This window comes from Ovis canadensis, chromosome 23 (genome assembly GCF_042477335.2).
Source record: "Ovis canadensis isolate MfBH-ARS-UI-01 breed Bighorn chromosome 23, ARS-UI_OviCan_v2, whole genome shotgun sequence".
Taxonomy (NCBI): domain Eukaryota; kingdom Metazoa; phylum Chordata; class Mammalia; order Artiodactyla; family Bovidae; genus Ovis; species Ovis canadensis.
Window position 1 is genome coordinate 47,650,577 of NC_091267.1, and position 144,179 is coordinate 47,794,755.

At 43.4% G+C, this 144,179-nt stretch overlaps 1 long non-coding RNA gene across 1 annotated transcript; it reads right to left on the reverse strand.

Moving 5' to 3' along the window:
• Window positions 1-34,512: 34,512 nt before the first annotated feature.
• Window positions 34,513-95,258, reverse strand: LOC138428280 (uncharacterized). Its single transcript, XR_011252369.1, has 3 exons — window positions 95,062-95,258; window positions 89,542-89,677; window positions 34,513-36,591 (listed from the first exon to the last, which is right to left on the reverse strand). It is a non-coding gene; the product is annotated as an uncharacterized lncRNA (long non-coding RNA).
• Window positions 95,259-144,179: the final 48,921 nt, after the last annotated feature.

Consider the following 144,179-nt stretch of genomic DNA (forward strand, 5'->3'; position numbering starts at 1 on the left):
CTTTGTGACCCCATGGACTATACCCTGCCAGGCACCTCTGTCCGTGGGATTTCCCAGACAAGAATACTGGAGTGGGTTGCCATTTCCTTCTCCAGGGAGTTTTCCTGACCCAGGGATCAAACTCACTTCACCTGCATCTCCTGCCTTACCAGGCAGGTTCTTTACCACTCTGAGCCAATGATCATGAAACAGATAAAACTGTCAGTGTACAGTGGGGACCATGAACAGCTTTGGGGAAGGGAACCCAATATTATTTGAGGGGTTACCTTGTGCCAAGCCCAAGTTGACTCTAAAGATACAAAATTAAAACATCCTTGATCTGTGTGCCTGGTCATTCCAAACACAGTGGAAAACACTAAACCAGAGGAATGTACACGGTCTAGGGGAAGCATAGAAGAGGCACTGCATCCTGTCCTCACCTGGAAAAGGGGGTCAGAGAGGGCCCCTCAAGACAGGAATTAAAATCAAGTCCTGGAGAACAAGCAAGGATTAATGAATCAGGCCATGGAATGGCAGAATAAAAGGAAAATAGGAACTGACGTTACAAAGCCTATGCTTGAGACTTGATTTTCTCATTTATATAAACTTTTGAGGGAAAATAACTTTAAGTTTCTAAAACAGTTCCCCTTTTATAAAACGGAGGTGATAGTACCCCTCTTAGAATGTTGCTAAAAAGATCAATGAAACAAGATTTCTATTCCAGGGAGAGAAGCCAGTATGTGCAGTGTCCTGAGGATAGAAGTAGCTGGCACCATCTTTAGAACCGGACATGTCCTAATCCTTCCATCCTAAAACACCTGTTTCTGTTTTCCCCATTTCTGAAATACAGAGATTCCCTGACAAATACTGTGTATATTCAACCTGGCAGGGTTTTCTCTCTTCCGAAAATCTGTTATTGATCATTATTGCTTCTTCAATGGGTGGGATCTTAGAAATGTCTAAGCCTTTGTTCTGCCTGGAACAAGGAAGCCGAGACACAAGACCAAGGCAAGAGAAGAGGCTGCAGAAGTAAGCAGGGATCACGATCATGGGTTTGGGCTGTTTGGGGAAAGCAGTAACACAGGATGGAGCTTGTGCACACAGAGAAGAAAGGCAGGCTGCGGGCTTGCTGTTCTTACCAAGGCAGAAGTGTACATATGGTGCAAGTCAGCAGAGTGAGTGCTGACAGGACCCTGGAGGCAGACAGAAAGGGAGCCGTCCCAGTGTGGGATTTCCGGTGTGAGGAAGTTCTGGAAAACACAAGGAAACAAGCATAGTCGAGAGGGTCGCTGGCCGAAATGGAGTCCAAGGGAAAGCCGCTGGAGTCACAGAGGTCAAGATAACCACTGGCTAGAGTGTTTAGACCAGCCTGTGAGGTTGGCTCTGAAGTTCTCCAAGGGGTTGACAGGACTCACAGTGGAGAAGGTGGGTGCCAAGGTCTTCATGCACCTTCTTCTGAATTTCCAGCATGGGCGAAAGGTATCCCTGTCCACCCAGTTATCCAAGCTGGGACCCTGAGCATGGTCCTTAGATCCTCTCTCTCCTTCGCGTCTCCATCTAACCAAGGAGCCCCCTCAAGGGGGTCATTTGTACGGCCTCGGACCTCTAGCAAAGGAGAGGTCACACAGCACTTGTTATGCGCCGGCTTCAAGGAGCCAGGCAGGTCTGGTGGAGTCTCAGCCCTTTCTTTTCTAGCCGTATCAACACGGACAAGGGACTTACCCACTAGGGTTCACTGCCCTCAGGTGTAAGAGAATGGATAGTAATGTATCTGCCTCTAGGGGTTGTTGCAGTGAATTTTGAGATCCTCCACTTGCTGCAGTGTCTGCACACGGTAACTGCCTAGCAAAGGCTAGCTGTTGATGTGGTAGTAATGGCTGTGCTTTAGTAGGCTACAAGAAACAGGAAAACCTGAGAATTCTTTGATGGTAAGAGATGAAGCATGCCAATCTTGGGTAAAAATGAAAGTGTCTTTGGATTATAGTCCAGGATTAATGTGGAGAATGGTGGAAACTGAAGACTGAATGAATAGGCAGAAGGGACCTCAGGGGAATCATGGAGGGTGCAGACCGATGCTGGTCAGGATGAGAAATCAGAGATGAGAAAGGGGGTCAGCAGTAGGAACAGGGTTGGATTCTTGTGACTCTGGAGGAGTAGGGAGGGTTTAGGAATGCGGAGGGCTCCGACTGTCCAGGCTGAGCAGGCAAAGGGATCGGGGGCAGCAGAGGGTGGCATGCACTGAGATGATCCTCCAGGCTGCCTCCATGACCAGCTCAGGGTGAGGAGTCCTGAGAGTTCTGGAGATCTGGAACACTAAATTTTGACCCCAGCACCCAAGAAGCATCATGGTTACCACGTCTGCAGACTGAGGTCACCAGGAATTCTGTGTCTAGAAATGCTAAGATGGTGTTTGACTTCCCAAATTTCAGCTCCATATTGCAAATTTCCCCACATGTTGACATGACTGAAATCAGAATGTGTCTTGTTGTGATTGTTTTCTTTCTTCCCAGAAAGTTGTGTGTTCAATCCATAGTGCTTACCATCGATGGTATCTTAGACTCAAGGAAACACAAAATATGTCATAATAGGATTAGTTAAATGAGATATGTTAAATTCCTTCTATGAGTGCATGCTAAGTCACTTCAGTCATGTCCAACTCTTTGCGACCCCATGGACTGTAGCCCTCCAGGGTCCTTTGTCCATGGGAGTTTACAGGCAAGAATACTGGAGTGGGTTGCCATGCACTTCTCCAGGGGATATTTCTGATCTGCATCTCTTATCTCCTGCATTGGCTGGCAGTTTCTTTACCACTAGTGCCACTTGGGAAGCCCAAATTTCTTGTATAATCTGGTGGTATTCGACCTATGAAAGTGAAAGTCACTCAGTTGTGCCCGACTCTTTGCCACTCCATGGACTATACAGCCCATGGAATTCTTCAGGCCAGAATCCTGGAGTGGGTAGCCTTTCCCTTCTCCAGGGGATCTTCCCAACCCAGGGATGGAACCCAGGTCTACCACATTGCAGGTAGATTCTTTACCAGCTGAGCCACAAGGGAAGACCAAGAATACTGGAGTGGGTAGCCTATCCCTTCTCCAGCGGATCTTCCCGACTCAGGAATTGAAACAGAGTCTCCTGCATTTCAGGCGGATTCTTTACCAGCTGAGCTATTAGGGAAGCCCCCATTTGTTCTGTAAGTTACGCAGACTCTGAGGGATACTTAGGAAAAATGATTATGTTGACCAGTGATACTCAGCATAGTTAATTACCTAGGGAAATTCCTGTTCAAATCAATTGATTGAGGAATTGTGCACAGTTATGAAACTCAGTCACTGGAGGTGATGGTAGCTGAGACCCGCCCCCCGACCCTCACTGCCCGGTCGGCTAGGGTGAATGTCTTCCTACTCCCAGCCCAGCGCTGCCTTTCCAGTAAGTCCTGAATATCCACAAGTTTAATGCACAAAAGCTTTCCTCATTCATCCTGAAGCCTTGACAAATGTGCTTTTGCTTACTGGGGCTTCCAAAAGAAAAGGTTACTTGAAATCTGAATGGAATACAAATAGTTCTTCCTTTCAGGAATTTCATTCTCTGAGCGCTTGTGCCAGAAAATGAACTTCCCTCCTGACCACTGGGGAGACCCCACTGGTGTTTGGTGTTCTAATAGCTGGAGACATCCCCCAGGTTCCTTCTATCAATTCATGTGATTGCATATATATTTAATCAGTTTCCACCATGTTCCTGGAAAGGCATTTAGCTGGCTGCCGACAGACTCCTCCTGCTCCCGTACATCCATGAAGTCAGTTGGCAAAGCCCTTAATTCCGTTGCTGGACCTCGGTCATTCTGTCCCTAGATTCTCTCCGGGACAAGCCAAGCTTCCCATCAGGTTTTAGCTCATCATTCTGAGAAGAACTGCTGCCTTCCCAAACTCACCTACATGAAATCACCCATACATTTTTGATGGATGGGTCCACCAAGCCAAATTTACACACAAAAAATTCATAGAGGCTAGCATCATTCATGGAGAAGAAGATGCTCAGTAGAAATGAATGAAAACAAAATGAATCCCTGCTGACTCTGCAGATAGGATTGTGGTGCGGAATAGAGAAGCAGTCCTACAGAGAAGGAAAATCAATTTTCATTAACGATTTTGAATGTGTCATTGACCTTGGGTTAATTATTTATTCACATGAGGGCTTAGATTTATCTCATGGATATACTAGATTATTTGAAAGGGTTTTAGTGCTTTTGACCTATGCTCAATGAATCTTCTTTACCCGTATTTCATTTCACGTGTGCAACTATGAAATGCCTGTATAAAGGAAGTGAATTGGTTATTATCTTTCTAGTTTATTCATTAATTCAACCAACCAGTAATTAAAGGGGCTTACTAGGTGCTAGATGCTGTTCTAGGTTCTAGAAATAAAGCTGTAAACAGAACAGTTCTTGGAGTTTAACATTCTAACAGTGGGAGAGATGGGTGACCAACTAATAAAAAATGAATGTGATACGAATGAAATGGCGCTTCATGCTTTATCCTTAAAGGCCATAACCTCTGTCTAATCATGAGAAAAAAAAAATCAGACAAATTCCAATAAAAGGTCCTCCTACAAAATACTTGACCGGTACTCCCCAGCACTTGTCAAGGTCCTCAAAAACCAAGAAAGTTTGAGAAACTGTTACATCAGGAAGGAGGTAAAGAACACATGGAAACTAAGTCTAATGTGGAATTCTGGGTGGGATCCTGGAAGAGAAAAGGACATTAGGCAAAAACTAAGGAAATTTGAATAAGATATGGGCTTCAATTAATTTTTTTTAAGTTTTTTTTTTTTGATGCGGACCATTTTTTAAAGTCTTCATTGAACTTGTTACAATTTTGCTTCTGTTGTATGTATTTTGGTTTTTTGGCCACCATGCATGTGGGATCTTTGCTCCCTGACCAGCAATCAAACCCACATCCCCTGCACTGGACACCAGGGAAGTCCCTGGACTTCAGTTAATTTTAAAAAATGAATGTGATCATCATAGCTTCAGAGAGAAATGAGTGTTTTGAGGAAAATTAAAAGAAGTGACACTGAAGAGCAGTGAGGTCAGGGAGTGCTTCCTTAGTCAGGGAAGGCTCCCTGGGGAGGAGACATTAAGATGCCACTTGAGTGATGAGACAGCATCAATCTGCAAGGAAGGGAAGAGCATCTGAGGGTTGGGAACAAGGAAGTCGGAAAGAGCCAGCATGTTCAAGAAACACAAGAAAGCTTGTGTGGCCAGGGCCTGGCGTGCAAGTGGGAGAAGAGTGCAAGATGTACTTGGAGAGGTGACAGGTCATGTGTGGTCTTCTAAGTCAGGTTAAGGAATTTAAGTGTTACTCAAGGTCGTTGCAAGGCTTTAAGCAGGGAAGTGGCCTGATCGGATTTATCTTTGGAAAATATCACTCCAGCTGCTGTGCTAACAGTAGATGGTGTGAGGGGCTGCCAGGGGCTGGGGAGTGAAGGAAATGGGAAGTGACTCTGTAATGGATATGGAGTTTCTTTCGGGGGATGATGATAATGCTCAAGAAGTGATAGCGGTGATGGGTTGCACAACATTGGTAATACGCCAAAGACCACTGACTTGTATAAAATGGTTAAAACGGTGAACTTCATGTTAATTTTAAAAAGAATGGATTGTGGAAGTGGGGGAGCATGAATGCAAGTGGTCTGGCTACATGGTTATTGCTGTCAGACAGGAGGGCCATGATGGGGGCTTGGATTAAAGTGACCACAGCAGAGGCAGGAGAAGTGTTTGGGTTCTGACCTATTTTGAGTGGGTAGGATTCCTTTAGAGTTGATGGGAATCAAAAAGATTACTGAGGGAAATCAAGGGTGATTAGGACCATAAGAGAGACACTTCTGACTTCTAGTTTCTTTGAAGACCGTCTAATGTGGATTTTACCTGCTGTGTATTCATATACTTTGGCTATAAATGATAGAAAAAGCCAACTCAATCTGAGTTAAACAACAGGAAATCTATTAATTCATATAAGAATAAATCCAATGGCAGTGAGGGCTTTATATTGGTACAATCAGTGGCTCAGCATATAGTCAAGGACCCAGGTTCTTACTGTCCTTCCACTATGCCCTCTTCATTCTATTAGCTTTGCCCACCCATGGGCTGTCCTCGTGGTTTTAAGATGGCAACAGCAGGTCTGAGTGTCACATACAAACAAGATAACAACAAGGGGAAGACATGGCATCAGTTCCTATGTGTCTTTTAGGAGAAAGAAAATAGAAGATCCCCAACGACTTCTCAACATGTATGTCTACATGTATGTCTAACTTTATTTTATTTTTGCCTCAGGAAACAAAATGTATTTTTTCTAATGTAACTGAGAAACAGAGAGAAAAAGAGTAATTTGGGGGTGAGTTAGAGGAAGGAAAGGAACAGAAATTTAAGAGAAATGGCTTTCCTTGGACCTGTGCAGTGTCTGCTGTGGTACACAGATCTTTCTATGAACAATAGCAGTCTGGGCTTACAGTTATTCTCACATCTGTCTAAGAATCAGCATGAAAAGTGGGATTACCATAGTTGGTTTACACTACCTCGGATCCATCCTTTATAGCTGGGGATGAAGTTTAGTGTCCCCTGAAGTACATGGCAATGGGAGATGGCCAGGGATTCCATAAGAAGGGCGTGTGTGTGTGTGTGTGTGTGTGTGTGTTAGTTGCTCAGTTGTGTCCTACCCCTTGTGACCCTGTGGACTGTAGCCTACCAGGCTCCTCTATCCATGGAATTCTCCAGGCAAGAATACCAGAGTGGGTAACCATTCCCTTCACCCGGGTGTCTTCCCAACCCAGGAATCGAACCTGGGTCTCCTGAATTGCAGGCAGTTTCTTTACCATCTAAGTCATCAGGGAAGACCAAAAGAAGTGTATAGGCATTGGAAAATAGTTGTTGAGTCAGCAACAAACAATGTCTGCTCTGCAGTGGTTGAGCAGAACAGTTTTTTGTTTGTTTGTTTCAAAAGTTTATTCATTATCAATAAGGAGAGGGGCACTGAACACAGTATGTTATTACATCACTATAACTGTCTGATGAGCTTCACTATCCCTATTTGTTTCTTAGAACTAGAGAAAATACCTTTGGAGCAACTTTGAATATTTGACGAGAACCTGAAGATCCTTGAAAGATTTAATAGGACCACAGGAAAATAAGAAATCAAAAAATGATGTCTAGTAATAATAGCTACAATCATCGACCATTTCCTAAGTGTCTAACACTTCTACATACTTAAGATATATCCTACCATTTAATTCCAAAGACACCTTATAATGAGGTCTTATTACTACATCTTCACTTTACAAGTGAGGAAATGAAGGTTTAGAAAGTGTAAAGCAACTTGGCAATGTCTTGCAGATAGTAGCCACAGGACTTGAACCTAGACAGTCTGGCTCCAAAGCCTACATGCCCAATCTCCAAGGTTCCTCCACATCAAATGTTCATCTAGACTTGAAAGCTTAAACATCAGAGAGATATTTCTAAGCCAACAGCAGTATTTTGAATTAAAAAAAAAAAATGCCCTGGTCTTCTCAGACTTTGATTTCAATTACTTATTGTCATGTAGGTAATCAAGAGGCAGCTTCTTTCCTTTTTCACACATAAAATGGCATTATAAAATTGACTTGCATTTTCAAATGTTCCCCCTTCCCTGAAATTCTGATATGCTTTTTGTAGGGGACCTGTCCTTCTGGAGTGTGAATTACTCTGCTAGAGCTTTTGAGAAGATAGCCACAGATTGAGATTCCCAAGGAATTCTGGTCCTGATGGAATTCTGATCCCCGTGACCTATACTGGCTATCTATATACCACTCAAGTAAACGAAATCATTGCTCAACTCTTCACTTAACTTTAGCTGAACCATCTGGTCTTGGAGGTCAAAGACCTCTTCGAACTGACTTTTAATTATGCAAGAGAGGGCAAACCACTGATCCTCTCATTTCTTAAATGAGAAAACACACAATAGTTAACATCTCCAAAGGATATGTGGAACTCATAATAGTCAATGACTATTTGAAAATAGAGTTATTTCTCAGAAGATCATCCTCAAGGGAGAGAGAAAATATTTCTATTTCTTCCAAGAATGCAGGTGAGGCTGAAAGTACTTTTGCTTGCTCCTTCTTTCTCTTTTTGCATAATTATTCCTTCAGGGTAAGGAGCATACTGCTAATAGTCAGCACTTGAGTGGAATTAAATCATAAATATGATAGATAAGATGTACAGCATTAGGTTAGCCAGTTCCCCACCCCATCTCACCCTCACTCATCTCCTGGACTCCAGGACTGATCCCGGCATTGAGATCAGCAATTTATCTGTGGTCCAGTTAAAGATCATTCAAAACTGCCATCCAGGCTGCAAGTGTTAAATGGGGCAATAAATACTAACATCATGGCTGCCACTCATCCCGCATAGACGGAGACTTAGTGCAGCCCCCTCTCAGCACAGGCAGTGACGATGTCACTGCAGCCACACATAAGAAATGTGGTGTCCTTGTTTCTCCCTGTGCGGGTCTGTGAATGACCATCAGCTGTGTAGGGCTTTGGGGGACCCTGGGTGCTAACTGTGATACATTCAACAAAGATTTTAAAATATTAAAAAAAAAAACTTAAAATTTTAAAATATTGACAATGTAAACAACTAGAAAGATTTAAGAAATAAAGATTAAACTTAGTCAAGGCAACAGATTAAAATAAATTTAACGATTAAAAAAGAGAACTTGGCCAATTTTTAAAAAATTATGCTGGTGTTTGGAGATCAAGTTTTCGCTTCAGACAATACTATGCACACATATGCACACGTGCATGCTCAGTCATGTCTGACTCTTTGTGACCCTATAGACAGTAAGTGGCCCACCAGGTCCTCTGTCCATGGAATTTTTCCAGGCAGGTATACTGGAGTGAGTTGCCATTTCCTACTCCAGGGGTCTTCCCGACTCAGGGTTTGAACCCATGTCTCTGGCGTCTCGTGCGTTTGGCAGGCAGATCCTTTTGCACTGCAGTACCTGAGAAGCCCAGTACTATACTACACATAATATCATTGTCTTATTTTTTCCCTGTTAATACTATGTGTAAGTTGGCACCATGGAGAATTAAATGAGTTTATATATATATATATATATATATATATATATATATATATATATATATATATATATATATAACAGTGCTTCAAATACTACTTGGCACATATATGAGTGTAAGTACTATGGAAGTATTAGCTGTTGTCATTATGAGGCCAAGCATCTGGAAGTCAGCATAAGGCTATTCATCTAACATCTCTGAAAGCCATCTGTCAGTGGAGGATATTCATATTCTCTGTTAGACGTTGGCTGTTTTCAGAAGTCATCTGTCACTTCCTTCAACTCTCTCCTGAGATAAGCAGTGGCGTAATGAGAGCTTTAGAAGAATATTTCTCAAGCTTTGGCTACTTGAGGGAGAATTTTGCTGTACATTCTCCCATTCCCTTCTGAGGAAAGGCGGCCCTGCTGTTTACTTCCTTGGTCCGTCTGTCAAATTGGCAGGGAATCATGGGAATTTCCGAAGTTGACTTTGTGAAAATGTTCCAGCTTTAATGTTTGTCAAAGTAACCTCACAGGATGAAGACTGCTAGGCTCAGCACGCTAGCATGAGCTCTGAAGACCCCTCACCTGGTATGAGTGCAGGCTCTTTGGCCCCATTTGTGACCTTGTTTGTATTGCTTAACCTCTTCCAACCTCAGTTTTATCTTCAGTTACCCATAGAAAATGAAGAGAATAAAAATTTATAGGATAGTGATAAGATTTAGGAGTAATGTGTGATACATATAGGGCACTGACTTGGTGAATTAACTGGTGCTCACTAAATGGTTGGTACTGTTATAATTTCTTTGCAGTGTTTATACCAGGGAGCAAGGCTTATGTTAGATTTCTAGAAACTGCATTCAAAATTATACCCACACAAACACACACACGTTTTCTCAACTAGGTTAAGATATGCACAGGAGAAAATCAAAAAGAAAAATATCAAGATGTTAATAATCATTGTGTAGGGGTAAACTACTTGTACAATGAAAGAATAAAACAAACCTTATAAGAAATGACTGCAGGGTCGTATTAATTTTCATCACCCTAGTGATGCTTAATGAATATTTTCTCCTTAGGGTCCTTTCTTCAGACCAGATATGAGTACAGTTAGGACTTTGTGTCAAGTATTTTATATCTTTGCTTTTAATATGTTAATATTCATATAGATTTACTTAAAGAAAATACATCATTTTGTTTTTTAAAAAATGGTACAACCCCATGTGCTGTGCTTAGTCGCTCAGTCATGTCTGACTCTTTGCAACCCCATGGACTATAGCCCACCAGGCTCCTCTGTCCATGGGGATTCTCCAGGCAAGAATATTGGAGTGGGTAGCCTATCCCTTCTCCAGGGGATCTTCCAACTCAGGAATTGAACTGGGGTCTCCTGCATTGCAGGCGGATTCTTTACCAGATGAGCTACCAGAGAAGCCTGGTACGATTCCATATGTCTTGTGTAACTGTTTTTTTTTCATGCAACACTGTCTTTGAAATCTTATCATGCTGCTACATATGAATGTAATAATTGCTCTTAACTGCTATGTTTCACTGTATGACTTTACCATAATTGACTTTATTCCACTTCTGATGGACATTTAGTCTGTCCTCATTTTTCACTCTTCCTGGTTCCTGGGTCTCTAGCTGGTCTGCCATCTCCCTACCTTTCAAAGTTTTCTTATATAATTTTCTATGTATCAATGATACCCAGGGTTGTTATCTGTATTTAACAGGAATACTAGAGAAAAGCACTTCTACATTGTATTTTCAGAGGCAGAATGCAAAACCATTATTTAAATTTGCATTTTTATTATCAGTAAGGTTGATTTTCATTTTGTACACTCACTTGACATTCACCTTTTCCTCTTCTTGAATTGCTTGCCTCTTCACACACCCTCTCCTATTTTCCTATTAGATGGATTATATTTTTCTTAATGACTTCTCAGAATTCTTCACATAGTCCAAATACAACTTCTTTGTCGGTTTGTATGCTGTGTATGTATTCTCAAAACTTATCACTTGCTTTTGTCTTTTTTATGGGCTTCTCTGATGGCTCAGTGGTAAAGAATTCACCTGCCAATGCAGGAGATGAGGGTTTGAGCCTTGCTCAAGAAGATCCCCTGGAGAAGGAACTGGCAACCCACTCCAGTATTTTTGCCTGGGAAGTCCTATGGACAGAGAGCCTGGCTGGTTACAGTCCATGGGGTCACTAATGACTTGGACACAACTGAGCAACTGAACAACAACCACATCCTTCTTTATAATGCTTTTGTCATACAGAGGACTTTTAATATGCTAAATGCTGTCTTTTAATAATAAAAAATACAGAACTGCAGAAGAGCACATTGGGCTTTCTTGGCGGCTCAGGTGGTAAAGAATCTGCCTACAACTGCAGGAGACCTGGGTTTGATCCCTGGGTTTGATCCCTGGGTCAAGAAGATCCGCTGGAGAAGGGAATGGCATACCACTTCAGTGTTCTTGCCTGGAGAATTCCATGGACAGAGGAGCCTCACAGGCTACAGTCCATGGGGTTGCAAAGAGTCGGATGTGACTGAGTGACTAACACTTTCACTTACTTGAGTACACATTGATGGGAAGGTGGTGTCTTATGTAACTGTTAAAAAAGGATGTTTCAATCAAAGTCAGGAAAGCTCCTGGTCTTAGATCTCTTGTTTTATAGATTCCCTATCTTCTTTCAGTACTTTGGAAAAGGTCAGTTTTCATTCCAATCCCAAAGAAAGACAATGCGAAAGAATGTTCAAACTACCACATATTTGCACTCATCTCACACCCTAGCAAAGTAATACTCAAAATTCTCCAAGCTAGGCTTCAGCAGTACACGAACCATGAACTTCCAGATGTTCAAGCTGGATTTAGAAAAGGCAGAGGAACCAGAGATTAAATTGCCAACATCTGCTGGACCATCGAAAAAAGCAAGAGAATTCCAGCAAAACATCTACTTCTGCTTTATTGACTACACCAAAGTCTTTGACTGTGTGGATCACAACGAACTGCAGAAAATTCTTCAAGAGATGTGAATATGAGACCACCTGATATGCCTCCTAAGAAATCTGTATGCAGGTCAAGAAGCAACAGTTAGAACTGGTCATGGAGCAACAGACTGGTTCCAAATCAGGAAAGGAGTATATCAAGGCTGCATATTGTCACCCTGCTTATTTAACTTATATGCAGAGTACATCACGTGAAATGCCTGGCTGGAAGAAGCACAAACTGGAATCAAGATTGCCGAGAGAAATATCAATAACCTCAGATACCCAGATGACACCACCCTTATGACAGTAAGCAAAGAAGAACTAAAGAGCCTCTTGATGAAAGTGAAAGAGGAGAGTGAAAAATTTGGCTTAAAACTCAACATTCAGAAAACTAAGATTGTGGCATACAGTCCTATCACTTCATGGCAAATAGATGGGGAAACAGAGGAAACAGTGAGAAATTTTATTTTGGGGAGCTCCAAAATCACTGCAAATGGTGACTACAGCCATGAAATTAAAAGAAGCTTGATCCTTGGAAGAAAAGTTATGACCAACCTATACAGCTTGTTAAAAAGCAGAGACATTACTTTGCCAAAAAAGCTCTGTGTAGTCAAAGCTATTGTTTTTCCAGTAGTCATGTATGGATGTGAGTGTAGGACTGAAAAGAAAGCTGAGCATGGAAGAATAGATGCTTTTGAACTGTGGTGTTGGAGAAGACTCTGGAGAGTCCCTTGGACTGCAAGGAGATCCAACCAGTCCATTCTAAAAGAAATCAGTCCTGAATATTCATTGGAAGGACTGATGTTGAAACTGAAACTCCAATACTTTGGCCACCTGATGCGAGGAGATGACTCATTTGAAAAGACCCTGATGTTGGAAAAGATGGAAGGCGGGAAGAGAAGGGGACGACAGAGTATGAGATGGTTGTGTGGTATCACGGACTCGATGGACATGAGTTTGAGAAAGATCTGGGAGTTGGTGATGGATGGGGAGGCCTGGTGTGCTGCAGTCCATGGGGTCACAAAGAGTCAGACACGACTGAGTGACTGAACTGAACTGAACTTCAGTACTTTGAGAATATAAAACATTAGTTGCTTCCCTGGTGGGTCAGATGGTAAAGCATCTCCCTTCAATGAGGGAGACCTGGGTTTGATTCCTGAGTTTGGAAGATCCCCTGGAGACAGAAATGGCAACCCATTCCAGTATTCTTGCCTGGAAAATTCAATGGATGGAGGAGCCAGGTAGGCTGCAGTCTATGGGGTTGCAAAGAGTCAGACACGACTTCACTTTCACTTTCAATATTAGTAACAGAAAGTATTTCTGTTTCCTCTACTGTCTTCCTCAAGAGTGATTTCTCCATTTCCCTTTCAGAGCTATGCTGTTTCCTCCCCCCGCCCCTTTTTTTTTGCTGTAGCATCATTTCATGGTTGTGATATTCTTTCTTTTTATCTTATTCTTATTAGATGAATATAGCTCTATCCAGACCTTTTACTTGGCCAAATAAAATGCATTATACATATGTGTGTGTGTATATATATATATATATATATATATATATATATACACATGTATATGTTTTGTTTATATGAGTGAGTAAGTCATGTCCAACTCTTTGTGACCCATGAACTGTAGCCTACCAGGTTCCTCTGTACATGGGATTCTCCAGGCAAGAATACTGGAGTGGGTTGCCATTCCCTTCTCCAGGGCATCTTCCTGACCCAAGGACTGAACCCTTGTCTCCTGCATTGGAGGCAGATTCTTTATAATTGAGCCACCAGGGAAGCCTGATGGTGTATATATGTATGTATATATCTAATACATACATAAACCACTTCAGTATTCATACCTTGAAAACCCCATGAACAGTATGAAAAGACAAAAAGATAGGACACTGAAAGATGAATTCCCCAGGGTGGTAGGTGCCTAATATGCTACTGGAGAACAGTGGAGAAATAACTCCAGAAAATGAAGAGACAGAGCCAAAGCAAAAACAACACCCAGTTGTGAATGTAACTGGTGACGGAAGTAAAGTTCGATGCTGTAAAGAGCAATATTGCATAGGAACCTGGAATGTCAGGTCCATGAATGAAGGTAAATTGGAAGTGGTCAAATAGGAGATGGCAAGAGTGAACATCAACATTTTAGGAATCAGTGAACTAAAATGGACTGGAAGGGGTGAATTTAACTCAGATGACCATTATATCTACTACTATGGGCAAGAATCCCTTAGAAGAAATGAAGTAGCCTTCATAGTCAATGAAAGAGTATGAAATGCAGTACTTGGATGCAATCTCAAAAACGACAGAATCATCTCTGTTAATTTTCAAGGCAAACCATTCAATATCACAGTAATCCAAGTTTATGCCCCAACCAATAATGCTGAAGAAGCTGAAGTTGAATTGTTCTATGAAGACTTATAAGACCTTCTAGAACTAACACTCAAAAAAGATGTCCTTTTCATTATAGGGGACTGGAATGCGAAAGTAGGAAGTCAAGAGATACCTGGTTCAGTTCAGTTCAGTCACTCAGTCGTGTCCGATTCTTGGCGACCCCATGAATCACAGCACGCCAGGCCTCCCTCTCCCTCACCAACTCCCGGAGTTCACTCAGACTCACATCCATCGAGTCAGTGATGCCATCCAGACATCTCATTCTCTGTCGTCTCCTTCTCCTCCTGCCCCCAATCCCTCCCAGCATCAGAGTCTTTTCCAATGAGTCAACTCTTCGCATGAGATGGCCAAAGTACTGGAGTTTTGGCTTTAGCGTCATTCCTTCCAAAGAAATCTCAGGGCTGATCTCCTTCAGAATGGACTGGTTGTCTCCTTGCAGTCCAGGGGACTCTCAAGAGTCTTCTCCAAAACCACAGTTCAAAAGCATCAATTCTTCGGTGCTCTGCCTTCTTCACAGTCCAACTCTCACATCCATACATGACCACAGGAAAAACCATAGCCTTGACTAGACGGACCTTAGTCAGCAAAGTAATGTCTCTGTTTTTGAATATGCTATCTAGGTTGGTCATAACTTTTCTTCCAAGGAGTAAGTGTCTTTTAATTTCATGGCTGCAATCACCATCTGCAGTGATTTTGGAGCCCCAAAAAATAAAGTCTGACACTGTTTCCACTGTTTCCCCATCTATTTCCCATGAAGTGATGGGACCAGATGCCATGATCTTTGTTTTCTGAATGTTGAGCTTTAGGCCAACTTTTTCACCCTCCACTTTCACTTTCATCAAGAGGCTTTTTAGTTCTTCTTCACTTTCTGCCATAAGGGTGGTGTCATCTGCATATCTGATGTTATTGATATTTCTCCCAGCAATCTTGATTCCAGCTTGTGTTTCTTCCAGTCCAGCGTTTCTCATGATGTACTCTGCATAGAAGTTAAATAAGCAGAGTGACAATATACAGCCTTGACATACTCCTTTTCCTATTTGGAACCAGTCTGTTGTTTCATGTCCAGTTCTAACTGTTGCTTCCTGACCTGCATACAGATTTCTCAAGAGGCAGGTCAGGTGGCCTGGTATTTCCATCCCTTCAGAATTTTCTACAGTTTATTGTGATCCACATAGTCAAAGTCTTTGGCATAGTCAATAAAGCAGAAATAGATGTTTTTCTGGAACTCTCTTGCTTTTTCCATGATCCAGCAGATGTTGGCAATTTAAACTCTGGTTCCTCTGCCTTTTCTAAAACCAGCTTGAACATCAGGGAGTTCACGGTTCACATATTGCTGAAGCCTGGCTTGGAGAATTTTGAGCATTACTTTACTATCATGTGAGAGAGATACCTGGGGTAATAGGCAAATTTGGCCTCGGAGTACAGAATGAAGCAGGGCAAAGGCTAATAGAGTTTTGCCAAGAGAATACACTGGTCATAGCAAACATCCGCTTCCAACAACACAAGAGAAAACTCTACACATGGACATCACCAGATGGTCAACACTGAAATCAGATTGATTATATTCTTTGCAGCCAAAGATGGAGAAGCTCTATACAGTCAGCAAAAACAAGACCAGGAGCTGACTGTGGCAAATTCAGACTTAAATTGAAGAAAGTAAAGAAAACCACTAGACTATTCAAGTATGATTTAAATCAAATCCCTACAATTATACAGTGAAAGTGACAAATAAGAGTCAAGGGATTAGATCTGATAGACAGAGTGCCTGAAGAACTATGGATGGAGATTTATGACATTGTTCAGGAGACAGGGATCAAGACCATCCCCAAGAAAAAGTAATGCAAAAAAGCAAAATGGTTGTCTGAGGAAGCCTTACAAATAGCTGAGAGAAGAAGAGAAGTGAAAGGCAAAGGAGAAAAGGAATTATATACCCATTTGAAATCAGAGTTCCAAAGAATAGCAAGGAAAGATTAAAAAAAAGCCTTCCTCAGTGATCAATGCAAAGAAATAGAGGAAAACAATGGAGTGGGAAAGACTAGAGATCTCTTCAAGAAAATGAGAGATACTAAGGAAACATTTCATGCAAAGATGGGCACAATAAAAGACAGAAATGGTATGGACCCAACAGAAGCAGAAGATATTAAGAAGAGGTGTCAAGAATACACAGAAGAACTGTACAAAAAAGATCTTCATGACCCAGATAACCACAATGGTGTGATCACTCACCTAGAGCCAGACATCCTGGAATGTGAAGTCAAGTGACTCTTAGGAAGCATCACTACAAACAAAGCTAGTGGAGGTAATGGAATTCCAGTTGAGCTATTTCAAATCCTGAAAGATGATGCTGTGAAAATGCTGCACTCAATATGCCAGCAAATTTGGAAAACTCAGCAGTGGCCACAGGACTGGAAAAGGTCAGTTTTCATTCTAATCCCAAAGAACGGCAATGCCAAAGAATGTTCAAACTACCACATAATTGCACTCATCTCACAGGCTAGCAAAGTAGTGCTCAAAATTCTCCAAGCTAGGCTTCAACAGTATATGAATCGTGAACTTCCAGATGTTCAAGCTGGATTTAGAAATGGCAGAGGAACCAGAGATCAAATGGCCAACATCCGTTGGATCATCAGAAAGCAAGGGAGTTCCAGAAAAACATCTACTTCTGCTTTATTGACTACACCAAAGTCTTTGACTGTGTGGATCACAACAAACTGCGGAAAATTCTTCAAGAGATGGGAATACCAGACCACCTGACCTGCCTTCTGAGAAATCTGTATACAGGTCAAGAAGCAACAGTTAGAACTGGTCATGGAACAACAGACTGGTTCCAAATCAGGAAAGGAGTATGTCAAGGCTGCATATTGTCACCCTGCTTATTTAACTTATATGCAGAGTGCATCATGCGAAACGCCAGGCTGGATGAAGCACAAACTGGAATCAAGATTGCTGGGAGGAATATCAATAACCTCAGATACCCAGATGACACCACCCTTATGACAGAAAGCAAAGAAGGACTAAAGAGCCTCTTAATGAAAGTGAAAGAGGAGAGTGAAAAAGTTGGCTTAAAACTCAACATTCAGGAAACTAAGATCATGGCATCCAGTCCCATCACTTCATGGCAAATAGATGGGGAAACAGTGGAAACAGTGAGAGACTATTTTGGGGGGCTCCAAAATCACTGAAGATGGTGACTACAGCCACAAAATTAAATGAAACTTACTCTTTGGAAGAAAAGCTATGACTAGACAGCATATTAAAAAGCAGAGATGTTACTTTGCCAACAAAGGTCCATCTAGTCAAAGCTATGGTTTTTCCAGTGGTCATGTATGGATGTGAGTGTAGGACCGTAAAGAAAGCTGAGCATGGAAGAATTGATGCTTTTGAACTGTGGTGTTGGAGAAGACTCTAAGAGTCCCTTGGACAGCAAGGAGATCCAACCAGTCAGTCCTAAAGGAAATCAGTCCTAAACATTCATTGGAAGGACTGATACTAAAGCTGAAACTCCAGTACTTTTGCCACTTGATGTGAAGAACTGACTCATTTGAAAAGACCCTAGGATGCTAGGAAAGATGGAAGGCAGAAAGAGAAGGGGATGACAGAGGATGAGATGGTTGGATGGCACCATTGACTGAATGGGCATGAGTTTGAGTAAGCTCCAGGAGTTGGTGATGGTCAGGGAAGCCTGGTGTGCTGCAGTCCGTTGGGTCACAAAGAGTCGGACATGACTGATTGACTGAACTGAACTGATCTAATATATATACATATATATAATATATGGATTTTCCCTGACAACTTCCCCATCTCTTACCTCTGTGCTCTGCTTTCTGCTTTTCTCTTGCTGTAGCAAGAAAAGGAATAAATCTGGGATTGTTTTTAGTGTAGTTGGTTAATTTCTTCTCTGGTTCAGCTCTCTCCTGTGGAATTCTGTTAAGAGTTCCCCAGAGAGATGCCTTCAGATTCTGAATTATTCCCCCAATTCAAGCGGTGCCACCAACTCATTGTTTCTGTTGGAGACAGTCTTGCCTGGTTTAAAAATAATTCTCCTGTCTCGTCTGCCTTTCGCCAGCAGTGAGGCAGAATTTAATAAAAGTAAGGGATTTGGATATGATGGGCCCTTATCCCACCCTGCAGGCTTCCTATGCATTTCCTTGAATCATCACCATGCTCAGTGGCTTTTGTTTTATTTCTTTTCTCTTCTTGTTCTACTAAAAGCTCTACTTGTATTTGGAGAATTTTAAGTTTTGGAGATTTTTCCCCAGAATTTCCCCTGCTTTCTTTCCAGTCAGTCAAAAAGAAAATAATGAGATATGGTTTCTTCTTCACTGTTGAGTATTATTCAGCCAGGACATCAGGGAAGAACTCTTTGGGAAAGGCATTCCTCGTCTTCACCCCTGGGTGGCATATCCCACTCCCCAAATGGAAGGAGGAAGAGGATGGGCAAGATGAATGAGATTTCTCTGAATTTTATCTGTGCTTCATTTCTACAGAGCTCTCTCTGGAGGAATTTTATGTTGGGCCAGGCATCAATTTTCAGAGTCTTCCCTTTTGAAACACTTTCCAGTGTTACAGCACTGGTCTCAAACCATTCATCGGTTTCATTTATTTATTTATCCCATTTCATTAGGTTTAGGACTAAAGGGTATCATAATTTTGTTGTATCTGCTTTGCCATCCCTCCCCAAAATTCACCTGGATAAACGTAAAAATGCCATTTTCAATTCCTGTGTCTCATGTTGCTGGTCTACTTGCTTTTATTGAATGACAACTACGTTTTTTCCACGAGCTTTCCTCATAAACTAAAAATGTAGTTAAAATAATGAATAATGAACAGGTGTGAAAATCCCTGCTAATGTCCATTTTTATTTGCTCCTTTAAGAAATATTTTTCTTAAATTTTCTTACTAGATTGATTATTCACAATTACATATGAGCTGAGTTGTCAATTCTTTATCTTATTTTCTTTCCTTCCCTCCTTCCTTCCTTTCTTCCTACTTTCCTTCCTCCCTCCCTTCCTTCCTTTTTCTTTCCCCCTCCTCTCTTTATGATCAGTTAAGTTTCCCATAACTTCCAAGGGAATTCTGTATCCCTCTAGGATGCTCCTCTATACCTGCTTCTGCTGGGAAATATGCCTTTTTTCTGAACATTTCTAGAAATTGAAAATTAGAGGTATGAACTTATTTCCTCAATTTTAACTCTGATTGCCTTTTATATGCCTTCTTTCCTGATAGCATATCGAGAAATCCTCAACAGCAGCATTTCCCAAATCACTAGCTTGCACCATCTCCTTTAGAAGGAGAGCTGACTTCTAAAGATGTAGAAGGAGGAGACAGTGACTTCTGCCAGTAATACTTGGTTGAACCCAACTGAGCTTCTTGGTCTTAGTAACTTTCCGTGTTCATCTTCTCCTCTGCCATTTAAAAATGGCAGACCCTATGCCCAGTATGGGTCTTCTCTGGTGGCTCAAATGGTAAAGAATCTGCCTGCCAAGCAGGAGACCCAAGTTCAGTCCCTGCATGGGGAAGATTTGGAGGAGGGCATGGCACCCATGCCAGTATTCTTGCTTGGAGAATTCCATGGACAGAGAAGGCTGGCAGGCTACAGTCCTTAGGGTCTCACAGAGTCAGATATGACTGAAGTAAGTTAGCCCGCATGCACGCACACTCAATATGCCATGACTAAGTTCCATCCCTTCCTCTGTCTGACTTCTGCTGGCCCTTAATCTATGTTTGAATATAGTTTGATATGATTTCTCTAGAAAGCCTTTCCTACTCTCCAGAACTGGACCAGGGACCCCTTATGTGAGTCCTCTTCCATGGCACGCTATCTGCATCCCTGATTTGCTTTGATCACTCTGTATGGTGACTTCCTGTGTCTTTTTATTTCCGGCTGGACAGTTAAGTCCAGGAGGATAGACAGTAAGCACCCAGCTTAGAACTTCACATAACAATTCCTTCTCAATGAGTCTGTATTTCATAGCTACATTTAAAAACTTTAATAACATTTTGAAAGTTTTTAAAGTGATTTGAAGTTCAAAAACAACGTACAGTTGCCAAGTTGGTTCTTGTCATCCCATCCTTTGTGGTTTAAGGGAAAGAGGGCCGTGGGTGCATTCAACTCACTAAACTGTGATCAAGTAGACCAAATTTTAATGGAGTTTGGTAAAGCACCAGAACGAGGTTATACATTGAACCAGCTGAGAGGCCGCAGTTTTCATCGCACTGTTATTAATGGCTTCTTATTTATTTATTTATTTTTACCATGACTAGGTCATCATTCCACCCTGTGCAGAATTCATCAAAGACACAACCTTTGCGCTGGGTGCTTTCGATTTTCTCATTCCACTACCTGAAGTCACCCATCTGTGAAGGGAGGGCACACATCTACCTCATAAGGGTGTTGACCATTAATTAGGCCACAGAGAGCTGTCTTCAGTAGGAGAGCAGCGTGTAAGTGCACGTGTTCCACGTCTATTTAAATTACACCCCATGTGCCAGCGAGGTGGCTAAGACCCAGGAGCGTTTGGATTTGCAAGGGCTTTGAATGCAGTACAAAGCTCTCAACGTCTCAATATAAAGCATCAATCGGAGGCATTAAAATGTCAGCACCTTTTCAGGGATTTTGTTCATTAAAAAGGCTGCAAAGGAGTCCTCCGGAATGCGAGCGACTGTAGGCCAAGCCACAGCCCCAGCATACGAGCGAACAGGAGACTCTCGGGAGAAATTCCCAAGCAAGCAAGAGGAGCAAGTTTTCAGTGGTGGGTGAAGAGAGGCTGGGGGCTTGGGGAGAAAGCTGGACTTGCCGGGCACTCCCGCCCCCCAGCGCGGCAGTAGATCAACTTGACACTTCCCGGCTCTAATTTCCTTCCTCCTCGTTTTTGATTTCGCGGCATTCCCGATTATGCAGCTGCCAGGAAAGGAAGCAATGGAATGGCAATATAGCAAAGACCCGACTTTTCGGATTAGACATTTCTGAAGTAAGAGCCAACGGGTCACATCTTCTGGCCGGTTCCGAGATGCTTCCAGGACCAGCTAGTGCGGTCACCCAGCTGTGCGAACCAGTTGGCTTCCCTCTCTTCTTATGGGCCACGCGGGTGCTCAGTAGCCTGGGGCATCATCTATAATAGACCGTTTTATTTGGTAAATGTTTTCCTACTTACTGAAGAGCGTTCATTATTAATGACCAGAAAGGGAACTCCTGCCTCCTGTGGCAGAAGTTGATACATTTGCTTTGTATAATTGCTGTGTATAGTTAGCCATGTGGTCGTTCAGCTAAAATAAATTGTCTTCTTCCCATAAGAGGCTTCCTGCATGTCACGGGAGAGCGAGAGGGAAGGCGGCCGCTGAGACTAAGCTCTTAGCTAAGGCGATGGACGAATCCCACAAACAGAAGGCAGATGGCAAGTTCGAGATGAATAGCATTTTTTAATGGCTTCAGAATAACTCTGTCTGTAAAGGGCTTTGCTGAATGACAACCGGTAGGGCGATTTATCTACTGCTGCGTTCTCAGACCTTCTGAGAACTCTTCTCCCATTTGTCTGTTAGGACAAGAACTGAGCTCCCTTCCAAGGGGGTAATTTAGGACGCTACCGGATTTAAAAGGCCAGTAGAGCGGAAGGTTAAGAAAACCCTGCAGTTACTTCCAAATAGATGACCACGATCCTGCCACACGGGCAGTCTCCTGCGTTTTGGCATTTGAAGAAAGCAGCTCCATATTGAGATTTAATGGCAGAAGTTGAACTCTGAAATGAACTAGGCCCAAGGTCTAGGAGAAAAGGTCATGGTAAAGACAGCAGACCCCTTTCTGTCTCCAATTACTAAGAATTCACATACTGCTGGTGAGATTAACCCTTCACCATCCATGCAGGTGATTTGAGAAGTGCTGCTGGGAGAACACGGAGTTTGTCTGTATGCTGTCCGGAAAGAAGGCATAAAAAAGACAATCAGTGGTAAAATCGAGGGAAGAAATAAGTTCATACCTTTCATTTTCTTTTTTTTTAATGTAAATATTATTAGTAAATCATATGGCCAAATTGCAGAACAGGTGTCCTTTTATTTATTTATTTTAATTGGAGGATAATTACAATATTGTGATGGTTTTGCCATACATCACTTATAATTTTCAATTTCCAGAAATGTCTAGAAAAAGCTGTACTTCCCATCAGAAGCAGATTTGAGGAACATCTGAGAGCAGAGAATAGAAAATACTAGCATTTCTTACAAATTACCAGATATACTTACCCTGAACTTAAAGGACAAGTTAGAGGGGGAGTTATATGGGAACAATAATTTTATTAAGAACAAAGTCACAGGCACAGAGGAAGTTAGGCCACGGTCAGCATTTTCCCCCTCTGTTCGGATGTTGGACGTGAAATGATGCATAAAGAAAGTTCTTTCTTCTTCTCTGTTACATTCGTCTTTCAAAACATGCACAGGTGCTAGTAATTAGTGACAACTTGAAGCTTATGCTTATTGTTTTAATAAAGCATTTTATTTGAATTTGGATCATTTACTCCCTCACTCAAATCTGAAAATAAGCCCGACTTGTTTGTCCACCTTATTCAGTTCAGCTTTACAGATATTTATTGATTTCCTGCAACTTTCAAGGTATACATGACCACACTTGACAAGCCTCCAGTTGGGTCAAGAGTCCTAATCTGTTTGAATGAGATAAAATATCTGAACTTGAGACTCTCTCCAAAATTCCAAATTACAAACTTGGTACCAGAAGCTGAAAGGAAAAACGAGAAAGCTCTTCAAGGCCTTGCATACGCAGGAATCAAATAATTACAAAAATAACCACAGCAGAAGGTGCCCTCACACAGGTGCACCAAGAAGGCACAAACTAAGCTGTATGGCTGCCCTGCATGCAGATTTCCAGGCCCATCACATACTAGTCATGTCACGTGACCCTGGACAGGTGGCTGGGCCTCAGGCAGGCCCAGTCTCCACTGCAAAGTTGGGATAATGGTATCTAGTTAACAGATGTGATCTGAGGATATAGGACCTTGGGCCATATGAGCTGTTCAAACAAATTTCTTGAAAATACATTGTGGATTCAAAGGAAGATACAACCTTAGAGTGGGGAGTGGTGGATAAGGAAAGAACATGTGTTCTAAGGTAGCATTTGGGGTGTCTGAGGGGCGAGTTTTCCACTGGGGGATGATGGGCTGGGAAGGAGGAGCTTCTAGTGTCCTGGCATCATTTAGGGTGTCCTGGAGACAAACATCTGCTCAGCTGAGAGCAGCTGGAGGGATAAAGAAAAGAGGACCAAGGACACGAGCATGAGCAACGCTTATACACGAGAGAGGAAGTATAGACCGCAGAAACAGAATGTGGCATGAGAGCTAGAGGAAAAGCAAAAGAGAACAGCATCACAGACACCAAGAGATGAAAGAGTATCGAAGGGAGCGGTGGTGTCTGATGTCTCAGTGACACGGAGGAGACTGATCAAAGGGCCCTCACTTTTCTCATTGGGGGCTCGCCTTCATGCCCATGCAAACTCTCCCAACACCAGTTTGTCTCACTTCACTGCAGTGCCATAGTAAGTGAGAACAGAGGGTAAATGGTGGTCACCAGGGGATAGAGGTGGGGCGATAAGATAGATGTGGTTTAAGGGAACAAGCTCATGTGGAGTAATGAGTAAACCCTGAAGATCTAATGCACAGCTCGGTGAATACAGGATATGTTGTCCTACCAGCAGTATATTTGCTAAGAGATTAGAACAATTATTCCAATCACTGAAAAGAAAAGACAATTATGTAACATGAGAGGTCTGCTAATGATCACTATAGCGGCTCTCATATTACAACATATAAATGCATCAAATTAACATATTGTACCCCTTAAATTTACACGTGGGATATGCCATATGTATATATATATATACACATATATATTTTATAGTCCAATCAACTTGAAATTTTTATGAGTGACTCTCTCCTATTGCTTGTTAGATGTATAAATCTACAGTTTTTACATTTCCTACAATGAAACCTAAATTCTCTCTCCGAAGTTGTCATCACACCCCCAAATCAGTTATATCAAAGTTATTCTTCATGATAACTACCATATTTATACAGGTTTCCTAGGTGGCACAGTGGTAAACAATCTACCCGCCAACGTAGAAGATGCAGGTTTGATCTTTGGGTCAGGAAGATCCCCTGGAGTAATAAATGGCAACCCACTCCAGTACTCTTGCCTGGAAAGTTTCACGGACAAAGGAGCCTGGGGGGCTACAGTTCATGGGGTCATGAGTCAGACACAACTGAGCTTGCACACAACACAGGCTATATTTATATATTGTAATGAAAAATATAAAGCAGAACTGAGAAGTACCATCAGTGGTGAAGAACTGAGATGAGTAACTTACTATTATGGGAGATGCAGTATGATATTATTCTAGTCTGTCTATTCCGTTTCTTTCTTTAAAAAAAGTGATGGACCCACTAAATTTACTTTGTGTCTCAATGAAGGTTATGAGGAGCAGTTTGAGAAACACAACTTTAGTTCTCTAATTTTCAGAGCTTGACCCATCAATTGTAAAGTTCCCGTCAACACTTCTAGGACTTCTCGGACCTTCCAACTACCTCCAGAGGCAGAGGACAACCACTGCTGTGTATCCCCAGTTGCCTAGGGCGTGAGAAAAAATGACCGAAAGCCGGAAACTTTGTTTGAAGTATTTTGTTTTGAAACTTCACAGAAATTTTACATACAAATTTGATTTGTAATATCTGTTTGCTTTGGCATAAAATCATGTTTTTTACTGTGAAAATTTTCAAACACACAAAACAGAATAATATGATGAGTCCTCTCTTATTCATCACCCAGCTCTAAAAATTATCAACATTCTGTCCTCCTCTTTCATTTCTCTGTCTCCCCCAGCACACACAAACACAGACACACACAGAGTTTTTGCTGGAATTTTTAAAAGCAACAACCAGACAGCATAGCTCCACCTCACAATTCTCTAATGGTCAAGGACTTATATTTTAAATCATACCTCAGTATTATTACCACACCTAACACAATTACCAGTAACTCTTCAACATCTCAGTCTTCCATTTTCCCTAGTTGTCTCAAAAAATGTATTTTATGACTGAATTGTCTGAATTGGATCATAGAAATATTTACATATTGCATATGGTTGGTGGATCCCGTAAGGGAGTTCCCCTGCCTTTTGTCTATTTTTAATGCTGCTTGTTTGTGGTAGAAACTGAGTAATTCTTCTTGTAGAACTTCCTTTATTATGTGTGTATGTGTGCGTGTGCGTGTGTGTGTGTGCGTGTGTGTGTGTGTGTGCGCTCAGTCGCTCAGTTGTGTCTGACTCTTTGCAACCCCATGGACTGTAGCCTGCCAGGCTCTTCTGTCCATGATATTTTCCAGGCAAGAATACTGGAATGGGTTGCCATTTCCTTCTCCAGGGGTGGTACTGACCCAGGGATTGACCCAGAGTCTACCTGTGTCTGCTGTATGGACGGGTGAATTCTTCACTGCTGAGCCACTGAGGAAGCCCTCCTTTACTCTGTAAATGCCTAATAGAAGGCTCCTGGTGTCATTCAACATGTTCCTCTGTCCTCCACATTTCTTGAAATTTACATATTTATATTTGGCTGTGCTGGGTCTTTGTTGCTGCGAGGGCTTTTCTCTAGTTGCTGCAAGTGGAGGCTACTCTCTATTTGCAAAGCACAGGCTTCTCATTGTGGTTTCTCTGTGGAGCACGGGCTCTAGGGCACACAGGCTTCGGCAGTTGCAGTTCCTGGGCTCTAGAGGGCAGGTTCAGTGGTTGTGGTGCACAGGCTTCGTTGTTCCATCATGTGGGCTCTTACCAGATCAGGGATCGAACCTGCATCTCCTGCATTGGCAGGTGGATTCTTTACCACTAAGACACAGTGACAGGGAAGCCCTGCCCTCCACATTTTAAAAACCTGGCTGATACAGGCTTTATTTGCATCAAGTTTAAATTTTGGCAAATGATACTGAATGCCTACTGAGTGGAGCTCTGTGCTTTCATCCTATCAGGGTGCTTGCCCCACCCTGGGGGCTACTAAGATTGACCAGTGGATTCCAGCAGTGTCAGTCTGATTCATCAGTTATAAATTCCCATCAACATTTTACCTAATAGTTTAGTGGCCACTGAGGCTTGTTGTCCGGAATAATGGTTTTACCAGGGTAACAAATGGTGATTTGCTAACTCTGTCATTTCTCCCACATTTATTAGCTATAATATAAACTTTCCCTCATCAGTTATTTGCTTACCCTGAAATACTCTATAAATATTAATAAGTTAGGATACATGCTTTATTCTTTTTTTATTTACCAGTTTTCAGTATGAGTAGGTATCCTCAGAAGATTGTTTACAGCCCCTTCAAGCCAATGGCACCCCACTCCAGTACTCTTGCCTGGAAAATCCCATGGATGGAGGAGCTGGTAGGCTGCAGTCCATGTGGTCACTAAGAGTCAGGCACGCCTGAGCAACTTCACTTTGACTTTTCACTTTCATGCATTGGAGAAGAAAATGGCAACCCTCTCCAGTGTTCTTGCCTGGAGAATCCCAGGGACGGGGGAGCCTGTTGGGCTGCCGTCTATGGGGTCGCACAGAGTCAGACATGACTGAAGCGACAGCAGCAGCAGCAGCATCTCACTGCTTCACATGATGCTGACCCTGGGCTTGGGCTTCACAATCAATGTTTATTTTGTTGAACTGAACTGAATTGAATTAAGCGATGGTCATAATGATGCTACAACAAAAATTTCTTTGTTAATTTTGAAATGCAACCACCTTCCCAGAGGAAACAATACATGGAGGTAAAGTTAGCTACGTTTCTCTATAAGACAGCGAGACACAAAGTTAAAAACATGTAAAATCCTGATTTTTGTGTAAATTGAAGGAGTGTAAGGGAAAACTAACTACACAAAACCTGTGTATATCTTAGTGAACATTCTCAGAGGGAGCACTCTGGTACAACTAGTTGGTGCAACTAGTACCAAGATCAGAAATAGAACAAGATTTGCAGCACAGAAGCCCCTTCCTATCTCTTTCTGTCACTACAGTCCTTTGAGGGCAGCCACCAGCCTGACTGCTAACACCATAGATTTGTTTTAGTGTCTGTTTGCTTATATATTTTAAATCGATGTATCAGTATCTTCTATCCACGTATCTGCATGTTATGGCATACATTCACTCTCACTGCTGTATAAGGTTCCATTACTTGAATATAGTAGTTTGCTTATCCAGTCTACATAATGGATATTTGAGTTATTTTCAGTTTGAGGTTATAAATAGTGTCACTAGGAATATTTTTGTATATGTCTTTTGGTGAACACGTGCGACTCTTTCTGTTGGGTATATTGTTGATGTTGTTCAGTCCAACTCTTGTCACCCCATGGATTGTCGCCCACAAGTCTCCTCTGTCCATGGGATTTTCCAGGCAAGAATACTGGACGGGCTTGCTGTTTCCCTCTCCAGGGGTTCTTCCAGACCCAGCGATCGAATGCTGGTCTCCTGCGCCACAGGCGTCTCCTGCTTTGCAGGCGGATTCTTTACGGACTGAACAGCCAGGAGTTAGACAATCTCCTGCATTCCTCTCAGAAGGCGGAGGTGACATCATACTCCAGCTATGAGTGGCGTTGTTAGTTCTGGAACCTGAGGGAGCATATTCAACATATCTGAGTCCCAATTTCCTTACCTCTAAGATGGGAACAATCGTACTTCATGTAAGGGTGTCGTGAGACTAAGGACAAATATACGTGAAGTTCTGTACTTGGTATATTCTATTGTTGAACAAAAGGTACCTCCCACTGTTGTCAATAGCCATGCTGGTCACATCAAATACAATTGCCTTTATTTAATTTCAGTAAAAATAGAGTTGGTACCTCTACACTAGCAATTGAAGTTTGCATACAAGTTTGCGTGGCATTAAAGTTAACTTGCCCTGAGACTTTCCTGGCAGTCTAGTGGTTAAGGATCTGCCTTCCAATGCAGGGGATGTGGGTTCAATCCATGGTCAGGGAACTAAGATCCCACATGACACAGGGCAACTAAGCCTGCACACTGCAACTAAAGAGCAACTAGAGAACAACAGTTCTCTTTTGTTCTTGCTGCAACAAAAGACCCAGTGAAGCCAAAAAATTAAAAACTAAGTAAAGCTAACTCACTCTGTGATGAGAATCTTAACTTTGGCTCCTTCACTTAATTCCTAAGAGATGTTATTTAGTAAAGAAAAATAGAAAAAAAAATCACACAAATATAAAAATCAGCATTCTTAAAATTGCCTCTCATTATCCTTGAACTCAAAAGTTTATCCTAAACATTTGTAGAGTCCAGGACTGGACAGAATGCCACAAAGATATTTGTCCACCATGAATTATGAAGTCTTTAGTCATTAAACTTCTGCAAAGGGACTGACTCTGACTCCCCACCTACTCCACAGCTCCATCATTCTCAGCTCACTCTGTTTTGCCTCATAGTAATTACCACTACCTGACATATTGCTGTTCCTTTTTGTTAATCATTTGTCACCCTCAGCTAGCATGTAAACGCCACACTCTCAGTTGCGTCCAACCCTTTACAACCCCATGGACTGTAGCCAGCCAGGCTCCTCTGTTTACAGGATTTTTCAGCCAAGAATACTGGAGTGGGTTGTCAATTCCTCCTTCAAGGGATCTTCCCAACCCAGGGATCAAACTCACATCTCTTACATCACTTGCATTGGCAGGCGGATTCTTTACCACGTTTTTAACTTACCGTGTTCTTTCAGCACCAGCAGAATGCCTGGCACATAGCAGACATTCAGTGAAAGTGAAAGTGAGGTTGCTCAGTTGTGTCTGATTCTTTGTGACCCCATGGACACCAGCCTTCTCCATCCATGGGATTTTCTAGGCAAGAGTACTGGAGTGGGTTGCCATTTCCTTCTCCAGGGAATCTTCCCGACCCAGGGATAGAACCCAGGTCTCCTGCATTGTAGACAGATGCTTTACCATCTGAGCCATAAATACTGTTAAATAAATGAATTTTAAAAAATAAATGAGTGAAGGCAAAATAAGAATCCAATAAAATATATATCAAAAGTAGTAACAATTTTCAATTAGGTCCATGCTGTATTTAATCTGACCCAGAAGTCAATAATGTATTCTGACTGCAATTCCACTATCAACCCCCAACCCTAATTATTGTAGATGTTCAATAATAACATTACCACAAAAATATTAGCCTGTTAATAATCAACACATTTTTCTCAAGTGCACCTTTGGGAACTATGAGGAGGAAATTGATATTTCCCACACACATATGCTGTAATTGGTTTTTTTTTTTTTTCAAAAGAGGGAAAACTTTAATAAATATGGTTACTGAAAATGATTTAAATTTTTATTTTTCTTTTCTTTAAATAAAAGCAGACATGAGAGTCATGTTTTTACTATAAACAAATGTTAAGTTTTACATGTTGACTGTTACAAAGTTGGTCAGTTTTTCCTTTACCAAAATAAGTTGTTAATTAAGATAGACAAAAACCAGGAAACATTGAAGTTAGTCATTTAATTTCCTTACTTATTCAGAGCTGCCTAGAGTCATTTCCTGCAGGAATTTCATGTCTTCCCATGGAAGTGTTTCAGCAGCTGGTAACGAAATCATCAACTTAGGCAGTGGCTGTTACTCCAGGCTCCAATTACAAATCAGGTGGATTTTTTTTTTTTATATTCGTGATGGAGCCAGATCAACTTTAGAAATAAATCTAAATACCTTCTAGAATGCTTTTTCTGTGTTGGTCTGAGGAAGCAATTTGGTCTAGTGGGAGAAACTGTAGACAAAGAAATCTGACTTCTAGATTTGGCTCAGCCACTAATTAGTTTCGTGACCTTAGCTTTCACCTCCTGTACCCAATAGCTGCGTCTACGTGAGGTAATAACACTCAAATTTTACCCTACCAAGTTGTTTTTAAGATGGAAGGAATACTAGCCAAATTCTGTATGTAGCTAATTTTGTTGATGTGTGTGGCTCCAATATGTGCTATAAAGCTTGTACTATTCTTAAGGATAAAGACCTTGTCTAATACTTCACTGGGTTCAGCCTTGCCCAGTGCAATGTGCTGGGAGCACAGCAGATGACATACAAATCAGAGAAATCAAGGTCTTTTACACTCTTCTAAGAAAATGATCACTATTCCTTACAGGTCTAAAATGTACAAGCTTTTTTCTCATTCCTAAGTTGCCTATTTACTTGGGAAACAGAAGCCAATCACATTAGTAGATATATATTTCTTTAAGAATAAGAAGAGATTTCAGCGAATGTGTACTGTAGGGTGGGTGGGGATTGGGGGTGGGACTAAAGGTATGCTCTCTTCTTGTCCAAATGTTTTCTCAACAGAGCTGGTTGACTGAACAAGGAAAGACGCCAGTAGTAAGTCATATTTTAAGAGCTCCTTTGCCTTAGTTTGGCAGCCAGCATATTCCCCAGATTGAGGGAGGACACACTGAATTTTGCAAGCTTGAATCAGTAATCTGAAGGAAAAGTTCAAACTCCACTTTTGGAAGAACTTTGCTTCTGCAGGTGAGACTGCTGTTGTGGTTGTTCTCCACTTCATGGGTGAACTCAACGCTCTGCTCTCCTTGACGGCTTGCACTGAAGCTGAATGTTGGGAGAGTCAATAAACTTCTGAATGACAACATTGTCTGGACAGTATAATAGAAGACAGTATGAAACATGTATTGCTCAACTCTTTTGAATATGTTACATTTACTGAGAACAACAATTAGCATTGCACATTTCTAACAGTTAAGTCTTCGTTCACTGGGGACACAAAGCTGAATAATTCTGTCATATATTACCTAGCTATCACTGCTCCTGTCCTTAGTGGTTCAGAAAATCTACAGGCATGATTTCTGAGCACTGGATGAGCTGTTAGCATATGGGAATATAAAAACATTGGAGTGAGTTGATTCTGTACAACTTATTTTAATTTTATGTTCATTTCAACGATAAACTAAGCAAATTATTATAAGTATTGTGCTCATGCTAATTCCTTGATGGCCCAGTAGTTAGACCTCTACATTTTCACTATGGTGGCCTCAGGTTCAATCCCTGGTTGGGCAACTAAGATCCCACAAGTTCTGCAGGGTAGCCAATAAATAAATAAATTCAAGTGTTATGTTCAGGTTCTGCAGTCAGACATTATGGGTTTAAATTCTTTATGAATAGTATGAATTAGAGAATATCATTGGATTTCTTTGAGCCTCAATAAGAAAGCAAAGGAGGCCTGGCTTGCTGCAGTCCATGGAGTTGCAAAGAGTCAGACACAACTGAGCAACTGAACTGAACTGAACTGAAGATAGCAAAAATAATAGCCACTTTCTCAGAGGGTTTATGTGAGAATTAAGTGAGATAATCTAGATATACTTTGTCACAAATTAAACAATCTGTAAATATCAGCTAGTAATACTTCAATCTTTATTTGGATGACTGTCGTGTAACAAAGTACTGCCATAAGATTTCACAATATCCCTGTTGAAGTCCCCATGGATGCCAAGAAGTATATTCATTGCTATAGGTAAATGAGAAAAAAGAGAGGTTAGAATGAATACGGAAATGATGTATCTGTGCCAAATGAAGTTCAAATGCTAGAGTGGTTCAAATAGAGAAGGTGAACGGGGAAATGGCACAGCTGAGTCAGAGGAAGCCTGCACTAGAGGAGCCAGGACCATATTCACCCTCTGAACAATGATCCAGCAAAGGCATGGATCCGTCACATGAAATTAATTTGAATTTATTAGGCTTATTTGCATCTAATTGTAAACTTTCAATTTCATGGTTGTGTTAGAGGTATAAGCAGAAGGAGCTTATGCTTTATTTTATACTTAAACAATATTTAACTAATACTTTAAAATATTAAGCCAACCCTAGAGGTGCACACATTTCTTTGCCTTTAAGCAGGGACGGGGGAGCCTGGTGGGCTGCCATCTATGGGGTCACCCAGAGTCGGACACGACTGAAGTGACTTAGCAGCAGCAGCAGCAAGCGATCTCTACATTATTCAATTGACTTTTGGTAAAGTGAGGTTGTAAGTAATTTGGGGGGCAATGCCCTGTGGCATGATTCACATATATTTGCAAAAGCTCACTGTGCGGGGGGCATTTGCTGGACACAAACAGTGATAAGATGCAAACTGTGTTATTTAGTTTGGAGAGATTGGAAGGGGATGTGTGTGTGCATGTACACAAGAGAGTGATAAAGAGAGAGACAAAGAGAGAGAGCAGGGTGGAGGGAGGAACGGAGAGAGAACTCAGGGAAAGAGAGAGGGAGCGATAACTCACAAGCAACATAGGGCAACATGAAGTGTCAAGTGAACAGTATGGAAAGATCATAAGAGAGGACTGGGTTGCAGTGGCTGAGATGACCGCGTACAGTTCTGCGGGGACATGAGATGTGAGCTAGTCCTTAAGTGAAGCTAGGACAAGGCACTCCAGTTTTAGGAGGTGGATGTCTGAAGTAAGAAATGGTGTAGGCACAGGAGGCAGTGGTGGTAGTTATATTCAGTTGCTTACTGCCTCATTTAGAGCAAAATATTAAGACTTTCCCAGTAAAAGCAATATATTATATATAGACAATTTCAAGTGACCCAAGTGAAGAGCTGGTGTCTGCCCACTCCTCTGATCAGAAGATCTGTTCACATTTTGCTGTCACAGTTGTGGTGAAGTAGAGTCTCCACGACCTGCCGCTCTTGGAGGCTTCTGAGTAGCTGAGAATCATGGGATTCTCCTTGCTCTCAGAACCATGGGATTTTCTTCACTCTGAGAACCATGGGATTTTCCTTCCTTTGATTAGTGGAACATTGCCCCAAACTGGCCATGAGCTGATTTAACTGATGCTTTAAATGAGTTCTCAAATGCCAGTATTTTATAAATTAAACAGAAGTGTTTTGTCCCTGAAAAAGAATTAGGGATTGTTTGTCTCAAATTAATGTAAAAATGGGTAAATGTTGATCCATGTTTAATATTTCCCTTCACATATTTTTCTTATACCTGTGGTGCCTATCATTGCTTATCTGCTAGCAAATTCCAGTAGATAACAAGTTAATGATTATTAGCAAACAAATATTAGTGGAAACCCATGAAAAGTCAATTACATTGAACTGATATGTGTGTTTGCATGTTCATGTTAATAATTTCATCATACTGTCATATTCCTTGAAATCGTTTTTGATTTACATTTGGAATGAAATATATCCATGTTATGTGATCCTCTGCAAGGAGCATGGTGTTCTCTGCAAAGAGTACCATAGTTTCCAGAAGCTCCTTCAATTAAATTTTATGAACTGTAGCCTAAGAGATAAGCTACCTCCCCTTTAAGTGGAGAAGTAAACTTGGGTGATTTTACCATGCTGTAACATATGCCACGCCCTCTATCAGTTCATGGAGAAAGAGCTGGTGAAGCAGATGGCAGTAGCCAAGTGGATCCATCCAACCAAGGAGAAAGTCAGCTAATGAAGACAGTTGTCTGACTTAACATAGAAATGGTTTCTAAGCACAATGACAGCATACACTCAAATTCCAATTGAAGGAGATTGTGCTTGTGGAGCTGTGAGAGACACTGCTGGTGCCCATTCCCTATTCTCTAAAGTAGATTCCACAAAGTCCCCAGGCTGGAGTCTAGTTGCCCAGAGACGATCACCGATTGGCTTTCTTCTCTCCCTGGACTCCCTTCCTCATTGCACTTCCTGGGGTTACCTGAATAAACACTGTCCACAAGTCCTTATCTCAGGCTCTGCTTTTGAGGAATTCAAGATAGCAAAATCCTTGGAGTCATCCAAGGGAAAATAATGATTTAAAATATGTACCTATTAAAATACTAATGTGGCTTACCTGGTGGCTCAGACTGTAAAGAAGCTGCCTGCAATGCAGGAGACCCAGGTTCGATCCCTGGGTCAGGAAGATCCCCTGGAGAAGCAAATAGTTACCCACTCCAGTATTCTTGCCTGGAGAATCCCATGGACAGAGGACCCTGGTGGGCTAGAGTTCATGGGGTCGCAAAGATTTGGACACAGCAGACACAACTGAGTACACATTCAAAATACTGATAGACTCTGTTACTGAATGTTTACTATGTGCCAGATATTGTATTGAAATATCTTCTTACAGTAGTACTTTATAAATCTGCACAGTAATCATGTGAACTCCATATTGTTTATATTTTTTTAATAATAAAACTAAAGCTTCAGAGGGTTAGCTCATTTGCTCAAGGTTACTAGTAAATGACAGATCTGGGATTCAAACCCAGATCCTTTCTGCTTTTTCTTCTAGAAGCTCATACACAAGTATGATTTAGTCATTCGTATCTTCATTTCACTCATAATTTTAACAAAACTACCAACCCTCAAGAAACATCTCTGTAACAAATATAGGTTTAATAAGAGTCGGAAAGGATCCTGTGTGAGGGCATTCATCCTCCAGATAAGCTGTTCTCAAGGTGTATCCTTTTAATCTCAGAGGAAACAAAAGTAGAGCCATTACACAATTTTAAAAAACCAAGCTTAAGCTGATACAGATTTTATTTTTATCCTGGGGATCTCAGTTTTTTGGGCTTCTTTGTGCTCAATTGCTTAGTCGTATCTGACTCTTTGTGACCCCATGGACTGTGTAGCTTGCCAGGCTCCTCTATCCATGGAATTTTCCATTCTGCAAGAATACTGGAGTGAGTGGCCATTTCCTCCTCCAGGGGATCTTCCCGACCCAGGAATTGAACTGGAGTCTCCTGTATCTCCTGCAGTGACAGGCAGATTCTTTACCACTGTGCTACCTGGAACGCCCTCTCATTCTTTTCTTGAGTTTATAAAGATTTAGTCATTAAAGAGTTTGCATTCTTTTTTTTTTTTAAGAATTTTTTGATGTGGACAATTTTTAAAGTCTTTATTGAATGTGTTACAAAATTGCTTCTGTTTTTCACGTTTGGTATTTTTGGGCCATGAGGTATGTGGGATCTTAGCTCATCAACCAGAGATTGAACCTGCACTCCCTGCATTGGAAGGAGGAGTCTAAACCACAGGACTGGCAGGGAAATCGTAAGGATTTGTTTTCTTAAGTAAGTTTCCAAACAAGTATTGGCTTGATTCCAAGACCCTTCTGTGGTTCAGAGAGGCCCCCATCCCCAGTGGCTCTGCTGACAACCACACTGACCCGAGTGAATGCGTCCAGAGGCCCAGTGCCCACCCCATACCAGAGCAGGCTCACGTGAGCTGGGTGCCCCAGCTGCCTTATTTTGCCTCATCTTTAAAAAGTGAGGGTTCTCTGATTGTTCAGTTGCTAGGTCATGTCCAACTCTTTGTGACCCCATGAACTGCAGCATGCCAGGCTTTCCTGTCCATCATCTCCCAGAGTTTGCTCAAACTCACGCCCATTGAGTTGGTGATGCCATCCAACCATCTCGTTCTCTGTCGCCCCCTTCTCCTCCTGCCTTCAGTCTTTCCCAACATCAGGGTCTTTTCCAGTCAGTCGGCTCTTCAAATCAGGTGGCCAAAGTATTACAGCGTCAGCTTCAGCATCAGTCATTCCAATGAATATTCAGGACAATTTCCTTTAGGATTGATTGGCTTGATCTCCATAGTCCAAGGGATTCTCAAGAGTCTTTTCCAACACCGCATTTCAAAAGCATCAATTCTTTGCACTCAGCTTTCTTTATGGTCCAACTCTCACATCCATACCTGACTACTGGAAAAACCATAGCTTTGACTAAACAGACCTTTGTTGGTAAAGTAATGTCTCTGTTTTTTAAAATGCTGTCTAGGTTGGTCGTAGCTTTTCTTCCAAGGAGCAAGCGTCTCTTAATTTCACGGCTGAAATTATCTCTAACCTTGCTCAAATTCTCCAGAGATTCCATGCAGGTTTTTTTCTTCCTTATTTCATAAGTAAGATAGGAACACATTTTTGCCTGAATTCACACACAGTATACAGAATAAAATGTGACGAAGCCCCACACCAGCCACCCCAGCACCTTTCCCCGTCTCTTATGTGGAGGTTTCCACTGTTACCAGTTTAATGTATATCATTCCAGTCCTTTCTTCATGCAGGAAACCTATGTGTCCTGGTGGCATGCTATCACAGAACCCTCAGGATCTACCAGCTTCCAGAGTATGAAGTTATCTTCTGTGTGTTTGGGGGATATAGAGCCTGTGGCAAAAGAGAAAGTGAGTTACTAATTGGATTTATGGCCATTACTCCCAGAGCAGCCCTCTGCCCTCGGTAATCTCGAGAGCGGTTCAGATAGAATCTCTCTCTGTGAAGGATCCAGAAGACTCTGTAAGGAGAAAGCTGGCACGTCTCCTGCTCACCCAATAAAAAGTCAGATAGTTATTAAACTGTCCCTGAAGCTACTGTGATTTACATTCATTTTAATGGTTCCCTTTGTAGAGCAGTCCCTTTAATGGGGGTGCCCTCCGGTTCCTATTGGTTCCATTTAAAACAAATATTACACCATCTCCAGCTATCCAGCTCTCCTTTCATGCTTTGACCTGCTACAGAAAGTACAGTGACTTGCTATTTCCCTCTGAGAAACTCCCACATGTTCAAGGATGCCCAATACCACAATATTTGTGTGGCAGAGAGGTAGAGGTGGTCCAGGTACCCTCTTTGGGGAAATATAGATGTGTACTGTGAAATGCAGCATAGTGCTCAGAAGCTAGGAGCCAGATGGATAGAAACTCCACAAGAAGAACTTATGATCTTTGGGGGAAAAAAAATAGTGAAATGTTATGTATACAACTTAATGTGCACCCCTCTGAAAGACAATACTATATGTATATTCAAGAATGCGTATATATACACACACACACACATATATATACATGTATACACACACACACAAGGACATGTACCAAACAGGGTAGGGTGGTGCCTCTAGTGGTGAAAGAAATGGGGATGGGAGATTTAAGAGAAAAAGTAAAAACTACAATGGACACAGCTCTTAAAAGGAATGATGAATTAGGATGATGCTAATATTTAACGTTCTGCCCCTGAGAGGTAGTAGACAAATAGATAACAAATGAATCAAAGCACAAAATCACCTGTCTTTCACTTTCCTTTAAATTTCATTGCCAACAAGCATTGATAGACCACCCCCCCGCCTCTAGTTATGTGACATGATTTTGAATTCTGCTCTGTGACCATGGACAAGTTGCTGCACCTCCGTGAGCCTCAGTTTCTCTAATGGTAAAAAAAGTAACCAAAGGGAAGAGGAAAGGGAAAATGAGCAATAGTACTATGTAGAGACAGTGTTGTAGGTTTTATTAAGACGATATGGTTTGTTAAGATTGACAAAAGAGGGCTTCCCAGGTGGTCCAGTGGCAAGAGTCTGCCTTGCAACCCAGAGGACACCGGTTCCGTTCCTGATCTGGGAAGATCCCATATGCCTTGGAGCAACTAAACACGTGAGTCACAACTACTGAGCCCTCACAATTAGAGCCTGAGCTTCGCAACAGGAGAAGCCACCACAGTGAGAAACCCATGCGCCAGAGCTGATGAGTAATTCCAACTCGGGCAACTAGAGAAAGCCTGCACAGAGCAATGAAGATCCAGCACAGCCCCAAAAAACAAACTAAATAAAATTATATCAAAAAACCCACACACACACAAGGTAAAATCTGAGACCTGGCATAGGGTGGGCCCTGGTGAGCACCATGGTTTCATCTCTGGAGGACGAGACCACAGTGGAATCATGGAGAACTCTTGAACATCCATTCCTAACTGACCTCCAGGGTTACAAGAGGCAAACACCTGTGTCTGCTGTATGACACTCAATTGTCCTCTGTTCCTGTGAGAGAGGGGGAACCGGCCACAACATGTCACCTCACGGTTATCAGAATTAATTTGGTGTTAACTATCCCAAGTGCCCTTTCTCCTCCTCCACTGCAAAGCTGCAGGCCTGGTCAAAGATGAACCCACCCAATCTGAGACAGGGTCATTCTTCAGACTATCGGGTGCCTAGATAGAAGGCTAGGCTGCCAAGAGGAAAGAAACTGAAGAAGGAAACCAGTGAAGAATCCAATAGCACAAATCTCTGGACCAAGTCTGCAGTGGGCATGAAGTCTTGTAGATATAAAATCTCACCAAGCCACACAGAGGAGCTGCTGCAGGAGATGGGGATGGAGGATCTCAGGTATTTCAGGAATTTATATTTCAGCAGAGACAGAGGGAAAGTCCATGCACGGACTTGCAGAACAGAAGAAGCTTGTGTACCATTCATTCATTCACTAAATTCACTGTGAGCATTGACTATGTCCTGACCACCATGCAGTAGCACAGAAGATATCTACAGCAGGAGAAGTGCAGGGCGGGATGATCTGAGAGATCAGCACTGAAACATGTATATTCCCATATGTAAAATAGATGTCCAGTGCAAAGTCGATGCATGAAGCAGGGCACCCAAAGCTGGTGTTCTGGGACAACCCAGAGGGATAGGGTGGAGAAGGAGGTGGAAAGAGGGTTCAGGATGGGGGGACACGTGTATACCTGTGGCCAATTCATTTTGATGTATGGTATAAACCTTCATAATATTGCAAAATAATTATCCTCCAATTAAAGTTAATTATTTAATTTTTAAAAAAGAATAAAAATTAAAAAAAAAATAGTCCCTGCCTGACATGAGTTCATATTCTGGTGAGGGAAGCCAATATTAAAAAAAAAAAACTAAACTAAAATCAAACCAATTGCAGAAAGAGAGGTGTATAGGCTGCTGTGCTGTGCTTAGTCACTCAATCATGTCTGACTCTTTGTGACCCCATGGACTGTAGCCCACCAGGCTTCTCTGTCCATGGGGATTCTCCAGGCAACAATACTGGAGTGGGTTGTCATGCCCTCCTCCAGGGGATCTTCCCAACCCAGGGATCGAACCCAAGTCTCCCACATTGCAGGCAGATTCTTTACCCTCTGGCCACCAGGGAAACCCAAAAATATTGGAATGGGTAACTTATTCCTTCTCCAGGGGGTCTCCTGCATTGGAAGAGTGTCATTGGATTCTTTACCAGCTGAACTACCAGGGAAGCCCAGAAGGGTATATACTCAAAGTATATTAAAAGGCAGCAAAGCTGGGGACTCTTTCAAGTGGAGATCAAACCTTTTGGAGGTTTTCTAAATCCTGCTCCAATCTCCTTAAGATTTGGAAATCTTATACCCTGTCTCTGGCATTATAGTGTCTGTCACCTTTAATTTTTATATTGTTGCAGGTTTGAAGATTTTTCTGCATTTTCATGGAAATCTGGGATGTGAAAATAGAAGGATTCTACAAGATCATCAGAAAGAAGCATGCTAGAAAGCCAACTGATGTTGGAAAAGTTGAAATCTTCACACAGAGATATTAAAATCTTCTATGAAGTTTATTAAAATATGTGAGACTGATTGAGCAAAGGACAGTCATTTCAGTGGAAAAGATAGCTCCTCCGGAAACATTCTCAGAGATATTTAGTAGCTTAGTGTATGGAAAAATTTGCAGCTCAAATCGGTGATGAGAGGCTGGGTCATTCCAAAAATGGTGTTGAGTGTCATTTGCAAAGATATCCATTTTGCAAATGGATTACCACTTGCAAAAATATGATACATCTCTCCTACCCCATATCAAATTAATTCCAGATGGACTGATAATTTAAATGCTTGCAAATAATCCTCAAATTTCTGGAATAAAATATGGGTGACTATGCAACCTGAGTGGAGAAAAATTTCCTAGGAAGAATCACAGGGAAAGGAAGCTTAAAGGATAATGTTGGTAGATTTTCTTCCATGTAAAGACAAGATGTACAGTGTCACTGGTGCTTTGATTATTAATAGAAGCCAAGGGCAGGATAGTTCAGTAGACCCTGTGTAGATATTAATACTTTGACATTGAGAGAGTATGTGTGTATGTGTATGGGTATGCACATGTCTGCGAGTGTGTCTTTTCATTTTTCAACAATGCTTCTGTCAGTTCAGTTCCGTCGCTCAGTCGTGTCTGACTCTTTGCAACCCCATGGACCGTAGCACACCAGGCTTCCTTGTCCATCACCAACTCCCGGAGCCTACTCAAACTCATGTACACTGAGTTGGTGATGCCATCCAACCATCTCATCCTCTGTTGTCCCCTTCTCCTCCCACCTTAAAATTTTCCCAGCATTGAGGTCTTTTCCAAAGAGTTGGTTCTTCCCATTAGGTGGCCAATTATTGGAGTTTCAGCTTCAGCATCAGTCCTCCTAATGAATATTTAGGACTGATTTCCCTTAAGATTGACTGGTTGGATCTCCTTGCAGTCCAAGAGACTCTTAGTGTCTTCTCCAACACCACAGTTCAAAAGCATCAATTCTTTGGCACTAAGCTTTCTTTATACTCCAACTCTCACAGCTATACGTAACTACTGGAAAAACCATATCCTTGACTAGACAGACCTTTGTTGGTAAAGCAATGCCTCTGCTTTTTAATAAGCTATCTAGGTTGGTCATAACTTTCCTTCCAAGGAACAAGTGTCTTTTAATTTCATGGCTGCAGTCACCATCTGCAGTGATTTTGGAGTCCCCAAAAATAAAGACTGACACTCTTTCCACTGTTTCCCCATCTATTTGCCATGAAGTAATTGGACCAGATGCCATGATCTTAGTTTGCTGAATGTTGAATTTTAAGCCAAATTTTTCACTCTCCTCTTTCACTTTCATCAAAGGCTCTTTAGTTCCTCTTCACTTTCTGCCATAAGGGTGGTGTCATCTGCATATCTGAGGTTATTGATATTTCTCCCAGCAATCTTGATTCCAGCTTGTGCTTTATCCAGCCTGGCATTTTGCATGATGTACTCTGCATATAAGTAAAATAAGCAGGGTGACGATATACAGCCTTGACGTACTCCTTTCCCAATTTGGAACCAGTCTGTTGTTCTATTTCCAGTTCTAACTGTTGCTTCTTGACCTGCCTACAGATTTCTCAGGAAGCAGGTAAGGTGGTCTGGTATTCTCATCTCTTGAAGAATTTTCCTCAGTTTGTTGTAATCCACACAGTCAAAGGCTTTAGCATAGTCAATTAAGCAAAAGCAGATATTTTTCTGGAGCTTGCTTGCTTTTTTCGATGATCCAACAGATGTTGGCAATTTGATCTCTGGTTTCTCTGCCTTTTCTAAATCCATTTTGGACATCTCAAAGTTCACGATTCATGTACTGTTGAAGTCTGGCTTGGAGAATTTTGAGCATTATTTTGCTAGCGTGTGAGATGAGTGCAATTGTATGGTAGTTTGAACATTCTTTGACATTGCCTTTCTTTGGGACTGGAATGAAAACTGACCTTTCCCTGTCCTGTGGCCACTGCTGAGTTTTCCAGATTTGTTGGAATATTGAGTGCAGCATTTTCACAGCATCATCTTTTAGGACTTGAAATAGCTCAACTGGAATTCCATCACCTCCACTAGCTTTGTTCATAGTGATGCTTCCTAAGGCCCACTTGACTTCACATTCTGGGATGTCTGGCTCTAGGTGAGTGACCATACCATCATAGTTATCTGGGTCATGAAGATCTTTCTTATACAGTTCTTCTGTGTATTCTTGCCACCTCTTCTTAATATCTTCTGCTTCTGTTAGGTCCATACCATTTCTGTCTTTTATTGTGCCTATCTTTGCATGAAATATTCCCTTGGTATCTCTCATTTTATTGAAGAGATCTCTAGTCTTTCCCATTCTATTGTTTTTCTCTATTTCTTTGCATTGATCACTGAGGAAGGCTTTTTTATCTTTCCTTGCTATTCTTTGGAACTCTGATTTCAAGTGGGTATATCTTTCCTTTTCTCCTTTGCCTTTCACTTCTCTTCTTTTCTTAGCTTTTTGTAAGGCCTTCTCAGACAACCATTTTAACTTTTTGCATTTCTTTTCCTTGGGGATGGTCTTGATCCCTGCCTCCTGTACAATGTCATGAATCTTCATCCATAATTCTTTAGGCACTCTCTATCAGATCTAATCCCTTGAATCTATTCATCACTTCTACTGTATAATCATTAGGGATTTGATTTAGGTCATACCTGAATGGTCTGGTGGTTTTCCCTACTTTCTTCAATTTAAGTCTGAATTTTGCAATAAGGGGTTCATGATCTGAATCACAGAATAATGCTTGTGTATTTTTGTGTAATAAAAATAGAATCATGTTGTTCTTACAACAAATATCTAGGGACTCAATTTTCAAAATATTTTCCTCTTAACTAACCTCTAAAACAAGCAAAACATGAAATTAAAATGCTTACTCCTTGGAAGAAAAGTTATGACCAACCTAGACAGTATATTCAAAAGCAGAGACATTACTTTGCCAACTAAGGTCCATCTAGTCAAGGCTATGGTTTTTCCTGTGGTCATGTATGGATGTGAGAGTTGGACTGTGAAGAAGGCTGAGCACTGAAGAATTGATGCTTTTGAACTGTGGTGTTGGAGAAGACTCTTGAGAGTCCCTTGGACTGCAAGGAAATCCAACCAGTCCATTCTGAAGGAGATTAGCCCTGGGATTTCTTGAGGGAATGATGCTGAAGCTGAAACTCCAGTATTTTGGCCACCTCATGAGAAGAGTTGACTCATTGGAAAAGACTCTGATCCTGGGAGGGATTGCGGGCAGGAGGAGAAGGGGACAACCGAGGATGAGATGGCTGGATGGCATCACTGGCTCAATGGACGTGTGTCTGAGTGAACTCCGGGAGTTGGTGATGGACAGGGAGGCCTGGCGTGCTGCAATTCATGGGGTCACAAAGAGTCAGACACGACTGAACGACTGAACTGAACTGAAAACAAGCAAAGACTAAAGTCGATATGTCTCTCGGTCATGGCTCAAATGGTGAAAAATCTGCCTGCAATCCAGGAGGCCCAAGTTCAATCCCTGGGTAGGGAAAACCCCTGGAGAAGAGAATAGCAATCCACTCCAGTATTCTTGCTTGGAGAAATCCATGGACAGAGGAGCCTGTGTCCATAGGGTCACAAGGAGTCAGACACGATTGAGTGACTAACACTTTCACTTTCTTTCCTGGTCAGTATAGCTCTTTCATATACATTATGATACCATTTTTCAAAATAACTCAAGTAAAGGACTTCACTTTTATCTCAATATTAGTCAATGAGGATATGAGGACTCAGAGTGGTTTAGTGACTTGCCCAACATCACACAGCAAACAAGAAGCAAAACTATGAACCCTGCATTGGTACATGAATTCTTAACCACTGGACCACCAGGGAAGTCCTCCATATTGTTTTCCATAGTGGCTGCACCATTTGTCATCCCCAACAACAGTTATAAAAGGATTCTCTTTACTCTGAATGCTTGCCGACACTTGTCTTTTTTTAATAAAAGCCATCTGAACAGGTTTGACATGATATCTCATTATGGTTTTGATTTGTGGAGCAAGAGCTAATGAATAAGTGTAGGGCATTGATTGTAATAATGGTTTCCTAAGTATATATTTATCTCCATACACCCTGAGTCATATATGTTAAATAACTACAGCTTCTCTTATATCAGTTAGATTTCCATAAAGTAGGTTTAAGACAAATAAATAACTTAAAGGAATAGGTAATTTAAATTCATGCACAGAAAATTGTGGATTTCCCTAAGAAGCTATAAAGTCTAGAGCCATAACTCTTTATGCTAAAATATGTTTACTTTGTATTACCAATTGAAACACTTAAAATCACTTTATTTTCTCCAAGAACCAATAGGTGGGAATAAGTTTCACACCATCGGTTGGTTGTTTTCAAATCAAAGGAGCACAAGTTCTCATGAGCTACACAAGGACCGGGATCTTGTCAATTTTAAGTCACAGTTCCAGCCTGAGCCCCCAGCATGGTAGGCACTCACAAAATAAAAATGGATGGATGAATGCAAGCCTCCTATTCTTAGGAAACAGAAAAATGCTTGCCATTTTATTTGGCACAATTTGCAGAAAGGGACCCTCTTTATATTAGAGTGACTGAAAATGGAAAATTGCCTAACTGTTAAGTCACAGCAGATTATTAAATGTATTATAGTCTAGACATGCTCTAGAGACAATTAAAATAACATTACAGAAGTCAACCTAACAATATATCACTTGGATGTTTTCAGTTTCAAGTAACATGAAACACTGGCTAAAACTGACTTTAAAAAGAGGGCTTTTATTTTCACACATCAGGAAGGCCAAAAGTGGGGAGGGCTATCCTTGCATATCGTGAGATATTTAGCAGCATCATTGATCTCAACACTAGCAGCACTTGTGACAACCAAAAATGTCTCCAGTCATTGCCAAATGTTTCCATAGAGTGGTGGAGAACCACCATATTAGAGGGCTATCTAATCTTCTCTTTTAAATGATACCTCTACAAGGTAAACTCTAACTCCCCATGTGCCTCAAACCTTCAGTGGAGTCTATCAGACACACAAAGGATTTACCTGAGTTGTTTCTCTTGGGATATTCAAGGAGTGGGTATGTTTACCCTGAACATGATTGGGAGCTTTGAATGAAATTTCAAGGACTTAAAGGGAAGAAGAGTATTGATCAGTTGACTGATTAATCAATAGATACACACACACACACACACATACACATACATACATAGAGAAACTAGGAAGGTATAGAATAAGGTACAAGGATGCTGCCTCTCTAGCATCCATTTCCTCCTCTCAATGCCTCCCTCATTGGTTATCTGACATGTGGTTTGTCTCTTCCCAGCCCTGGCTCTGAAGGATGCTAGTTGCTTAGGCAGGGTAATCCCAAGTCTCTTGTTTTAGTGATTAACTCAGGAGTGGGCCAGTCAGAGCACAGCTCAGAACTCTTGTTCAAAAGCGAAGAGAAGTGATGCTCTTTTTCCCTAGGAAGATGGGCGTAAGAGACTGCAGCCCTGGTTTTGCAAGTGTGAAGAAGCCAGTCTGAAATTGGAGCCCATCAATAACAAGAGACAACCAAGAATGACAGAGAGGCTGAGCAGAGAACTGATGAAGCCAGGTACCACACCCACACTGCTTGCCCCTGATCTTCTCCTTCGTAAAAGTAAAGTTCTTGTCACTATTTAAGCAAGTTTGAACTGAGTTGCTTGCTACAGAGGTCTTCTGACTAACATATAATAGATATGATATATTAAATAAATGCCTCTGAATATACACATAGATCCACACATATGCATAATTGGGTAGTGAACATGCATTCATGTGCACACATATGTAATCTAAAGATCTAGACGGAAAAACATCAAATGTTAATGGTGACTTAGATTGTAGGGGTGCAGGCTACGTTAATTTCCCCTTTGTGCTTTTCCAAATTCTCTATAAAAAACACACATTAGTTTTGCTAGCAGAAAGAAGTCAATAAGTATAATAAAGTATTTATGGGTGAAGTGACATGATCTTGGTATTTATGTTAAACTACCTCAGCAAAGTAAAGCTCAAATTCTCCAAGCCAGGCTTCAACAGTACGTGAACCATGAAATTCCAGATGTTCAAGCTAGATTTAGAAAAGGCAGAGGAAACAGAGATCAAATTGCCAATATTCGTTGGATCATAGAAAAAGCAAGAGTTCCAGAAAAACATCTATTTCTGCTTTATTGACTATGGCAAAGCTTTTGACTGTGTGGATCACAATAAACTGTGGGAAATTCTTCAAGAGATGGGAATACCAGACCACATGACCTGCCTCCTGAGAAATCTGTATGCAGGTCAAGAAGCAACAGTTAGAACTGGACATGGAACAACAGACTGGTTCCAAATCAGGAAAGGAGTATATCAAGGCTGCATATTGTCACACTGCTTATTTAACTTATACGAAGAGTACATCATGTGAAATGCTGGGCTGGATGAAGCACAAGCTGGAATCAAGATTGCTGGAGAGAAATATCAATAACCTCAGATATACAGATTACACCCCACTAATGGCAGAAAGCGAGAAGAACTAAAGAGACTCTTGATGAAAGTGAAAGAGGACAGTGAAAAAATTGGCTGGAAACTCAACATTCAGAAAGCTAAGATCATGGCATCTGGTCCAGTCACTTCATGGCAAAGAGATGGGGAAACAATGACAGACTTTATTTGGGGGGGCTCCAAAATTACTGAAGTTGGTGACTGCAGCCATGAAATTAAAAGACACTTGCTCCTTGGAGGAAAAGTTATGACCAACCTAGACAGCATATTAAAAAGCAGAGACATTACTTTGCCAACAAAGGTCCATCTGGTCAAAGCTATGGTTTTCCCAGTAGTCATGTATGGATATGAGAGTTAGATTTTTAAAAAAGACTGAGCGCCGAAGAATTGATGCTTTTGAACTGTGCTGTTGGAGAAAACTCTTGAGAGTCTCTTGGACAGCAAGAAGATCCAACCAGTCAGGCCTAAAGGAAATCAGTCATGAATATACATTGGAAGGACTGATGCTGAAGCTGAAACTCCAATACTTCGGCCACCTGATGGGAAGAATTGACTCATTTGGAAAGACCCTGATGCTAGGAAAGATTGAAGGCAGGAGGAGAAGGGGACAACAGAGGATGAGATGGTTGGATGGCATCACTGACTCAATGGACATGAGTTTGAGTATGCTCCCAGAATTGGTGATGGACAGGGAGGCCTGGTGTGCTGCAGTCCATGGGGTCCCAAAGAGTCAGCCACAACTGAGGGACTGAACTGAACCTCAGCAAAAATGAAAGATGGAGTGAGATGAAATGAAATTGGTAAGATATTGATATTGAAGCTAGATGGCAAGTACACAAGGGTTCAGTATACTATTTGTTTTTGTAATTTTGAAAATTCACATAAAATAATGAGAGAAGAAAAAAGGAGGAAAGAACAAGAGAGAAGGAAGAAGGGAAGCTAATTAGTTAGTTAGTTATTTCATTAGTTAGCCAGGCTTGCTGTGTGCCACAGTTGTTGCTGATGGACCTGACGGCATACATCCATGGCCTAAAGTAGATGTTAATATTTCTTCAACTGTTTGTACAGCATTAACACTATAGTGCTTTGAATGTCAACCAATGTTTTGTGTCACTTATACCTTTCATCATCAATTTTCTTCTGAAATAGAAATCCAACAGTTAATTTTTCCTTCAACATGTACTTCATGAATTCTTTTAAAAGCAGATTTTTAAAAAATCTTCTTGCTGCTGAAAGTACTTATTATAAAACGTTAGAAAGGTGTTAACTGATAAAAATAAAGCAGTATGCATAGTGTACCCTGTCCAGTAAGTAACAATAACAGTTTTCTAACAAGAGCACTCAGACTATGCCCTAATATGTAGCATCTATTTCCTGCACATTTTTCCTGTTGGGTAGCTAACCTAGCACTTGCTTCATTTTCCACAGAAGAAACAGAGAGAAATTGGTGGTTTCTGGCCTCTTGGATCTCCTGTGTTGCAGCCTGGGCCCTGGCAGAGCTAGTGGGCACACCAAGTGACCAGCCCAGGCAGTAGTTGCCAATAGTTGCCAGTCCCCAGACCAAGAGGACGTACTGACTGTTCTGAGCCACTCACGACCACCACACTTAGTTATCACTGAGCATCCTGCATGTTTTCCTTGAAAGGGAGATATTCCTTGTTGTGTTGCATCCGGAGAGAACAATGGAGAAAAAAGGCAGGAGAAGAGAACTGGATTATTTTCAGCCTTCTTGCAAAATTCACAGCATGTTCAAGTGAGAATTCCAACCACTGCTAGACAGCCTTGGAAAAAGTTCTTCTCTGGCAGGAATAGAAGGAACATACCTCAACATAATAAAAGCTATATATGACAAACCCACAGCAAACATTATCCTCAATGGTGAAAAATTGAAAGCATTTCCCCTAAAGTCAGGAACAAGACAAGGGTGCCCACTTTCACCGCTACTATTCAACATAGTTCTGGAAGTTTTGGCCACAGCAATCAGAGCAGAAAAAGAAATAAAAGGAATCCAAATTGGAAAAGAAGAAGTAAAACTCTCATTATTTGCAGATGACATGATCCTCTACATAGAAAACCCTGAAGACTCCACCAGAAAATTACTAGAGCTAATCAATGAATATAGTAAAGTTGCAGGATATAAAATCAACACACAGAAATCCCTTGCATTCCTATACACTAATAATGAGAGAGTAGAAAAAGAAATTAAGGAAACAATTCCATTCACCATTGCAATGAACAGAATAAAATACTTAGGAATATATCTACCTAAAGAAACTAAAGACCTATATATAGAAAACTATAAAACACTGATGAAAGAAATCAAAGAGGACACTAACAGATGGAGAAATATACCATGTTCATGGATTGGAAGAATCAATATAGTGAAAATGAGTATACTACCCAAAGCAATTTACAAATTCAATGCAATCCCTATCAAGCTACCAGCAAAATTTTTCACAGAACTAGAGCAAATAATTTCAAGATTTGTATAGAAATACAAAAAACCTCGAATAGCCAAAGCAATCTTGAGAAAGAAGAATGGAACTGGAGGAATCAACTTGCCTGACTTCAGGCTCTACTACAAAGCCACAGTCATCAAGACAGTATGGTACTGGCACAAAGACAGAAATATAGATCAATGGAACAAAATAGAAAGCCCAGAGATAAATCCACACACATATGGACACCTTATCTCTGACAAAGGAGGCAAGAATGTACAATGGAGTAAAGACAATCTCTTTAACAAGTGGTGCTGGGAAAACTGGTCAACCACTTGTAAAAGAATGAAACTAGATCACTTTCTAACACCGCACACAAAAATAAACTCAAAATGGATTAAAGATCTAAATGTAAGACCAGAAACTATAAAACTCCTAGAGGAGAACATAGGCAAAACACTCTCCGACATAAATCACAGCAGGATCCTCTATGATCCACCTCCCAGAATTCTGGAAATAGAAGCAAAAATAAACAAATGGGATCTAATTAAAATTAAAAGCTTCTGCACAACAAAGGAAAATATAGGCAAGGTGAAAAGCCAGCCTTCTGAATGGGAGAAAATAATAGCAAATGAAACAACTGACAAACAACTAATCTCAAAAATATACAAGCAACTTATGCAGCTCAATTCCAGAAAAATAAACGACCCAATCAAAAAATGGGCCAAAGAACTAAATAGACATTTCTCCAAAGAAGACATACAGATGGCTAACAAACACATGAAAAGATGCTCAACATAACTCATTATTAGAGAAATGCAAATCAAAACCACAATGAGGTACCACTTCACACCAGTCAGAATGGCTGCGATCCAAAAATCTGCAAGCAATAAATGCTGGAGAGGGTGTGGAGAAAAGGGAACCCTCTTACACTGTTGGTGGGAATGCAAACTAGTACAACCACTATGGAGAACAGTGTGAAGATTCCTTAAAAAATTGCAAATAGAACTGCCATATGACCCAGCAATCCCACTTCTGGGCATACACACTGAGGAAACCAGAATTGAAAGAGACACATGTACCCCAATGTTCATCGCAGCACTGTTTATAACAGCCAAGACATGGAAACAACCTAGATGTCCATCAGCAGATGAATGGATAAGAAAGCTGTGGTACATATACACAATGGAGTATTGCTCAGCCATTAAAAAGAATACATTTGAATCAGTTCTGTTGAGAAGGATGAAACTGGAGCCAATTATGCAGAGTGAGGTAAGTCAGAAAGAAAAACACCAATACAGTATACTAACACATATATATGGAATTTAGAAAGATGGCAATGATGACCCTGTATGCAAGACAGCAAAAAAGACACAGATGTGTATAGTGGACTTTTGGACTCAGAGGGAGAGGGAGAGGGTGGGATGATTTGGGAGAATGGAATTGAAACATGTATACTATCATGTAAGAATCGAATCACCAGTCTATGTCTGATGCAGGATACAGCATGCTTGGGGCTGGTGCACGGGGATGACCCAGAGGGATGTTGTAGGGAGGGAGGTGGGAGGGGGGTTCATGTTTGGGATCGCATGTACACCCATGGTGGATTCATGTCAATGTATGGCAAAGCCAATACAGTATTGCAAAGTAAAATAAAGTAAAAATTTAAAAAAACAAAGTTATTCTCTGGATGAAAAATTTTACCTAATACTCAGCTTCATTTAATGCAATCAATAATAAAACAGCTTCATTTAAACTTTTTAAAAATCAGGGAAATTACAAAACTAGACAGAAATGTGGCATAATAGACATGAACTTAGATCACTCCAGTCAATCATGGACATGAAACATTCTCCAACTTTTTCCAACCCTGTATGGATGAGAGGGTTGGACCATAAAGAAGGTTGAGCACCTAAAAATTGATGTTTTCAAAGTGTGGTGCTGGAGAAGACTCTTGACAGTCCTTTGGACAGCAAGGAGATCAAACCAGTCAATCCTAAAGGAAATCAACCCTGAATATTCATTGGAAAGACTGATGCTGAAACTGAAACTCTTGGCCACCTAACGTGAAGAGCCAACTCTTTGGAAAACCCCCTGATGCTGGGAGAGGTTGAAGGCCCGAGAAGAAGGGGACAACAGAGGATGAGATGGTTGGATGGCATCACCAACTCAATGGACATGAGTTTGCGCAAACTCCAGGAGACGGTGAAGGACAGGGAAGCCTGGCGTGCTGCAGGCCATGGGGTCGCAAAGAGTTGGACATGACTGAGCAATTGAACAGCAACAACAATGTTTTCTTATAATCCTCTTAACTTCTACAAGGCTAACAGTGATGTCCTGTCTAGCATTCCTGATTTTGGAAATTTGTGTTTTCTTTCTGTCTTTCTCGGTCAGTCTAGCTAAAAGTTTGTCTTTTGTTAAATCTTTTCAAAGAGCAACTTTTGGCTACATTGATTTTATCATTTTTAAGCCTGGGTTCCTATGGTCACCACTGTGTCAGCAAAATGTAATAACCAGCCATAAGTTTACCCAGGTCCCCTACCACTTTGGTAGAAACCAATGCAATACTGTAAAGCAATTATCCTTCAATTAAAAGTAAATAAACAAAAAATAAAAATTAAATAAATAAAATGAAAAATAAAATATAATTGCCAATAAAACTTGTGTATGTTTAAAATCAAATCTCTACAAATGACCTATTATTGCAAGTGTATACACACCAAAAAATCCTCATTCAAGGATGATGTACAAAACGGGACAGCTCACATACCTTGTTTACAGAATGAGCATTTTGTAAAGACTGCCAATCTCTTCAAATTGTTGTATGGGTTCAGTAAAGTCAAAATTGGAATTTTAAAAAAAAGTGTGATGTTCAGCCAATGATCAAAGACAGATGGCATTCAACCACTTCAAGCCAGTAAGCCTTCTGTCTTCTGTCATTTGGTCTGTGTGTGTAGAAGAAAAGATTCAAAGATCAGGTCCTTCTCAAGTCTCCCCAGTCATCATTCTCCACGGGGTCCATTTGCATCTCCTCTGTGTTGGTCCAGACTAGGGCTGGCTTGAGCCCTTTCCTACCTTGCTATGTATTCAGGCAGCTCAGTCAGGAATATTTTGTTTCACTTACAATTGTGATCACAGACTGGAGCCACTGGCACATTCACACAACTGCCCCTGAGACTGTCACTTCCACTGGACACCAACACCCCTATATCCAGTGGGTTGCTTTCGACTGTGGTAGAGAAGCTGCCTGGGCTAACCTGGCAAAACCTGACCCCTGCAGAACCTCTGTGTGGATCCCGCTTGCAGTGGAGTGAAGGGGAAATAGGGATTCCTAGGCCAGAACATCATATTTCTTTTTCTTTTTGTTCATTTAGGTGTTAGGAAACAGTGCGTGAGTTTTGTTTTGTTGTTTTTTCCTTCATGCAGACTTTCTCTAGTTGCGGCCAGTGGGAGGCTACTCTTCGTGAAGGTGCTCGGCCTTCTCATTCTGGTGGCTTCCCTTGTTGTAAAGCATGGGCTCATGGGCTTCAGTAGCTGTGGATCCCAGGCTCTAGAGCGTAGCCTCAATAGTCTGTGGCACACAGGCTTAGTTACTTAGAGGCATGCAGGATCTTCCCCATCCAGGGTTCTAACACATGTCCCCTGCATGGGCAGACAGACTCTCAACCACTAGGCCACCGGGGAAGTCCAGATTCCTATATTTCTTAATCAAGGTTTAGCTGTGCTTCAAGCATAAATGCTACTCAGATTCTTTATTTCTGTGATTGGTCTCTGAGCCCTGAATGAGTTTGTTTGTTTTTCCAATTTGTCCATGCCCGTAATTGCTTTTTAGGGACAAAACTTGCCACTCAAAAATTTGTTTCCCAGCCGTAGCCAGGAGGAGCCAGTAACTCCTCCTGTAGTTTTGAAAAATACAGAAGGAACCTACTTAAACCTTAAACTTTTAATTATAGCTCTATACATTTTCCTATTTTACTGCTTGCATCTATTTTACATAATTGTAAATAGGTAGGTTGCAGTCCACGGGATCTCAAAGAGTTGGACATGACTGAGTGACTTCACTTACCTATTTAAGTAGTATATACATATTTTTTTAATTTTTAACATTATTTTATAGATTCATTTCGATGCATTGGCATAACTCACAGAATGCCATCATGTTCACATTCCTCTAAAATAGTGTGCTTTTAAAAGTCTGCAAGCACGTGATCTTTTCAATTTTGTATGTGGATTTGGAAGCCAACTTTGTTCTTTCCAGGTTGCTTACAGAGCTGTTCGTAAGCTTTGTGAAATAAATATCCTTGTCACTATCTCAGTGGCTTCTTATAGATTCAAACAGAGTAATCTATTACAGATTGTAAAGCAATTCTAATGTACAGAACATATTCTTGACAGGCCTTAAGACCCACACACTTACCATGGTAGTGAGTAACTGCAATATTTATAAAGCCACTTTACAGTACGTCACGGTGATTTATAATGGTTTGCATATTTGGCACCCTATACTGGATTCAGACTTTCATAATATACCTTGCTCTTTCTATAAATTCTACCTGTCATTCATATATTTAGCTTTACTTATATCTATTTGTATCTATTCACCTATGTATAATTAAAGTGAATTGAAATTACTGACATCTATATTCAATATCTTATGACTACCTCTATCCTAGAGGTAGTCGGATACATTCTGGGTATCACAAAACCAAATGTGATCATTACAGTATAACTGTTACCATTTCTGATTTTCAAGCTATGCTAATCTTATACTGCCTAAATTTTTTTAAAAAAATGCTTTTGACCAAAAAGCGCTTAGAACAAGAACTTCCTATTCCCTAAAATTTCATGAAATAATGTATTTCCAAAACTATTAATTCTCCACCTCACAGCTGTTATTGAACATACTAAAGTCATTGTGCCTTACGTTCTATTTTCCACTCTGTCACAACATAAATCAAATGGATTTGGTGTGGCCCTAGTGGTAACACACAGTAACGTACCTGAAAAAAGAAAATATTTTAGGAAAAGCAAAAAGAAACATGAAGAGGTGAGGGTTTTCCTTTTAAATCCACATGCAGTAATAAATATATCCATGCTACCTATGGATTTTACAGAAATTTTTTAAAAGGCTTTTTATGAAATTCATGTCTTAGTCTTCTAAACATATTTCATTAGTGAACAGCTGTTCAAGGTTAACCGAAATAAATCCTTACAGTAACTTAATATGTTGGTTCCTCCACATCAGCATGTTGTAGGCCTCATCTAGGTTTTTTTCAAAAATCAATTACATTGATAGTAGATAAGAGACACGACTCGTGGGCGGTTCCTGTGAAACTGAAGAATTGACCGCAAAGTCTACAAGAACCAGCCCAGGAAACGTGGATAGAAAATGCGGAATCTGACCATGAGAGCTATGTTTCCTCCTGTGCTGGGTGCGGGTACCAGGCACGTGGGGCGGGGGGGACCAAGCAGAGGTCCAGGCACCCACTACAGCTGCACACAGGGGCCAAGCAGAGGAGGCAGAGAACTGGGCAAAGAAACTGAGTGCATCTAAACCTTGAAGAGAAAAAACTGTAGGGAGATGTGAGAGCAATCTTTGAATATTTGAAGTGTGGTTGTGGCAGGCTCTGTTCTCTGGCCTCCCCACCCTCCATTCTCTACAGTCTACCTCCTTCCTTCCTGCTCATCAAACAAATTCATTTAGGATGCCACAGAGACCCCTAGATCTCAGAAAGATGAGGCCCTACCCATGCCCCAGGTGGCATCATGATGAGTCTAAAATTACCAGCCGCAGTAGGAATTCCCCATGGCCAGTGACCAGTCTAGGGTGACCATGTATCCTGGCTAAGGAGAAAGATGAATCAGGCTTTCAGGCTTTCCTCACCTTCTAAGAAAGAAAGAGTTGAGTGGCATGCCTTTTACTTCTCCAATGGCTCAGTGGGTAGGCAAAGAATCTGCCTGCAATGCAGGAGACACGGGACACTCGGTTTGATCCCTGGATTGGGAAGGTCCCCTGGAGGAAGAAATGGCAACCCACTCCAGTATTCTTGCCTGGAGAATCCCAAGGACAGAGGAGCCTGGTGGGCTGCAATCCAAAGTTTCGCTAAGAGTCAGACACGACTGAAGTGACCAAGCACTAATTCTTTCTTTTTTTCCTGTCAGAAGGATACAGCAGAAATCACACTAAGAATGGCAAGGTGGAAAGACAGAAAACCCTTGTGTATTTGAGAGCTCCACCACCTGGACTGTCTACCTGCAGATATTTAGCTTTGTGAGAAAAACAAGCTCTTATTTGTTAATCACACTAGTTTGGCATTCTGTTCATTGAAGCCAAACACACTTCTAACTTTCATGGGAAGAAAAACACATTTGGAGTTCACATTCTAGGAGGCAAAACTGAAACCACAGAGTGCCAGTTACAAGATGGAAGATTTGGGGTCCATACCATAAATAATTTTCTGGCAAATAGGATTCCTGAAAAACAAGATTGCCCATGGAATCAATGATCCCCCATCACAAACACAGTCTAGCAGAAGGTGACCTGACTGCCAAAGAAGAGTACTAAAGAAGGAATTTCTGTATGAATTGGGAGATTTCGAGGTCCCTTCACACTCTAATTACTATAATAAGGCTTTATAGTTGAAAAAGACACTTGATATTCACTAATTTCTTTGGAAGGAATGATGCTAAAGCTGAAACTCCAGTACTTTGGCCACCTGAGGCGAAGAGTTGACTCATTGGAAAAGACTCTGATGCTGGGAGGGATTGCGGGCAGGAGGAGAAGGGGACGACAGAGGATGAGATGGCTGGACGGCATCACTGACTCGATGGATGTGGGTCTGAGTGAACTCCGGGAGTTGGTGATGGACAAGGAGGCCTGGCGTGCTGCTATTCATGGGGTCACAAAGAGTCGGACAGCACTGAACAACTGAACTGAACTGAACTGAATCACATATGAGCAAACTGACTTTAAAAAAATGACAGATTAGCAGGTTTTGTTTTTTTTTTTTTTTAGATTGCTCAGGATTAAGAACAATGGCTTCTTGATATCGGGTCTCTCTGAATTTGAAAATATGCAGATTTGTTCCAAGGTACTTTCTTCTTGGCATTTGTGTTGAACCAGTCAAATAGTGGTCCATGATTTGTTGCAGTGGATTGTTTTTAAAGACCAACTGTTTGAATAAGACTCTGCTAGTCAAATTCCCATTGTGAGGGCACTGTTCTGTTCTGAATGAGTCACCTCATTTCTGATTGCTGAATGCCAAACAGGCTCGTCTTCAGTGGTAGCATCTCCTCACCAGCCCCCAGCCCCAGATACACTGTACGTGACTGCACAGGGCTCTGAAGAGCCTGTTAGCTTCTTCCTTTAATCATGCTTCAGGATGCCCTGAGCAGCTACTTCCATATAATATAACTTAAGCTCTGCACATGGTCAGCAGGGCAGAGGCAACATTTTTTTTCTTAATTGGGATGTAGTTTCTTTATGATGTTGTGTTAGTTTCTATTATACGAAAAAGTGAACCAGCTGCATGTGTGTGCATATATATATATATATATATACACAAACACTTGGACCTCCCTCCCACCCTTCTAGGTCACCACAGAGCACTGAGCTGAGCTCCCTGTTTCCACTAGCTATCTGTTTTATACACGGTACTGCACGTAAGTCAATCCCAATCTTCCAGTTAACCCCATCCTCCCTCCCTCCTTCTGTGTCCACACATCCATTCTGTACACCTGCATCTCTATTCCTGCTCTGCAAATAGGCTCATCTGTACCATTTTCTTAGAGTCCACATACATGCATCAATATATATTTGTTTTTTACTCTTTTTGACTTACTTCACTCTGTATTTCAGACTCTAGGTCCATCCATGTCTCTACAAATGATCTGATTTTGTTCCTTTTTATGGCTGAGTAATATTCCATTGTATATATATGCTGTTGGTGGGAATGTAAATTACTGCAGCCACTATGGAGAATAGTAGGGAGGCCCCCTAAAAAAACTAAAAATAGAAATACCATATGACCCAGCAATATCACTACTGGATATATACTCTGAGAAAACCATAAATCACAGGCAACATTTTAATGCCACAGTCTGATTACTTTCTGGAAATTAATTGTGGATTAATTTCATGTTAAGTTTGACTTACAGGATGTGACACTGAGAAAATCACTCATAAACTTATAATTTTGAGAACATATCTGTACTCAGCTCTCACAATGTTTACTGAGCACCAGCTGTGGAAAGAGTGATTCTTTGCAAAAACTCAAAAACAACTGAAATAGAAAGCACTTTAGAATAAGGAAGATGAGAGAAGTAGCAGCAATGATGCCTTTTATGTGTTTGCAACACTTTTCTTTTCATCTGTCAGAACAGACTTTATTGTTCCCATTTTAAAGATGAGGAAGTTGAGGCTCAGAGGCAGGCAAATAATTAACTACAAACTGGCCAAATGAAACAGTGCCCTTTAGAGGTACAGGCCCTCTACCTCTTATCTGAAATTTTGGGGCCACTTGAGTGTAGGAACTTTTCAGACTCTAAAGAAATAATGGCATATGTGTAAGGGTTCTTTACCACTGCGTTTCTCTTGTGGCTCAGCTGGTAAAGAATCTGCCTGCAGTGTGGGAGACATGGGTTCAATCCCCGGGTTGGGAAAATCCCTTGGAGAAGGGAAAGGCTGCCCACTCCAGTATTCTGGCCTGGAGAATTCCATGGACAGTCCATGGAGTCACAAAGAGTCAGACACAACTGAGCAACTTTCACTTTTTCTTTACCAACCACTGGCGCCACCTGGGAAGCCCAACAGCCTGTATGTACTATTTTTTTTTTGTTTTTTGTTTTTTTTTATTTTAAAATCTTTAATTCTTACATGCATTCCCGAACATGGACCCCCCTCCCACCTCCCTCCCCATAACATCCCTCTGGGTCATCCCCGTGCACCAGCCCCAAACATGCTGTATCCTGCATCAGACATAGACTGGTGATTCAATTCTTACATGATAGTATACATGTTTCAATGCCATTCTCCCAAATCATCCCACCCTCTCCCTCTCCCTCTGAGTCCAAAAGTCCGTTATACACATCTGTGTCTTTTTTGCTGTCTTGCATACAGGGTCGTCATTGCCATCTTTCTAAATTCCATACATATGTGTTAGTATACTGTATTGGTGTTTTTCTTTCTGACTTACTTCACTCTGTATAATTGGCTCGTTTCATCCATCTCATCAGAACTGATTCAAATGAATTCTTTTTAACGGCTGAGTAATACTCCATTGTGTATATGTACCACAGCTTTCTCATCCATTCATCTGCTGATGGACATCTAGGTTGTTTCCATGTCCTGGCTATTATAAACAGTGCTGCGATGAACATTGGGGTACATGTGTCTCTTTCAATTCTGGTTTCCTCGGTGTGTATGCCCAGAAGTGGGATTGCTGGGTCATAAGGTAGTTCTATTTGCAATTTTTTAAGGAATCTCCACACTGTTCTCCATAGTGGCTGTACTAGTTTGCATTCCCACCAACAGTGTAGGAGGGTTCCCTTTTCTCCACACCCTCTCCAGCATTTATTGCTTGCAGATTTTTGGATCGCAACCATTCTGACTGGTGTGAAGTGGTACCTCATTGTGGTTTTGATTTGCATTTCTCTAATAATGAGTGATGTTGAGCTTCTTTTCATGTGTTTGTTAGCCATCCGTATGTCTTCTTTGGAGAAATGTCTATTTAGTTCTTTGGCCCATTTTTTGATTGGGTTGTATGTACTATTTATTAAATGACACCCACATCAGAGTCTGGGCATCCCTCTGTCATCAAATACATTGTGTTTCTGCAGCAAAAATGTATGAATATTCAAATTAGTGAGACAGCAGCTATAAAGGGCTTCGGATCAGTTAGGTCAGGTTTGGCAGCCAAGTAACTTACATAAAAATTTTCCATTTTCGGAGTTAAATTTTGGATTTCAGAAGTTGAGAGAGGGATCCATGGGCCTGTTCCAGCAGCAGAGAGCTGGTCCATTGGGGATGGAGAGCTGAGTCATGGGAGAGTTCATGGGGATGTGACATTGCAGCCAGACCTTAAAAACTAGTGGAGTCTCAAAAGCCAAAGATGTAATTCAGTAATCTACATCTTCTATAAAGCAAATCAACAAGCACTAAAAGGGAGAGGTGAGAAAAAAGTTAAATAGTAATTAATTAACTAAATTAAAGAGACTTCCCTAGTGGTCCAGTGGTTAAGACTCCATGCTCCCAGTGCAGAGGGCACAGGTTTGATCCTTGGTTGGGGAACTAAGATCTCTCAGGCCGAAAAGCACGGCCTAAAAAATAGTCATAATAATAAAATAAATAAACAGGAAAGGTGGTGCAGGAGAAGCACTTCCAGCCATCTCACCCTGGTTCCAGATGATGCAGGCACAGCCCTCAAAGGCTCCACAACCCCCGGAGCTGTGTCTGACTTGCAGGTCTTCCCAGGCTTCTTCCACTTTTAGCACCAAGAGTCCTGTGTCCAGAGAAACCTCCGAGCTCCAGATACACAAGGATGGTTAGTGATCCAGCAGCCCCAGGGTCTGTTCTCTCTGTTGATGAAGGTCTCATTCAGCAGAGCTCAGAGTTGCCTTTTGATCCAAGCCGCTCACCAGGGCCCTCCGTGGTGTGGGCTCCAAGGCTCTGGACTTTCCCGAGTGAGTCCTCGCTCAGCCCTGGAGCAGCCAGACCCAGAGTCTACCGACAAGAACATGAGGACTTTAAATATAGAACTTGGAAACAGCAGCATTTTTTTTCCTTAATAAATTTTATTGGAGTCTAGTTGATTTACAGTGTTGTGTTAGTTTCTGCTGCACAGCAAAGTGAGTCAGTTATACACACACGTGTGTGTGTGTGTGTGTGTGTGCGCGTGCACATTAGTCACTCGGTCGTGTCCAAATCTCTGTGACCCCATGGACTGTGGCCTGCCAGGATCCTCTGTCCATGGAATTCTCCAGACAAAAAGAATGGAGTGGGTTTCCATTCCCTTCTCCAGAGAATCTTCCTGACCCAGGGATCAAACCCTGGGCGGGTCTCCTGCATGGCAGGCGGATTCTTTACCATCTGAGCCACCAGGGATGCCCTGCGCATACACATATCCACTCTTTTTTAAGATTCTTTTCCCATACAAGCCGTTATAGAGCACTGAGTAGAATCCCCTGTGCTATCAAGTAGGTCCTTACTTTTGAGTCGCATTTTTTTCTGTGTAAGTAATTTATTCTTGGTAAGGAGACTCTCCATTTGAATAACACCTAGATGGGTTATTGAGAAAAATTTTGCTGCTGGTTGACACAAAAGCATCAAGAAAGGCGGCAAATCCACACCAACGAAGCAAACTTCAGTAGAAAAACTGAAGGTTTGGGAATATACAGATGTTTAGTGTCCCGTGGGCGCGGCCTCGACGTTGATCGTTCGGAATTAAGCTGAGGGGCTGAGGCAATGTTCTTAGAGCATTTCACACACAAAAATGTAAAGCTGGATTTAATATAGCCAAATGATAAAAGCCGAGTCCAGATAAAATTTTCTCCAGAAGAAGCAAACATGCCCGAACAACTTGGCTAACACCAATCTTTAGTCATGAGGATAATACTAATTACCACTGAGTGACTTTGTTTCCTTGTATTAATAGGGTATCGTGTGGTGTTTCCTGTGTCTGGTTTCCCAGAGCATGGACTAAGAACTGTCACTACATTCTACACACACCCGCCTGGAGCCGGCACAGGGCCACCTCCCGGGGCCCCGACACGTACAGGACAGAGTCCAGCCAAACTCCTCCCAGATCCTACAGGGCCTCACAGAGCGTGCTGATAGGAGCTGTTTTAATTCCAACGGTTACCAAGCTGTACATACCCTTTAAGTGACACCACCATTATTTACAAATGAGGGTGTGTCTGCCTTAAGACATTTTTGTCATTTTCAGAAATAAGCATAACCATGACCTTGGGCAACACAAACAAGAAAAATTGAGAGAAGATGCAATATCTATGCACAAAGCTGGCTTTTACAAAATCTGGTGCATTGGGCACCAAATCATTTTCAAGAAGAGAATTGGTGATACAGGGCCAATTCAATGAGAAAGGGAAGGAAATAGGAAATAAAGACCTAATATATTACAAAATATCTAAGATATTCATAATAGCTGCAATAAAAAATAAAGTTGATGTATAAATCATATCCATGGAACTCTTTCCCAGCTTCAAGGAAAGAACCTCCCCCAGCCCCCTCCCCACACGATAAAATGTGCTGTGCTCAGTCATTCAGTCATGGACTGTAACACTCCAGGCTCCTCTGTTCAAGAGATTCTCCAGGCAAGAATACTGGTGTGAGTTGCATTTCCTCCTCCAATGGATCTTCCCAACCCAGGGGTTGAAGCCGTGATTCCTGCATCTCCTGCATTGGCAGGTAGATTCTTTACCACTGAGCTACCTGGGAAACTCCAGTAATAAAATAGTAAATGTCAAAAGATTATTTATTATCTTGTCCATTCATTCATTCATACATTTATTTAATAAATATTTACTCAGAGTCTTCTATGTGTCAGATGCTAGCATGGAGTGTTAAAAGTACAAAAAGTTCATACTCCAGCAGGAGAGACAATCGAATAAAGATAATCATGGAATAAACTGGTAAGTGATGCAAGTTAAATTAATAACAGCCTTTCCCATTGGGAGATAACTTTATAGTTTACAAGATTCTTTCACATCTTTTTGTATCTTTCTGCATCATTACATTCAAGGCATGTTTCTCATAAACAGAATATGGTTGGACATATTCTTCAACACAATCTGAGATTTCCTGTCTGTTACCTGAAGAATTTGTTTACTGATACTTTGACTTACTTCTACATTTTATTTTGTGTTTTCTATGACCACATTTCTCACTTCTATTTTCCGTGTTCCTGTCTTGCACTCGATCAAGCTTTATTTATTCTACTTTGTTTCCTTTTACTGATGTGAAGTTATCAATTATATTTTTATTATGCTGTATTGTACTCGGTTATGTCTGATTCTTTCCAATCCCCTGGATAAAGCAAAAAGTACACACCTCTCCTGCCAGCCATGTTCTTATCTTGTGTCTTAATTCCACTTTATTTTTAACTCTCTCCCATTAGCCAGCCCTATTGCTCCTGGTTTGGGGCTGTTGTTCTTTTTACGTCAATGTTTATTTATTTGACAAGTACATTTACTAATGTCTTGGTTCTCCATTGGTATCAATTTCCTTCTTACTAAAATACAAACTACCCTTAAAACTGATTCTTAGATGAGCATTTTCCTGTTTTTATTCCCAAACTTCATAAAATTTGTGTATTTCCAAATACAAAGTGGTGGATTTTAGGGGGGGGGGGGGGGTTTGCTAGTGTTTTTATAGAAAAAAAATGTATGTGCATCTCGAAATCTAACTAACATTTTAAATAAAGTGATGTGAAAGAAGAATCTGGAGTTTTATCCCAAATTCAATTGGTAGAATCATGTAAGTATAGCTGTTCAGTGTAGCCAAAAAAAAAGAATGAAAAATGAATGAACAAACAAAAAGGACTGGGACTTCCCTGGCGGTCCAGTGATTGAGATTCCTTCCTTCCATAGCAGGAGGCATGGGTTCAGTCTCTACTAGGCAAAGCAAAGAACAAACAAACAAAAAATCATGTGAGGGCATATTGAAAAGTCAGCAAAGTGTACATCAATATGTTATGGGCACTAAAGAAATGCACTGCAGTGTGGTTCCAAACAGGTGTTTCTTAACAGCCATACTCACTACTCTGTAATCAGCAAGTGATGCTTTAAGGGTTTGTCTATGCAAGCGTTTGATGATGACTATAAGTCAATGTTTTGCTTTCTTTGGTTGTATTTTAGGAAGTAGTTAGTAGTTTGGGAGTGGCATATATTAATAATAAACTAGAATTTTTCCCATTTCACATAATGGGAAATAAGCTTGGCAGATTTAGAATGTCTGGTTTTTAGAAAAAAAATTGCCAGATTGAAGTGTGATGGGTATATATTTTTAAGGAGCTCTGTGCATGTTATTGGAGAAGGCAATGGCACGCCACTCCAGCACTCTTGCCTGGAAAATCCCATGGATGGAGGAGCCTGGTGGGCCGCAGTCCATGCGGTCGCTAAGAGTCAGACACAACTGAGCAACTTCACTTTCCCTTTTCACTTTCATGCATTGGAGAAGGAAATGGCAACCCACTCCAGTGTTCTTGCCTGGAGAATCCCAGGGACGGGGGAGCCTCGTGGGCTGCCCTCTACGGGGCCACACAGAATCGGACACGACTGAAGCGACTTAGCAGCAGCAGTGCATGTTATCTGTAATGTCTTCACTCTACTCTCACTTCTGCGTAACTTAGCTGGGTACTCATTCTAAGATGACTGTTTTGCCATCCATAATTTAACAATATTTTTCCACCATCTTTTGATATTATATCTGAGAATTCTGTTCCCAACTACTCACCATTCCTTGGTAGCTAATCTGTCTTTTTCCCTCTGGATTATTTTAATATTTTTGTTGGTTATTGGATATTGTGCAGGTGCTGCTGTGATGCATTTATGTCTAGATATGTATTTATAGTATTCTGCTCAGGGTCCATCCAGTCATTCAGTATCTACTGATTGGGCACTTGCTACATGCCAGGTCCAAGCACTGGGGATCAGCGGAAAGCAATCCAGACAAAGTCCTTGTGTTCACGAAGCTTACTTTCTGGTGGGAGGAAACAGGAATTAAACAACAGTCCCAGACAAATACATTACGTCTGGTAGTGATAAGTGCTATGGAGAAAAATTAATTAGGGTATGAGGCTAGTGAGTTCTGGGGAAGCAGTATATAAGGAATCAGGAAGCTCTTTTTGACTAAATGACATTGAAGTAGATACTGAAAAAAATAAGGACATCAGTTATGGAAATATCTGGGAAGAGCATTATGACAGAGGATACAGTATAAGCAAGAGCCCTAAGGTCAGAGCGTGCCTGGTATGTAGTCAAGAAACAGCGCAGAGCTGGACAGAGGTGAGAGAGAGAAAGGCAGTGGATCAGGCAGGCAAGTAGGGGTGTGGGTGGTGCGCCTGGATGCTGCAGTCCATTGTCAGGACTTTGGGAAAGCTCTGTGAAGCCACCACAGTCTTTAATAACAGAATGCAATGTATGTCTAAAAGCCACACTCAGTCTGCTGTCTGGAGAACAAGACATTATGTTGTGTAGAGAAGCAAGGATGGAAGTGGGATGACCAGGAGCAGGCCATCGTAGTGGTCCAGAGAAAAGATGACGGGGAGCTGAATGGTAGCAGCTGGTGGGGGTGCTGAGAACTGGTCAGATTCTGGAGCTATTTTGAGGGTAGAATGACAACATTTGCTGAATTCATGGTGGGCTATGAGATTAAAAGATACAAGGATCATACCAAGTTTTGTGAACCAAGTAACTGAAACAATGGAATAGGCATTTTTCTAAGATGGGAAATTTTTAAGTGGAACAGTTTGGCAGGGCAGGGTAAATCAAGAGCTTCCTTTTGAATATGCTATTTGAGGAGTCTATTAGACATCCAAGTCAAGCTCTAGGATATAGAAACTTGCCAAGTTCAGAGAAGAAGTGCAAACTGGAGGTGTAAGTTCGGGGAGTCGCCGGCATTTACTGTTTGCAGCCACGACGGGATTGCATTAGAGAACCAAACAGGAGACTAAGCCTCTGATGAATCCACCACTTCAGGTCAGGAGATGACAAGGATCTAGTAGAGGATATTGGGAAAGACCAACAGAGCAGTATGAGAAAAACCAAGAGAGGGCATTTCCTTAGGGGCTGAGTGAAGCAAGGGTTTCAAAGAGCGGGGAGCCAGGGACTGGATCAAATGCTGCTGATCGTGCATGTGCGGATTGAGACTGCATGGTTGGATTTAGCAACTGTGGAGCTTCTGGGTAACCCTTGGGTGGACGAATGGAGATGAAATTCTGATTCGAGGGGCTCCTGGAAACACTAAGAGGGGAGAGAGTGTAGATGGGCCACACGGGCCACACTTTGAGTGTTTCTGTGAAAAGAACAGAGTAGAGCAGCATCTGGAGGAGGGCGGAGGACAAGAGAAGTTTGTTTTCTTTTACCACAACATGTTATTGCAGTGTGTTTGCTGACAGTGGTAAGGTTGTCGAGAAGGAAACATTGATTGGTGATTGGGAGCAAATAGGAGAGAGAGAACAATTGCTGAAGGGAGATTGTGATGCTTGGTTCTGTGGACTCGGTTTTTACTTCATTTTGAAAAAATGATCAGCTTCTGCAGCTTCAAATATTACATCTCTTTGATTCTTGAAATGCCTTCATTCTACAACCTGTAATTGGATATGCTTTGGGTCTCCTTAGTCCAGTGTCCATATCACTAAATCCTTCAAGTTTACATTTCTATTTCTATACAATATTCCAGGCAATGTCTTCAACTCTACCTTTGAGTTAAATAATTCTCCCTTTGATTATAACTAATTTGTTCTTTGACCCAGCCATTGAATTACCATTGAATTCTAAATTTCTATTTTTTATAATTTCTATTTTATTATTTTTCAAATCTACTTATTCTTTTCTTAAAAGGTCATTTCTTTCTTACTATTTTGATCATTAATTTCTATTCATTTTAATCATTTTATGTCTCCTTTGGATTGTTTCATTGTCACCGTCTATTGGGAGCCAGTATTCTTATTTATCACATCCAGAGACTTTGCATCCTGGTGGCTATGTTTCTCGTGGAATTTGTGGCTTTTTTTTTTTTTTTTGGCTTGTCGTCAACCAAAGTTGTTTTTCAGTAGAAGTTCTATACACCTTTACTTGGGCAAAGGCCTTTTGAGGAAATTTTTATCTTTGCTTCTATTAAACCAGAGTTTTTAGTCTGAGCCTAAGATGCTGTTTTTACAGCCCCCTCAGGAAGGTCAGTGGCCCTTTGAATATCCCATATTGAGACCCTTCCTCCCATTCCTCAAGGCTGTGCCTTGTCACCATGTAATATCCTCAGTGCCCAACTACTGAGATGATACCTATGTCCATTATTCCCACAGGTCATTTTAGAATGGCTATATTAATAGCTCCCTCTTCTTTGAGCTCCTCTTTTGTTTTTGAAACCCAAGGCTTTCCCTTTCCTTCCAATTCAGTTATACATTTTAAAGTATTTTCTGAACACTTTTTTCACCTAATGTTTTTGTTTTTGCCATAGGAGAAATGCCTGCATAGGGTCACTCTACCAAATACAGCAAACTCAGAAGTCCAGCATAAAAGGCTGGTCCTAAAGCACTCGGACTCAGAGAAGGCACTGGTGACCCTCTCCATTACTGCTGCCTGGAAACTCCCATGGGCAGAGGAGCCTGGTGGGCTGCAGTCCATGGGGTTGCTGAGAGTCGGACACGACTGAGCGACTTCACTTTCCCTTTTCACTTTCATGCATTGGAGAAGGAAATGGCAACCCACTCTAGTGTTCTTGCCTGGAGAATCCCAGGGATGGAGGAGCCTGGTGGGCTGCCATCTATGGGGTCGCACGGAGTCAGACACGACTGATGTGACTTAGCAGCAGCAGCAGCAGAGCACTCGGGCTAAACCCAGAATTGAAATCGGCCTCCAGAGTCTTTTCAACCCAGGAAATAACTACCCATTTGTCAGAGTTAATATGGGAAATGGAAACTTCCTCCATCCCTGTGATACTACAGAAAGAGCAATTACTTTTTTCTCCCTTAGGCAATTTAGGAAAGATTCAATGACAGATCTCCATTGATCCATAGAGAGAATTCTTGACTCACAGCCTTTAGTCATATATATATTTTTTCAAACTATGGGAGTGTCTAAATGAGGATCAAAATAACAGTAAGAAGGCACATGCCCTGCACTGTACAGACGAGTGCACTGTGGACCAGGCTGCCTGCTTTCTCCAGCATGCTCAGACTTCTTGAAAATACAAATCTAATCTGCCTTGGAAATTTCGAGAAGGAAGATGCTGGGGTTTTACGCAGGAAGGACTCAGCATTTTTAAACATTTGGAGCGTAGGAAGTAATTGATTTTGAAGATTTTATAATTGTTATTTTTGAATAGATGGTCTTTAACGTACTTAAGAAGCTTAAGAAGTTACATGAACAATAATACTTCTATATTTTTATCAGTCATTGTAATATGGAGATAGAAATTACCCACTAATCTTCTCTGTTGGTATTTTAAAATCTGTGACAGAAGTTTCACTTTGCAACATAGATAATCCCATTCTGTTCTCTTTAATATATTTCCAGCCCTACTTACAACTTGAGTTTTACTGAAGTGGAAATGTCATTAGAAGCTAGAACATTATGTTAAATGATCAACATGCAAAATAATCTTAATAATAATAACAATGCAATAATCAACATGTAAAACAAAAATATTATTTACTTTTAATTACCTAAAACTACAAGCTATTAAAGATTATAAATATGAAGACTGTACAAATATGTGAAAAAATATCAAAAATCTTAATTAAGTTCATGAGAATGGGTGCAAAAATGTCCTCTCTCCACTGTGATGTACAAAATAAAAATGAAATAACCCTAAAGTGTTATTACAGAATGAGAAAAAGATAAGCCTCAAAATTATACTTCTCTTGCAATCATCTAAAAAAAACCCTATGTTTAAAAATCAATAAAAAATAAATATCAATATGTAGAAATATAGTTTGAAAATATATTTTAAATAAAATTGTTTTAATTAAAAAATATTCTTGAGGGGACATATGTACACCTATGGATGATTCATGTTGATGTTTGACAGAAAACAACAAAATTCTGTAAAGAAATTATCCTTCAATTAAAAAATAAATAAATTTAAAAAAAAATTATCTGGTGGTCCACTTGTTAGAACTCCATACTTTCACTGCCGAGGGCCCAGATTCAATCTCTGGTTGGGGAACTAAGATCCTGAAAGCTGTGCAGAATAGCCAATATATATATGTAATAGTTTTCAGATATGTATAATAAATATAATAATATAATAATAATGTTTTAAGATATATAATATATATTGGTTTTAATAATGTATATATATATTCACATATATATACATTCTAACATGTATACATACATATATATATTCTTAAAACTAATATATATATTATATCTTTAAATGTATTATATACTATTATATTTATATATAAATACAAATATATTATTGTATTTATTGGATATATTATATATATACATTCTTAAAACTATTGACTATAAGAAATGTATTAAACGGTAACAGTGGTTCTCTATGGGCATTTTTTTTTCTTTTTTCTTGCCTGTTTTGCCTATATTTTCTTTCATGAGCTTGATTATTTGAAAACTTTTCTCAATTGCAGAGAATCTATTTGCAGCAGAGGGTGTCTATACTATGTGTGTGTGCTGTGCTTAGTCCTTTCAGTCCTGTCCAACTCTTTGCAATCCCATGGACTGTAGCCCACCAGGCTCCTCTGTCTGTAGGATTCTCCTGGCAAGAAATGTGGAGTGGGTAGCCAACCCCTTCTCCAGGGGATCTTTCCGATCCAGGGATCAAACCCAGGTATCTCACATTGGCAGGTGGATTCTCTACCCTCTGAGTCACCAGGCAAGCTCCTAGTTGGACTTACTCAATGTAAGTGGTTCATCCTTATATGCAGCAATCTGCATGTTCTGATATTGCTTTCAGACTCCTGGCCCAGCACAGCTCTGTTAGGAGAAGGATCATCTGTGAGAAGCAGAGTGGCTCAGGTGCTGGCTTTTCTCCAAACCCATTTCCTTCTCTCCTGGCAGGCAATGAGATGTCTTCCCAGCACATGGCACAGGAAGGTGTATACCTGTGATGACTTCTAAACAATGGATCCGAGCAGAAGTAGCAGGTACCATTTAAGAAAGGCCGCAACAGCCTTTCCATGTGGGATACTGCAGGCTCTTCTCCTCCTGCCAGGTTCGTGGAGATGAGCTCAGTGACCCTGGAGGCCTCATGGACCATGAGCACCAGCATGACAGGGCACATAGCCTGCCCACCTTTGCAGCTTGGAGAAGAGATACTCATTTTCAGTCTGGTACAAGCAAGACATTAAGTTCTTACTGTGTTAAGCTCCTGAGATGGGAGTGTTTCCATTAAAAAAGAAAAAGAAAAAAAGAAATGCTCAACTAAAGGACAGAGATGAGGGATGATAATGAATTCAGGTTTGAAAGTACAATAAAAGTCAGATTTGAATAATTGGACCTCTACAGCTATTCCACATCAGTGGTGTTTATATAAGAGTAGTTTCCTGTGAAGTCTTTAGCAACTCATGAATCACGGTGCTTATCCTCACCCAGACACAGCTATGGGGACAAAGGAAAGCGTCTCAGAAGGGAGTGAACCCATGGGCCCCCGTGCTTGCGCTTCAACCTCAATCCTCCCCAAGGGAGCTGTGGGAACAAGTAGAATATCATCCCCAGGTGTGAGGACGTTCTCTGCTATCTTTACTTCACCCCAATACTCAGATATTACCAGAACCCCCACCATTCTTAGATTCATCCCGCACTAAATACCTGACAACCTCGAGCAGCCTGTGTGTGCTGTGTGACTATAGTGGAGATGTACCCGTATGGCCATCAGAAAACGTGGGTTCCAGGCCCCACAGATCAACAACTCCAAAGCTTGCACAAAGCCCCTAAATCTCCCCCTGACTGTTTTTCATCTGTAAAACAGACGTCAAGTAGATTATGGGCCACTTACCTCACGGAGTTGTTGTGAAGGGCAAACTGAGATCATAGGCTTAAATAAGATGCAAGGTATTGTATTTATTTCTAGAACTGGCAGAAATACAAAACTCGGCAACTTCCTAGCCTCAAGGAAGTTGCCTGAATACTGTTTCATATGGACTTTTAGCCCAAGGATTTTGAAGATCCCTCAAACGCTTCCTTGCTCTGCCTAAATGAGGCAGCGATGATCCATGTCTTTGGTCAAAGAGAGCTTAATATAAGTCTGGGAGCTTCCCTGGTGGCTCAGGCGATAAAGAATCCGCCTGCCAGTGCAGGAGATCTGGGTTCGATCTCTGTGTCAGGAAGATCCCCCGGAGAAGGGAATGGCTACCCACTCCAGTATTCTTGCCTGCAGAATCCCATGAACAGTGGAGCCTGATGGGTTATGGTCCATGGGGTCAAATAGAGTCAGACACAACTGAGCGACTAAGTCTGCAAGCATGCATGCGCTTACGCGCGCACACCCGTCTGAGACTTCGCTTTAAATAGTTACAAATTCATGTCATCTGGATTAATCCACCACTGCATTGGATTGGAATACATAATAGTTACTATGTTAATAAGTCTTCAGCAAAGTATTTCCTGTTCTTACTTAACATCCTTATTTAACAGATTCTTCACTATCTGAGCCACCAGGGAAGTCTATTTAATGTCCAGGGAACATCATGCATGTCTCAGAGATTAGAATGGCACGTCTCTTCCCCTGGATCACCTTGTTGCTCTTACACATCATTCTTCTCTGTCATGTTCTTTGCCTCTACTGTAACACAGTGTCCCCAAGACCTAAAAATGTTCAGCTCACCCACATCACTGAGAGGCCAGATTTGCAAGGACGCTTGCAGGGGAATGCAGGAAGTTCAGATTTGGCTGTGCTATTCAGTGCATTTGGAAGAACACCGGTTCATGGTCACATTCAGTACAGCTGCTTGATGTATTAACTCGCATTCAGGAGTCCAAAATTTCATGTCTGGCCACTTCCTGTTTCCAGTTTTGAAGGAACTCGTCAGATTTCTGTGCAACTGCACAGCAGCAGTCGGTGAAGCGGCTGGCAAACCCTCTTGGCTGTTTGAAGGCTGGACCCAGGACGTTTGCTCACCCTGAGCTTCTGTAAGACTCTGACAAGCAGACAGATGAGCCGGCATGTGGAAGACATCTCTTCTCTGGGTTTAAGTCCCTCGCAGGAGAGCGGGACACTGAACTTGAGGTTGACTCCCAAGGGGCCTGTCTTAATGAGCATTATCTTATAACGGTCATGATCTGAAACTGCACGCCGCTTTCCAGGGGGACTTAGAGAGGACATGATTTGATGCCTAAACTTGGTGCTATCCCATGGTGGTTAAGGGTGGGAAGAAACAAAAAGTCCAAGAAAACTGAAAGGCAGCAAAAGAAGAGAAAGAGCAAGGAAGAGGGGTAGTGGCTGGCTGGCACACCTCAGAACTGATTGAGACAAGCCTTGACCTCGATTTGCTTGTCTTGAAGGTCAGAACTATACACATCAAGGAGGTGGCTGCGAGTGGCTTGGATGCAGATGGGCCTCATTCAATTAATTTTCAAAGGCAGAATGCTCTATAGACACTGAAAGCCACATTTCCGGGGTTTAAGTCAGGTTACTTAAGCTCTGTGCCTCAGTTTTCTCATCTGTAAAATGAGCATCTCAAGTGTGCAGATTTCACAGAAATGTCTGGAAGTGAAAGCGTCAGTCGCCCAGTCGTGTCTGACTCTTAGCAACCCCATGGACTGTAGCCTGCTAGGCTCCTCTGTCCATGGGATTCTCCAGGCAAGAATATCAAAGTGGGTTGCCATGCCCTCCTCTAGGGGATCTTCCCTATCCAGGGATCGAACCCAGGTGTCCCACATTGCAGGCAGATTCTTTACCATCTGAGCCAGTAGGGAAGCACTTCATGAAGGATTAAAGCAAATCAGTACAGGCAAAGTTCTTGGAATGAGGTTGCAGGTAGAGAATTATACATGTGTTTACAATGGCCACTATTCATCGCCCTCATCAGGGACTCAGCCAGAAAGCTCTGCTGTTCCTCCATTTCAGCACTGACTCTTGATTGTGACAAGAAACTGGCAGATCCAAGACAAGCAGCAGGAGAAGAGGGAAGGAAGTAGGGCATGGGGTGGTGATGGGAGAGGATCCAGGAGGTTCCGGCAAGTTAACTGAACTCAGTTCACCTTGACATTTAGTGAACACGTAGTTGCCAGCATATGCTAGATCAGAGAGGCTCAAAGATGAACTGGACTACAGTCATCGAACTGAATCCCAGCTCAGCCGGACTCATTCCACACTGCTATGCCCATCTCCACCTCCAGTCCTTACAAACCTGGTGCTCCATCATTCTGCCATCCAGACCTTTCTTGTCCTTCAGGAACAATCCCCAGACCCCCATCTTCTGAGGTTCACTGCAGTCCTTTCTACCCTCCCCCATCTCTCCTTTGCAGGGGCACCCCAGCAAGTGCAGTCACTTAATATGAACGTAAGGTGGATGACAGCTTAGTAAAGAAAAGATCTCACTTCTTGCTTTTCACCCTAAGTGGATTTCTCTGTCTCCCTCCTCCCTACACACACACACTCATGCACACACACACTCATGCACACACACACTCATGCACACACACACTCATGCACACACACACGTCAGGGTGCAGAGGAAAATCCCAGACCTTGACAATGTTACTCCTCGCCTTTGAGACTCTCTGTCCCAGCCTCAAATTGGAGGTGACACTATTGTACTTACCTTGAGGGGCAACTGTGAGGACTAAGTGCCTCGCTTATATCAAATGCCCCCTTCAGAGCAGCTTTTCTCAGGATCATTTAATCAATCTGATTTCATTTCTTGATTGACTTTGCCATTGACTTTTCAATGGAAATCATACGGGAGGCAGAAGAGTAGAGCGGTTCCGAGGGATGCACTGAATTCATATCTGTTTCTTGGTTGTGTGGCCCTGGGCAACGGACATAACCTCTTTCTTATGTCATTCCCTCATCTGGAAAATTGGGATGACAGGGGACCAGCTCATTGAAGTTTACTGACTATTAAATGAGATCATGTATTCAGGCACTGGGTTGGATAGCATCACCCATTCAAGGGACATGAACTTGGGCAAACTCTGGCAGTTGGTGATGGACAGGGAAGCCTGGAGTGCTGCATTTCATGTGGTCACAAAGAGTCAGACGCCACTTGGTGACTAAACAACAACACTCAGGCACTCGGCACAGAGCCTGGCATATCCTAAGTGTTCAATAAATGTTAGCAGTTATTATTATTACTATTATTATCCCTGTCTTTATTATTATGGCTGAGCAAGAAGCAGAGGACAACTGAAACCACTGACAGAGATGTGCTGTGAGCAACCTTCATGCTGGGAAAAACCCTCCTTTGCTTTTCATTTCTTACACAGTCCAGCGGGCAGCGGGAATTATCTGCCTTGTGGACAAGTTATTCTATGAAGCACTTATTCAGCGTGCCAGTGGCGTTTGATCTCCTGCTTTTGACTTGAAGAACATCAAGAAGAAAGCACTGTGTGTGTGTAATATCATGGTTTCCTTCTCAATCTAACGGAGCAGGAAAGATAAAACCATGTTTCATGCTGGCTTGTTGCAAGGCTGTCTGAATGAGAGTTCCAAGTCCTAAAACCAACACCGTTTACCCAACTGCCTTTGAAGAAAAGTAACTGTTAATCACACAGCACAAAGAATCTTTGGGAAAACTTTATCAGTCTCATCAGCCTATTAGGCTAACACGGTCTGATCCTTCCCCGGATTTTTTACTCAGGCACATTAAGTGCTTCTGGGTTAACCCTCACTGGGACTGCTCATCTCCAGTGGGGGCAACATGTTTTCCATGGGCTGTTCTTTCATAGAACTTGAAGGGTACACCATCACCTTGTGCAAAGAACGAAAAGAACATCCTGGAATCAGTTCCAGCAGCTCCCCGTGTTTTCATTTCCAGCAAATACCACGTCCTTCCATCTTTCACCAGCCCGTGTGTGGGGAGGGATGAACAAATCGTTCTGACTTGAGCTTGTTTCAAAACTTCTACTGGGGCAGCAACTTGAGAGGTTGCTCGAGAAGGCTTGTGGGTGTATTATCCTGCTCATGCTTAAGGAACTTGGAAAACAGAATCAGAAAATGGGGGAGGGGAAGTGAGGGCAGAGATAACTTGGCAGTGAAACCAAAGCGAACCAACAAAAAACAGCACAACCTGAAAGGGGAATTGAAGAGGCTGGCAGAGAAAGGGGACATCAAATTGACAATGTAGCCAGAAATCTGGACACTGTAAGAGACAACTTAGTGCTGGGTCATGCCCCAGGCTGAATTTATTGCTGCCTTCCTTGTTAACTCGACTCATGTTTAAAGTCACAACTGCCACGGGACTTTGTCTTCATCATTTGCCCTGATCTGCCTCAAAATATGAACCCTGAAAGAAGTCTCAGTTTTGAAATTTCTTACCCAAAGTGAAGGCTTCCCTGGTGGCTCAGGGGTAAAGAATCTGCCTGCAGCGCAGGAGACATAAGAGATGCAGGTTCGATCCCTGGGGTCGAGAAGACCCCCTGGAGGAGGGCATGGCAACCCACTCCAGTATTCTTACCTGGAGAATCCCACGGACAGAGGAGCGTGGCGGGCTGCGGTCCATGGGGTCGCAGAGAGTCGGACACAAGTGAGTTACTGAACAACAAACCACAACGACCCAAAGTGAGGAGAATGCTGTCCCTCCCAGCAAAGTGGAAAAAGCAGAGACTTCGGGGATGCTGGAATAGATTTTGTAATGACACTGGGTTTGAAAAGAGGTTCTGAATGCCGCTTGTGCTCCGAGAAATGAGCCGGGCAGGGAGTTGGGCGGAGAACTGGGGGAAGGAAGGTGGCAGGGACTCAGGTGGGGGCGACGCGTGGACTCAGGTGAAGAAGCAGAGAGGCGCGCGCCTGCCCTCTGGGCCCCGGGACAGCGGTCCAGCCGTCCAGCCGTCGCCACTGGTCCTGGCTTGCTGAGGCAAAGACCAAGAGGCAGGAGGATTCCTCTCCCTTCTCACACCTCGGGAGATTAAAAAGTCAACCGTAACGTGAAGCTACATTGTATCAGTTCCAGGAGAGCAGAAAAGAGTTTCTCCCGAGCCAAACCTAATGTCACAAATGAGGCGCGTTACGCTCGCCGCCTGGACATTAACCTTGGGTGAAGAGGGCAGAGAGGCGCGCCTCTTCCGTGCGCATCTGGGAAAGGAGGAGCCCCGGGATGCAACAGAAAGGCAGAGAGGCGAGGTCTCCAGCCTCTTCTCCGCCGCGTGGAGGCTGCAGTTTGTGAGCGAAATTAAAAATGCACAACGTGTCGGCTCCGGAGGCTGATGATGTTTATGCAGACATAGCACGCTGGTGGACCGGTCCCAACATTCCGCGCTCGGCGCAGAGGAGGTGGAAGCACGGCCGGGCCGCCCCTCCCCCGCCGCCTTCCTGCGCCGCAACCTGGACTTGACCCCCGCGAGCCTGGCGCGGCGCGGCCGGGGCCGTCCCGCCGGAGCCGGGCGCTGAGACGGGCCGCCCCGGGGCCGGCGTCGCCGCGCCCACCCGCAGACGCCCGGCCGCGCCCCGCCGCGCGCTCGCCGAGCCCGGCGCGGAGTGGCCGGAACCCGGGCCCGGCCAGCGTGGACGTATTTCAAATGCCCAGACCCCTTAATACGGGGGTGGGAGTGCCGGTGGCGCAGAGGGTGAGAGCAGAGAAGGGCTGCGTGAGACCCGAGTCGCTTTCGACCCCAGGGCCCTGGGCCGCCCCCGGTTGGGTGAAGCCAGCGAGTAGCTCCAACTCTCTGGGTTTCTGTGTCCCAGCTGCAAAACCGAGCCCTGGGCTAGGGCATGTCCAAGGGTCCTCTAGTCCTGACATTCTAAGACTCTTCTGAACCCGTCTGATTTGTCTCATGGGGATCAAGACTCCTGTCAAAAGGAAAAATACCTCTATAACAAGGAATTAGCTAAAGCTCAGCTCTAGAGAGGCTCCTGTGGCGGCTCAGACTGTGAAGAATCTGCCTGCATGGTCCGATCCCTGGGTTGGGAAGATCCCCTGGAGAAGGAAATAGCTACCCACTCCAGTATTCTTGCCTGGAGCATCCCATGGGCAGAGGACCCTGGCCGGCCACAGTCCATGGGGTCGCAAAGAGTTGGACATGACTGAGCGACTAAAGACACACACACAGCTCTAGAGAGAGACCCTCCTCCCCCCGGGGGGCGGGGGGGGGGGGCGGTTCAAATAACCCCAAACACTAGAACCCAGTGAATTTTAACTGTTACTCTCTAGAGATTATTTATTTCTTTAGTTAACAAAGGTAATTGATTAGACCTAGTGCTGGAGAAAAAAAAAATGTTACTGGGCCGTTTGTCTTTTGGAGGAAACGTAAATCCATAAATCCTGTCTCTAAGAAATAAAACTCTCTTCATCTCCAAAGTAGGCAGATCTTCCAAACAAGTCTTCTTTCTTCTTTCTAAATCTTTGCTTTTAGCCACCTAAAATCGTTGGCTTTCTTCTCCTGCGAGTCATGCAATCTTTCAATTAAGGGGGGGGGGGGGAGCGGGGAAAGAACGCCCCATTCTACAGCTGTGACCTGAGAGGACTATGCCCAGGAAGAAAGATATTTATGTTATTTTGAGAGTTTTTAATCTGAAACAGATTTTTTTTTCATATACCCTAAGAAAGTACGTAAAATAGTTTATAAACTAGGTGTTACACAAATGTGCAGCGTGATTCTTGAAGGATCTCTGGTTGGGAAAACAAACATACCATCTTCTAGTTACACCACGGAATGTACTACATACGGATGATTCAAGGGCTGGCTAATCTCTACCCACCTCCCGCCAAACAGTAACACTAACAATCAGGATTACATTTCTGACATTTTGTGGTTTTAAAAATAATGAGGGTCAAGGTGATTGACTCAAACTCTAGTTCTTGCAGAAGCAAGGTAACAAGGCGTTCAGCGATCATCGGGCAAAAGCTCATCACAATTACAGCCTCCCATGTAATCTTCCAAAATGCCCGGAGGAAGTGGTTCGCAGAGAAACCCAGCCCCTCCCACATCTCACTCCGGCCCGCCCCCAAATGCTCCCTCTCCAATCAGCAGTCTCCCCATGCTTTTCTGTGCGCGGGCAGAGACAGAGACCCAGCAAGACACAGTTCCCACCTCCCCCAGCCTCCCAGGGACAGTCCTTGCAGTGGGGTGTTTGTTGTGCTGACCTTGTGACACTGTGTGCGGTCACTGGAGTTTTCTGGCCTCATTTGTCCCTGTGCGAGACCATGAGGCGGCCAGGGAAGCAGAGAGGAAGTGGCAAAAAACGATTATGAGGATTTGCCAGACAAGAGATCACAGCTGCTTTGGTGACAAAGAATAACTGGACTCGTGTTTCCTTAAAGAAACTGTTGAAAGTCAAAGGTGGACTTGGTGTTCACAACACTCTAACCAGCCTCTCCTTTCACTTCCTTCCAGGCATCCCCAGTCTCTCTCCTCAGAGAGCTCCTATTCAAGGCCAATGCCACATGCTCCGGACACAGCCTCCAGAGCCCAGTGCCCGGGTCCGAATCCCATTTCTGCTCAAGGACCATAGTTGCAAATGGAAACCGTAATAATGCTAGCTTCAAGGGTGCTCTGAGATTGAAGGAAGTTGTTACATGCTTAGAATGGTGCCTAGCGCACATACAGTTTCGTAAATGTTTTTCCTCCATGGTGGTTTCCGTCAGCTGGAGGGTTCCCTGCCTTCCTGCTGCTGCTTCATGTCATTCCTTCTTGCCATTCTGAGCAAGGATCACACCTTGTCTTGTTCAAGAAGCAGGGGAGCATTACCAGATTTGCATTTGGAAAGATGTCATGAAGAATCTAAGAAAGTATAGAAAACTCAGAGAAGGGAAAAAAAAAAAAACCTTCCTGGGAAGGCTGCCATTCATCGAATCCAACTCAATAAACACCACATTGTACACGATTCCATTTCAAGTTTAATGGCCCCAAGGTAAGTATTTTTACTCCATTTCTTAAGAAGGAAATGAAGACTCAGAGAGATTGCTTGCACAACTGGGATTGGAGCACAACAATAATAAATAACATAAGTGATAAACTGTTATGTTCCAGGCATTAAACACACCGCATGTCTTCACTCATATAATGCTCCCGGCAATCCTGTGAGCATTATTCACCCCATTTTACAGCCAAGGAGCTGAGGCAGAGAGAATAAATTACTTGCCCAAAGCCCCAGAGATGCAGAGTGAATTGACAGCTGCAGGCCAGCTGCCCACCCTACAAGAGCTCAACCACAGCATGCAGCCCTCTCCTTGTATGTCATATACCTCCCATCCCCACCCCCAGCCCCCAACCCGCAATGGGATAGCCCTGGCCACCCCAACCCCCCCTCCGCCCATGGTTGCCATGATCATCCAGAAAGTCCTTGAGAACTGCAGCTCTATTAAGAGTCAGCCCCAGGAGAAACACAAGCCACTATGATATATCGTTGTCTGTAACTGGATTTTTAAGACAGAAGGAAAATTGATTTTTCTCTGTTCTGTTCTTTTGTTGTAGTTTCCCTGAGTCACAATATAATATAATATAATATAATATAATATAATATAATATAATATAATATGCTATTGAGAAAGGATGGCCTTTCCTGTCATTTTCAAGAGGTTTTCCCCTGAATATGTAAGAAGAGTGTGTGTGTGTGTGTGTGTGTGTGTGTGTGTGTGTATGAAGTCGCTTCAGTCATGTCTAACTGTACGACCCTATGGACTGCAGCCCTCAAAACTCCTCTGTTGGTGGGATTCTACAGACAAGAACACTGGAGTGGGTTGCCATGCCCTCCTCCAGGGGATCTGCCCAACCCAGGGATCAAACCCACATCTCTTACCACTAGAGTCAACTGGGAAGCCCAGATAAGAATAGATGACTCAAAAGATGACCCTCCACTGGGCCTGAACTGGTTGTGAAGGGGAAGCTGCAGAATCCCACCACACCCATGTGGAGCCCCCAAGAATCTTCAACAAGGCTCAGGAAAGAGAGAAGGGGAGAGGGAAGAGGCACAGCTCCCCCTGAGCAGACAGAATGTGGCATCAACCCACTAGGCCTCCATACCTTGACTTTCATCTCCCTAAAGTGCCTGGGAAAACATTGCCAGTGGAGGTCTCCTATTGTTCTTTTGCAAAATGAGACATGTGCATGCTGTTTTACCTTTTCTCCAAACTGAGCTTGTATTTAGAAGTTGTTTAAAGCATTAACTGTAAAAATTTAACTCTTTCACCTTCCCAAAGATAGGCCTCTAGAAGTGAAATGCACAAACAGTCTGGTAAGAATGTGATAAGGTAAAATAAATTTACTTTGGAATTGAGAATGCCATCAGATGGCCAGCAAGTGTCATTTCCTGTCTTACCATGCTATTGTGCTATGAAGTTGGAAGCCCTTGGTTTAAGAATGCAGCCAGCCTCTGAACCCACGGGAAGCACTCTGGGACAAAGATGTCACTAACCCCTGTTATAAAAGGAGTCATGACCTGCCCCTAGAGGAGTGGTACCCAACGTTTTTGGCACCAGGGACTGGTTTTGTGGAAGACTATTTTTCCATGGAATGGGGTTGGCATGAGGACGGTTTCAGGATGATTCAAGCACATTACATTTATTATGCACTTTCTTTCTTTCTCTTTTTTTAGTTCTATTTATTTATTTTTGGGTGTGCTGGGTGCTTGTTGTTGTGCAGGCAGGGCAACTCTCTAGTCTAGGTGCTTGGGCTTCTCTTTGCGGTGGCTTCTCTTGCCTTGGAGCCCGGGCTCTAGGGCATGCAGGCTCAGTAGTTGTGGAGCATGTGTTTAGTTGCCCCAAGGCATATGGATTTTTACCGGGCCAGTGATCAAACCCATGTCCCCTGTATTAGCAGGCAGATTCTTTACCATGGGACCACCAGGGAAGTCCTATTTCTATTATTTTTATTATATTAGCCCCACCTCAGATGATCAGGCATTAGATCCCAGAGCTTAGTCTAATTCAATGAACACATGAGATTTTTTAGTGCTTGGTTAGCTGCACGTAGAAGAGAGGAAATAATAATAGTTAATACTAATATGGGTCATATGAGCACTTCACTTATTCACTTTCATAGCAATCCAAAAAAACAGCTACTATTATTATTTCACAAACGATAAAACAAAAGCACAGAGAAGTCAAGTAACTTGCCCAAAGGCATACAGCTGCTAAATGACAAAGCTGGGATTTGAACCTAGGCATTCTGTTTCCTGAGTCTGTGTTCTAAACTACCCCCAAAGTCCCATGTTTCTCTAGTTTAAAGAGGTAATTCATATGAAATGAAAGTTGTTCAGTCAAGTCCGACTCGTTGCGACCCCATGGAGTATACGGTCCATGGAATTCTCCGGGCCAGAATACTGGAGTGGGTAGCCATTTCCTTCTCCAGGGGATCTTTCCAACCCAGGGATTGAACTCAGGTCTCTCGCATTGCAGGCAGATTCTTTACCATATGAGCCACCAGGGAGGCCCAATTCATATCTTAGTGAGGATGAAACAGAAAACATGGGCAATAAAGACAGGTGGTGAAAAGCAGAAGCCCTGCCACCAGGCTGCCCACTCCAGTCCTGACTCTGCTCTGGTCAAATGTGCAACCTTCGCTTGGTTTCTTTGTCTTTCTCAGCCAAACAGGGAGGCAAAAAGAGCCTACCCAAGGGACTGTGTGGAGATGATACAGCATAAGAGCTCTGAGAAGGTCGGCCATTGTTATTACGGGTGTGCAGTTCCTTTCTGAAACCTAGGGGTCCAACTGTGTCTTTGATTCAGAATTTTTCCATTTTGGGGGAGATAACTCTGTGCATTCCTTGAATTATGTACAAGTCCCCCGAAGACCAGGTCTGGGAGTCCTGAATAGCATCCTGTAAGCAAAAGCATTAAATAATTCTGCAGCAAACCACTTGGCACTCTAAGTGGGCAAATGCAGGTTATAATCGCCTCATGCAAGTGACAAGATATGAAATAACTTGCAGCATTCAGAGTTTTATGTTTCAGATGTGGAGAAGAATTGAGGGTGTACCTTCCATTGATTTCGCTGGTGGGCATGCAATGAGAAAGTGAAGAGAGTCCAAAGGTATAAACTTCCAGTTACAAAATTAAACACATGCTGGGGCTGTGATGTATGGCCTGGCAATGCTAATAACACTATAGTGCATATTAAAAAGTTGGACTTCTCTGGTGGCTTAGTGGGTAAAGAATCTGCCTGCAATGTAGGACACCTGGGTTCAATCCCTGGAAAAGGAAATGGCAACGTACTCCAGTTCTTGTCTGGGGAATCCCTTCAACAGAAGAGCCTGGTGGGCTACAGTCCATGGGACTGTAAATGAGAAAAATGAGAAAAAATGCATGCAGCTCTGATTTTCAGCTCAGAAGCATCGTGCCTACAGCTAAAATAGCCCCTTTGGAATTGTGAGGCAAACAGAAGCCCTCCTTATCATAGTTCATTTGACTTGGTGACTAAGTCACCACCACCAAGAGAGTAGATCTTAAAAGTCCTTTTCACAAGGAAAGAAAAATTCTATAACTATGGTTAGTGATGGATGTTAACGAGACTTATTGAGATGATCATTTTGAATTATATTTTAATATCAAATTCAAAGGGAAGCTAGAAAGAAAGCTGCAGGTAAGACCCTGGATAAAAACCCCGGAGTAAACCATGGGGGAGAAGGATGGACATCAGAGGTCGAGGGAGGGGGTCTCGTCATTGTAGGGCAACAATGCCAACTCAGCCAAGGAGTGACAGAGATGAGCTGCAGGAACAGCAGCGCCCTTCTCACACCTTCAGTTTTAGTCCCAGCATCCCCAAGAGTGGAAGGGGGGACAGGGGCTTTACCTCCTCAGCCTCTCTGAGAACAAGAAGGATTCTGTGGACTTTTCAAAAATAAGTATCGCTGGCAGCATCTGTTTGTTGCTGCTTAGTCGCTCAGTCGTGTCCAACTCTTTGTGACCCCATGGACTGTATCCCACCCGGTTCCTCCATCCATGGGATTTCCCAGGTGAGAATACTGGAGCGGGTTGCCATTTCCTTCTCCAGAGGATCTTCCCTACCCGGGGATCAACCCATGTCTCCTACATTAGCTGGCAGATTCTTTAATGCTGAGCCACCAGGGAAGGCCGCAACACCTATTAAGCACTTGCTAAATACAAGGCATAGCTGATCCTGTATGTGCAACATTTAACCCCTAAACAACCCTGAGAAGCAGGTGTTGCCGTCATGCCCGTTGTATGGATTCAGGGCTGCTCTGTAGGGTTTTGCTCAACATCTCACAGCTAGTAAAAGGAGAGAACAGGGCCTCTCGCATCCAAATGCTGCACTTTACCCAGAGCGCTGGCCAACGCCGTGGTGCTCCCAGATGCGGAGAAGTGACAGGATTAGAGACTTGGGGCTGCCGTGTGTAACTCATTTCCATTCCTGTTACTTAACTCAGCTCTTAAGAAATCAGCCTGCCCTTCTAGTACAAGAAAGAAAATGAGAAAAAAAAAATGCACGCAGCTCTGATTTTCAGCTCAGAAGCATCATGCCTACAGCTAAAATAGCCCCTTTGGAATTGGAGAGTGAGGCAAACAGAAGCCCTGGTTATTATAGTTCATTTGATTTAATTAAAGCCATAAAAGCACACCACAGCTTTGCAGTGGGTACTGACCCTTCTGCTTTGCTTGGAGGACTCGGAGGAGTCACAGTCTTATCTGATGGGCAGAGACCCAAGTCGCCACCGCCACTCAGCTCGCGTTACAGCCTCTTTACCTTGACTTTAGTCTTTTGTACGCTGTTTCTCTTCTGTCCTCTTGTGTTTGGAAGGTGATCTGCTGATCACTTTTTCTGTCTGTCTTACTGGGCCTCCTCCCTGGTCCCCTGTGTCTGGACCCCAGCCCTGAACTCTGAGCCATCTCTTGTCCCCTGAGTGCCCACAAAGCCTTGCTGATGGTATTCCTTGTTTGCAGAAGATAATGACTCTCTCATCTCTTCCTTTCTCATCCTACCTCTTGGCCTATTGGTCAAGGTCCTCCCAAGGGTCATCAGTCCTCCCAAGAAGTACGGTTTCTCCACTGTCCTTGAGCAGGAGGCTCCAGGGGGAACCTCAAAGTCGCTGGTGTTTAATGCAGCGGCTGAGACCTCACCACCTCCCTTGTTTCCTCTTGACTCATCCATTGGCTGAAAGGGCAGCTGCCCCAGGTAAGTTTTTGTTTTTTTCCCCCTTGACCTCAAATCTGCTTTTTAACAAAATTACATATTATTTTTAATTGGAGAATAATTACTTTACAATATTTGCAGGGCAGCAAAGGAGACCCAGGAAAGGTTTTCAGTGGATCCGTTTTTTCCTTGCTTGCTCAGACTTTCCCATGCAAAGCTTAAAATGGCAGCTCACCTCCAACTGAAAGACAGAAGCCAACTCCCCCCATCTGGGTGAGGAGATGGGGGTCTTGCTTATTGCCTGGGCAGGTGTGGAGGCCCCCAGCCTCGGGAAGAAAACAGAGATAGCTTGAAGGAGCTGGAAGGGACCCTTGGGAGGGGGCTGGTATGCATCTAATGTCAAAGAAGCTAGAGACCATTGTCACAAGTATCAACTCAAATATTACAGTGGGAGCTGGGACTCTCAGACCATCTGGCAGCCATGTGGGGTTTCTGAATGGGCTCACATGATCCACCAGCATGTGTGACTCTGGACCACATCTGCAACACAGCTCCCAAGCCTTGGAGGCTACAGATGAAATTGAAAGTCACCCCTGGGTGCTCTGGGCTTCTGCTAAAGAGCTGTGATATATGTGGCTCCCTGGAACAAGCCATATTTCACCATTGCTTCCGTCGCTTGTGTCTTCCAGCCTCTTCCCAACCTGTCTCCCTGCACCCACCGTCCCCCCTCCAACCCCGCATCCACAGCGCCTCTTCCTCCTCTCAGTGTCTGATTGTCTGCATCGACCATTGGGCACTTAGTCAAGTGTAGTCTTGTGGCACTCCCAGCATCCTATATGGAACTTGTGCCTAGGGCATTATTCTTTAAATAGGTGTGTATGCGTGTGTGTGTGTGTGTGTGTGTGTGTGTGTGTGTGTGGTTTGGAAGCTTCTGTCAGGAGCAGTAGTTGACCTCTGTTGAGAAGGCACAAGTTTGGAGAGTCTTAGTTAGTTGTATACATACCTCTTTTTGTCAAAAAAAGGCCTTCAAGGATGCTCACATCCTCATCCCCCAAGAGACTCTGAAGATGCATTAAGGAACCTGAGATGGGAGAGTCTCTGAATTACCTCGTTGGACCCAGTGTAATCACACGAAACCTTAAAAAGAGAGAGAGAGAAGGAACCTACTGTGCTGCCGTCAGCAAGAGGGAGATGTGATGCTGTTAACACATCAAGAATGCCTTCTTGCTGGTTTTAAAGACGAGGAAGAGCCACAGGCCAAGGAATGCAGGCAGCTTTTAGGAGCCAGAAAAGACAAGGAAATGGATTCACCTCCAAACCTTCCAGAAAGAAATGCAGGTCCACTCACATTGTGACGTTAGCACGATCTGACCCCCAGTCTCAGAATACACACTCCACCAGGGGCCTGAAGACTCCCTGAGAGTGCACTCTTTCTTCACAATTGTTACAACTGTGCCATCAATAAACACATGTTAGTAGAATGAACACCTGAACAAATGAAGGATATATGCACACAGAGCTCACTCCCAAGGACGACCCTAGACCGAAGGAAAGACAGCAACCTCAAGGTCACAGAGAAAACAGGCCCTTGAGCCCCCAGGTGGGCAGGTTGAAGCTGCCATCAGCACCTCCTTTGACGGAGAGGTCTGCCCTTTTGTCAGGTGGGAGAGTGACACACACATGGGGGGAAATGCCAGAGAAAGATGAGACTATAGGTAATTAAGCACTAAATGGAATAAGAGGGCTGTGGGAAGGTTGGATGATGAGCAACTGAGTCTGGAGAAGGTTATTGATGAGTGTAGACTTGATCTGGACTTTGCAGGATGGCCAGGATTGGATACATGGAGTGGGAAGTCAGACTGACGGAGAGTGGCTTTGTTGTTATTGTTTAGTCGCTCAGTCAAGTCTGATACTTTGCAACCCCGTGGACTGTAGCCTGCCAGGCTCCTCTGTCCATGGGATTTTCCAGGCAAGAATACTGGAGTGGGTAAGGCAGATTCCTTACCATTGGGCCACCAGGGAAGCCCAGAGTGGCTTTGCAGGAGTTGATTATGATGAATAGTTACATGGTAGAAACAGCCCCCACCTCCTGAGTTCTTCCCAAATGTATCAGCTCATGTAATCCTCCCAAAGACACTCTAGAGTGTTGCCAAAGGTATCTTGACACTTTCTGATGTTTGTGTTCTTGGCTGCCCAGCATCTGATCCCCCTTCTCAGATGTGGGCAAGTTCTCCCTCTCTGAGCTCTGTGTTCCCTTTCTCACTGTACTGACCAGAGGCTGCAAAGCCCAGACCCTTGCTTCCTCCATCCCCCAGCAACCAGGACATGGACATGTGACCTGGTGTAACCATCAGATCTTTTTCAGGAGCAACTGGCAGAAAGAAAGGGGACAGGGAGAATTTGTTTCAGCAGCCACACTGGTAGCAACATCTGGATTCCAGAAGCAGTAGGGCACACGGCTCTTCTTGTTCCCAGCATATTTTCTAAGCCTGATTTGATCCAGCCTGCTCAGTGATTCTTTGAGCTACTCAAATCCCAGTAGAAAAGTCCTTGTGTACCTAAGTTGATCAGAATAAGTCCATGTTGTTTATAACCAAAAAACCTGGCTGATATAGTAAATTAAAATTCTTTTATTGTAGGTTAAGAAGTTGAGGCTCAGAGAGGTGAAGTGACTTGCCCAAGGTCACATAGCATGTACCTATTTGATTATAAAGCTTGCATTCTTAATACTAATCATGAAATGTTCAAAATGAAAATTGTATTATAAAGGTTGCTTTTGTGGATACTTCAGAGATGGTAGTTTGCGTGTGTGTGTGTGTGTGTGAGGGATAATTAGGATAAAACAATTAAGTTTCTGGAGATATGTATGTACCAGTAGAACCTTTGTAAATGGCAAACTGGAATTATGCACCAAACCCCTTACAGTGTTCAAGTCCTTTGAATTAATGATTCCATTTCTAGATCTCTATTCCAAGGCAGTGTTTCATAACCTTTTTTTTTTAATTAACTGGCCCTTAATTAAATAGTATTTTTAGATGCTTTTCCCCTTGGCTCCCCCACCATTTTATATCACAGACATACTATATGGTTGTTTCTGTCCTGCATTTATATCTGCGTTTTATACATTAAAAGAGTAAGATTTATTTCACCCCCAAGAATCAACTTTAGTCCCCTTAGGAGCAATGATCACTCCCACTGAGAATTCATTCAAACATAAGTGTCATGAATTAAAGTATGAACAGAATACCAAGCTATTGTAATAGTGACGGTGTTGAATAGTTTATCAACAATTTTTCCTTATCCTTTTCCATATTTTCTAACTTTTTATAATATGCTTGTATTGCTTTCCAATAGAAAAACAGTTTATGATTTTTTTTTAATTTTTATTGGAGTATAGTTACTTTGCAAGGTTGTATTAGTTTCTGCTGTGCAGCAAGATGAATCAGCTATACATATACAAATATCCCCTCTTTCGATTTCCTCCCATTTAGGTCACCACAGAGCACTAAGTCAAATTCCCTGTGCTACACAGTAAGTTCTCATTAGTTATCTAATTTATACATAGTTTTATGTTTTCGAGGTGGGCTACTTCCCCAAATAGGTCAGGTTGGGTCAAAGAGGTCTGCAGTTCCCCAAGGGGACAGGTGTCTGTTCCATGCTGTTTGCCACTGCCTCACTCCCTCCCTTGCTCAAGATACTGTCCCCACTTTCAGATGCCGAATGTATTAATACCACCACCAGTGTGTGGAGGAGGGGAGCCTGGATATAGAAGGGGAATTTTCTGTGGTTGAAGCAAGTCTGCAGGCAGTTCAGAAACTTCAGTCCATCCCACAGAGGGAGGCTCAGGAACCCAGGACAAGTACTGTGGGCCCCAAGCCTTCAGATGGGTTTTCCAGGCTGACATCCAAGCCCATCCTGGAGAGAGGCATTCTGTCCATCACACTGCTGGAGAGATAATGGATGTGAGCACCCTTCTCTCCCTGGTGCTGTGTGATCTTGTACAGTGACACGAGCAGCAGAATGGGCATGATTAGCCAGCAGATACCGCCAAGACAGGGCGATTGCTTCTAAAGCAAGCATCATGGCTGCTGCAGGTCTGGTCTGGCCAGTTCTAGAGGTCAGTGCTTTGGCATATTCTCTAACATCCCAGGGTATTAAGTCCCTTCAGATCCAGGCAGATACTCCCAGAGCCCCACTCAGGACAGGGAGGAGCTCTGGCCCTTCACCTGGGCATGTAGCCTGACAGCAGGGAGACCTGAACTGTCTCTGGCCTGAGTCTGGAGGAAAACACCTGCTCTGAACTGAGTGTGTCCCTTGAAATGTGTTATGTTGAAGCCCTAATCCCCAACGTGACAGTATTTGGAGGTGGGGACTTTAGGAGGTAATTAAAGCTAAAGGAGGGCTTAAGAATAGGGCCCTAATCCAAGGATTGGTGGCCTTATAAGAAGACAAACCTCTCTCTCTTCCGCTGTGTATGGACATCATAGGAAGATCAGGAAGAGAGAGCTCTCACCAGAACCCAAATCCTGCCAGACCTTGACCTTGGATGTTCCAGCCTCCAGAACTGTGAGAGAATAAATCTCTGTTGTATGAGACACAGTCTGGGGTAGTTCATTCCAGCAGCCTGAGCTGACTAAGACAATCTCTTCTCAAGCAGGGACCTGTGGATAATCCTCCTCCAGCCACTCAATGGGCCGCAGAAAGAATTTTCCCAACTCATCCCCTCCTCTGTGCCTGATCCTTGGCCTGGACCCTCCTCCATTCTCACTTGGAAATCCCTACAGGTTCACTCATGCAGTCATTTCATCAAAGTGTTCATTCATCCTTCCCCTTATACAGGTAGCCCCTTGTTTTTGGAGGTTCACTTTATACCTCTTCACTTTTACAAAATTTCAAGAGCTCCTTATTAATATGTGGGTGTGGGTGTTGGTGTCAGTCGCTTCAGACATGTTCGACTCTGTGCAACCCCATGGACCATAGGCCACCAGGCTCCTGCATCCATAGGATTCTCCAGGCAAGAATATTGGAGTGGGTTGCCATACCCTTCTCCAGGGGATCTTCCCAACCCAGGGATCGAAGCTGGGTTTCCTGCATTGCAGGCAATTCTTTACAGCTAAACAACTGGGGACGGCCGTTAATATCTAGTGTTGCCTAAGAAATGACCCGCAAATGCAGTGGCTTTAAACAGCACATATTTATGACCTGTGTCTGTGGGGCGGCAGCCTGATCTTGGCTTAGCCGGGTCCTTGCCTTCAAGGTCTCTCACAATCAAGGCTGCAAGGATCACTTTTCCAAGCTCACATAGCTGTTGCTATGTTTCTGTTTTTTGAGGGTTGCTGGATTGTGAGCCTTAGTTTCTGGCTGGTTGTCACCTTCAGTTTCTCTCCACATGGGACTTCCCAATGCGACCAGTAGCCTCATTAAAATGTGCAAACTAGGGAGGCAACAAGAGTCTGCCAGCAAGACAGAGTGATGCAGCTCATCACCTTTATCACAGTTGCAAGCAAGTTGCTAGGCCAACTGACGCTCAAGGGGATGGGATTCCATGTTCAAGGGAATCATAGAGGTCTCTGAGAGGCTGCCTCCTACAGTCAGGATGGTGCAGCAGCAGAAGGGTAGAGGCAGGCAGGTAGAGACCCCGAGGGCTTCATAAACCCAGCCAGCGAACCAGGGCATCATCATGTAAGAGATGGATTCCCCTTCTTTTCTTTTAATGCACCTTTTGGTTTGGTTTGGTTTCTGAAAGTGACTTTAGCCTCCTTTGCTCCCTGAAACCCCTTCTTGGAGTTACATGCACCACACCTTCAGTCCCCATCTTGTTTCCGTGTTTCCATTCCTGAACTGGTGTCAGTTCACCTGTCATCTAGAAACATCTCAGTAAGATTTGCACAGGTGCAACTGAACTCTACTCAAATCCCCTGACCTGACCGCAAGCAAGGGACATGCCAAAAAATATCAATGAGGCATCGGCAGAAGGTTGCTTTTGGCTGTCAGAAAAACCAGGACGGATGAGGAGACCAGAGGCAGTGGTCAGGCCTGGCTGGAACCCTCCTGGGGCCCAGCCCTCAGCACTGGTTTCCGAGTTGTTCCCGAATCATGGTGCTGCCAACAGCACTCAGGCACGGCAAATCCATCAACCTCCCTGCTGTTCAGAGAGCAGACCCCCAGAAGTCCAAACTTCCCAAACCGCAGCCAGCTTTCCCTGAGGAAACAGCCTGAAGTTGTGATTCCCTAATTGCTGGAAATGTCACTTGATTATGGCTGTCACCAGGTGACAGCTCTTTCTTTTCCACCTTGATCAATTTTCCTGCACATGTAAGAGAGTGTTCTTGCCAGAGCTCATTTCTCTGTGCTTAATAAAGCATTTTATGGGCTACTTTTTTGGCCGAAAGTCCCTGTCCTCTACCCTTTGATCCACAGACTCTGCACATACAGAACTGGTGTCGAGTGAGCCCTACCTGCCCAAGCGTCACCAGCCACATCCAAAACACAGCCTCTCAGCTTCCATTCAGGAGCCCTGAGGACTTCTCCTTGCCTGTGACCCTTAGATCCTTTTGGCCTCCATCTTTGCCCCGCCTATTATTAATTTCCCAGAAAAGGAAAGAAAAGCACCATCATTGCTGGATTCTGATATTTCCCCCCAAGTACGTCTCTCCATCACACTCAGCGGTTACTGCGCATCCATTTGGAGGATGGCCACCTTTTAAAATGAATGGTGACAAGTTTCCAAGTGCAACAGCTTTGATGTCTCGGCCAGAGGACATCTGCTCACCTGCTATGACATTTTTACCTTCTAGGTTTAGGCCAAACTTGTCCCCCTGGTCCCTGAGCCCATCTCCCTGCTGGAGTAACACTCCTCCTTTGTTTCCTTGGCTTCACATTCTCACCCTCTCCTTCCAACACTTTCACTTCATCCCTCCAGGTCATATTTTACCTTGGACCAAGAGACATGCTGCAGCTGACAGTGCATCGTGTTGTCTTTGAAGTGTGCTGGCTCTGGGCTAGGCTCTGGCTGGAGGCACAGCTTACTGGAATTACTTAGAAGTCTTCTTTCCGCTTTGTCTCCTTCCCTGTTTATTCGCGGAGGAGAATGTCCATGATCAGGAGGAAAAGTATTGTACAGTCAGTTCTCTGTGTGAGTCAGCCCAGGACATATTTTCTCGCTTCCTTCCCTACACCTAAAACCGATCTTGTTGACCGAAGCCCGCCACCGCCTCCCTTCATCTCCAACTTCATTCCCTCTTCGTGCCAATTCCAGCATCTCCCCTTCCTGGGAGAAGTGTTGAGGGTTAAGTCAGGGGTTAGCCACCTGCCCAGAAGACCCTGTCCAGAATTGCTGCCCCACAGTAAAAATTTCTTTTGACTTCACCTGGTCCCCCTGCTCCCTTTGCAAAATGCAGGGTTCCCAGGAGATTTGTTTAACTGCTTTAAAATGATGATTTGCATGCGGGAAAGCTGGGAACAAAAAGACCCTGTGAATATAAAAATGCCACACATGCCTTTGTTTGAGTCCTTTCCAAAAAGAAATACGAGCTAACAAATAGCCAGGGTGCCTGAGGGCTAAATGAAGTATCAGGTCACCTGATGGTCCTGTGAGTAAACCTCATCTGTGCCTGGCCTCCATTCCCCTAGGACACCTCCAGACTGATGCTTGTTTCTCTGCAAGTTATGTCTTTGTCTCCAATCAAGAGGCTCTGCAGCCAGGACCCCCTACTATGGGGGCCCACAAAGATGAGCAAGAGGGCCATCTGAGGATATGGTCAGTGGGTACACAGTGCTAGGCACTTACAAGTACCGCAAAAATGTTACTTAGTGAGTCATCTGCGCTGCCTAGTCCACCACGCCCCAGTTGCCAAGCCTAGATGAATAAGCTGGAGTTCAGGTAGCCCCCAAGACTCTTGCAAACCTTAATTCAAAGAGGAAGAAACTGACAGAAAGCCCTGCTCACCATCAAATCCCCACCTCCTGAAAATGCTCTGTGTCGGAACAGCAGTGAGTCATAAAACCTTAGTGGGTGTCACCCTGCCATCCCCTGGAACTGGAGTTCTGGAAGGCAAGGAGAACGCCCATGATCACACAGCACTCTTTCCTGGATGGATTAAGTCTAAATTTCAGGGCTTCTCTGAAGGGTCAGTGATAAAGAATCCGCCTGCCAATGCAGGAGACACGGGTTTGATCCCTGATCTGGGAAGATCTCACATGCCTCGGAGCAACTAAGCCGGTGTGCTACAGCTACCGAGCGTGTGCTCTGCAACAAGAGATGCCACTGCAGGGAGAAGCCTTCACACCGCATCTGGAAAGCCGCTCCTGCTCGCCGCAACTAGGGAAAAGCCTGCACGCAGCATCGAAGACCCCGCACTCAAAAATAAATAAATGAATAAATTTTTTTTTTAAGTCTGAATTTCAATCTATGACTTTCAGTCACTCAGATGCAGGCTCTAACAATGGCATCCCTTGAGGATTTGCTAATAAAAATGAAGTCGTAATTGTAAAGTCCTCCTTACCAAATAACACTCAGAATGCTCTGTTCAAAGGACAGTGAAGCAGAGTGTTACCACCACAGAGACCCCCAAAGCCAGCGCATGGACACCTGAACTCGGCAGCACTGCCCCCTGCCCCCAGCACCCATCACTCCACCAGAGTCCACACCGTGATCCAAGCCCCTGCCTGCTTCCCGCTTCTTGCCTGCATTTCTGACCATGACCACCTTCCCAGCCCTCGCCCTGCCTCATCCTCCGCTTCTTCCAATCCAATCTAGACACAGACGCAAGCAGTGAACCGTGCAAAATGCCAGCTAGATCGTGTGGTTCCTTGATTTCAAATCCCTCCATCCATCCCCAGGTGTAAGCAGGAGAGAGTCCAGCCTATATCATGCCACACGGCCAGCCTTTTGTGATCTGGCTGCTGCCGTCATTTCCAGCACAAATTTCTCCCATCCCTCTGCCCAATCGTGCAGAAATGCCTTCCTGCTCTTCCACTCTTTCATGTCTTTGCCTGTATTATTGCCTCTTCTTACAAGGCCACACCTACCTTCTATCTCCTATCTCCTGAATATTAAGTCCACTCATCCTTGAAGGCCCAGATCCAATGCTCTCTAAGGAAGTCCTCCAGCACCACCATAACTTGTAGCAATTTGTGGGTGCCCTGATCACATGGCAGAGTTAATGCTTATATTTCAGTTCCACATTAAACTATAGATTCCTGGAGACTGAAAACAGAACTCTGCCCAACTCTGTGTCCTAGCACATTGCCCAAGATGTAGGGGCTACTGAAGAGATGCTGGTTTATGAGAAGAACTGAGATGATTTATTAAGCACCTACTATATGCCCAGGGCTAGGGTGATATAAATGAACAGAAAAAAAAATCACTGTTTTCTGAAGTTTATATTATAGTAGAATAATAACCAAATGCAGAACTACGTAACAGCAGCCAGTGACAAGTACTAAGGGGAAAAATAAAGCAGAGTGAGGAGGTGGGGGTGAAGGGGATGCTATTTTACATGGCCGGGGTCAGAGACAGTAATTCTGAGAGGAGCAGGTGGGCCTGTGTGTACATAAATAGGAAGTCCAATTAGGGGAGAAAATGGGGAAAGGTGGGGCTTCCCATGTGGCCCAGTGGAAAAGAATCCGCCTGCCCATGCAGGAGACACAGGAGACATGGGCTCGATCCCCGGGTCGGGAAGATCCCCTGGAGAAGGTCATGGCAACCCACTCCAGTATTCTTGCCCGGAAAATTCTATGGACAGAGGAGCTGGCATGGTCACACAGAGGCGGACACGACTGAGTAACTGAGCGCACACGGCACGTGGGAAGGGTGAGGAGCAGGGTCCTGGGGTGAACATGTGTTCAGCATGTTTGAGAAACAGAAAGGTGGCCCCTGTGGCTGGTGTGCAGTGAAGAAATGACCAGACCCCCATATCTGACAGGAGGATTTATTTTTTAAAAGAAATAATAAATTGGCTATTCTAGGTACCTTGTATAAGTAGAATAAAACAGTACTTGTCTGCACTGACCGTATACTGGAGTGCATTTTTATTCATCAAGTCAGAAAGTACATTGGTAGATGCCAGAGGCAGAAGTGGGGTAGGAAGTGGGATGAAACTTAGTGTTTATTGGGTACAGAGCTTAGGAAAGTAAAAAGTTTAGCAGATGGGTGATGGTGAGAATTGTGCAACAAGGTGAGTGTACTTAGTGCCACTGAACTGTATAATTAAGTATGGTTAAAATAGTATGTTTTATATTGTGTAACTTTTACCACAATAAAAAAATTTTTTAGAAGAAACAATAAAGACAGAATTCAAAAGAGTGGTTGTTTATAAAGAGGGATGGGGGAGGAGAGGGAGGAGGATACAGGTCCCTGGGAATTACAGTCAGTATTCTGGGGCTGACTGGTGGCATCATGGGGGTTCATTATAGACCAAGTAAGTGAGCAGCACAAGCGTGAATCAGGAATGATCACTGATTCTGTGCCCTGGAGAGAGCCAGTCTTTCCCCAGGGGCTAAACCTTTATTCTGAAATGACTGTCCATATCCTTTGTACTTAAGACAGCCCTCTGAGTTCAGTTCAGTCACTCAGTCGTGTCTGACTCTTTGCAACCCCATGGGCTGTAGCTCACCAGGCTCTTCTGTCCATGGATTCTCCAGGCAAGAATACTGGAGTGGGTTGCCATTTCCTTCTCCAGGGGATCTTCTCGACCAAGGGATCGAACTCACGGATCTTATGTCTCCTAGTTTGGTAGATGGATTCTTTACCACTAGTGCCACCTGGGAAGCCCAATAAAATATCACATTTTGAGGTTCTAGGTAGACATGAATCTCAAAGGGACACTGTTCAACCCAGTAATATGGAGAAAACGATACATAACCCAAAGGGTCATAATAAGAATCAAACAATGTATACAAGGCACCAAGCACAGTACAAGCATTCTTCCTCCTCCTCATTACCATCATCATCTCAGGGAAGGAATCCTGTTTCTAAAAACATTCCTTCCTGCTAACTGAGGCAGCCACAAGTGAGACTCCCAAACAAGCCTAGGCTCAAATCTTGGCCAGGAAGCCTCTGGCACATTACTTAACCTTTCTGAGCTTCAGTTTCTTTATCCACACGGATGGAGATATACATGCAACACAAATGTCATTTACTGCGTGGGAGGCACTGCTCTAAAAGGTTTACGAGCCCTGTCTCAGACAATTCTCAGAACAACCCTGTGAGCTAGGTATTACTATTATCTCTATTTTACAGTCAAGGAAATTGAATCAGCAAGTATTTAAGACAGTCGCCTAAGGTCACATAGGAAGTAAGTGATGGAACCAGAGTTTAAACCCAGGCAGTCTGGCTCCAGAAGTCTTCCGAGATGAAAAGAGAATAAATAATAAAACAAATAAATAAAACACATAGCCAGAGCTCACTCAATACCCAGCAGTCAGTAAATAATGGGATGGTAACCAGGATTCCCTCTTCCAAACCTTTCCCCTCTGCTGACCTCAAGGCTGCCTTTCTTCCTTCCTCTCTCTCTCTCTCAGTTCACATGCTCTGGTTGTTGACACTAATCCATATTTAAATATCCAGGCTGCTCAAGTTTCATTCAGTGTCCTGGGCTGTCTTGCCCTCTTTTTCATCTTCTCATTCTCTCCAGTGTCTGGTGATCATGATGGCTGGGGCTGGGGTGGGGGTGGGGGTCAGCGAAAGGGAGGGAGCGGTAAACTACCTCTCTCGCAACTGGGGAATGTGGGTGGGGGGTGTTTCTCTCCCGGGGTAGGGTCAGAGTTAAGCAATAGACTGTAAGAGGCAGCTCAGGGAACTCCACCCAATGCGGCCGTCCGCTAAACCCAGGCGTATGTATGCTGTCCTGGGCACAAAGACTCTTGAGCGATCGATCCATCATGGAATAAAACCTCCATCAGGTTTACGGCTTCCCAGGTAGCACTAGTTTTATAGAACCTGCCTGGCACTGCAGGAGACATAGGAGATGCGGGCTCCTTCCCTGGGTCAGGAAGATCCCCTGGAGGACGGCATGGCAACCCACTCCAGTATTCTTGCCCGAACAGAGGAGCCTGGCAGGCTACAGTCCATAGCGTCACAAAGAGTCGGACACAGCTGAGGTGACATAGCACAGCACAGATTTAGGAAAGCCACCACCAGAGAAGAAAGGAAAAATCTCCCATTGAGGATGCTGCTCCACAATGGTAGCCGAGGGAAGAGGAGTGAGCTCTCTCCTGAGCATCTGTCTTGGACGCCCTTCCTGTTACCTTGTCCTACTCTACTCTGAGCAGGAGGCGCTCACACAGATCAGTCCAATTTTCCAGGGCTCCATCAACCCTGCCCACCCCTGCTAGTGGTCGGCTCTGCCCTCTTCCAGCTGGTGCAGTAGGAGAAGCAGGAACCCCGCTCAGCCTGGTCCTCCTCCTGTCTTTCCCAGAATCCCAGCAGGATCCACAGAGTGTGAACACTTACCCAGGATGGAGAAGTGGACAGATCCAATGATCACTTAAGCAACTCTAGGCATATCTGTTCACTTTCGCCGACCAACCAACAGCACGGGACAAGCTGTTTCCAAGAAGTAAAGCAAGGGGCAGCGCTCAGCAAATGGTTATGCAGTTGGCCGCTGCTGCTCCACCCTTCCCCTTTCAGGGGCCCCATCCGCTTCCCTCCCGGGGACCTGGTGCCCTCGTGCCATGGGGAGGGGCTCCCACCCACTTAGATGGCCCTTCCTTCCCTCCTTTCTTCCTCTTGAGACTGTACCTTTCCTCACCCCAGACTTTTAAGGGCTTGATCTCATCTCCCCAACAATGGAAGTGATTAAAGGAACAAATCCCTGCTAATCTGTCAACCAGCTACTGTGCTGGCTGTACCTCCCAGGGTCGCCTGAAGTGAAATGTGAGTCACTCGGTTGCGTCTGACTTGGTGACCCCATGGACTGTGACCTGCCAGGCTCCTCTGTCCATGGGGATTCTCTAGGCATGAATACTGGAGTGGGTAGCCATTCCCTTCTCCAGGGGATCTTCCCGACCCAAGGAGCAGCGAACCTGGGTCTCCTGCAATCCAGGCAAATTCTTTACCACTGAGCCACCATGGCTTCTTCAGGTAATTCCTAAATCTGCCTGTGCCCCTGGGGGCTGCTAAGATGAATGCAGAGTTCACACTTGCTGGGTGGAGGGAAAGCTGTATGGGAGTAAGAAAATATCACATTGACTACAGACACAAATGATGCGAACTACGTAATGAACAAGAAAGTCAATACAACAAACTCTAAAAATATTTCCTTTCTCCTTTCTTCTCCCAACTTCTTTAAAAGACATAAAGGTGTATCAATAATTAGAGTACAGAAGAAAACCAGTTTACACTGGATGCTATGAGGTGAGGGGGCAGCTGCTATGAACTGGTTACTAAGGCCATGAAAACACACGAACAGGAAGTAAGCCAGTTTGTGTGCTGGGAGCAGGGGACGCCACACAGGAGCCTGGGCTCCAGGCAGGCTCAGCTTCATGGGGCCCTCCTCACCCAGCCCGCCAGCCCCCGCCTGCCCACCCCCACCTGCCCGCCTGCTGGAGTCCCCAAGACCAGGCAGTCTCAGGGCTCCAATCAGCGCAGACATTTTAACGGGGATTTAGGCTCCTGGGGACTGAAATGAATTGTGCCCTCTGGGAGCATAAATTATACCCAACTCCTTTTTTAAAAAAAAATCTGAACTCACTTTGCTTGCCTTTCAATTCTGTCTAAAATGCATGGAAGACTTCAGATTTTTCCCTGCCTTATACCTACTTCCTGTATGTTGTTATAAGTGTAGTCATATGTATACCTACATATATGTGTGTGTGTGTATATACATACACATAGTCTATATGTTGTCTACCAAGTACCTCATACAAGTGGAATCATAACAATATTTGTGTGTGTGTGTGTATAAATTCCTTTTATACGAGGACCTGGAATATTCAGATTTCTAGGACAAAGGTCACCAGGGCTTGGGAGGCAGAAAAGAGGAGTTAGTGTTTAATGCGGACAGTCTTGGTCTGGGAAGATGAAAATGTTGTGGATGGATGCTGGTGGTGGTTGTAAAACATTGTGAATGTACTTACTGCCATAGAACTGGATACTTAAAAAAATGGTTAAAATGGGGTTAGTTATTTTTATGTTGTATTGATATATGTATTGATATATTTGTATTTGATATGTTATATTGATATATTTCATCACCAATACAGAAAATGTATAAGATAGAAGGACAGGGAAGCCTGGCGGGCTGCAGTCCATGGGACTGCAAAGGGTCAGACATGAATGAGTGACTAAACAACCACAAAATAGGATATAGACAAATTAGCTGACCTCTTATTTATATATATGTATGTAACTATTTTCAGACAGCCTACATTTTCCTTTCTGCTCTCTCTCCTCCATTCTGTGCCTCAGTTTGAGCCTTTGATGGCCTATTTTCTGGGTTAGGGTTTTACACAACCCAGCGGAGCATCTCAGGGCTAAAAACTCCACAGCCCTCTCTTCCCTCTGTGTTCCCCCTCAGCCACCCTCTTCTTGGTTGCTTTTAAAAAGCAGAAAGCTTTACTAGTTAGAGAGAAAGTCTGTGATTTTCAGTGGTACATTTAATAATTCATAAATCATGAGAGGTTCAAACGGGTTCAAAGTTTAAAAGTTTAAAAGTTTTGCTGAAGCTTTAAAGTTTAAACTGTCAGAAGCCTTGACAAAAAACTTTTCCTGTCTGGAATATTTAAGATCACTGTGCCATATGAGATGTAGTAGGCAGGGCTTCACTAGTGGCTGAGAGGATAAAGAATCTGCCTGCAGCTCAGAATACCCAGGTTCAGTCCTTGGGTCTGGAAGATACACTGTAGAAGGGAATGGCAACCCCCTCCAGTATTCTTGCCTGAAGAATCCCATGGACAGAGGAGCCTGGTGGGCTACAGTCCATAGGTACACAAAGAGTCAAACATGACTACATGACTAACACACACACACACACACACACACACAAGATTCAGGACTCCATGTGGTCCTTCTCTCGCAAGAAGTTTCTAAGAAAATTCTGGCATGGTCCGTGGGGAGATGTTCCTCCAGGGAGCCAGCAGGTATGGGAGCAGGAGCTGTGACTGGTAGTCACTACACTATGAGAAAGTACTGGATTGGCCAGAGTCACCACTGTGTGGGCTTTCTCTTTAAAAGAAGGGAAATTGTAAAATGAGATCCTGGCCAGCACGTGTAACAAGGTCTTGGCGGAAGACAGTGAGCTGTGCGTATCTGCTATTTCAAAATCTGGATGCAGGGAGGCCAAATCTTCCGCTGGCTTCCTGCTGACCTCTGATTTTTTTTTTTTTTTTCAGGCATAATTACTGTATTTGCAAGTGCAATTGAGTGTGGTGTCAGCCGCCCATGCCACAGTTGCCTCCCTCTCAGACTGGGTGACCGAGCCCAGAACATGGGGGTCGTTCCTGACAGCGTAGCCTTGTACCCTGAGGCTGTATTTACTGTATTGTTTTGATAACATCACTTGATTTCTCAGAAACTTACCGGGGTTCCCGCTGGCCTTTCAGGTCAGATCCAAGGCCTTAGTCATGGGGAGTCATGCCAGACATTCAGCACAGACCCGCAAACCCTCTCCTCCCACCTGCCTGCTCCTCAACTGTTTCCACTTGCTGGCCCTCCCACCTGAGATCCTCTTTCTTCTTTTCATCAAACACACCTTTGCATTTCCTCCAAATTCCCCAATTTCATAGGCTTCCACAAGCCATCAGCATCAATGCCAGAAACAACGTCAGCATGATCAAAATCTTTTCCCAGGTTCTAGAATTTGGTGACAGCAGGCTGTAAAAGGATCCTATGACGCGAATGAGATTATACCAGACTCCCTACGCGGGTCCCCACCCTGGACAATCATTACTGCACTTTCACATAAATGACTGCCTTTGATCCTAACAATCTCCCACCCACGCCTTTCTCCTCCAGCAGTGCTCTGCTGGCTTCTCCAAGGATTGCCGGTGAGAAAACCCAACACCGATTTTCACGTCTGTCCCAACGGCCGCTTCCTGTCATGACACTCCCACCTCTGTCTTCTGGAATCTTTCTGTTCTCTTGACTTTAACTGACTTTACCTTTCTTGCCTACCTCTGTGAGTCACCCAGGTCTCCCCCAGTCCCTCTCCTTCAGCGTGGGGGTGCTCACATTCACAGAACCCCTCCTTTCACTCCTAGTCTAGCTCTTTCACCTGTGACTTGAGCTACAAGCCATATCCTAGTAATCCCAAGTCTGAGTCTTTCCTCCTCAACTCTCCTGGGTCCTGGGGCCACCTTCTGTCCCGCCACGGACTCCCCAAACCAGAATCCAGCAAAGTCAACAACCATGAATGGATTGCCTTCCACCTGCAATAAAAATCGGTTAAGACCCTGCTCCCTGGACCACATCCATCATAAACCCGGTATTTCATTTTCTTTCTGCCAGTGCTCCTTCTGTATGTCCTATTTATAGTGTCTAGTTGTCTAGAGTAGAAATCTCAGCATTACTCTTCGTGTCTCTCCCCGCCCCTCAAGCTTTCCATGTGGCCGGAGAATTACCCCTGTTGCTTCAGCACCACGTGCCTCTCTCCCAGCCCCTCCTTCCACTCCATCCTGCTCGATTTCCTTAATTCAGTCTCTCGTCCTCTCCGGTCGTGACCTATTGCACTGACTTCCTTCTGCCATCTTTCCCCAGCCTTTTCCTGTTCCCGTCTTTACAAGATCTAGCATGGAAGCAGTCATGTCACTGCCTGTCCTTCATATCACTTCCCAAAGCTACAGTCCATGCTCTCGGACATGAATACAATGTCCTCCCCACCCAAGCCCCCATCGATCTCAACCTCTGCGTAATCCCCTGCACCCTCCTTCTCCTCCCTCACTCTCGGCTCCAACCAGACCAAACCTCCTTCTGTTTCCTGAGCCTGCCACCTCACCCACTCTCCATACCTCTGCAAATATAATTCCTCTGACCTGGAAGGCCTTTATCCTTCTTTGTGCCTGGTGAGCCCTCATTCACTTACGGGATCTAGCTCACTTCTACCACAAAGCTTCTGAGGATTCCAAATCCACAGAGACACACCCTTCCCTGGACCACTGCACTCCACACATACTCCCTTCCCCTGAACAAGCCCCCCCTCACCTGTGGGTCTCAGGACTGCTCACCTTTGAGCCCTCAGCAAGTAATACCTGATTACAATTTTCACCATTCCCAGACAAAGAGTGAGCTTTTGGAAAGAAAAGAGGAAAAAATTCTCTTTTCAGTGAATCATCACACTCAGTCCTTCTCTGTGGGTTTTAAAACCCATTGGTCCAGTGGCATGCGTTTTAAGTATCGAGTGTAAAGTTCAGGTTTCTACTGGAGTGACTGTAGCTCATTTTGTACTAAATCTATGCAGGTGTTGGTATGGTTTAGAGTTGACTCTCTTCTCTGGCATATAAACTAAGGATAATTTAGAGAAATATAAGAACCATGATATTTGTGTGTAAGTTTTCCTTTGCTTCAGTCTCTGGGGAGATGACCCTTGCATAGTCAGGTTTTGAAGTTAGACTGGATTTAAAACGTGACTCCATCAGTGAGTGACGTAGCATGTCACTCCGCCTCAGTTTTCTCATCTATAAAATGGAAAAGTGACAGCTGTTGTAAAAATTAAATGAGATCGTATCCTTATCACAGAGGAAACCCTCAAGCACTGATATCAATGCTTGAGATAAAGTGCTTTTATATATTATGTAACTATATACACATGCACACACATACACATATTGCCTGCAACAACTTATAATCTGTACAACAATTCTATGTTGTAGGTATTGTAACTACCTCCATGTTATGAATGAAGAAAATGGGACATATGACGTATCTTGCCCAAACTCACACAACTGGTATGTAATAGGCCTGGAATTTAAACCTAGACAATATGGAGTTCAGGTCTGTGCTCTTAACACCCATCATAATGCCTCAATGAACTCAATAAATGGTAGCTATCATCATCATTACCATCACTGCTACCATCAGCACCACCACCATCAGCACCACTACCATCACCACCACTATCATTACCATCACATCCCTGTCCAGCATGTCACCATGTCTATCTCCTATCATAAAACCACTCTAGCCGGGCTGGTTACACAGCCAGCCCTGGGGTGGTAACTTTGTTGCACAAACAAAATCGTATTCATCTGGCAGCCTCTGGGGCTGCCCCAAAGCTTGATCTGGTGCCATGCTTTTTCTTCGATGGTAGGAAAGACTGTCAAGGGAGGCTTTGGGATTCTGAAGAGTCAAGCCAGGGTATAAGCTGGCCCGAAACAAAGCGTGTGGCCCTGGCACAATGTCACCCCACTTGCTTGTTGTCTTCTTTTTCTTAGTTGCAGAAAGAGGCCAATTGATTCCTGCCTCCCAACCAATTCCAGCCAGACTGAGAGATTTTGTTTTCGTGTCTGTCTCAGATCATGGCCCACAGAAATCAGACACAGAAACGCTCACTTAGGTTGTCCATGCGTTCCACCCTGGAGCCAGGAAATGCGAACTCTGAGCCCAGTGTCACTGTTTTGTTATAAAAAATCACATTACTTGTAAAAAAAAAAAAGAGGAATTTGATGTGTCTTAATGCCATGGACTTGTTTACCCAAATTTCCTTTAGCATGTGTTTCCTTTTCTTCCCTGTCATCATCTACATTTACTGACTGTCCTTGTTTACCTATTTGCCCCCCAACTTTCATCTCCAAGTATATTCTTTGCCTTAACCCCAATTAAAGGTCTTTGCCCTCCATGCCCATACAAAAAAATGCTTTCCTGAAAAAAAAAAAAAATGCTTTCCTGAAAGTCTTGCTTTTGGAAAGGGAGATCCGCCTTTCAATTCTGGCTGCTTGGCATTAGATGAGTTGCCTTCCCTGAGCCTCAGTTTTTGCATATATCAAACAGCTATAATAAAGAACCCAGCTGGGAATTCCCTGGCAGTCTGGTGGTTAGGACTCTGTATTTTCACTGCCATGGGCCCAGGTTCAATCCCTAGTTGGGGAACTAAGACTCCCCACACTCCACAGTGTGGCCAAAATATAAGGAATTAAAATTTTTAAAAAATTTTAAATAAAAAATTCAACTGGAAAAGAGTTGTGATTATCATGTGTAATAACAACAGTAACTAACACTCACTGAAAACTGACACACATTGACTGCCATGCGGGGCGCCTTTTCCCAAGTTTCAGGCAAAACTACTGAAAGAAGGAGGCGACTAGAAGGTCTTATTCATCACTTGGCCTCTTCGCAGGAGGCATGGCTCCACCCTGCTGGAGGGAATGAGGACTGAGTCACCTGTCAGACCAGTGCACCAGCCACCACAGGTAGCATTTAATCGGCATGAAAATCCTACGGGAAAGGGGTTGTCTTGATCCCCCTTTAGAGACAAAGAACTGAAGTTGAGGGTAACATGCCCAAGGTCACTTGATGACTAAGTGGCAGAGGAGGGACTCTTAGTTACCATGAGATACAACAATAATCAACAGTAGGAGAAACAGCAATGACAATGAATGGTCGTTGAGTATTTACCACGTGCCAGGCACTGGTCCAGGAATCAGACAGTGATTGCTTTATTTAATCCTCACATCCACTCCATGAAGTAGATACAATCCCCAAGTCCGTTCTACAAATGCGTAGGTTGAGAGGCAAGGGTGTTAAGTGCCTTGCTTGGTAAGCTGACAGCCAGAACTTGGAGTCTGATGGACCAAATGCAGAGCCAGAACATATTCTCTGCTATCTCCTTAAAATGAAACAATAAAATATTCATATAAAGGGCTTGACCTAGTGCCTGGCACACAGTAATCTTCACTATATTACTGTTGTTACCACTATTTTAATAATAGTCAATATTTTAATACTGCTCTGCTTTGTAAGGCATCTCTTGGCTTGTCTGCGGATGTGAATTCCAAGCACAGATCTTAGTAGACAGGAGCCCATATTCCTTGAGTCACTAGATCTTTGTTCATCTTAATTGTCATCTGTGAATGTCGATAACAAGGTCCCTGTCTCAACCTCAATTTGTCATCATCCCAAACTTTCTCTTCCAGAAGTCCTTTAACTAAAATGATCCTGGAAATTACCTTTTCTTTCTGTAATGGCTCTGTATTAGTTTTTTTAATTATTGTATAAAAATTACCCCAAATTTAGTAGATTGAGACAATATACTTTTATTATCTCACAGTGTCTGTAAGCCCAGGATCCAGGCATGGCTGAGCTAGGTCCTAAGCTCAGGGTCTTAGAAGGCTGCCATCAAGGTACGGGGAGGGGGCTGCATTCGTTCTGAAGCTCAGGGTCCTCTTCCAAGCTCCTGTGGTTGTTAGCAGAATTCAGTTCCTAGTGATTGTAGGACTGAGGGTCCCTGGCTTCTTGCTGGCCATTGACTAGAGCCCCCACCACCACCGCCAAGTCCTAGAGGCCCCCTGCTGTTCTCAGTCCCAGGGCCCTCTGCACAGGAAGCCCACATCAGAGCTGTTTGCTTCCTCGTCTCCACCAGACTGCTGAGATGGAGTCTTATAGAGCAAAACACAGTCGAGGACATGGGATCCCATCACCTTTGCCATATTCTGTTGTGCTTGTGCTAAGGCCCTTCAGTCGGGTCTATAGCCCCCCAGGCTCCTCTGTCCATGGGATTCTCCAGGCAAGAATACTGGAGAGGGCTGCCATGCCCTCCTCCAGGAGATCTTCCCGACTCAAGGATCGAACTTGCGTCTGTCTTTTACATTGGCAGGTGGGTTCTTTACTACTAGCACCACCTGGGAAGCCATATTCTATTGGTCAGAAGCAAAGCATGGGTCTCACCCACGTTCAAGAGGAGGGAATTACCCAAGTTGGGTCATTGAGGCTCATCTTAGGATGTGTCCATGAGTCGCTTGGCTTCAAATTTAAATCCCCTCACTTCATCCTTTTCATCCCCAAACGCTACCAGCTCTCATTTCATCTTCATTTTCGTATCTGCACAAAGCACTTTCGTACTGGATCAATAAAGTTCTAAAATTCATTCCTCTTTTCCCCACAATTAAAGAATGGTAGTAGTCCAAGCCTAGACCTTTCATTGTCTTTCTTTTATACCCAGGACAATAGTTTATTCATTTTTAACAGTCTTAATGATATATAGTTTACATATCATAGCATTCAACGTGTACAGCGGAGTGTATATTTAGAGAGTTAGGTAACCATCCCCATGGTATAATTTTAGATCCTTTCTCACCACCCCCAAAAGAAACTTCATACCTTCCTCGGTCACCCTCCCCCAATTTCCACTCTTCCCCTCAGCCCAAGGCAACAATAAATCTATTTTCTGTCTCTAAAGATTTGTGTGTTCCGGTCATTTCATATGAATGAACCATATAATATGAGGTCCTTTGTGACTGGCTTCTTTCACTGAACAAAATGTTTCTGAAGTTTATGTGTGTTATAGTATAAACAATATTATTATGGCTGTATTGGAAGTTCTGAGTGCTGTAGACAAAACAGTCAGGAAATGAAAGATTTTAACTTACAAAAATAAGGTTAGAAATAAGCATCTTTAATTATTTTTCCGGTGGTGGTGCAGTGGAAAAGAATCCACATGCCAACGCAGGAGACGCTAGAGATGTGGGTTCAATCCCTGGGTCAGGAAGATGCCTTGGAGAAGGAAATGGCAACCCACTCCAGTACTCTTGCCTAGAAAACCCCACAGATAGAGGAGCCTGGCAGGCTACAGTCCATGGTGTCGCAAAGAGTCAGACTAAACAACAACAAAATGTATCATATCGTACAGCAACCGTGCTTCAATAAGAAACAAACAAGAAAGCAAGCAAACACACAGCTGTACGCTGCAGTTCTGCCTGGGTATTCAGCACCGATAAACATCAGGGGAGGGGAAAGCAGAATGAGTTTTCAGCTCACTGGGACAAAACAGTCAAAACCAGTCTAAGATGTTAATTTTTTAGGAAAAAAGTAATGTGAACCAATAGTTTTTGCTTTTATTTAGATGGAGCTGGATGGATTTTTTTTAATGGGGAGGGTTTTGTTTTTGATTTTGAGAGCTGTAACATGTGGATCAGGCAGAGCCAGGGTACTCAAAGTTCCGGTCAGAGAGTTGCAGGGATCGGGGCGGGGGGGAGGGGGGTGGCTCTTCCCCAGGTGCCGCTGCTCCCTGTCCGACACCAGCCCCCGTGACCCTCTTCTGTAGCAATGCGTCCAAGCCTGTAGCATGTTCTCCAAGACTGGAGGGATTTCATTGCAACTTCACAATTTTTCATTTGCCCAGAGGTTGACATGTGACTATGGAAAACACTTCTGACTCTGACAAGCTGAGGACTGATGAGCCTAAAGGGTTTCTGTCATCAGGAGCTAACCTATATTTGGGAACTCTGGGTGTTTCACTGAGGGGCAAGTTCAAGAATCCTTAAAACTAAGAGGTGTCTGTCACACCAGCTACAGAAAACAGTTAAGATAATGAAGCATTTACCACAAACGGAATAGTATTTCAAAAATTCCTCCAGGATAAGCAAGATTCTTGCTCAGGATTTTCAGACGGGGCCCCACGATTTCAAACTCCAGTCATGGAGCAAGGCCAGGGGCTCGGCTGTGTACCCAGGCCCTCCCACGAGCAGCGGCCCGGCCCAGCCTGCAGCACCAGGCCTGGCTACCTTGGAGCTCGGCATTTCAGGGAGCAGGCCTACTGTGGCCTCAGGGAGATCCCTCACCCTTCAGCCCCTCCCACCTGGCCAGCTGATCTGAAATTCCACCCTTGGAAATTTAGATCCTTGCTCTCATGCAGATACTCCTGGGAGAAGCAGCACATCATTTATCAGCCACTGATACCTCAGTGCAAATACGTTTATCAGAGTCTTTGCCAACAAGTATTTTTAGAGGAGAGGAGGTGAAAAACACTCAGAGGAAAAAAAAAAAAAAAACACCTGCCTGAGAATGAAGGGGAAGTAACTGAAAGCCACAAAAAGACAGAAAACAAACACAAGGGGCGTTGAAGATGAGTAAACGTCCCAGGAGCGCCTGCTGACAAGGCTGGAGAGCTGACCCAGACTTGTTGGGATCAGATGGAGTAGATGGGGGCACTCAGTGCCGGGCCTCTGCCTCTGGCTATGCAGGGGGTGGGGGTAGGATCTGGCTCCTGGCTCCTGGTTTGAACGCCCAGCCTGTCTTCTCTCTGAGCAACAAGCTCAAGCAACAATAGCATTTTAAGCTCACCTGCACTGCTTAGACAAAGCAGGAGGAAGCCAACATCTCTCCTTCCAACAGGCGAGCAAGCCTGTTCCTCTTAAGAGCACCGCCAAAAGCCGTGAGTCTACTTAATCACACAGACCTTCTGCACCGAAACAGAGTGAACAGCGTCTCTCTAACAGAAAGTGATCTCCGGCCCCATGAGCCGGACCCTCGCCCTGCACTCACGCCAGCTACCATCTCAGGGCTGTCAACAAGGTGGACCCCAAACCTGGCAAGAGGCTTGCTGGTTTATGTAATGTGATGATTCCACAACACTCACTAAGGGATTAAAACTCAGGGCAGTCCAGTTTCACGGCAGGTCAGGGAGCCCGATGAGAAACTGTTTCAGAATTCATTAAATTGAATTCAAAAAAATCTGCTTGGGGGCTTCCCTGGTGGCTCAGGGGTAAAGAATCTGCCTGCCAGTGCAGCCCCCTGCTTGTTGCAACTAAAGAAACGCCCACCCAGGAACAACGGCCCAGCACAGGCAAAACAGATTAATAAATAAAAGTCATGTTTCAAAACTATGCTTGGCTTCCTATAGTTAGTACTATTCCAGAGAACCATAATCCATAATGAAGGCTCTTTATTTAGTGGTTTTTTAAAAACCTTTTTATTGTGTGTTTCAGGTGGACAGCCAAGTGGATCAGTTAGGCCACAGCCAAGCCTCTTTGATGAGCCCAAATTTCCCAAACCTATAATCAGTTTAGGTTAGTGGTGACAAACCCACAGAATTTGTCTCTAGTGCAGACCTAGGACATTGATCAATAACAATGAGTCTAAGGACACATTTAATATCAGTTTTCAATACATGTATATCCACCTCTTCATTTTTAAGATGTCGGTGTTTGGAAAGTTCTTTTTCAAAAAAGATGTGAATTGCTCTGCTCAAAGGATGAGAGAGATTTACACAGGATACTCCCCAAATGACTTCATCTGCTGAAAACAGTTTAAAAGCCTGGAAGAGGGAGATCCAACTTTCTTTAATTTGGCAAACACCCGATTCCCATTATAGAGAATTTCACTCTTCTGGACTTTGGGAAGGAAAATGCCTACCTCAGGAATGGCAGCGTTAACAGATCCTCCTTGTAAGTGAGTGTTTAATGAACTGTAAAACCCATCATAAAACACTTCATATGGCTTCATTTACTCCAGGAGCCAGACCAGGCCTGAAGCATACAAAATGATACCTTGCTCGTCTTTTCAGATGCCTTAGAAACCTCTACTGAGATACTCCTTGTTTCCCCATCCCAGGGCTCGTCTTTAAACCCTTCGTTTTGGTTAGAAAGATGGGAGACTCTGTCTCTTCCTAGAGAAGACTGGCTCTGGAACACTTTTTAAAGTGTGATTGTGGCATCTGAAAGTTCCCTGCTTCCTACACTCAAGTTCTAAAGTTTGAAAGAACACATCATTTCTAGTTTGATGCATATCCAAAACCAAGAACACAACGCAAAGGAGTGTTTGCCATATTTCACTCCACAGTGGAGTCACAGTTTTTCCTTAGACATCGTTTTAGCATAAAGTAAATTGTATTTCCAGGATCACTGCCAAACGCAACAATACAAATGATGATGACCAAAACCAGCAAATGTAAGTGGACCAAAAGTGATGATGTTTCATAAGGAAATCCCAGACATAGTCTAAAGATGCTTTGGTTTTACTTGAAGATGAATTAATTAAACCCGGTTGGCAAAGTCCCAACCTACAGAACTGTACTAGTGGAGAACTCCGTAGAAACTCAACAGGAAAACGAATAACAATTCCCGGTTCTTAAATGGAAATAATTACATCTCAACAATCAGTCATTCTGAAAGTGAATCTCAGAAAAATCTATTTGTTTGTTTGTCTGCTTGCTTGGTTTTGAAACTATATATACCGGGTCATGTCTTCTTTTTTTGAAAAAATTTTATTGGAGTATAGTTGCTTCACAATGTTCTGTTAGTTTCTCCTATACAGCAGAGTCAATCAGCTATATCTACATATATATCCCTTCTTTTCTGGATTTCCTTCCCATTTAGGTCATCACAGAGCATTGAGTAGAGTTTTTTTGTGTGTGCTATACAGTAGTATAACTATTATCATTAGTTATCTATTTTATATATAGCATCAACCGGCTTAGTTTAACTTCTTTGGACAAGTGGGCTTCAGACAGGAGCACTTCTCTGGGACCAGGCACCTGCATTACAGCCTCACTGGTATGGTTGATATGGTATAAAATCACTGAATTAAAATTCTTTTTTGCTTCTGTTTTTTTTAATTGAGATAAATTCACATAACATAAGATCGGCAGTGTGAACCTTTTTCAAGTGTGTCATATAGTGGCTTCTGATACATTCAGAATGTCTCTCTGTCTTTATTTCTATTTTTGTCTCTGCCGAGTCTTTGTTGCTGTGCTCTGGCTTTCTCTAGTTGCAGTGCACGGGGCTATTCTTCATTGTGGTGTGTGAGCTTCTTGCGGTGGCTTGTCTTGCTGCAGAGCACCAGCTCTAGGCATGCGGGCTTCAGTAGTTGCAGCACGTGGGTACAGTGTTTGCGGCTTGCAAGCTGAGTTGCTCCAAGGCATGTGGGATCTTCCCAGGCTGTGGATCGAACCTGTGTCCCCCGGATTGGCAAGTAGATTCTTATCCACTGTCCCACCAGGGAAGTCCACAGCCCTTCTCTTTGATTCTTCAGACTGAGTCAAGGGGAAAATCTATTTGGTGTTGACATATCTTTAATAACACTAATATTTCATGAGGCCCTTATTTAAAATAAAGAGGGGCAACAAGCTTATAGTCTTTTGGTAAATAAGCATGCAATTAGAATTAGAGAACATAAATCTGGTGTTTTGTTTGTATTTATTGTTTCAGTTCAGTTCAGTTGCTTAGTCTGGTCCAGCTCTTTGAGACCCCATGGACTGCAGCATTCCAAGCTTCCCTGTCCATCACCAACTCCCACAGCTTACTCAAACTCACGTCCATTAAGTCGGTGATGCCATCCAACCATCTCATCCTCTGTCATGCCCTTCTCCTCCCGCCTTCAATCTTTCCCAACATCAGGGTATTTTCCAATGAGTCAGCTCTTCACATCAGGTGGCCAGAGTACTGGAGTTTCAGCTTCAGCATCAGTCCTTCCAATGAATATTCAGGACTGATTTCCTTTAGCATAGATTGGTTGGATCTCCTTGCATTCCAAGGGACTCTCAAGAGTCTTCTCCAACACCACAGTTCAAAAGCATCAATTCTTCAGCACTCAACTTTCTTCATAGTCCACTCTCACATCCATACGTGACTACTGGAAAAACAATAGCTTTGACTAGACAGACCTTTGTCAGCAAAGTAATGTCTTTGCTTTTTAATATGCTCTCTAGGTTGGTCATAGCTTTTCTTCCAAGGAGCAAGTGTCTTTTAATTTCATGGCTGCTGTCACCATCTGCAGTGATTTTGGGGCCCCCCAAAATAAAGTCTCTCATTGTTTCCCCGTCTATTTGCCATGAAGTGATAGGACCTGATGCCCTGATCTTAGTTTTCTGAATGCTGAGAAAACTTTTTTAAGCCAACTTTTTCACTCTCCTCTTTCATTTTCATCAAGAGGCTCTTTAGTTCTTCACTTTCTGCTATAATAGTGTGCCATGTGCATATCTGAGGTTATTGATATTTCTCCTGGCAATCTTGATTCCAGCTTGTGCTTCATCCATCCAGGCATTTCACATGATGTACTCTACATATAAGTTAAATAAGCAGGGTGACAATATATAGCCTTGACGTACTTCTTTCCCAATTTGGAACAAGTCTGTTGTTCCGTGTCCAGTTCTAACTGTTGCTTCTTGACCTGCATACAGATTTCTCAAGAGGCAGGTCAGGTGGTCTGGTATCCCCGCCTCTTGAAGAACTTTCCACAGTTTGTTGTGATCCACACAGTCAAAGGCTTTGGCATAGTCAATAAAGCAAAAATAGATGTTTTTCTGAATTCTCTTGCTTTTTAGATAATCCAACGGATGTTGGCAATTTGATCTCTGGTTCCTCTGCCTTTTCTAAATCAAGCTTAAACATCTGGAAGTCTCATGGTTCATGTACTCTTTAAGCCTAGCTTGGAGAATTTTGAGCATTACTTTGCTAGTGTGTGAAATGAGTGCAATTGTGCAGTAGTTTCAACATTCTTTGACATTACCTTTCTTTGGGATTGGAATGTAAACTGACCTTTTCCAGTCCTGTGGCCACTGCTGAGTTTCCAAATGTGCTGGCATATTGAGTGCAGCACTTTCACAGCATCATCTTTTAGGGTTTGAAAGAGCTCAACTGGAATTCTATCAACTCCACTAGCTTTGTTTGTAGTGATGCTTCCTAAGGCCCACTTAACTTCTCATTTCAGGATGTCTGGCTGTAGGTGAGTGATCACACCATTGTGGTTATCTGGGTCATAAAGATCTTTCTTTGTACAGTTCTTCTGTGTGTTCTTGCTACCTCTTCTTAATATCTTCTGCTTCTGTTAGGTCCTGACCATTTCTATCCTTTATTGTGCCCATCTTAGCATGAAATGTTCCCTTGGTATCTCTAATTTTCTTGAAGAGCTCTCTAGTCTTTATTTATTGTTTATTTACCTGGAATTTCTATTTATGTGGTAACAATATTTCCTTATTAAGTAAATATTTTCAGTGAAATGGTGAGTTTGATTTAAAGAAAAAAATTAGGTAAGTAATTAGCAGTAGTGGTACATACGTATGCCAAAAAAAAAATTCACCAAGGAGGTACCACCACTCATCTGGTGATTGTATGGAAAGTGATGAGTAGGATCAGATGATGGGGATTTAGAAGGAGGTGCTGGGGACTTCCCTCCTGGCAGTCTAGTGGTTAGGCCTCCAAGCTTCCACTGCAGGGGCCATGGGTTCCATGAATCCCTTGGTTGGGGAACTATAATCCTGCAGCCTGTATGATTGCCTCCAAAAAAAAAAGTGTAGGCCAGATGAAATAACCTTTCAGAACATCACTGGATGAGGGGTTCAGAAGTGGGAAGGTAGAATCTCATCACAGATTCTAGAATGTGGCTGGTTGGTTTTTAAACTAGGTAAATAATTAGCATTAGTGGGTTTTTTCTTTCAAAAAAAGAAGATCTGAGTCTTGTTTCCTGCAAGTCCATGGGTCCAGCCTGCTTTTCACCCTGGTTCTGAAGGTATGGAGATCCTGGCATTGTCTACACCGTCTGAATCACAGAAAAGCTCCCTGCTTCTGAGTGGGAGCAAGGGTCCTCTCAGGCCGGGCAGGCAAACAAAGGGCAAAGGGCAGCCACCCACAGGGACTGCCTCCATAAGAGAAGGGGGCTCAGAGGTGGGCAGGGAGCGTGGGTCACAGCCCACCAACAGCAACTGTAATTCAAGCGAATTTTTCCGTCCCCCAGACACCTGGTAGAGAAGAAGGGAAAAAAGAGAGGGAAGGCTGGGGACTCGGCAGAGTTTGTCCTTTTGCCCTCGGGCTTTTTTCTATGAAGGCTGGCATCAGAGTGGCACTGGGAGGGAGTGGGCCACGGTAAGGAGTCATCTTCCCTTTAGCAGATCTGCTCGCTGGGCCTGCTGGTGAGGGAAACCACCTGCAGACCTCAGAAGTGAGGCTCTGCTGTGGGAGATGCTCCTCCACCTCCAAACCTGTTTCTAATGATTCACCATTTGTAAATGGAACTCCCATCCCAGGCTCTTCGTAAGAGGTTATCAAGAAGAAAAATAGGGCACCCATCTGGAGATAAAAATCCCTGATGCCCAACAGATTGTCAGGAAGATTTCCAGCCCCCCATATTTGAAGACACTGCATGTGCTTACACACACATGTACACCCTCACGCGTGCACACACACCCACATGCAAACACATGCACACACACATTCTGGAGTTGCCTTAGTCAGAATATTCATTCTTGGTGCTAAGCCACTTCAGTCGTGACCGACTGCTGCTGCTGCTAAGTGGCTTCAGTCGTGTCCGACTCTGTGCGACCCCAGAGACGGCAGCCCATCAGGCTCCCCCTTCCCTGGGATTCTCCAGGCAAGAACACTGGAGTGGGTTGCCATTTCCTTCTCCAGTGCATGAAAGTGAAAAGTGAAAAGTGAAAGTGAAGTCGCTCAGTCGTGTCCGACTCCTAGTGACCCCATGAACTGCAGCCTACCAGGGTCCTTCATCCATGGGATTTTCCAGGCAAGAGTTCTGGAGTGGGGTGTCATTGCCTTCTCCGACCTGGACTTCTCCTTCTCCACAGTCCTGTACAAATTGGTCTAACACTGTATGAGGCAACATTGTCCCGTAACATCCAGGAGAGATCAAAGAAACAGGAAAAAGATTTGATTCCTGGAAACTGCATTTCCTGCCCCTCACTGCCAGGCTTCTGTCTTCCTCCTGGCAAAATCTGTCCCAACAGCTGATCACTGTCCCTCGTCCACATCTGCATCTCCCACACTCGCCCCTCCCTGGCAAGGTCAATGGTGACTTCACAATGTCAAGTCCCACGGCCACTTTCCTGTCTCTCCTCCTCCTGGGTTCTTGACAGCTTGGACTCAGCTGAGCACCCTAACTTGAAGCACTTTCTTATCTTGGCTTCTGTAACATTAAGCTCTTCTGATTTTCACCCAACCTCACTGGGTCCTCCTTCCCATCTCCTTCCCTTCTGCACTACTTGCTAGAAAATGGAGATCCCTGGGGGCCATAGCTCTTTTTACCATCAAATCTTTCCTGCGGTGACCCCATTTAGTCTGGGGGTGCTGAAGACCATCTCTGGGCTGGCAACTCCAAATTTACATCTACTCCTAACCCCTCTCCAGAGTTCTGAACTCAAATATTCAACTATTAATATCTCTTTGATTGCTCTAATTGCGTATCTAATTGGCATTTCAACCTCTATCTGTCCTACACAGAACTTTGATTTCCTCTCCTTTATTTCTGCCTCTGACTTCCCCTTCTCAAAAATGGCACCATCAAGCCTACCAGTCAGGCCTACCTCAAGAAACAAGAACAATCTCGAGTAAACAAACTTTATATCTACAGGAACTAGAAAAAGAAAACAAAGTCCGAAGCTAGTAGATGCAAGGAAATAATAATAATGAGCAAGATAATGTATGCAAAGCCCTTAATATAATACCTATACTCAGTAAGGGCTTCCCTGGTAGCTTAGTGGTAAAGAATCCGCCTGCCAATGCAAGAGACCCAGGTTTGATCCCTGGGTTGGGAAGATCCCGTGGAGAAGGAAATGGCAACCCACTCTAGTATTCTTGCCTGGGGAATCCCATGGACAGAGGAGCCTGGTGGGCTACAATCCAAGGGGTCACAAAAGAGTCAGACATGATTTAATGATTGAACAACAGCAACATGTTAAGTAAGTGTTCAGTGAATTGCTATGAATTACATGAGACGATATGAAAATTTTTAAAAGGTCAGGCTTCTTTTCTCATGCAGAAAACAAAACACTGAACCAGTGGCTAAAACAAAACCACCATATTTTTGCCAAGGCTACTATCGTCTTGCTTGATCTTGGTCTCTCTGCTTCTGCTCCTCTCTACAAAATTCTTTAATGGCATTCCATCTCAAAATAACTTCAAGTCCTGAGCTTCGCCTATGGTTTGCCCACCCGCCTACCTCTCCATGACCTCGTCCCCTCCCACTTCCTCTCTGTCCACTCCTCTGAGGCCATCGTGCCTACACGCTGCCCCTCGGATGTGCCACACACGTCTCCACCCCAGGGCCTCTGTATCCACTGCTTCCTCTTCCTGAAGCCTCCTTGCCTCAGAGAGCAGCAGGGCTTCCTTCTTCACCTCCATGCTCCAGTATCACCCCAGCCAAGAGGAGGCCCTGATCATCTTATCTAACACTAGCCCTCCACATCACTGTTTATCCCCGATGATCCTTTATTTCATGTCAGTATCTCTACCTGACAGATGTCGTCAGTCACGCTGTTTCTCTCCACTGGGATATAAGGTCAAGGAGAGCTGGGACTCAATTTGTTTTGTTTTCAGCTCTGTCTCCAGAGCCTAGAAGAGTGCCTGGCACACAGTAAGTGTTAAATCAGTGGTTGTTGAATTAATTAATAAATCTTTATTCCTCTCTTCCCAGACTCCTCATGCTCAATCCATCTGAAAAATCATCCTTTCATCTCCCACCCAAATCCATCCAGTTCCATCCTTCTTTAAGCCACCATCCCATCTTGCAGGGATGGGACGGTTGTTTAATGTCCTGACTCATCATCTTGTTTTCTCTCTCAAATCCATCCTCCAAATCACAGTCAGTGAGTAACACACACACACCCACAAACAAAATCAGGACCTTTATTTAAAATCTGTGAATGGTTTGCAATACTCTTTAAGTAAAGTATGGACCTTTATCTGTGGTCTAAAGGCGATGAGCAACCTGGCACCGCTGGGGCCCTCTTGGGCCCCAGTTCTAGCTATAACATAAGCCTAACAGCTAGCCTGAGTCACTGAATTTTCAAGTGTAGTTTCTAGCTAAGACAAATGAACATTGAGAGACAGAGTTAAAGGTAACTTGGTGCCAGTGGTAAAGAATCCGCCTGCCAATGCAGGAGACATAAGAGATGCAAGTTCGATCCCTGGGTTGGGAAGATCTCCTGGAGTAAGAAATGGCAACCCACTCCAGTATTCTTGCCTGAAAAATTCCGTGGACAGGGGAGCCTGACGGGCTATAGTCCATGGGGTCGCAGAGAGTTGGACACAACTGAGCATGCATGCACATCTTTCCCAGAGGTTTCTCCCTTTTAACTCATCTTAGACTTAACCTAACTATTTTTATTTGGCTATACACAATATCTTATCAAGGAGCATAACAAATATGATATCTCAGCCAGTGTCATGGTAAACAGTCTACATGAATCAATTATCGATGGTGCCGCTAGTAGGGGAACAAATAGGCCACTGTCCCTTGTTCTAAAGGCGTGGATTTGAAGATTTTCAAAATGTTTAAATCCAACACAGGTAGGCCACAGATCCCAGAAAAGCACGTTTTTACTTTCTCCTCTCCTTTCTCGGTTTCATCTCGTTCACCGGTAGGCTCAGTGTGATCTGCATCTCATCATTGTTTCATTTAAGTAATTAATGGAAATTACCAGGCCATACAGACAAGGAACAAAGGTACATTCAAGAACAATATGGGGCTTCCTTGATGGTCTAGTGATTAAGAATCTGCCTTAATTGTCCCCTGCCAATGTAGGGGTCACAGGTTCGATCCCTGGTCTGGGAAGATGCCACATGCTGTGGGGCAACTAAGCCTGTGCAGCACAACTACTGAGCCTGCGCTCTAGAGTCTGAGAGCCGCAACTACTGAGCCCTCATGCTGCAAGTACTGAGGCCCGTGTACCTAGAGCCCATGCTCTGCAACAAGAGAACCACTGCAGTGAGAAGCCCGTGCACCCCAACAAAGAGTAGCCCCAACTCGTCACAACCAGAGAAACTAGCCCACGCAGCAACAAAGACCCAGCACAGCCAAAAACAACAAAATAGAATTATTTTTTTAAGAGATCAATATGGACTTTTGTGGATAAAATAAAAAGACTTAAATCTTATCCCTAATTCAAGAATAGATGCTGCTGCTGTTGCTTCAGTCTTGTCCGACTCTGTGCAAGCCTATGGACTGTAGCCTGCCAGGCTCCTCTATCCATGGGAATCTCCAGGCAAGAATACTGGAGTGGGTTGCCATGCCCTCCTCCAAGGGACCTTCCTGACCCAGGGATCAAACCTGGGTCTCCTTCATTGAAGACAGATTCTTTACTGAAGCTCCCAAGAACAGATATGAAGACACTAAAGCAAACCCCTGAAAATAAATGTGTTGAATCTTATATGGTTCCCAACTCATCATTTTTCTTTAATAACACCAAATATCAAATTATATCTAGCCAGACACATTTAGGACTGGAAAGCAGTTAAAACAGACCAGTCGAGGAGAGATGTGACTAAATAGAACAACTATATAACAATGTTAAAGCAATCTTCAGGGCTTCCCTGGTGGCGCAGAGGTTAAAGCGTCTGCCTGCAATGCAGGAGACCTGGGTTCGATCTCTGGGTCAGGAAGATCCCCTGGAGAAGGAAATGGCAACCCACTCCAGTATTCTTGCCTGGAGAATCACATGGACAGAGGAGCCTGGTGGGCTACAGTCCATGGGGTCGCAAAGAGTTGGACACGACTGAGTGACTTCACACACACACACACACACACACACACACACACACACACACAAAGCAATCTTCAGTTCACTGGATGTAATTTGGGAAATGCAGACCAAAGTCAGAACTATTATGTATAAAAAGGTCACTATGGGATGGGGTGAGAGCACAGAGCCTTTGGGATACTGAAGGGAAGGGAACATGTGAATTACTAGAGAGGAAAAGGCTTCCCCAAGGAAGGTGCAGCATAAACAAAGACATGAAAATGAAAAAATACTAGTACATGCGTGCTCAGCTGTGTCCAGCTCTTTGCAACCCCATGGACCGTAGTCTGCCAGGCTCCTCTGCCCATGAAATTTCCCAGGCAAAAATATTGTAGTGGGTTGTCATTTCCTTCTCCAGGAAATCTTTGTGACCTGGGAATTGAACCCACATCTCCCACACTGGCAGACAAGTTCTTTACCACTGTGCTAACCCAGGAAGCCCAGAAAAATATGAGTAAAAGATAGAAAAGAAAATGAACTTATTGGAGTAAGATTTGTGTAGTGAGATACTTTGTGAGAGAAAAATTTTAAATATGATTTATTGAGAAAGGCTTATTGTTAGCAGGCTACAGAGGCCAAAATTGAATTAATTAATGGAAGGTCTTCATCAGAGTGTTTCAACAGCCTGCTGAAAAGCAGAGACATTCCTCTGCTGACAAAGGTCCATATAATCAAGGCTATAGTCTTTCCCAATGGTCATGTACAGTTGTGAGAGCTGGACCGTAAAGAAGGCAGAACACCAAAGAATTGATGTCTTTGAACTGTGGTGCTGGAGAAGATTCCTGAAAGTCCCTTGGACAGCAAGGAGATCAAACCAGTCAATCTTAAGGGAGATCAACCCTGAATAGTCGCTGGAAGGACCAATACTGATGCTGAAGCTCCAGTATTTTGGTCATCTGATGCAAACAGACGACTCATTGGAAAAGTCACTGATGATGGGAAAGATTGAAGGCAGAAGGAGATGAGGGTATCAGAGGATGAGAGGGATGTTGAGTCTAAACAGAAGACTCAACTAAGGATGGCATCATCAGTGTAATGAACATGAACTTGGGCAAACACCAGGAGATGGTGAGGCACAGGGAGGCCTGGCATGCTGCAGTCCATGGGGTTGCGAAGAGTTGGACACAACTGGGCAACTGAACAACACCTTCATCTGGGGAGAGAGATGCTGGCAGCAATGCTGAGTCTGGCAGCAGCCTGTGGGTTGCAGAGACTCTGCAGAAAAAGGAAAGATGCTTGTGAATGACTGGATACACAACGTGAAGGAGAGGAAGGAGCAAGTGGAACCCTGGACAGGGCAGCGGCAAGAGGAATTGATGACTTATATGACTCATCTTTCAGATTAAATTCTGAAACATGTTTCTGTTTCAGAATTGATGAGTTACATGACTCATCTTTCAGATTAAATTCTGCAACACTTATTACCGAGTTGGTCATCGTGGAATTTTTCCTTTTAATTTCTAATACACATGGTTAAAATTAAGGTTAATATTCTTATTGGCTTAGTTTCCTGTAACTTTAAAATTTACAAAGTTGTGGGGGATGGAGCATACACATCAATGTAGTATATACTTGCCAGATCATGTTTTAATCTGTAACAGGATAACAGAGCAGCTATATGTAATCAAAACATATTTTACTAGCAGAGGCAATCAGCACTCAAAATCAAAATGGTTCTTAAATGAGTGTTGCTGGGATAACACAGCTAATTGACCTTTTAAGTATCATGTAAACCTTTTACCTGACATTCTCCGCTCTTTTTTATAGTTACTTCTGTAGCAAGTTGCAAGTGGTGCAACTAATGCCAAAATCTAAAGAAGAATAGACCCTCCACCCAAAGTAAGGTAAACCCTGGGAAAGATGTTAAAAACTTGGTGGAAAGCAAAGCATGCAAATTTTGGGTAGAAAAAAATGTTCATATGTGAAATGAATGTAAACACGGAGATCTGCCAGGAGGAAAGGGAAAGGCAAGGAGTGCACAAAACCTCCCACCAGCAAGTAAAGGATTTAGGAGAGAGAAAGTGTGGTAAACAGAAGACTCAACAAGTAGAAAATGAAGTCTTTAGTAGAGACTTTTAGCCTTTGACCCTGTCAAGAGTAGAATCTTTTCTCAGATTCTTGAGTCTTCAGCGTCTGAGCAAAGGTGGCATCACTTATGGTGCTGGGAGGGTAGGAGAGAGCCAGTGGGAACAGGAATAAGTTCTTCATTAAATGAATCATGTTCAGATCTCTGTCTTGTGTCCCCAAAGGCAAGGCTGTAGAATTAAATAGTTCCCAACCAGCAATCCCACTTGTGGGTGCATTTCCAAAGAAAATGAAAACAGGATCTGGAAGAGATATCCACACCACTAGGTTCATTGCAGCAAGATGGGGGAACCACCAAAGTGTCTGTCAGTGTAATGGATAGAGAAGATGTGAGGTATAGATGAAAATATTATTCAGCCATGAGAAACAAGGAAATCCTGCCACTGATGACAACATGGACGGACCTTCAGGGTATTCGGCTAATGAAGAAAGTCAGGCAGACAAAGACCTATAGAGTATGATCTCACTCATATGCGGAATCGAAGAAAGCCAAACACGCAGAAACAGAGTGTAGAGTGGTGGTTATTAGGGGCTTGGTGGGAAAGGAGCAGTAGAGGAAAGGGGATGATGCTAATCAAAGGATACAGACTTCCAGTTATAAGATGAATAAATTCTGGGGATCAAATGGACAGCATGCTGATCACAGTTAATGATAGTGTATCATATCCTTGAATATTGCTGAGAAAGCATATCTTAAATGTTCTCACCACCAAAAAGAAATGGTAATTATGTGAGGTGATGGAGGTGTTAGCTAACACCATGGTGGAAACAGTTGTGCAATATCTAAGTGCATCAATTCAACACACTGTACACCTTAAACTTACACAATACTATGTATCAATTACATCTCAATAAAGAAAAATAAAATAAGAAAGTGAGAAAAAGTGAAAGTGATAGTCGCTCAGTTATGTCTGACTCTTTTGCAACCCCATGGACTGTAGACTGTCAGGCTCCTCTGTCCATGGAGTTCTCCAGGCAAAAATACTGGAGTGGGTAGCCAATTCTCTTCTCCAGGGGATCTTCCCAACCCAGGGATTGAACCCCTGTCTCCTGCATTTTGGGCAAATTCTTTACCGTCTAAACCACAGGGAAGCCCAAAATAAAATTAAAAGTCCCCAACTTTAGATGCTATAGATGAGATAATAGAAGGGGTTAGTTGGGAATTTATTTGAAATTAAGGTATATATTCGGCTTCCCAGGTGTCACAGTGGTAAAGACTTTGTCTGCCAATGCAGGAGGCACAAGAGACTCAAGTTCTATCCCTGGGTCGGGAAGATTCCCTGGAGGAGGAAATGGAAACCCCCTCCAGTATTCTTGCCTGGAAAATTCCATGGGCAGAGGAGCCTGATGGGCTACCATCTATGGGGTTGAAAAGAGCCAGACATGACTGAAAGACTGAACACAGCATCTACGTCAGGAATTTCTAACTGATCTCCAGTATTTAATGTTACCCCTAACAGAATTCCCAGACATCAGAGGGCACAGGGTGGCCTAACCTTGCAGCTCCCACCTCCCTTGCAGCTGAAGTAGACCTGTCAGACTAAGTTTTGGTTAGTTGATTACACATGGAAGTGCAACTTCAGAAAATGTCTCTAGAAGAAGGGAGCACGGCTTGTTCTTGCGCCGTTTTCGTTTCTGGTCACTGAAGTACTGTATAACGCCTGAGACTGGAGAAGACCTCAGACCTCAGGATGAGGATGGGGACACAAGAGTGTGGGGGCCCGGGTCCCTCGTGGTAACAGAGCCACCATGCCAACCACAGATAATGCTTCCTTGACAGTGAGACAAACTTCCATCTTGGTGAGTTCCTGATAATGACCTAAATAATAAAATTATCCATACCATAACTAGAGCTTATGGTGGCAGGACAAGCTTCTCAATCCAAACCAAACTGGCATGAGCCCTAAAAAGTTGACAGGGTCCTTTCAAAATAAATGTCAGGTAAATCTGATCAAACCAATCAATCCTAAAAGGAATCAACACTGAATATGCGTTGGAAGGACTGATGCTGAAGCTCCAATACTTTGGTCATGTGATACAAAGAGCTAGCTCATTGGCAAAGACCGGATGCTGGCAAAGACTGAAGGCAGGAGGAGAAGGGGATGACAGAGGATGAGATGGTTGGATGGCATCGCCGACTCAGTGTACATGAATTTGGGCAAACTCTGGGAGATAGTGGAGGACAGAGGAGCCCAGCGTGCTGCAGTCCACAGGATCGCAAAGAGTCAGACACAACTTAGCAACTGAACAACAATGACAACAAATCTGATCAGTGTAAACAAACATGAGTTTCAGCTTGGGACTGAGAAAAAAGGGAAGAGAAAGTAATAGAACCACCTAATTAGACTACTGACAGGGTCGGTTTGGGGAAGATGAAGCCGGCGTACTTAGTGCCTCTTTGCTTAGAAACAAGCAAAATAGAAAAAATAAGTGCAGCTCTTGAGCTGAAAATGAGGAGCTTTACATGGCAACCACTAGCAGAAGAAAAATCAAACAGACAGCAAGAGCTGCCTGTTACAAACATGGGTGAGGAAGAAGCATTCATCCAGTGAAGAGGTACCTTGTACGTGAGGTACAAAATCAACCACAATCTTGGAAAACTCTTACGGAGCTAAGAAAGAGTCTCATGGTTAAATCGCAATGATGGTGCTACAGTTTATTATAAAGCCAAAAATCTGTGACGTGGAACTAAAAATGTTAAATGAAAGTGAAGAAACCACAGGATCATGCAAGGCAGAAAAATGGTGGACCCCGTGTTATCATACAAGCTGACGAAACAGTTTGATAAGGCGGGAGGCACAGGCTGAGGATCAAACAAATGATGGCTCTTTAGAATCCACAACCAAAGGAAATATCATGTCTCGGCTTTGAGTGCCAGATAAGAACTTAAATAGAAAGTATTTTCAGAGGAACCACGAGGTAATAGTAGTTTCAACATGATTTAGTTCCACATTCTGGCAGAAAACTCAACAAAAGCTATTATGCACTTACCCAACTTTAAAAAGGGAACCATGCCCAACCCACAAGCAATGAACTGGAAAAAGAGAAGAAAAAAAAAAAAGGTGGGTGGGGGGAGATTAAAAAGAAGCACATAAAGAGAAATTAATTGAGAAAGCCAGATTATTGCTTAAATATTACTAGAGCCCAAGAAAAGCATTTGCCATGAATTTTTTAAAATTTTGTTTTTAAAAAAATCTGCATGACCACTAATTGCTAAAAACAAACAAATACAAACACCTGTATTTGGGGAGAGAGTCTCTTCTTTTAATATAGAGACTGACCAAGTGAGAAGGACGGGGAGACACAGTTTGAGGAAAAGATGTAAACCAGAAATTGGGCAGCAAAAAGGATGTTAAGCTTCTTAGTCATGAAGTCGCTCAGTCGTGTCCGACTCTTTGTGACCCCGTGGACTGTAGCCCACCAAGCTCCTCTATCCATGGAATTTTCTAGGCAAGAGTACTGGAGTGGGCTTTCAACACAGGGGTAAGAGAACTTGGCAGCCTGATTGGAAAGCTGTGGGGCCTCTTTTGATCATGGTTCGAAAGATCTGATTCAAGATGAAAGGGGGAAAAGAGACTAAATGAAGTTTTTAGGGAAAATTTCTTCCCAAATCCAGTTTGGAAACACACTGCTGAAAGATATTAAATGCCCAAACATTCTAGACACAGCTCATGGAACAAGAGGCACCGGAGCCAAAGAGCAGCTACCCAAGATTCTGATGGAGCCATGACCCCCATTATCAAAGCTTGACCCTCAGTAAGAGTCTGATCCACGCAAAAATCTTGGGGAAAAAACGTTCAAATGAAACAGAAGGCTCTCTTCCATGACAGGTAAGCTAGTAGAAGATAAATCAAGCAGAAATTTGACCTAAGTTTTAAATGTGTCCAAATTGGAGGTGGGGAGGATCATCCTAAGTTAATCTAGTATTTTAGGAGAGAAATATGAAGATAAGGGGAAATGTATGAACATAGTTTATTTGGAGCCTCAAAGCTCTTTCCATGAGTACCTGTAATAGAATTAGGCCTGTTTTATTGTTGCTGTTGTTTTTAAATGTTTATTTATTTTACTTATTTATTCGGCAGCATCAGGTCTCAGCTGCAACACATGGGACCTTTGCTGCATCATTTGGGATCTTTCATTGCAGGTCACAGACTCTCTAGTTGTGGCGTGCAGGCTTAGTTGTGCTGTGACATGTGGGATTTTAGTTCCTGGACCAGGGATGGATCCTGGGCCACCTGTATAGCAGGGTGGATTCTTAACCACTGGACCACCAGGGAACTCCTAACAGGGCCTGTTTTGAAAAACAAAAGGAAGCAAAACAAAAACTGAGATCTGACTCAGGCCTTGTAACACAGAGCTATTTCTCATGGTGAAGGAATGGTGCACATCACACATTGTACAGCAAAGTGCTGATTTCTTCCCATTTCTGTCTTCTCCTTTAGGCAGCGCTTCCTCCCTCCCTCTGTCACCCCTCTTGGTTCAGAGAGAGGCTTTGCTCTTTACTCCTCCTCTCTCCCAAATCCTGGTCCTGGCACACTCCCCCGCTTACCTCATCATCCACCTAGACCCAAAAGGCTAGAGCTAGCTCAACAGCGTTGAAAACTCCCTCCTTTTGTCTAAACATTGAAAGTGAAAGTGTCAGTTGCAACCGACTGAGACACTATGGACTATAACCCACCAAGCTTCTCTGTCCATGGAATTTTTCAGGCAAGAATACTGGAGTGGGTAGCCATTCCCTTCTCCAGGGGATCTTCCAGACCCAGGAGTAGAATCCTAGTCTCTTACACTGCAGACAGATACTTTACTGTCTAAACCACCAGGGAAGCCCAGTCTCAACATTAACTCCTTACAGTTCTTTATGCTCTTGGGAATATGCAATACACGAAGTCTTTAAGACAGAAATTGTTTCAGACAAAAATTAAAGCATTGTTTATCTTTGTGCTCGGGTGAAAATGAGGATGATAAGAAACGGGCACACTTCAGCAGTGCTCACTATGACTGCTCTATTAACTCTCTTCCTCTGACACTGTCATTATCATCATCATTTCTCATTTCTACTTCGCAAAGCAGTTGAGGTCACCCAGCTTACTCAGCAGAAGATGTTTCTGACCCCTGCTCTTTAGCTCCAGAATCCACATACTTCTACCCCATACAGACCCCATCTCTCCTCAGAGGGATCCTCTTTCTGAGTGTTCCGTCTCTGTGGAAGGCATCTCTAAACACACACTAACTCTCCTCCCTTGACTCCCTCACCCCATCCACTCAGCACACAGGACCTGCTTGAATTCCCACAGCAGCCTCTCCCTGCCTGTATGTTTACAGAAGCAGGTCCATCTTCTCTCTCTCTCTCTCTCTCTGTCTCTCAGACACACACACACACACACACACACACACACACACACTCCATCTTTTCACTGTACGTCGCCAGAGTGTGGGGTGTCCAGCTCTTCAAGCCAGCACTATAGGTTCTTATCTAATAATATTTTTTTAATGCATACACACACACAAAGAATACAAATATCTACTCTTTAAATTATTAAAGATGTTGAGCATGTAATGAGGTGTTGTAAGACCAGTTCACAACATTTCTGAAGGCCAGAGGGTGAAATTAGGGACAAAATGTGTTGGAAATCTTCCAGAAATTTGCTTCCTGTGGCTCTAAATGTGGAAGTCAGAACGTGTCTCCTGGGCGGGCTCTTCTTGGATCTAGAAGGGAGCGAGTCAATGACCGCAGGGTGGTGGCCATTCAGGGTCCACGTGGTGGTGGACACTGGAGCCTGTCCCAAGCCAGCCCTCACAAGGTTACTAGCACCCAGGAAGCTGGCAGTGAAGTGAGTGGATTTTAAAAGGAGAATGTTGGAAGCAGGCCAGTTTGGGGTGGAGCGGGGGTGCGTGTTGGTCGGAGGAGGGCAGTTCCGGTGGGGGAAGGGCGGGTCTGACCACACTCCAGCTCTTTTTCTCGTCAAAGAACACCCGGGTATCTGCAGCTGTGACCCAAATCAGAGACCCAGACAGGGTGCCCCTTTTAGACCAGAAACCAGCAGCAATGAAGTGCTCTTGAAACTCAGCAAGGGGGTCCCTCCAACCTCAAGGGGCACCTGGGTTCTGGGGTCAACATAAGGAGAACTGTACATACAAGACCCCCCAGATTGCTGGTCATATGAGGGGGAGAGAGGGGCCAGGAGAGAGACTGGATTCCCTGCTTATGTAAGAATGTGGGGGAGAACAAAAGAAATTAAATTTTTTTTAAAGAAGTGGAATGTGATCTTATTTGTCTCTTCATATATGACACATATGAAATGGATCATATCAAATTATATTGGTTATTATTATTCTTTCCTTTTCCCTTTTTAGGTCATTGCTTAGACCTTGCGTCCTCTATGACCTTTCCTGAGTCAACGCTGTACATCACTGTGTCTGACTGTCCTCTGCCTTGACCTCATTTCTTCATCTAAGGGGATCTTTGGTGAGATGTTCGTGTTCTAATCTGGTCCCCCAACATTCAGGACCACAAAATGCAAGCTATCTGGTTTCTCTGTGTGATCTGGATGTTGACAAATTGATTCATACTAATTAAACCTCAAAAGGCTGATTCATGAGCTCAGAGAACAACATGGTAAATGACAGAGAAAGATAAAACTGGTCTGAAAATTAAAGGCATATTTGCGAATGCTAGACATTGTATTTGGGGCAAGTCTACCCTGGAAGACAAACAACAAAGCAAAACCTTGTTTTGTTGACAGAGAATCAAAGGAGAGCAGCTAGACTATTGTCTCATGATATTTCTATAAAGTTCTAGAAGATGGAGAATTTGCCTTCCATGATTATTATGCTTGAAAAGCCAAGACTAATATTTAGAATGAGATGTCCCTCTCTCTAGAGGGTACCACAGTGACCCTGATAAATTCTTACAGTCTGATGTTCATTTTTCCCATTGTCTTATGGTATTTGTTCATGTCACTATTATTAGAACTGTTGAACTGACAGGTAATTTGCAGCATTACATTTCAACGGGTAGCTTGCTGCTGCTGCTGCTGCTAAGCCATGTCAGTCGTGTCCAACTCTGTGTGACCCCAGAGACGGCAGCCCACCAGGCTCCCCCGTCCCTGGGATTCTCCAGGCAAGAACACTGGAGTGGGTTTCCATTTCCTTCTCCAATGCATGAAAGTGAAAAGTGAAAGTGAAGTCGCTCAGTCATATCCAACTCTTCACGACCCCATGGACTGCAGCCTGCCAGGCTCCTCCATCCGTGAGATTTTCCAGGCAACAGTACTGGAGTGGGTTGCCATTGCCTTCTCCGAACAGGTAGCTTAGATTGTGGCAAATAAGTCTAAGTATCATATTATAGATAAGGACACCAGCAATCATCTAGCTCACTGATTTTCAAATTGTGTGCCATGGATCCAAGGGGCTGCTGAATTAGGAAACCACAGACGTGGGGAGCAGGCTGAGGAGACAGGCTAGAGCTGATCACCCCTGGGAAGGAGTTTGGATTCTTCAAAGAGCAGAAACCATTAATACATTTTAATACCCAGGGACAGAATGAAGTTCACACTTTAAATAACCAGTTTGGAGGAAGTGATTGGAGGAAGACAAGACCAGATGGAAGAAGACCGTGTAGAGGTATAATATTTGCCCAGGGCAGATATGACAATGTTGGGATCATGGAGATAGCATCAGTGGATGGATTAGCGACATCAACTTAAAAGCAGAATAGATAGGATTTGGCTAGTGAAGGAGCAGATGTTATCAAGGATTCACCCATTTATTTATCCCATCCAGAAAACTCATTGAGATCTTACAATGGGCTGAGTCCTGGGCTAGGGGCTCAACTAGACAGCCAAGTCCCCACCCTTCCTGGAACTGATGTTCTAAAGAAGGGAGACAAATAATTTGACAAGCACAAAAATAGGTAAAATATTAACAGGCTTGGAAAGACCCTGGGGGATAAATTTTAGGGCTCCCATGAATTATTTCCCTTCTCTCAGGCCTCATTGTCCTGCCTTACCTCTTTTCCAACCAACCAGCTGTCTGTGTCCCTGAAAATCACTTCATATATTTTGTCCAGTTTTCCGTCTATAAGATGGAAGGGTAAATCTAACTGCTGTTATTGCATCATGGCCAGAAATGGAAGTGACTTTTTCTTGCATGAATTTGATACAAGGGATAAAGGAAAAAGGAAGAGTCAAAACTCACCACCAGGTTCTGACTCTAGTAGTACAGTAGACGGTTGTGAAGCAAAACCAAATGTCTTTGGATTTATTTATTGTCTTCCTTCTTTCCCTTCTTCCTTCCTCCCCTCCTTCACTCCTTCCTTCCCTCATTCTTTCCTTTTGTGTATGTGTGTTTTAAAACTTATTTTGTTTTGAGGGTTCTCGAGAACCAAGTGTTAGTGGCAGGGATGGAAATCAATAGACTGGATTTGGATATGTTGAGTTTGAGATGCCTACGGGACACAGAAGGAGGAATGGGCCAGAGATGTCCTTCAGCACCCGGGCATGTGGAGATATTCACCAGGATGGAGAATCCTACAGAAAGGGCAGATGTTTGGAGGGAGATTTGGAACTCAGGTATCTGAGATGTCTACAAGACATTTCAACAGCAGTATCAAGTACATACTGCAATATTTCCATCTGAAGCTCAGAAAAGAGCACTGGGCTACAGATATGAATTTGAGACTCTTCAAGATATACAAAGAATTTAAATTATGATAAAGGATGAAGTTGCTTCAGAACAGAGAGAGAAGAAAAGGGAAATAACGAGAGTGAAATAACTAGAGGAAAAGAGAACTTCTCCTCAAGGAGAGGAGACAAAAGGGCCCAGCAACACACCATGAAGAACATCAGCAGTAGAAGCAGCAGAAGAAGACAGACTCTCAGAGGAAAAGAAAAAAGAGCAGCCATTGAAAGAGGAATCCAGAGAGGGTATTTTCAAAGGAAAAGAGTTTCAAGAGGGAATACCAATTGGTTCAAATGATGCAGAAAAGTCAAGTAAGATAAGAATTTTAAAGTATCCATTAGATTCAGTAACTTGGAAGTCAGTTTTGGAGGAATGGAGGAAGAGATGAAGAATGAATGGGAGGTAAGGTTGTGGCACCATATGCAGCTCTTCCATGGGAAATAGAGATGCAGGGAAATCCTGGAGAGATGTGATGACTTAGTAGAGGTTTGCTGTTTATTTATTTGCTTTTGGGGGGGGGGGTTCTTCTCTTTTTTTTTATTTTGACTATTTTCTTTCCCAGTTTTTTTTTTAACTTTAAACTTTTCACTTCGTATTATGGTATAGCTGATAAACAATATTGTGTTAGTTTAAGGTGAACAGCAAAGGGAGTCAGCCATACATATATATGTATCCATTTGGCTTCTGCCATATAACAACCCATTTGCTTCTAAGGTAAAACATACAGTGTTTGGGTGATAAAGCCAAGAGTTTAGGAATGCAGAGAGAAGGATTAGCAGAAGAGCAAGTCTCCTGAGAAGGTTCTTGAAAGGTCCAGAATCCAGAATACACTTTCTTAGAGCCCTACTACACCATCAGCCTTAGCTAGTCTTCCCTAACTGATGGAGACTTCTCTAAAAGCAGGGATGACCCCCTCAATTCTTTTCTGAGCCCCTGTGTGGCACAGCATACAATAGGTGTTTGAGATATGTCTTCAAAAAGTTAATGTATACGTGATGCAAATGAATGAATAAAATTTGCCTGGTAAAATCTTCCCTGAAAAGAAGAACAAAGACATCTATGTATTTAATTATCTTGAAATCAGAAGACACCTTCTGTAGTCCCCAGAGTAGGAAATAAGCATAGTAACAAGAAAATTCTTATTATTAATATTTTGGAGACAATCAATCTGTCTTTTTTCCAAATTAATCACAACTGATGAATAGCAACTTCTTGGGTATATCCAAAGATTTCTTCCAACATTCTAGGGTGAAGAGTAATTGCTGTATTTCACATCTGAAATCCATCCTCATGTATCAAAAAAAAAACACCCATTTTAGTATAGAAAGTGCTACATAATTATTTCCATAATTTCCATAACATTTCTATATGTTAACATAGCATTATTATGCCATCAATTCTCAATCATTAGGCTAATGAAAGAATCAAAGCCCTGGTAATTCAAAATGGTGAATAATAAGCTGAGTTGGGGACAACAAACGGATTGTTATCCTATTCTGGGCTCATTCGGTCTAATAGTCCATGTCAACCCACAGATGATAGATTTTCAGCTCAGAAGCATGTGGCAAGTGGATTAAGAACAGGCTAAGCGATAGACCCCACTCCAGGAAGATGGTGCTACTGTCCAAGGACATGGCAAATGGCAAAATTAGGTTCAGAGGATTTAGAACTAAGAATAAGAACTTAGAAATCACCTAGTCCTTCCTCCTCAGTTTACAGATGAAAATACAACCCAGAGTGATTCCATGACTTGCTCAAGATCACACAGTAAGTAACTCCTGTTCCTCCCAGTCCAGTGCTCCACACCATCTTCATCCACAAAGAGTTCTGGCTCCCTTCTGTCTTCTCCAGCAAGAACTGTTTTCAAATTCTAAAGGACATTTTAAACCATAAAGAATAAATTGAACTCCAAGATAGAAAAGGCATGAAGGGCAATTCAGATTTTTGAAGTTTATGGTACTCCAGACATTTTTCCAGTTGTTAACTCATTTAATCCTTTCAGTCCCCTGTGAGATTTCATCCTCACTTACAGATAAAGAAACAGAGGTTATGTAGATTTAGTCATTTACCACAAGTCAATTACCAGCAAGTGATGCACCAAGGCAAGAATGGGGTCCACATTCAAGTCTGCATCTCTTTCCACTAGATCACAACTTAAGTGAGATCACACCTTCCAGCTCAGACAGATCATAACCCAAAGTACTGAAAGACTCAGAGATGTAATTATGCAACCTCGGTTGGCAATCTTTGGGGGGAAGAAAACATGAAGAATAAGGAGGTGCCAGAAGACTGGAAAATCATGTTTGATTGTGAAATTCAAGAAAACCTAGGTTCTGGTAATTACAGTTCTGTCAAAGCAAACTGGTCTGGATGTCAAACCTTGGCAAAATTCTAGAGTAAAATTTCTAACTACATGTCTTGTGAATGACTTAGAAAAGAATGCTGTGATCACATGGAGCCAGCATGGGTTCACTGAGGTCACGATGTCAAACCATCAAACACATCCACTAGGAAATGCGGTCAAGTCTGTTGGGATGTCATTGTGGTCAAATTGAAAATACGTGATTAAAATAACTGGACAGCTAAATATGTTCACAACTGGTTGCCAGTGGCCTGTCATATGACCCTGACTAATATAATAAAATTTTTAGCAGTGTCCTACAATTTTCAGATTTGAAAATTGTCAGTTTTGTAGATAACTCAAAGGGAGATGTTTTACAATAAAAACCACTGCTCATTTTGACAGATTGAAATGATGGTCACACCTCAGTGACCCTTCACCCTTCAAATTTAATAAGGAAAAGTACATGTAAGTAAAAATAAATTGATGGGTTGATGAAAGTAAGATGATAGATAGATAGGAAATAGATGATTGCTTGACAGGTACAGATATCAGTAGATAGGGAGAGAGAGAGGGACTGATTCAGACAAGTCCCAAATGGAGAAAATGTGACTTGACTAAAATTCATAGGAGAAAAGACTGAGGTTTAATTGACTGCAACAACAAACCAACAGTAGCACGCAGATGCTCTCTAACATAATGGACAGGAACTTGAGTTTCAGCATCAGTAAGCTTCACTCATAGTTCTAGTTCACCACTTAATAGCTGTGTGACCTTGGGCCAGCTGCTTAACTTTTAAAGCCTTGGGCTCCTATTTTATAAAATGAATATTCTACAATGTCACAGTGCAAGTGATAGGACTTGGTTTAAAATTCAAGTCTTCTGACCTTCATCCAGTGTTCTTTCCATGGAGGGCTACCTTCAAACGATTGAATAACACATTTTAGGGAAAAGGATTAGAATTATTCCATGGGACCTTAGTTTAGTTCAGTTCATTTCAGTCACTCAGTGACATCTGACTCTTTGTGACCCCTTGCACTGCAGCACGCCAGGCTTCCCTGTCCATCACCAACTCCCGGAGCTTGCTCAAACTCATGTCCATAGAGTCAGTGATGCCATCCAACCATCTCATCCTCTGTCATCCCCTTCTCCTCCCACCTTCAATCTTTCCCAGCATCAGGGTCTTTTCCAATGAGTCAGTTCTTCACATCAGGTGGCCAAAGTATTGGACCTTCAGCTTCAGCATCAGTCCTTCCAATGAAAATTCAGGACTGATTTCCTCTAGGATTGACTGGTTGGATTGCTTTGCAGTCCAAGGGATTCTTAAGAGTCTTCTCCAACACCACAGTTCAAAAGCATCAATTCTTTGGCACTCAGCTTTCTTTATTGTCCAACTCTCACATCCATTCATGACTACTGGGAAAAAACATAGCTTTGACTAGATGGACCTTTGTTGGCAAGTAGTGTCTCTGCTTTTTAATATGCTGTTTAGGTTGGTCATAGCTTTTCTTCCAAGGAGCAAGCGTCTTTTAATTTCATGGCTGCAGTCACCATTTGCAGTGATTTTGGAGCCCCAAAAGATAAAGTCTCCCACTGTTTCCATTGTTCCCCCATCTATTTGCCATGAAGACTGGATGCCCTGATTTTAGTTTTCTAAATGTTGAGCTTTAAGCCAACTTTTTCACTCTCCTCTTTCACTTTCATCAAGAGAAGGCCAACCAACACCAGATCAATGGAGGGGTTTTATCAAGAAGCTGATTTCAGCTCACTTCCTAGATGAGCATTGTGCCTGGTGGGCCAGCAGGTAACAGCACCCTGCGCCAAGCATGAAACTGAGGCTTCATGGCACCATACAGAGCAAACAGGCAGCAGATGTAAGCCTCACAGTCGGGAATTCTGCTGCAGTGATTTCAATGATGATGAAATATGGGACCAATGCTCTCTGAGGTCTCTCCAGTTCTAGGATTCCAGAGATTTCCATGATTCTGAGTTTCTGTGATTTTGCAAGAAATCTTCTTGCTGGAGAAGACATGAAGGAAGGTTTTTACCAAGGAATTTATCATCATTGACTAGGCTCTATGGCAAGCCAAACTGACATGTATTTAAAGTGACAGAGAAAGAGATTCACTTTCTCAGCGCTCATCTGAGGGTGAAAGTAATAGTACAAAAGATTCTGAAGTCCCTGCAATTCAAAGCAGCCTACAGAACAAACATGAGTTGATCCTCTATTTTCCAGCGATTAGCTTCTTGCCTTTTGGCAAGTTTGTAAAGTATCACCGGCACCGACACACCCAAGTCTGTTTGTCCGCTCTGTGTTGTCCCCTGCTACCGATGCCTTCATTCCCTTTTTCATACCCTACCCCAAGGAACCCGACATAGGCAGCTTCACGCTCCTTAAATCATTACCTTATTCACACTTTCATTCACTTATTCTTTCAACCAATATTTATGACTCAGTACTTATAACAATAGTTCCCATTTAACAAACACATATCACGTGCCTGCAGTTGTACACGCTTTAGTTCCACTAATCATGTAAGCAATGCTGGGAGATGTACACCATTTTGAGATAAAATTAAAGCTCACAGAATCAAAGTAATCCATTCAAAAGTGCACAACTGAAAAGTGATGAAACCATGCTCTTCTCATTCTACTACCTTCCCAGATGGCGCTGGTGGTAAAGAACCCGCCGGTCAATGCAGGAGACATAAAGAGATGTAGCTTCGATCCCTAGGTCAGGAAGATCCCCTGGAGGAGGGCACGGCAACCCACTCCAGTATTCTTGCCTGGAGAATCCAATAGACAGAGGAGCCTGGCAAGGTACAGTTCATGGGATCTCAAAGATTCAGACATGACTGAAGCGACTAACACACATTCTGCTACCTTCTTGTAAGTGCAGTCTTGGGCTGTGAGTAAGCTGGAGAGCACAGTTGCAGTCTCTTCTATCCATAGCTTACCCCTGGATAGTGGGACCTTCCATGCACACCGAGAACTACCTTAGAAGTCTATACGTGATAATTATATAATACACTTTCAACAGAAACATGATTAGAATAGCTCTCTGGGGAGCAACTTGATAAAACATATCAAAACTCTTCAGAAGCTGTAATGGTTACTTTTAAAAGTCCACTTGACTGGGCTAAGGGAAACCTAGAGACCTAGGAAGATATTACTTCTGGGAGTGTCTGAGAGAACAGATTAACACCTGAATCAGTAGACTGAGTAGAATGTGGGTGGGGGGGGGGGGACTTCCCTGGAGTGGTGCAGTGGGGGGAAAAAAAATCTTCCTGCTAATTTTTCAGCAGGGGACATGGGTTTGATCCCTGTTCTGGGAAGATTCCACATGCATGGAGAATGCAAGCCCATGCACCACAACTACTCAGCCCACGAGCCATGAATACTGAGTGCATCTGCTGTAACTACTGAAGCCCACCTGCCCTAGAGCCTGTGCTCCTCAGCAAGAAAAGGCACTCCCATAAGAAGCCCAGGCACCACGATGACGAACAGTCTCTGCTGGCTGCAACTAGAGAAAAGTCTGCATGCAGCAGCTAAGACCCGCTACAGCCAAAAAAGTAAAAAAATAAGAGAATGTGGTTGGAAATAATCCAATTCATGCAGGGCTTGAATAGCACAAACTAGGAGAGGAAGGACACGTTCTCTTCTCTCTTCTTGAGCTGAGATGAGGCACATCCATTTTCCCCTGTCTCCAGACCTCAGAGCTCCCGGTCTTAGCTTCGATCTCCGGGACTTATACTTACCCTTCCCTCCGCCCATCCCAACATCCACTCTCCCATTCTTTGTCCTTTGGCTTCATCCTTGGACTTACACCACCAGCCTCCCTTGTTCTCCAGCTGCTGATGGCACACGAGGGCATGTCATAGCCTCCATAGTTGCATTAGCCAATTCCCATAATAAATCTTTTATTATGTATCTATCCTGGCTCTGTTCCTCTGGAGAACTAACACAGAAGTCCATATTACTTAACATTAAATGATTGCTTCTGATAATTTAACTCTCCTACTATGATATTAGCTTTTTGCAGACTAATACTCCCACAGAAAACACTAGAAAGCTGAATACAATACAAAAGAACAACTGTTTGAGGTCATGAAAGAGCTGCTTAGATAGCCAGGGCATGAGAATCTAGAATGAAAAGATTCTAGAATGAAGAGAAGGTCTTTGAGGGAATCCCAACCTTTTGCACACAGCTGTTTTTCTCCCATGACATTTGTTGATTCTTAGTGGAATGATAGAAGAAGCTGGAAAGCTAGAAAAAAGACAGCTGCTAAGAAGCAGAACATCAACAGGTCTTTCAGTGATCCCATGGGGTTGGAAAGACAAAAGTTAAAATCGAGGGAGTATGTAAAATATACACATTTCCCATTTTAAAATAAGTATGGGATGCAATTGTGACTATAGTCAATAATGTTGAATTATATATTTGAAAGCTATTAAGAAGGTTGTTGCTGCTGCTGCTGCTGCTACTGCTAAATCGCTTCAGTCATGTCCAACTCTGTGCGACCCCATAGACGGCAGACCACCAGGCTCCCCTGTCCCTGGGATTCTCCAGGCAACAACACTGGAGTGGGTTGCCATTTCCTTCTCCAATGCATGAAAGTGAAAAGTGAAAGTGAAGTTGCTCAGTCGTGTCCAACTCTCAGCGACCCCATGGACTACAGGTTACCAGGCTCCTCCATCCATGGGAGTTTCCAGGCAAGAGTACTGGAGTGGGGTGCCATTGCCTTCTCCGTTTAAGAAGGTAAGTAAAAAATTCTCATCACAAGGAAAAAACTTTGTAACTATGTGTGGTGATGGACGCTAAGTAGACTTGTTCTGACGATCCTTTCACAAGAGATACATATATCGAGGCACTATGCTGTATACCTGAAACTAACATCATATGTCAATTACATACCAATTTTTAAAATTCCCTCCTTTCTTAAGTCATTAGAGCTGCTGTAACAAAATATCATAGACTGGGTGCCTCCTTAAAATGAGGAAAATAAGAAGCAGAAGACTACTGCAAGGATCAAATGATGATACAAGCACCTGAAACAGTGCCTGGCACAGAGCAAGGTCTTACCAAGGGTTACTGTTACAGCCTTTCTGTGACTATTGAACCACATCCTTTGAGGTGGAGGCACTTGTTTTCATTCCTCATAGAAACTTTATGGTTAGTGCTTTGACACCTGACTTTTTTTTTTAAGCTAGAAGATATCCATATCCAACACAACTAAGGACGTAGGCATGCACATCCATATTGGAAGCACTGCTTCACTGTCCAGCAGCATTTGTTGAACACCTGTGGTGCGTGTGGCTGGTGGGCAGGGAGAGAGAGGTGGGAGGATGCTTATACAGGGAGCAGCGGACGGATTTCTTCCCCATCCCAGAAACCTTCCAGCATCATTGGGCAGCAAGACACAGACCAGAGAACCCACTGAAGAATGTGGCATCACTGAACTAAGAAAGTGCTCCATTCCACAGAGGAGCTAATTAACAAACACCACGGCGTGTTCTAGGCGCCAGCCACACAGGGAGACATGGGGGTTACCAGGAGCGGGAAGAGGGAGACGTTTCAAAGGCACAGATGCGGCGGTGATCCTGAGTCATGAGAAAAGGTCACGAGCGGCTGCCCCGGAACATGAGTTATAAAAGGTGGCAACCCTTCACCCTGGCAGGATCTGCTCTATTTGCTTAAGAAACGCCCAGCGCTGGAATTGCCTGGGCAGGGATTACAGGTTCAGACGACGACGGCGCTCTGGCAGGGAGAGGAAAGGGAGGAAGTCATCCGGGGGACACCCTCCCACGGCCCTGTCCCCGCTGACGTCAGCCCTCTGCCTGGTACTTTGTCAAATGATAACTCTAAGAAGACCTTTTTGTGGCAGCCTGGTGCTGCCAGATGACCCACGTCCTGCAAAGGAATGTGTATGCATCTTTTCCATCCTGCTTTCAGCGTCTTATTTAACCAGAGTTTGAGGCGGAACCATTTCTCACTACTTATTCAGAAAAGAGTGAAAGTGTTAATCATTCAGTCGTGTCTGACTCTTTGCGACCCCATGGACTGTAGCCCGCCAGGTTCCTCTGTCCAGGGGATTCTCCAGGCAAGAATACTATTCAGAACTCATACCCAAAATCATATGACTAAAGCCAAAAGAAATGAAATTCAAAACATGTAGGCAGTTTATGTTGCTTGCCCAGGCAAGGAAGCACAAGGGTTTGAGTCTACCAGATTCGCTAATTTGTGGCTAAACCCTCAGATTCTTTCCTATCTTCTTCCAGTCTTGCCTACTTGGTACTCCAACATCTACCTGATATAAGGGGATAAATTGTCAACTGATGCATTATCAAAGCTCTGCTTCTCCCTCTTCCTTCTGTTGACTTCATTTTTTTGTGTGTTTACCACATTCTAAAATCTTCATCACAGGATAAAGGGGGACAGGAAGAGAGATCAAAATGCAATTAATTAAATGTCAGAGAAAAAGTGGGAAAGATCTGAATCAGCATTGTTAGTTCTTTTAGACTAGTATTACTATATTTGGTTTTCCTTTATCCAGCCTCCATGTTCTTTTTTTTTTTTTTTTTAAGATTCTCCCCCTGCCTATCTTAAATCATGAAGGTCATTTGAACTTGGATATTGTTTGGTTCTGGTTGAGAATAAGTGGCTATGCAACTTCCTGTTTAGACATGCTTTCTGAAGATTTGTTATTACAAATAAATTTTTTTGATTACTGAATTCCAGATGTAATGAAAGAAAAGCACACTTGAATCATTATCTCCCTAGACTGTAAGGTCTAGGAAGTTCTTTCAAAAGGAGCAAAATCATCTCCCCACCTCAATACATGTTCTTTCTATTTTGAAAATACCTCAGTTGGTAGCACTGCCATCTTCTCAGTCGTCTTGACATCTGGGAGGTGCCCCCAACTCCACTCTTCCCCTCACTTTGCACTCTAGCAATCACAGGTCCTGCTGAGTTCACCTCGTATTTGCTTCTCCATGGCCCTGCCTCTCTCCTTCCCCAGGGACATCACCCACGTCCCCTGGCCAGCCCTCATTTTTATGGCTACAGTGGTCCTGGCCGCATACCCTCATCCTATGTCTCCCCCTCCAATCCATCCTCCACACGGGATGATCCATCTTGATGAGAATACACATTTGGTGAACGGCTCTCCACAGCCCTCACGGTCAAGATTAAAGTCCCCGATGAAGCAGGAATGTCTCCAGGATCAGTCACTCCCCACCATTCCCAGATCTGCACAGATTTGCACTCTGATCACCTGACTTCCTTGTGGTTGCCCCACCTTTCCCTGCTGTTTCTCACCTCCGTGCCTTTCTCATCCCTTCATCCCTTCACCACTTCCTGCACCTCAGTCCATTCAGGTTCCCCCGCCACTTCGTTGTCTGCCCTGTCTCATCACTCCCAGCTCATGCATCCATCTCCTCCCACTGTGCAGACTGCCTTCTTTCCGCATTGCCAGCCCCTAGCCTGGCACACAGTAGGTGATCAACAAATACCCATCGAATCCACTGGGTGAACAGTTGCGTAGGAAACATGCATATTTAAATTGTTGAGAAGTTAGGTAAAGAGAATACAGCAGACAAAAGAGTGAAAAACAAATATGTTTTTGAAACTTTTTCGTTGCTTTGGATCCAGAGCGCAGCACCAGTCCTTTGTTCTTCCCACAAATCAGTGGCGCGCAGCCAACGCATTGGATTGCTCTTGCTTCCTGAATAATCAGAGTAAACACTGATTGCATTACTTATTAAATGCAGGTGCTGGGTGCTTCACATGGACTGGCCCACTTCATCCACAGAACTATCCTATTAGGTAAGAACTTGCATTACATTTGAGGAAACTGAGGCTTAGTCAAATTAATGTTAGTTGTTGGTGGAGCTAGAACTGGGAATCTAACATCTGACCCGAAAATTCAAGTTCTTGACCACTATAAGTTCCATGACAGTTAGGGTCAGAAGGGAGTGAAAAGCATGTAGAATTGAAATTTCTCTTGGAAATTCCTTTTCATCAATATCTCTTGGGCAGGAAGTTAGAACATATGCTGAAATTCAGAGGCACAACTCACGGTCCAAGCCCTCCAGGCACAAATCAGATGCTATTTCAGTCTTCATGAAAGTCTTCTACATATTTAACTTGTTTCTTTAACAAACATTTTAATCCTTGATGCCACAGTGGGATGACTTTTCTCTCAAATTTTTATGATCCCTGCTAGACCGAATCGCGCTGGATACAGCCATCCCCACTACCAGAAACCTCAACCCAGTCAGCTCTTACACTAGTGTCGAAACGGACCAGTGGCATCAGATGAAGGCGATGGCTTACGTGTGGGAGCCATGCGGTATGGGAAGATAAGCTGCTAGAATCACACTCAGCAGGAGGAGATGTCTATGCAGAGAGCATGCAAGAAATTCCAGTTGCGAATTAACAAATTCCTGTGTTCCCCTCCTGTCTTCAGGTGGGACCTTGGGTGGAATGGAAGGCCTAGTTGCCACCTTTATTTAAATGGCTCCCTCCTGGACCTCCTTGGCAGTCCAGTGGTTAACACTCAGCAGTTCCAGTGTGGCAGACACTGGTTTGATCCCTGGTCGGGGAACTAAGATCCCACTTGTCACAAAGTGCAACCAAAAAAGAAAAAAAAAATTTTTTTAAGTATGCATATTTGAGCTCAAGTAAATTAAATACACAAAAGGCATAATTCTACTACCTCAGGACCCTCCTGTGACCTTGATGGTCAGGGCATCTGATATGGGCAATGATATCCTTTTTATCTTGAGATCTCCATCTTAGGGAAATGGATAACTCACATGCAGTGCTTTTCCTTCCTTTGATCAAAATCCCTTAAGTCTTCATGACTTAAGTCCCTTAAGACTTTCATGAAGACTGAAAGGGATCAGTCTGAAATGATCATCCTGAAATGATCTGTACCTGCTGTATACTTCTCAGAGGTGGAGCACTGATGCTCCATCCTCAGGGAGTCTAAAGAGTTACCTGTAACTCCTAAAACTTACCTGTATAGCCTGTATTCTTTCCTTTGCAATAATACGATTAAGTCTCATGTGTGCAATCTTAGAACCATAGATTCTAAGGTAGATGAGATGATAGATAGATAGATAGATAGATAATAAATAGGTGCAGAACTGAAAATAAAGGCCAATAAATGCTTTTCAAATTCCTTTGAGAAAATCTAAAGAAACCTACTCATGGGAAATTATGATTTATGCTTTTTTTTTTTTTTCTGTTTACCCCAAGTACACTAAGGCCAAGCTCTAATTAACTTTAGGCAAAGGAGGTCAAGAACAAAAGGACTAACTTAACATAGAGGAATCATCAACTCTTACAGAACAAAAAGAACACAATGGAATCTACTATATGATTTTTTTTTTTTGGTGGACATAGTAGCTTAGCAACGCATATTTACTTCCTGTTATAAAAAAAGATGGGTCCTATAAAATGAAGAGTTCCTGAATGGTGAATCATTTATGCAGCCACAGTTTTCCTTTAGAAATTACATGGAGAGCCATTATTAGCCATCCTCATATAGGAAAAATCTATGTCAGTAACAAGGTGGAGGGCTGAAATAAACCTCTGCAACAACAAGTCACTCAGTTGTGTCCAACTCTTTGCAACCCCATGGACTCTTTCCCACTAGCCTCCCCTGTCCATGGGATTCTCCAGGCAAGAATACTAGAGTGGGTGGCCATTCCCTTCTCCAGGGGATCTTCCCAACCCAAGGGTCAAACCCAGGTCTCCTGTATGGCAGGTGGATTTTTTACTGCCTGAGCCACAAGGGAAGTGCCCCCCCCCCCCGCCTCCCACCACTACCCTCTACAAGCAGGAGCATCCCAAAGCAAGTCAAGGTGCTCCTGGTGCTGGTGCTCAATGCCACGACCACTCTCCACAGCTCAGGGAGCCCACCAGGCAGCAGAGATCCCAGGAACTCCTTTTATTTTTTGCAGGGAGGTGAGTAAGGATCCACAGTCCACCAAAGCTAGCAGCTGAGATTAGGCCTACCTGGCTCCCCACTAGCCTAGGGCTGCACACTCCATCTTCAGGCTCCTGTGTTTTAAGCGCTTGTCTAATTTAAAAAAAAAAAATTTGGTTTAAAATATACATAATATAAAATTTACCACCTTAACCATTTTTTAGAAAAAGTTTTTTATATGGACAGTTTTTTAAAGTCTTAGTCACTTAGTTGTGTCCAACTCTTGTGACCCCAGAGACTGTAGCCCACCGGGCTCCTCTGTTCATGGAATTCTCCAGGCAGGAATACTGGAGTGGGTTGACATGCACTTCTCCAGGGGATCTTCCTAACCCCAGGATCAAACCCAGGTCTCCTGCATTGCAGGTGGATTCTTTACCATCTGAGTCACCAGGTTCAAACCTACACCTTCTACAATGGAAGATGAAGTCTTAACCACTGGTCTGCCAGAGAAATCCCTTAACCATTTTAAAGTGTACAATTCAGTGGCATTAAGTACATTTCCACTGCTGTGTAATCGTCACACCATTCTTCCCTAGAACTTTATTCATTTTGCAAAACTGAAATTCTGTCCCTATGAAATCCTAACTCCCCACTCCCTCCCTGCCACCCCTGGCAACCACCATACACTTTCTGTCCTTCTGAATTTGACTCCTCTCCCTGGAGAATCATAAGTAGAATCATATACCATTTGTCCTTCCATCACCAGCTTGTTTCACTCAGCATCACGTCCTCAATGTTCTTCATGCTGTAATGTGTATCAGAATTGCCATCCAAATTATGGCTGAATAATATTTCACATGTCATATATATTTTGTCCTTTGTATTGAATATTTGTGTGTGGTGAGGAGAGTTACAGGCTGCTTGTGTAATAGGCCCACTCCCCTCACCCGCTATGGGATGAACTTGATACCTGGATAGCCTTTGTCCTAACAGGGCCACAGAGTTTCCAGAAGAAAACCCCTTCTGCAAAATATGAGGCCCATAGTCTAGATCAGAGATTCTAACCTGGAGTCCACAGCTGAGCTCCAGGAAGTGTGTGAATTCCCTGAAACGGAAATCAAAGCTGGAAACTTTTGTCTTTTTCTGGGGAGAGAGTCTTTAGTTTTTATTATCTTTTCAAGGGGACTTCAACTCCCACGTGCTAAGCATCACAGGTCTCAACTACATGTCACTCAGGCTGAATTGAGAACTGGATGAATTGCTGTTGCTCTTTCCATCTCAGCTCCACAAGGATGCCTACACCATCTCCACTGTACCTTGAACCCCGGGGCACCTGCTGTTGGAGCACGTTCAGAGGATTAGGGAGTTGGCTGTTCTTGGTCTAATTATTCTCGACAATGTAATAAGACTATTTCTGCAGTGACAGAAGAAAAGTTAATACTCAAAATATTTTCACTGGATTCAATTTCAAAATAGTTTGGGAATGGGAGGTAGCAAAGACATCCCAAGCATGATCCCTGATTGTGAGGAACGTGAAATCCGATAAGAGACGGGGCTTGGACGCCATCAGTGGGCATTAGCAGTGAGCTGAACGTGGCCAGCAGACAACACAGATGTGGGGCATCAGCCAGAATTTGCTGGAGTCATTTTCTTAGGGTCACAGTCTGCTTAAATCATGCTGCCCCCACAGAGAAAATGCCTATTCATGCTGAGGTCCAGGAAAAATGCAGCTTCTGATACAGATTGCTCTGCTTTCACGTCCTGGACGAGGACAGCTATATAACTGACCTCACCTTCCTCCAAACTTTGGCCACCAAGAAGCTCAGACTTGTGTTTCTGGCTCAACTGCAGTGCCTATGTACGTCCAAATGATCTCCACAGATTTGTTTCATTATCCAGCCTTCTTCTCCCATTCCTCATACTTGACCTCTTTGTCTCCTGCGGTCTGGATTCTATTTTTGAATCTATATTTATTTCTTTGTGGCCCGATCGTTTGCAGAACGAGGTGTGTTGTCTGTGATACAGATTGCGGATGGGAGCTGGGGTAGAAATGGGAGACGACGGCACTGATGGCTGCCATGCTGGGTGTTTTCTGCTACCCTCCAGAAAACCCCCCATACTCCTCCACCTGCTCTGTAGCTCCCTGCCAGGCTGTGGATTGAAAGTGGTTGTGTTCTTTTACCAAAGTCCCTGGCTCTTATCTGGCAGCCCCCTTCTAGGCTTACAGCTATAGCTTTCTTGGGTTTTTTTTGTTTGGGTTTGGGCTTTTTTTTTTTTTTTTCCGGCCATGCCACACACACGTGGGATCTTAGTTCCCCAACCAGGGATCGAATTCAGCCCCCTGCAGCGGAAGCATAGAGTCTAAAGGACCCCCAGGCAAGTTCCCTAGCATTCTTGGGGTTTTAATAACTCTTTTCTCCTCTTGCCCCTCCAGCTAGAAGAGGGAATATCTCTTCCTTTCTATGAAAGCTGGCCCCAGGGTGTGCCCCAACCCTGACCGGCTCCTGTCAGCCATGCCCACACCTCTGCAAGCATTGGCTGTGATATCTCAATTACTCCACTTGTGTGCGAGCTGAGACAGTGGCCAGTGAATGAGGCAGGTTTTTACCGTTTCTACACACACAGTCTGTTTCGGCCACAGAGTTTTATTTCTGTGAAAACAGCAGCTCCATCTTGCCTCTCGGTCTCTGTACGCTCGATTCCCTAAGCCAGAATCACCCTGTCCTTCAGCTCCTCCTCCTCCGTTCCCTTCTCCGCATTCACGGTGACGCTGTGATGGGACCCTGTTAGACCGATCCCACCCACCTGTCATTTTTGTTTCTGAGTCTGTCCCCTCCACCACACTGTGAGGGAAGACTTGTGTCTGATTATTTGTTTTGGTTCCAGCACTGGTAATCAATTTTTTTAAAAAATGTTGAATGGAGGAATGAATCCATGAGTGAATAAAAAAACTTCTGGATTGTCCATCAACAGGGCCACCTCTGGGCTGGGTCTTGCCTGCAAGGCTGCTGAGTTGCCCTCCCACATGGCTGGCAGCACTGCCTGGAGAAGGCACAAAGGTGGGGGGGCAGGCACTGAGTCCACAGAGGGCACCACAGGGGTGTGCTTTCTGGGACTGAGGGGAGATGGAACACGAGAAGGTAAGGTGAGAGGTCACTGGAGGCAGCCTCGTGAGACCCTTGGGCTTGAATTGATTCCGAGATGACTGGAAATCAACCAGGCTCCAAAGAGCAAGATGGTGCTACCAAAAGTGACCAAAAGCAAGTGCGTTTGGAGATGCATGTGGAATAAATGGAAGAAGAGGGATGCTATGGACAGGGCATCTGTTTGCGGTGGGGAGGATGGGTGATGTGTGTGGTGGCTATTGAGCTGTCAAACATACAAAGGAAAATGCCCAGAAGTGGATCCCGCAGAACTGGCAGCTCTCACTGCACCTTATAATCTCCCCAAAACTTCCGACCAGTCACTGTGTATCCATGACAAGCTTGACAACCGCTCTGAGCAGGAAGGTCCAATAACAGGCAGCTTTAGAGTAGAGTCAGTAAAGTTTAGTGCCTGAGAATGTGGCCTCTGGTGTCATAAAACACCCCCTCTGAGTCCGAGCTCTGCCCTTCACTCACCATGTGGCCCTGATCAAATGACCCAAACTCTTAGTTCTCTTGCCTGAAAAGTGAGGCGGGGGACATGACATCCGCTGCCTGCGGTCTGTTGAGTATTAATTGTTTTTACACATAGAATGTGCAGTCTACCTGGCACATAATACAAATTTTACTGGTTTATTTTATTCCTTTTATTTTATGGGTAATTTCTAAGGTAAACCACCATAGGGAAATCAGCTAAGATACTAAGTAAACAAAATCATGGAAGTTCTACTAAATCTGTCCATCATATTCCATACAAGAAAAACAATTCTTTTTTGTTTCTTGTGGCTGTATTAGGTCTTCACTGTGGCGCTGCTGCTGCTGCTGCTAAGTCGCTTCAGTCGTGTCGGACTCTGTGCGACCCCACAGATGGCAGCCCACCAGGCTCCCCCGTCCCTAGGATTCTTCAGGCAAGAACACTGGAGTGGGTTGCCATTTCCTTCTCCAATGCATGAAAGTGAAAAGTGAAAGTGAAGTCATTCAGTAAGTGTCCGACTCTTCGTGACCCCATGGACTACAGCCTACCAGGCTCCTCCATCCATGGGATCTTCCAGGCAAGAGTACTGGAGTGGGGTGCCATTGCCTTCTCCATAATCCATCACAATGACCCCTAAATTCAGCATATAATTTCCCCCACTTTGAGGACGAGGAAACAGAAACTGAGAAGGTTGCTGGTTTGCTGAGGCCACAAGACTGGAAAAGACAACACATAAGAGGAGGCCTAAAGTCCGTGCCTGTCCTCCAGGCTTCCATGCCTTCTCAAAGTGACATTTTCAGTGTTCCCGACATTATTTAGGTGCAGCTGCTGCCCAAAAAACATGAGACGCATTGGTTCTGTCTGTGTGAAACCCCCTGGTGTGTTTCTGAAAAAGAATATTCTGGTTAGCATAAGTGATGAATTTCAAACTGCTGACCCATGACATCCATCACATGTACAGAAATGTAACCGAAATTCTTCACTTAAAGTTGAACATCTGTCGAACTGGCCTCTTTTCCTGCATAAGCTGGTCTCTCGCAGCACGTGTTGGCACTGGACGATCAGCTTGCACGCGTAAGGCTTGCACCCATGCCCTGGAATATCTCTGAAATTCTTGTCTTCATGTGTAATGTTTGGACCATGTCTGAGCCCCGTCACCCGGCCTGTACTACAGCCTTGACACTTCTGCAGACACTCTGAGAGAGGTGGGGTTGAGAGAAAGAAGTAAAGCCCAGAAACAATTGAGCCCTAATACTTCCAGCCCTACACAAGTGCTATTTTGGTATCTAGCCTTGTACCTGACAAATGAATGGGAATTTTGAGTGGAAACATAGATGTCTATTAGTAGGAGAAATCAAGGAGGGGGAGGTGGGCCCCTCTGAACACCCTCTTCACTCTCAGCTATTTGTTCATTTGACCTTGTTCCCTCAAGACAGTGAACATGCCAAGGTCTTCCAAGGTCTACACTCAACTGCCACTTTCATTTAGCTTGTCCTTAAAATGTCCTATAATAGGACTTCCG